General features: G+C 34.9%; 3 protein-coding genes and 2 long non-coding RNA genes across 7 annotated transcripts; 2 read left to right on the forward strand and 3 right to left on the reverse strand.

The window, feature by feature from the left end:
- The first annotated feature begins 39,008 nt into the window (after nt 1-39,008).
- Nucleotides 39,009-42,053, forward strand: LOC131164148 (uncharacterized). The gene is made up of 3 exons (XR_009139220.1): nt 39,009-39,205; nt 41,246-41,382; nt 41,521-42,053. It is a non-coding gene; the product is annotated as an uncharacterized LOC131164148 (long non-coding RNA).
- Nucleotides 42,002-43,234, reverse strand: LOC131164147 (uncharacterized). The gene is made up of 5 exons (XM_058121134.1): nt 42,827-43,234; nt 42,588-42,702; nt 42,429-42,510; nt 42,233-42,284; nt 42,002-42,088 (listed from the first exon to the last, which is right to left on the reverse strand). The coding sequence occupies exons 1-5, from the start codon at nt 43,208-43,210 to the stop codon at nt 42,002-42,004; spliced, it is 720 nt and encodes a 239-aa protein (XP_057977117.1). The 5' UTR covers nt 43,211-43,234.
- A 12,174-nt stretch (nt 43,235-55,408) lies between these two features.
- LOC131164518 (uncharacterized) lies at nt 55,409-58,333 on the forward strand. Of its 3 annotated transcripts, none has more exons than XM_058121779.1 (3): nt 55,409-56,073; nt 57,800-57,888; nt 57,968-58,333. In XM_058121779.1, exons 1-3 carry the CDS (start codon nt 55,671-55,673, stop codon nt 57,980-57,982), a joined length of 507 nt encoding a protein of 168 aa, XP_057977762.1. In that variant the 5' UTR covers nt 55,409-55,670; the 3' UTR covers nt 57,983-58,333. The 3 variants fall into 3 exon arrangements, 2 of the variants coding, with proteins under 2 accessions (XP_057977762.1, XP_057977763.1); XR_009139279.1 differs by having other exon boundaries at nt 55,415-56,077; XM_058121780.1 differs by having other exon boundaries at nt 55,409-56,077; nt 57,800-58,333.
- Nucleotides 58,334-78,394: 20,061 nt separating this feature from the next.
- On the reverse strand, nt 78,395-80,392 carry LOC131164780 (uncharacterized). Its single transcript, XR_009139345.1, has 3 exons — nt 80,049-80,392; nt 79,119-79,197; nt 78,395-78,448 (listed from the first exon to the last, which is right to left on the reverse strand). It is a non-coding gene; the product is annotated as an uncharacterized LOC131164780 (long non-coding RNA).
- An 850-nt stretch (nt 80,393-81,242) lies between these two features.
- LOC131164779 (pentatricopeptide repeat-containing protein At2g33680-like) lies at nt 81,243-84,550 on the reverse strand. The gene is made up of 2 exons (XM_058122218.1): nt 81,977-84,550; nt 81,243-81,851 (listed from the first exon to the last, which is right to left on the reverse strand). The coding sequence occupies exons 1-2, from the start codon at nt 84,299-84,301 to the stop codon at nt 81,753-81,755; spliced, it is 2,424 nt and encodes an 807-aa protein (XP_057978201.1). The 5' UTR covers nt 84,302-84,550; the 3' UTR covers nt 81,243-81,752.
- Between the last annotated feature and the right edge of the window lie 59,629 nt (nt 84,551-144,179).

A 144,179-nucleotide genomic window follows, 5' to 3' on the forward strand; every position in this document is an offset into this window, starting at 1 on the left:
ACATGCGAACACACTCACGCACATGCACGTATCAGTTAGCCATGCCGTGCTCTGTTTTATCACTTTCCAAGTTTTTCTTCTGTTTCTTTGTTTCTTTCTTCAGTTCACTGTGCATATCAAGTAAATACTTAGTATTGCTCTAAAAATTGATTTTTTTTTTATAATGTTTGTTTTACAGTGAATCTTCATGTTAATATTTGTACATTATTAGTTTTATTTTGGACATTTGTCTCAATGTTCGAAGTTTAAATTTTTCTTTTTTAGATATATAATATTGTTGAGGGTATCTTTATTAGTTTTTAGGTTCATATTTTTACGTAGGGTTTTACGATCCAGTAAATTTTGTGCTCATCATAGGGAGTTTTATTAGAGGATATTATGAGATTTTTCCTTTTATTTTTTGTCCATGATAGAATTTCTGATATTGTTACATATATTTATATAATCCATATTGTTACTTATTCATTATATAAAATTTTAATTATTATTATGTATACAGTTATCATATTTAATGTTTATAGTGTGGTTGTATTTATTTTGATATGTGATTAGTTTACGATTATTCTCGTTATTTGTTCAATTATTAACTAGTCGAGTTTGTATTTTGATATCTTTAGCATGAATTAGGAGTTGCCATCTTCGTTTTCACCCGTGCACATGATGATAAATATTAATGGGATTACTATTGTCACATAATTTATATCGAGGTGTATATCTTTTTATTGTGAATGTTCATATATTGTTACTGTAGGATTTTTAATTAAGTGATACCTATATTTAGCGAAAATGGTAGTTTAATATCTTAAGTAGTGATACATATATAGTAACTTAGGATTTTAGGTAAATATATATTTAGTAGTAATGAAATATTTTAAATAATGATACATATTTAGTAACTTAGGGTTTCAGGTAAATATATATTTAGTAGTAATGTAATATTCTAAGTAATGATACATATTTAGTAACTTAGGGTTTTTACATATTTAGTAGTAATGTAATATTTTAAGTAATGATACATATTTAGTAAATTAGGGTTTTAGGTAATTACATATTTAGTAGTAATGTAATATTTTAAGTAATGATACGTATTTAGTAACTTAAGATTTTAGGTAATTATATATTTAGTAATTTAAGTATTTTTGAGTAATACTATATATATTTAGTAGTACAACATTTTAAGTAATACAATGTATTTATTAGTATCTCAATATATATGGTATATGATACTTTATTACTTATTTTAGTATTCATAATATTTTATTAGATATGCGTATTATATAGGGATAACGTAATATCTTCACTTATTATCTTATTAATATATGTTTAAACCTCCCATACTAGTACTTTCCTACTAAAAATTTTATATGATTTCCAAAATATGGAAGTGTATTTTATTAAATATTTTTTATTTTTATCCCTATGATTTTTAATGCTAGGTTATGAGCTTTCGGGCTTCACGTACCCTTAGTTCTGAGGGAATATATATAGTACATATATTTTGTATTATTTATTTATTTATTTATCCATTTATTTATTTATTTATATTACTGCGTGTATATTTGTAAATCTACTAATAGAGGGGTAATTTGAAAGACTTATTAGATTAACTTAGGGATAATTTCAAATTAATTAGGTACCGTTCGTAAGAACGGGCGCATAAGGGATGCTCGTACCTTTCTCTCGCGTAACCAAACTCCCAACCCCAATTCTGGTAACATAGACCCATTCTACCATTAACAGGATAGTAATCACGTGTTCTAACCACACTAAAATGTTAGTGGCGACTTCAATATTCATATTTTTGTTGAAAATATTAAAACCCCATTTTTTTAATTTCGCCGCCCGGGGCACCCCGCTCCGGGACGTCGCAACAACGGTTTTATTGAAACTGTTGATTGTTTGGTTTTTAACCAAACCAATTTTTACCATTTTACCTTAACTAAGTCTCGGTAATTCAAAATCATTGACGGTTTTCTTGAGCTCCCCCAAACCTTCAACAGTTTGGTCTTGCACCAAACTGATTTACCCTTTTTCTTTATTATTATTTTTCCGGGTCTCATGGTCTTCAATAGAACCTGTGATTCTCAAGGAAACGAAACCAAAGAGTTATAAAATAAATAAATAAATAAATAAATAAAGAGATGAGAAAAGATGGGCTATTGGTGCCAAAATTATGGCAACAACAATGAGTGGGCTTTTGAAGATTAGTCACAGTGAAATTACCAGTGCAAAGACTCCTGGTTTGAATGGAGACTCAATTACAACCTGTGCTTTCCTGCATACGGTTTTTCAAGCATTCATTAAACCAACACCACTTCCCTTTCACCCCCTCCCACCGCCCCACGCGCCACCCCCCCCTGGTCCAAATATATATATAATGGAATGCATAACAAATGCCAAATTTTCTGTTCTATTACTTAATGAGCAGCGTCTCTTCTTTTTGAGAACATTCGAAGAAGCTGCAGCCTCTGGTGAAGGGAACCTGTATACCTTTCCATTCTGCCATCAAAAAGCAGATGTTTGTCAGGCTGTATGGATGTGTTAATTTGAAGGCATAAAATAGCATATGGAAATACCTAAGTGCCAATTTATTCCGGTTGTTAGGGAATCTCCTTCACAAATTTTGCACACCCTAAACTTCAGTTCGCACCCATTCCCCTAATGAGTTGATCAAAGAATTGCATAACCTCCTGCATTAATTTACATATAGAGGTGATATTTGTCAGAAGGAAAACTTGAGACATTGCAAATATGAAACAGTAATGGCTAGTGATTGTAGTAATAGTAGTAGACAAGGCTAGCTAAGAGAGTCCTCTTTCCCTTGGAATGGCATTGGAAAAGCGCAATCATCAAAGAAGCAGTCCTCAGAGATGAACTCAGGTAGTTGCTTTATATTCTTCTCATTGATACATTTGTAAAATTTTTCTATTGTTTTAGCTGGAGAAGGTGGAGTGGGCGAAAGCTCAGAATTGCATGTTGATGTCATGACCAAATGGAGCTTGCTGCCACCAGAGAATTTGTAGTCAGTCCTACATCCCACAGAGGTGATCTGCGGCTGCATTGTCACTTTGTTTAGATGAAGCTGACATGTTCTTTTGAAGGGCACAGGCGCAGGGCCAAGGGTGAGGCTGGCCCTTGCTTTGGGGTAGAGACCCTTGCCCAAGGCATGGCATGGGAAGCCAATATTAGCTACCATCACCACTTAGCCAGGAAACTGATATTGGTCAGGTTAATATGGTACCAAAAGCCAGTGAAGCGGGGGTTTAATACATAGCATATTAGGGGCAGGGTAACAAGATGAAGAAAAGGAAAAGAGGGGCTGTGTTTTGTGCCTTGACAAGGAGAGAGAATAATTTTGGTACATGGTCCTTGCGAGGAATATTTTATTTGTGGTATATAGGAGACATGCTAAGAATATAGGACATGACTTAGCAGGGCACTTCAATTCATATTTATGTAATATTATATTTGAATACTAACTAATACATTGCATTATTCTCTTTCCTTTCATTTTATTAAAATGCTCAGCATAACACATCTTTCATTGTTTATATCAAAAGTTCATTATAAATCTTTCAATTTCCTTTTTCTTTTTTTTAAAAAAAATCAACATTTTAGTGACTCTTCTGGTATTTTTTAAAATATATGGAAAGGAGAGAGGAGATATGTGTTTGGGGAAATGACTATATTGGCCCATCATAAGAGCTTGGTGTTTTTAAAAATAAACCTATAAATCATTTCAATTTGTCATTCTGAGAGGGTGCGTGAGTGTTATCTATCAAGGCTACTAACTATTAATGCAACGGCGGTGTTGTGTGGCAAGAACAATAGTGGGATGAAATTGATAAACACGCCTCCGAAGGTATATATATGTATGTATTTTTGTTCCCCACCAAGATAGATTAGGTAGAACAGTAGCAAGGTTGCACCAATTTTAGGTTGCCCGAAGGAGAGGGAGAGGCAGGGAGCAATACCTTGCTTGAATTCTTTGTAATGCCACTGTCCCAAAATGTTATGTTTGGGATGTGAATTTTTTAGGTTTAAGTTTAAAAATTAAGGGATTTTTATTTTTTTTAAATTTAAATAAAATTCAATAGACTTTTGCAATGCGGCGCAACACATATTCAAGGTAAAATAATTCAATAATAATAGTAATTAGTAGGAATATGACAATACGCATTTCTCACTTTCTGATTAATAATGTAGGGGAATTCGTCAAAAGGTAAAAGGAAAGGTGGGTCAGAGGAGCTATGGTTCAGGAGCAAAGGAGGTGTTTACAGGTCAGGAACTGTTTGGTGGATCTTAGCCTATTCTCCAAATCCAAGGAAGATTTTTTTATCTATCCTAGCAAAGGGATAGGGCTTCGCTACATTTATTTTGTCCCATTAAAAAATCCTTCCATGGCTGCTCTCAAGTCTCGAATCAGTTGCTCGCGAAAAATACCGACGCAAGGAAGTAGCCACAATAGGCTGAGAGACAGAATATACCACTATCAATACATAAGGAAGCATGGCAAACCATTCCTAAGGCTCACAAAAGAGTGACCAATAGAGGGGCACTCTACATCGACTTTATGATAGATCCTAGGATGGACGATTGCAAAGGACTCACGGAGGAAATCAAAAAATGAAAAAACTTCCATAGGCCACTTTACCCATTCACAGGCAACAATCTGAACAGAGGCGGATGTATTGGTTACTGAGGATACTCATGCGCTAGATGTGAAATGGAATGGAAATGGAAATGAAAATGGAAATGAAAATGAAAATAGAAATGACAATGGAAATGAGAAATGAAATAACGTGAGTTAATAATATAAATAATGAAAGCAAAGTAAAACACTTCGCCTGAGGACTTACGGAGTGAGATGAGTGCCCTAATAAGTATTAGTTGTAGTTGAACCTGAGTTAATTGGGTAAGGATACAAACAATATCAGAGTAGAGGGGAGCTGCATGTATGAGCGTGTAATCTCTCCTATTCTAGGGAACTTCACTAGTAAACATAGGTGGAGTGGAAATGAATATGGAAAAGGAATTAAAGCTTGTAAAAGCTTGTGTTTTATATTTATATAATTATAAATAGAAATGATATATTTTCTCAGAAAATATTATCACTAAAATGAATATATGTTATGATATAATGAAACTCATACTACCACACACTGCTAATAATTTATTTTGTTATATTGAGATATGTCTCACACAATCATTTAAATATTTCAGGAAATTGAGATAGACCAGGTGATAGAGCTTTGAGATAGAGGGGAGCTAATACCCTACATAGACAGTGTGAGTGTTCTAAGCTAGGGACAAAGGATTCCCATAGAGCATTTTGTGTTTCTTTTTGGGAATGTATTAGACATGTTTTCATGGATGAATTAGTACTCTTGTATGTGTGTTTACTGTGGTATGTATATCTATAATGACTTCCATTATTAGATTTGTGTATATGAGAATGATTGTGTACCCGGTACCCTTTTCGGGTTGGGTTATGTATAAATGGTATTAGAGGTGTTGACGTGGCCGATATGTGACTAATATGTTTTATTTATATTGAAAAAAATGGTATGAAAAGTCAGGGTGTCACAATTTGGTATCAGAGCCTAAGTTGTTAGGTTCTGCAGACTTTAGTAAACAGCGGAATACAATACCAGAGTATAGGAATGGATATTAATGAGATATGAGATAGTTGTTGTTAGAGGATGAGATTGAAATTTAGGGTTCTATCTTGCGACCTAGAGGCAGGAGTTCCGTGGTTGTTTCTGTGTTTTTCTTGGGGTGAGGACTTCTAGAAAACCATGGATACTATCTTCGGTTCTTATTTCTGAGTGGTAGGATTGAATCTTAAATGGAGATTGAGTATGTTACGAGAAATCTTTATAGAAGAAGATCTTGTGGGTTTTAGTATGCTAGGTGTGTTAGTGAGTTATGATGAAAGAGTTCTAAAATTGTTTTATACCCTTTGCAAGATGGATTCAGGGAGTAGTAGTGCACATGCTAGGGGTGATGATGCAGGGCTTTCCAGTGTGGGTGGCAGAGATCCTAATTCTGTACTATGTAGCGTCACCCACCAGGTAATGACAGATATGGCTAGAGGTTTAGGGGAGCGGAGCTGCATGATTGAGCAATTCACGCTTATAAGACCCCTATCATTTTATAGAGGAGCTTACCCACTCATGGCTGAGAACTAGATCCATGATATAGAGGACATACTAGCAGTCCTCCCGTGTACGGATGAGCAGAAAGTACTCTTTGTGACATATAAGCTAACAGGGGAGGCAAAGCACTAGTGGAGATCAGCGAGATTGTTGGAGGAGCAGAGATGTAACGACCCAAAAATTCATATCATTTCATTTTTTATATACTATATAATCGTATTGCTCTAATACCCCTGATAACATCTACCATGACATCTCAGTCCTAAAGTGGGCACTAAGGAATACCTACTTATAAGATAACAGAGCTATGCAGCGAAAAACATAAAATCATAATACCATAAATACAATACCAAAATTTCAGTATTTTCCCCAAAGTATACATACACATCACTCCACAAACATCCATCAGACCTCCTAAGATCTACTCAAAAATAAATCTCCCTGAAACACTTACCCTGCAAACAGGGCAGTACAAACATCCCCTTTATCTCCAAGCCTGATCTGCTCGTCTAGTTGGATTACCTGAAATGTGTTAATTTACTAGGATGAGACAACTCTCAATAAGACAAAATATGTTATTACCAATGTATGACAACTGAGTTTACATGAATATTATACTATTAAAACAATTGTAACTGAGATAGCATGTAAAATAATATATAGTATAACTCACACCTATGTGACTTAAAATACAACTGTTTCTGAACTTTCTATTTAATCATACTTTTAGAAATTATAAATATATCTTTTTTTGTTATGTAATCTATATATATATATATATACATAACTGTGAAAACTTCCCACAATGGTTGTATGTCATGATTTAACCCCTTATAACAGGGTTGTGCGACCCGTATGCGGGACTAAACACTAGTTGGCTTACTAGTGCTAGTCTAACTATATATATGTATGTAGTACAAAAGGCCTACTCCACCTAGTTTGGACACTAGGGAGCCCTCTACTCTAGCTGTGGCACAATCGGCATCTAACACCACACTCTATCTAAGATGTATGGTTGCACTAATATACTGTATAGCTACGGTACCGTGTTCCGTAAATTGTTCTGTTCCATCAGGGTCTAATACTAAGTAATACTGTATCTATATAATTTCTATATGTTTTACCATGATTCTGAATCAACTGTAATTACCTTGTTGCTGTAATTCTCTGTATTAACCATGATGCTATAATATAATTGTATATTCATATCATCTGTATTTCTGTATGTCATGGTTCTATAATCTGTATATCATGGTTTTGTATAATACTGTATAATCATGGTTATGTAGAAAACTATATATATATTCATAATTCTGTAAAATACTGTGTATTCATGGTTCTGTAATATGAATAAACAGTAATATCTGAATAAATTTGTATATCTGAGTAAACTTTAATATCTAAATAAAATTGTATATGTTAGAAAGCTGAGTAGAATTCTATACTATACTAATATTACTCATGCCACATTACTAAATAAAATTCATTAACTATAATCTGTAATACTGCATAATTACTTTCTCTAAAAATCCATAAACATATACTACACTTTATTGGTAAGAAATTCTCATTTAACTTGCATAGCATATTTCCCGTACCTGACTAACTGTACTCATTTACTGACTTCTAAATCACGCCTACGACGTTTATGATTCCAAAACCCTGAAATCACAACACCCTAATTTAATCAACTCAAACTTCAGCATATTTTCATCGAACTCAAGATCTGGGTTCAGAAAAGCTTGATAACCATGAAAACCCTAAAATAACCTTCCTACCCTGATTTTGGGATGGTGCCTGAACTACTCAAACCAAAATTTTGCTCCAGCTAAGTTGTATAGAATTTCCCCGCGATCATCGTGGTAACTTCTGATTGTCTAAACGTGGAAAAAAGGGGCCAAAATCTTAGAGAGAAGGTGGAGAAACCAAATTTTAGAGAGAGAAACAAGGAAAAGAAGAATTCTCGCTGAAAAATGAATTTTCGACTATAAATAGGCATATGTTCGACGTGACTTCATCGACGAGACACGTGGACTCGTTGACGAACTTATGAAAAGAATTCGTTGACGAGGATGATGAGTTCGTCGACGAACCAAAGGGTCTGAATTTTCCCCTCTCGGTATTACTTTAACCATATATATACCTTAACCTTATACATATATACCCATCATATTATATACTTAATTAATTCAATCAAATAACGTTTAATTAATGTATTAATTCAATTAAATAATAATTAATTAATAATTAATCTAATTTCATTTTTTTTTTCATTTTTTTTAATACCATTTCTTTTTACTTGTTTATTTAATACATTAATTTAATAATGTTTAATTAATTGATTGATTGATAATTTTAATTATTTAAATTTTTTTAATAATAATTTTTTTTCCGGGTTATTACACTTTTTTTATTGTATTTCTTCTAACTAAGTCCCAATCACTAGCAAATTCAAATAAACTTGAATAAAACTCAGTCTTCTCTCTGTAACCTCATCTTCTAACAAATTCCATCAGTCTTAACGAGTAATTCGCTTAAAATTGTTCTCTATTCTAGCCTAGGTGATGCTTTTCATACACAAATAATTTGCCTTACCTTAAAATATTCTGCCTTATGCTAGGTGAGATTAGCTTAGGTAATGCTCATCATGTGTTATGCTTGGCAATCTTCAAATAAGCCCCTAAGCTATTGCTAATGGCAATTATAAATGACTATTTTCCAAGAGCACTACCCCATTAAATGGCACTTATTATTTGCTAATATGTAAGCATGATATTTTTTTTTTCTACATGTCGATTGTGAAGAATATATTACCCTTCGTAGGTTGAATAATGGTTGATTAATATTTGTAAGCGATACTCCTAGAATATTGAACCCAACACAAGGTTGATTAACCAAAAGTAGAGAATAGAAGAGGATCACTCAATACTGAATTTAGGCTAAGTTAAAGGATGGTCCTTGCCTAGCTTAAAATTTTTGTTGATGAACTCAAAATCTCCAGATCAAACTTGATCTTTTTTAGCTCAAACTTTTTTTTATCAACATGCAACCTCCAAATCAAGCTTGAGCTTATCATCGCTCACAAGATTATCTTGACCTTCATTATCAACAAGATTTTAAGTCATTGGCTAAATATTAGTTACGGTATTCTTCATATTGTGTCAAATAAGAATCATTTTACTCCATAATGTAATCAACCACTAAGAAGTTCATGATGTTGGCTGATGGTGGGCTTGATCTCTTCATCTTCTTTTATACAATCATAACACAAATCATTTGAATAATCTTCATAGCCAGTAGTTTTTAGGAAATGATTATGTTGCTTCCTATGCTTATGAATCTAGCTAAAGTCTTTATGAATGATAATACAACCATATGGCGATTGTAAGGTATATAAGGTTCCCCCCCCCCCCCCCTAATGTCCTCTTACAAAAGAATATATTGGCCAAATCCATAATTACAACTATTGGCGATGGTTCAATCATTTCCATAGTAGAAATGTGGGTGAATGGCAGAGGAGACTTTCATAGGCATTTATGTTACGAATCTTGAACTATCGAACATATCTATTCACACTAGAGGCGAGGGAAGCAGGAAGGTAGGGTTACGAGGAAATTTCCTGCACTTATGAAAAGAATGATCTTAGGTTGATACCGTGAGAATACTTTGGGAAACCACCACACTTCAACGTGGGTGTGGATTGCTATATTTATATTTACAAGAGATTAGTTACAATTAAATGATATTACAAATACAATGGAGACTAATCTCTTAGAATAAATGTAATTATCAACAGTTATGGGTCAATGGTGCTATATTTGGGAAGCCTTTGTGTGATGAGTTGTGTGATCCTTAACAGTTCTCCATCCATGATCTCATTTCATTTGTCAATCGCTCATGATTATTTTTTATATGCCCTAAATATATTAGCTTATAGAAGGAATTCAAAACCTAGCAATCACTACCCAAGTCAAATCCTCTGGCAGGAGCAGTTAGCTCTAATCCAATAATAAAAGGAGAGATCCACGCTGGTGCTTTAAACCTCCGAAGCGATCCACGCCCCTACGTCATAATGACAGATCACCTCAAGGGTCAAACATTGCCACTATAAAGAAGGGTGATGTAAACAAGCCATGGTAACTCACTCTTAACCCAATCTTACCCTTACATTCAATCTCGTAGAAACATTTGCTTACTTAGGCATCGGAGATACTCCCCCTCCCCCGGAGTACACCCCGAGTTCTCCAAGCTTGTTTTATTTTCATCCTTTTCAGGTCATCAGAAGTTGGAGAGCAGTTTTACAGGTCATTGCCATTTTTATCCCGCAACAATTTTGTGACGACTTGCTATTTATTTGACATTTTTTTTATATCATATATATCAATTGTCTAAAATATTACTGAAAATAACTCAAGCTCAAAGAGCACTGAAGAAACTCTGTCTGTCATACATAACTAAGAAAGGTGTACAAAATAGGGGACTGCTATATACAATACCAGAAAACTATAATGCTCTGAAATATAAATATAACACTAAACACCCAGTGACAACATCAAAATCTGAAAACTATCCCCAAAATCCCTAGTATCCAAACACACCTACCCTTTCAGCAAGGGCAGCTCTAGTCAACCTCTACTCGCGAGCCTGATCTACTCGCCTAGACGAATCTCTTGAAAAATAGTAAGTCACTAGGATGAGACAACGCTTAGTAAGTGGAAATATGCTATTACTAGTGTGTAGCAGTTGAGTTAATCATTTAAAATACTGAAATAATACTGATACTATAATCTGAGAAAACTGATAAACTGTGTAGAATATATATCATGTAATTTTAAAGTACAGCTGTGTATCTGAGTTTGCTATCTGAACATACTGTTAATATAATAATATAAATTGCTCTGGTGTACATAGGAACTTTTGCTATACCCTGGGATCTGTATATCATGATATAACCCTTCATGATAGGGTTGTGCGGCCCGTAGTGTAGTGACCTAAAGAATAATGGTATTTAAATCATAAAGGGGGAAGAAAATAGAAATAGGAACAGAAGGAGGCAGCAAGTTTTGTCGACGAACGCTTCGTGTTCATCGACAACATTGCACTTTGGGTGTAATAACCCAAAAATTTAATCAAGGACTCATCAATGAATACAGGGGATTCGTCAACGAGGATAACATTGAGTCTCGTCGACGAGTGTATGTTTTGTCGATGAGAAGATACCGAGAAGCCATTTTCTAAATTCTGAAATTCGTCGACAAGGAGACAGTGTTCGTCAACGAACCTTCTTCGTGACCTCGTCAATGAGATGATGTGGCTCGTCGACGAAGGCCGCAGTATAAATAGAGTTAAACTTAGTTTTTACGCACAAGTTTCACCCGAAATCTCTCATTCTTCTTCCCTACGGCTCCTTCTCTCTCTCTCTCTCCTCAATTTTGGCCCCGTAAACCGCTAGATCAAAGATCTGAGGGCACCACGACGCTTATGGGGAAGTTCTCCCTAAGTCTTCTAGAGCAGATCGTTGGTGGGACGAAATTGGATTTCATCCCAAATTCAGGGTAAGGCCTTTTTGTTGAAATTTGGCTTTCTAGTAGAGTTAGGAAATGCAGTAGATGTAAAAATAGTAATATTTTGTTCTAGGATATATGGTTTTTAGGGTGTTTAGTGGGAAGCCCTGCTGGTGTAGGACCCAATACAGTAAGGGGTTTTTAACTAGAATCAAGTAAGCGAAATATGTTATGCTAGGAAAACCTGCTTTAATTCAGTATAAATTATATGTTTTTCAGCAAATTATTATTCAAATTATTTATGCAGTTTCATAGCCTGATAATATTAATGTTTAATTGTGTGACATGAGTTTATTATTAGCTAGTACAAGGTTTCCATAATTTTCAGAATACCATGATTTTCAGCACACGCACAGAAATTCGTATTTTACAGCATTTCTCATAATATTATGATATGGACATTTTAAAACCATAACGTTCAATTTATACAGTTAATCATAAAATTCAGTTATTCAGTTATGCAGATATATCAGATATCCAGTTATTACAGTTTATTCAGCTCAGTATATATTATGTTATGGTTATTTCAACTGTTACAAAATCATGGTAAAAACAGTATTTTAGATATATCAGTTATGTATATAGTATCAGACCCCGATGGACCATATTTAGCAGCAGAGCACGGTACCGTAGCTATATTCAGTTCAGAGTGCAACCTTTATTCAGATAATAAGTGGTATTCATAAGTCGATCGTGCCTATGTTGTGGACAGGCTCCCCATCAGATATGGGTTGAGGGGGTTGATCTGACTATCGGAGTTCAGTTGACTTATCCTGCTCGACCAGCCAGGTTGGGTCCCACCTTCGGGCTGCACAACCCTATCATGAAGGGTTAATTCATGAATTCAGTTATCCATCCAAGGAATTTTCTCAGTTTTATTATATATGTATGATCAGATTTTCAGAAATTAGTCCTATCTAGATATTTTGGAATTATTTTGATCAGATTATTCAGAAAAACCAGATTATGTTAAATAACCTAGGTGTATGTTATACTGTAATAGACACGTGAGTTTTCTACAGATTCCATTAATTATGATATTTACTTATATCAGATTCTCCAAGTATATGACTCACTTACTACACCCTAGTAATAGCATGTTTCTTCTTACTGAGCATCGCCTCATCCTATTTAACTTATGTTTTTCAAGTGATCCAGCGAGGCGAGCAAATCAGGCTCGCAGATAGAGGGGTTTCAGTGCTGCTTGTGGTTAAAGTGAGTTTTTTTTTTGGAAGGTTTTCCTTGTATAGTTCTAGTCTCAAATGAGGTTTTTTTTTTTTTTTTTTGAGATACAACTGTGTATTTATATTGTGGGAGCATGTTAGCACTCTGGTATTGTATTGTATATGTATATGGTTGTGATTATATGATTTTAGCTTCTCGCTGCTTAGGTTGATTGTTACATTAATTATAGAAAATATAGCAGGTCTTTACACGTAGGCTAGACTTACTCTGGTTGACCTACCAGGCAAGTCAATCTATACCTATACATCCGCCAATCTAGCCCACTCCAATCTCTCCAAGCAATCTCCAAACTCTAACATCGTCTAACCAGCCACCTCAACCCAGCTCATTGGGGAGACTATAATCTCTCCTAGCGCGGCTAGACGGAATCCACGTACTATCTGAGTTATATGGTTGCACTCTATTTTTGTATTAGCAACGGTACCATGCTCTGTTGTGTATATCTCTATCTACAATTTCCACAGGGTTTTGATATCATGTAATACTCTATACATATATAAATATATAATTATCTTGCTACTTTTAACTTGATTTCAAAAACAACCATAACACTATCATTCTGAGCTGTAATATCAGAGATATCTGACTGAAATATATATATATATATATATATATAATATCTATTTGTATCATCTGTAATTTCTATCTGTACTATCTGTAATATCTGTATAAAATATCTGTATACTCTGTATGTAATATTTGTAATCTCTAAATAATCTAATTATAGCATATTGATGCTATAACTGCATAATTTGTTTGAATAATCTGTCTGAGTGTTATGGTTTAGAAATCATGTTTTACTGGGAAACATTATCAGTCTCATTTCTGCTATTCATCTGTATATCTGAATATCTGTAATGTTACATAATCAACATACCATATTGTAATAAACTCATGCCACACATTTAAGTACTTAAAATCTCATGCTCAATTTCTATAATTTCTGCTGTAAAATAATATTCATAATATTCTGGAGAAATAACCTGACTTGCATGCTTGTAAATATACATTCATAATCTTCTAAAATATAAAACAAAATCTCTAGTATAGCATATTTTCCTTACCTTAAATCTGAAAAGCCCCTACTAAATTCTGACTCTATACCCATAGAGTTCCCAAATCAACTCCATGAAATCAACATTTCCCAGAACCAAACATCAGTATTTTCCTATATACAACATTTCTTATAACTGTAGGGAAAGCAAATCCTGAATAGATTACCTTACCCTGAAATTAGGATGAATTCCAAACCAACTTATCCAACGATCAACTCCAGTAGACTTGCAAAGAACTTCTCCAGGAGCATCGTGGTGGCCTCAAATCTTCAATTCAATGAGAAATAGAGCCGAGATCGAAGAGAGAAGGGGAGAGGGTCATTAGAGAGAGAGAGAACGGTTTCTTGCACCAAGAATCTACCAAAAAATCCATGTTTTAGTTATTTATATAACCAAATTCATCGACGAGACACGCCACCTCGTCAACGAGTCCTGTAGAAAGTTCATCGTCGAACCTGCACCCTTGTCGACGAGTTTCAGTCTACCTCAAACCCTCTCTCAGTATCTTCTCATCGACGAGACGTGTCTTCATCGACGAGATCCTGAAGAACCTTTGTCGATGAAACCCCTGTGTTCGTCGACGAGGCTTGGGTGAATTTCTTGGGTTATTACATTCTCCCCTCCTTATAAAATTTCATCCTCAAAATTTACTGTGATAACCCAAGAAAATTACACAGGGTCTCGTCGACGAACACAAGGAGTTCGTCAAAGAGCGCATAAGGGGCCTCGTCGACGAAGCCATGCCTCATCGACGAGAAGATACCGAGAGGAGTTTTTAGGTAGTCTAAAATTCGACGACGAGGAAGGAAGGTTCATCAACGAAATTTCTTAAGGACTCGTCAACGAGATGATGTGTCTCATCAACGAATCTGAGGCTATAAATAGTGAAAACCTAGATTAATTTGCAGAATTTGGCACAGTAAACTCTCTCTCTCTCTCAAACATCTTCCACTCCTTCTCTTTTCGATCCTGGCTCCGTCTTTTTCCGTATCAATGATCTAAAGCCACCATGACGCTCCTGGGGAAGTTTTCTGCAAGTCTACCGGAGTGGATCGTTGGTGGAGGTGATTTGAAATTCATCCCAAACTCAGGGTAAGACATTTTATTCAAAATATGTTTTCCCTATAGTTATAAGAAATGTTGTTTGTAGAAAAATACTGAAGTTTTGTTCTGGAGAATGTCGTTTTCAGGGTGTTGAGTGGAGAAACCTACGGATATAGGACTAGAGTACAGTAGGGACTTTTTAGAGATAAAGTAAGGGAAATATACTATGCTGGGAAATTTGATTATTTAACAAAAATTTTACATATATGTATATATATATATATATATATATATATATATATATATGTATGTATCAGTTATTATGTAATTTTACAAAATATGAGTTTTTAAAGTATGTGTGGCCTGAGTACATATTACCTGATATAGAGTTTTATACAGTTTTTACAGTATATCAATCCATACAACATATACAGATACAGTCAGATATTATACAGACAGATGTATGTATATATACTATAATAACCTGAAAAATTAGAAGGGTTCTCATCGACGAACACAAAGGATTCGTCGATGAGGATATAAGAGGAGGTCATCGACGAGGACAGGTTTCGTCGACGAGAAAATATAGAGAGAGGTTTTGGGGTAGTCTGAAATTCGTTGACGAGGGAGGAAGTTCATCGACGAAATTTCTTAAGGACTCGTCGATGAGATGACGTGTCTCGTTGATGAATACGGGGCTATAAATAGTGAAAACCCGAATTTTTCAATAGAAAACTAGCTCAAAACTTCTTCTCTCTCTCTCTCTCTCTCTCTCTCTCTCTCTCTCTCTCTCTCTCTCTAAATGCCTCCCACTCCTTCTCTCTTCGATTCTGGGTTAGTTTCTCACCGGATTGAAGATCTTAGGCCACCACGATGCTCCTGACAAAGTTCTCTACAAGTCTGCTGGAGCTGATCGTTGGTGGAGTTAGTTTGAAATTCATCCCAAATTTAAGGTAAGGTGTTTTATTCAGAATATACTTTCCCTGCAGTTATAAGAAATGTTGCATGTAAGAAAATACTAATGTTTTGTTTTGGGGGATATCGTTTCAGGGTGTTGAGCGGAGAACCCTGCAGATGTAGGGCCAGAGTTCAAGAAGGCTTTTTAGAAATTAGGTAAGGGAAATATGCTATGCTAAGAGATTTACTTACGTTATTAGAAATTTTATTTATATATGCATGTATACCATTTATTATACAAAATACGAATTTTTTTAAAAGTATGTGTGGCCTAAGTAGATATTATCTAATATGGAGTTTTTTTACAGTTTTTCAGTATATCAAGTTGTATAGATATAGTTAGATATTTATAGATTTTATACAGATAGAATGTGTATACATATACAGTTTTTATTCAAATGATTACACAAACAAATATATATGAAACAGTATATAGATGTTTATTCAGATCAGTATATGCAGTGTATATAGAAACCTATGTTTTCCTAAATGCCATAACACTCAGAGTATACAGATAGATTATACGGACAGAGTATACAGATAGATGATATAGTTTTAACATCAAGATGCTATAGATATTACAGTATTTACAGTACATAGTTATAATGTTATGATTATTTTGGAAACATGATGAAAACAGTAAAATAGTATTTATGTGTGTGTGTGTGTGTGTGTGTATATATATATATATATATATATATATATATATATCAGATCTCTATGAAAAGATTACAGACAGATATAGAATATAGAGCACGGTACCGTTGCTAATACAAATAGAGTGCAACCACATATCTCAAATAGTGTGTGGGTACCGTCAATTGTGCTCGGAGAGTATGCAGCTCCCCAGTTCGCTGGGTTAAGAGGGCCAGTTGGACAAGGTAGCAGCCAACCTCGCGCCTAGGAGAGTATGCAGTTCGGTCAGGCTGAGGTACTATAGAGTATAGTAACTTATTTGGAAGGCCGAGCAGCTTAAGTCCTGCCTACAGGCCGCAAAACCCTATCACGACGGGTCAAATCATGACATACAGAGTTCTAGGGATAAAACACAGTTATGTATATGTATATAGTTTTACAGTATTTAATAAATATAGTATGATATTAGCAGTATAAAAAGTAGAAAACTCAGATGATATAGCTATGTTTTAAACTGTGAAAAATGTAAGATATGCTTTTCAAATTTATACTTTATTATAGTTCAAATGTTATTTAAAGTATATGTAACTTAGTCGCCACACACTAGTAATCGCATATTTCCACTTACTGAGCGTCGACTCACCCTATTATTCCAACATTTTTTAGGTGAACCAGTTAGGTGAGCAGATCAGGCTCACGAATAGAGATTTCTTGGCTACCCTAGTTACAGGATAAGATGGTGTAGAGTTTTGTATTTTTGAGATAGATTTTACTAGGGAGAGATGTATTTTATGACTATGTGATGGAAATACTGAGTTCTGGTATTGTATGGTATATGTGGTTGTGTGATTAATGTTTCCGCTGCATAGGTATGATATTGTATACAATGATACCCCAGCGCCCTTGAGGCTTGAGTTTCCATAGCCGGGATATCAAAGAAAATTATATTTTAAAAAATGGAATAATTTTTGGGTTGTTACATTTTTGGTATCAGAGCCTAGGTTGCTAGGTTCTGTAAACTCTAGAATGCAGCTGAAAACAATACCAGAATATAGGAAAAGATTTGAGGTTTTATTCCATGGTTTGAATACAGGATTTTCGTGATCATTTCTATGTTTTTCTTGGAGTGACGATTCCAAGAAAGTCATAGTAAACTATCAACGAATCCTGTGTTTAGGTTACAGGATTTGATTTAGGGTCAGGAACATGAGGGTTTGATAATAGAGAATCTAAAGTTTTAGTAGAATAGAATAAGTTAGGTTGTATGGGAAATAGGACTCTAAAATAGTGTTCTATATATTTTCAGGATAGACCTAGGAGGCAATAGCGCTCACGCTAGTGGGGACGATGGTGTTGGGCCTTCTGACATAGGAGGCACGGATTCAGATGTTGTGCTTCATAGTGTGGCTCAACAAGTCATGACTGAGATAGCGCGGAGCTCTAGAAAGTAGGGAGGTCCATCTCCAGTTCAGGGATGTACCATAGAGAAATTTATGAAGATGAACCTGTCGGCATTCTCTGTAGCAGCTGACCCTGCAGTTGTAGAGAATTTGATGCAGGAAGTGGAGAAGATCTTGACGGTACTTCATTATATGGATGAGCAGAGAGTTCTATACGTTACGTATAGACTGGCAGGGGAGGCTGAGAATGGTGGATGGCCACTAGACTATTGGAGAAGCAGAGGACGACTCCAGTGCCGATGACCTAGGCTCGTTTCAGGGATATATTCTTCGATATATACTATTCTGCCTCAGTCCAAGAGGCTCAAGTGCAGGAGTTTCTGAGCTTATCCTAAGGATCATTGGCTGTCAGGAAGTACGCGCCGAAATTCATTGAGCTCTAGTGTTTCTGCCCATATATTGTCCCCGATGAAGTAAAGAAGGCCAGAATGTTTGAGAGAAGCCCGAGGCGAGATATTTACAGGCAAGTGGCGGTACTGAGGATCCAGGATTTTGTAGAGTTGGTTGATAGGGCCATTATAGCAGAGGAAAGTTTACCGAAAGAGATTGAGACACAGAGTTAGAAGAAGATGATCGCACCCTCGAGTTTTCAGGCAGATCCCAGCCGAGGCTCCTAGAGAGGTGGTAGATCTGGCGGAGGTCAGAGATAGATGGTAGAGCAGGATGGATTTTAGGGTGGTCATCCTCCACCATTTGTATCAGATGTGGACAGAGACATCCTGGTGAGTGCCGACTATGGGAGAATGTTTGCTATCGCTACGGGAGACCTAGTCATATGGCTCGATCCTGTCAGATGCCACCAAGTTATGTGCCAGCTCCTAGACCATTTCGGGGTGGATACCAAGTGCCCCGTGGAGGTCAGCAGAGGAACACTGCGTCGGCGAGGGTATTTGCGTTGACGCCGGGTGACGCTGAGATGGCTGGAGACGTAGTCACAGGTAATCTTATTGGTTTACCATATAAAGTTATTGTTTTATTTGATACAGATGCCACACATTCCTTTATATCGGCGGGATATATGAAAATAACTGGAGTAGAGACACAGCCATTAGATGTATGCAAGAGGGTACTTCGGAATTTTCCAGTAAGCATTCAGTAGAGAGTACTACCAGCTGATCTAGTAGTCCTAGATATGCAGGGGTTTGATATGATACTAGGCATATATTGGTTAGCTATACATCACGCTAGCATTGATTGCCATCAGAAAGAAGTGATTTTCAGACCCCGAGGTGAGCAAGAATACAGATTCGTAGGATCACATGTACGTGCCTCACCACAACTGGTATTGGCTATTCAAGTGAGGAGACTGCTACAGGGTGGTTGCCAGGAGTATGTCGCACACATAAAAGATTTTCCAAAAGAAGAATTAAAACAAGCTAACATACCCGTGGTGAGAGAATTTCCAAGTCTTTCCAGAGGAATTTCCTGGCTTGCCACCAGACTGAGAGATCGAGTTTACTATAGATCTAGTTCCAAGGTTAGCACCGATATCTAAAGCACCATATCGTATGGCTCCAGTCGAGTTAAAAGAATTGAAAGAACAGTTACAAGAATTGTTGAATAAGGATTTCATCAGGCCCAATGTATCGCCCTGGGGAGCGCTAGTTCTGTTCATGAAAAAGAAGGTCGGGACCATGAGATTGTGTATCGATTATAGGGAGATATATAAACTAACAGTCAAGAATAAATATCCTCTCCCTAGGATTGACGATTTATTTGATCAACTCCAAAGGACCCGGGTTTACTCTAAAATTTACCTACGATCAGGTTATCATCAAGTGAAAGTTAAAGCATAAGATTATTCGAAGACCGCATTCCGAACCAGATATGGGCACTATGAGTTCTTAGTGATGCCATTTGGGTTGACTAGCGCACTAGAAGTATTCATGGATTTAATGAATCGGGTGTTCCATCAATATTTGGACCAGTTTGTGGCTGTGTTTATTGATGATATACTGGTCTACTCGAGAAGTTTTGAGGAGCACGAGTTTCATCTAAGGCTGGTGTTGCAAATGTTGAAAGAGCAGAAATTATATGCAAAATTAAGGAAATGTGAGTTCTAGTTAAGGCAAGTTACTTTTCTCGGCCATGTGATCTCTGAGGCAGGTATATCAGTGGATCCGAGTAAAATAGAGGCAGTGGTGAATTGGGAAATACCAGGCAGTGTTCATGAGGTCAGGAGTTTTCTAGGATTAGTAGGCTATTATTGGAGTTTTTTAGATGGCTTTTCCAAATTATCGGGTCCATTAACACGACTTACGAGGCAAAACATGAAGTTTGATTGGATCGTTGTTTGTGAACAGAGTTTTCAGAAGTTAAAGCGGTGGTTAGTTTAAGCTCCGGTACTAGCTATCCTATCAAGGGAGGACGGTTTTGTGACATATAGTGATGTGTCCCTGAAGGGACTTGGGTGCGTATTGATGCAACACGGCAGAGTTATCGCGTATACGTCTAGACAGCTTAAAGAGTATGAGAAGAACTATCCCATGCATGATTTGGAGTTAGTTGTTGTGGTGTACGCACTTAAGAATTGGAGGCATTACCTATATGGTGGGAAGTGCGAAATTTTCATGGATCACAAGAGCTTGAAATATTTCTTTACCCAAAAAGAACTGAATATGAGACAATGAAGGTGGCTAGAACTGATTAAAGATTATAACTGTACAATTAGTTACCACCCAAGAAAAGCGAATGTGGTAGCTAATGCTCTGAGTAGGAAACCCGTGGTACCGGCACTGGCAGTCATGGAGATTCAGCACCTAATTTTGATGGATTTGTAAAGGCTCAGCATAGAATTAGTAGAGGATAGTTCTCAGGAATTTATTGCTAGTCTGGTGGTACAGCCTACACTATATGAGAAAATTAAGATAGCTCAAAGTGATGGCACAGATTTGGTAAAGGTGATGGCTAGAATGCGGGATGGTCAAGGAGAGGACTTCAACATATCAGATGACGGAGCCCTGTGGTTTCGCACTAGGCTATGTGTCCATGCAGATACCGAGATCAGGATAACTATATTAGAGGAGGCTCACAGATCCCTATTCACGATTCATCCCGGCAGTACTAAAATTGTGATGCCCCGATTTTCGTACAAATTTTTTTTTTCAATAATAAATAAATAATCAAGTCATAAATCCACAAATCGGCCACATCAACAACCCTACTATCATTCATACGATCCGACCCCCATTGAGTATCGGGTAAAAAGTTATTTTATTAAACAACCTAACAGTGGAAGACAATATACACATATCAGTCAGAATACAATACCTTAGAGCATCAACATACATACAAATATTCACACTACCTTCCCACACTAAAAATAACTACTCAACTCTAGGGGAATTACATCTCCCCTAGTCCAAAAACTCACCCTGTGTACCGGGGTTTTCACTCCCTACTATCACGGAGCTCTATCACCCGATCGGTCTCTATTCCCTGAAAAATTTAGATAAATTGAGTGAGACACATCTCAGTAAGAAGGAATAAATTATTTACAGTGTGTGGCCATATGAGTACAATTATAATACACTTTACTTTTCAAATCATCATTTCATCTGAGAAAATACACCGACATACACATTCTCATAATCGTATAGATATACAACACAAGCTTTTATAAGCTTTAAAATCATTTATCAAATTCAATGATATTCAACACATAATTATCCGCAAAGTTCCTAAGAATAGGGAAGATTACACGCTCATACAGGTAGCTTCCCTCTACCCTAACACGTTATGCAACCACGTATGGCCACATCTAATACCTATTAGGGCACTCACCTTACTTAGTAAGCCCTCAGGCGGAGAGTTTCACTTCACCTTAATTATTTATATTATTAACTCACACTGTTCCATTTCTCAATTTTATCATTCTTTATTTCTCAATTACCATTCTTTCTTTCATTTCTCATTTTAGTCAATTTTATCATTCTTTCACTTTTCATTTCCACTTTACTTTCCGGCTCATGAGTATCCTCGGTATCAAATACCAACATCGTGTTTGTAACTCATGGCCACCCTAAGAATCTTTCTATACACGCCATGCTTCCCCCTACGGTCAAGGTTGTGTGGCCCGAAGGCTGGATCTAACCGCGGTTGGCTGACCCGGTTAGATCAAATATCATATCACATATCGCATTTGTAGTACGACTGGCCGACCTAATACCCAGATCCGGACTCAAGGGGTCCAACAACCCTACACAATGGCACAGTCGACTGTCACGCCACACACTCCAAGAGTCCGTGTGGTTGCACTAACACTACTCACAACGGTACCGTGCTCAATATCATAACCATCCAACATGGTTTATTACCACATACCCGCAATCATTATGCGGTATTGGCATTTCATCAATTATATTCCAGTATATCACAATTCAGTTCAATATAAATATTCTCATCATTTTCTGTGCACATTTCATCATCTCGTGATATCATATATCATATTTCACGTATTTTTCACATTTTCCCAAAATACTCATATCAGTAATTTGTACAAACTCATTTCTCATGTAAATAATTTTCACTCACAAATAAATACCGCATTTCATTATTTTCCAATATCAATAATTCACAAAATCTCATTTTCCAGGCAAAACATTTCTACTCACATAATAATACCATATTACATTATTTTTCACTAATCACATCAGTAATTCTCATCTTAATATTTTCTTAGAAATTACTCATCGTTATATTTTACACTCCAAAATACCACAATTTAAAATTACTCAAACGCCACATAGTTTATCTAATATTTATATCATAATAATTTTCAGAAAAAATATCATATGCTCATTTTCACATATTCATTCAAATAATAATTCTAAAAACACTGTTATAATTTATTCCCCTTACCTGACTTACTGAGAGACTTGTTAGGACCCAAATCCTATACCCTTAGCACCTGAAATTTAACTCCTACAATTTACATTTTTCCCAAATTAATTAATCTATTTCTCCAAAAATAATACCCATCTAACCTTCCCTAGGCTTCATATACCTCAAATTAATATTTAGACTATTATTTAAAACCTCCACTTAATTTTTCTGAATTTTGCCTGCGAGTCCCAAAATTACACCCACGACGCTCACCCGGGCCCTAAATTTCAGAAATCCTACGTCAACCCTAGATGCTCATTATTTTAGCATTTCTAACTTAATACTAATTAATTAAAAATAAGCCCCTCAATAACCCCCGCACCCCAAATTTGGGGTTTTGGTTTGACACCCCCACGAGAATTTCGTCCCGCTAGACTTATAAAGAATCATCCCTAGATTCTCGTGATAGTGTCTGTTCGTCAATTGGGCTTATATTTTGCAAGAAATTAAAGAAAAAGGAAAAAATGACTTACCCCAGGGAATACGCCTACGCCGCTCCTATCACCGATCCGCTTCGGTAGAAATGACGGCAGCGGCGAATGGAGTCTAATGGTATCTTTGGATTTTTAATCGGGCGAAAATCCATCACGAAATTGAGGAGAGAGGGAGAGAGAGAGAGAGAGAGAGAGAGAGAGAGAGAGAGAGAGAGAGAGAACTCGCAGAGCTGCAAGTTAAAAGAAAAGAAAAGAAAATAAAATAAAGAAAGAAGATGAAGAAGATAGGAAGAAGGGGGGGGGCGGCCTGCCAGCCAAAATGCATTCCTGAAGCTTCTAGCTTCTGGAATGATAATAATAATAATAATAATAATAATAATAATAATAATAATAATAATATATTTAATTAATATAATAATAATATATTTTATTAATAAAAATAAAAATTAATTTTAATTAATTTTTTTTCTTTTTTTAAAAAAATCCGTTTAATTAATTAATTATTTTTTTTTGGAATCACTCTACTAATCTTCTATAACCCTTTTTGGGGTTATTACAAAAATGTATAGGGATCTACGAGTTTTGGTGGAGCGGAATGAAAAGGGAGATAGCTGAATTTATGCAACAATGCTTGACATGCCAGCAGGTTAAAGCTGAGCACCAGAGACCGGCAGGATAGTTGCAGCCTTTGTTCATTTCAGAGTGGAAATGGGATCACATTTCGATGGATTTCGTTACGGGGTTACCACAAGTGCGATAGGGGTTGAATGCATTTTGGGTGGTTGTTGATCGTATGACGAAGAACGCTCACTTCATCCCTATTAAAGTCGATTACTCCATGGACAGATTGGCAGAAATATATGTTCAGGAGATAGTTCGTATCCATGGGGTACCAGTATCCATAGTCTCCGACCGAGACTCTCGGTTTACTACGCAGTTTTGGAAAAGTTTTCAAAAGGCCATGGGTACACAGTTAGCATTTAGCACCGCTTTCCATCCTCAGACAGATGATCAGACTGAGAGGACGATCCAGACACTAGAAGATATGCTTCGTGCTTGTGTGCTTGACTTTGGAGATAGCTGGACTCATTTTACGCCGTTAGTCGAGTTTGCTTACAATAACAGCTATCAGGTTAGCATCGACATGACACCCTACAAGGCATTTTATGGTAGGAGATGTCATTCTCCTCTATTTTGGGATGAAGTAGGTGAAAGTCGAGTGTTGGGTCCAGAGATTGTACAGTAGGCATATGATAAGGTCTGACTAATTAAAGAAAGAATCAGCACTGCGTAGAGTCAGCAGAAAAGCTACGCAGACACTCGCCGCCAAGAGTTAGAGTTCGATGTGGGAGATCTAGTATTTTTGAAGATAGCTCGTATGAAAGGAGTTATGAGGTTTAGGAAGAAAGGAAAGTTGAGCCCTAGGTATATTGGCCCTTTTGAGATACTATAGAGAGTTGGGCCAGTTGCCTATAGGCTAGCTTTGCCACCAATTCTAGTTAGAATTCATGACGTGTTTCATGTTGCTATGTTAAGAAAATATGTCCTAGACCCATCCCACATAATCAGCTATACAGAGATAGAACTTAAAGATTCACTAGCTTATGAGGAAGCACCAATACAGATTTTAGATCGGAAGACACAAAAACTGCGCACGAAAGAAATTCAGCTAGTGAAAGTTTTGTACAAGAATCATGCTACAGAAGAAGCTTCAAGGGAACTTAAGGATGAAATAAGACGGAAATAACCCCATTTGTTCCAAGAAGATTAGTAGTAATCAGGTAAAATGTAAATAGTTAGGTAATGTTTCTTTTACAGGTACATATATTGATTTAGTTAGTAGATAGTTTTTAGTTTCATATGTGTAATCTCCCAGAGCTTAGAATGTAACCACAGTATTCCTTTACCATAAATGAGGGTAAATAATAAAATAAGTAGACCATTTACCTCTTGGGATGATAAATTATATGGATGATGTTCAACACGAATAGTTAATTTTGAGGACGAAATTTTATAAGGAGAGGAGAATGTGATGACCCAGGAAAATTACATAGGGTCTCGTCGACGAACACATGGAGTTCGTCGACGAGCGCATAAGGAGGCCTTGTCGACGAAGCCATGCCTCGTCGACAAGAAGATACCGAGAGGGGTTTTTAGGCAGTTTGAAATTCTTCGACAAGGAAGGAAGGTTCGTCGATGAAATTTCTTAAGAACTCATCGACGAGATGACATGTCTCGTCGATGAATCCGAGGCTATAAATAGTGAAAACTTGGATTAATTTGCATAATTTGGTGCATCAAACTCCCTCTTTCTCTCTAAAACATCTTCCACTCCTCTCTACGATCCCAACCCCGTCTTTCACTGGATCAACGATCTGAAACCACCACGATGCTCCTGGGGAAGTTCTCTGCAAATTTGTCAAAGCGGATCATTGGTAGAGGTGATTTGAAATTCATCCCAAACTCAAGGAAAGACATTTTATTCAAAATATGTTTTTCCTATAGTTATAAGAAATTTTGTATGCAAAAAAAAAAAAAAAACCGATGTTTTGTTATGGGGAATGTCGTTTTCAGGGTGTTGAGTAGAGAACCCTACGGATATAGGGTCAGAGTACAGTAAAGACTTTTCAAAGATAAAGTAAGGGAAATATGCTATGCTAGGATTATTTAACAGAAATTTTACATATATATATATATATATATATGTGTGTGTGTGTGTGTGTGTGTGTGTGTGTGTGTGTGTGTGTGTGTGTGTGTGTGTGTGTTTGTGTGTATCTGTTATTATATAGTTTTACAGAATATAAGTTTTTAAAGTATGTGTGGCCTGAGTACATATTACTTGATATAGAGTTTTATACATTTTTTATAGTATATAAAGTCGTATAGCATATACAGATACATTCAGATATTATACAAATAGATGTATGTATATATACAGTTTTTATTCAGAGAATTACACAGATAAATAAATATAACTATATACAGATGTTTATTCAGATTAGTAAATACAGTGTTTATAGAAAGTTATGTTTTCCTAAATGCCATAACACTCAGAGTATATAGACAGAATATATATACACATTATACAGTATGACATCAAGATGCTACAGTTATTCAGATATTACAGTATTTATAGTACAGAGTTGTAGTGTTATGGTTATTTTGAAAAAATTATGAAAACAGAAAAGATATATATATATATATATATATATATATATATATATATATGTACTTATATAGTATTAGATCCCTGTGGAAATATTATAAACAGATACAGTTTATAGAGCACGGTACCGTTGCTATATACAAATAGAGTGCAACCACATATCTCAGATAGTGTGTGGGTACCGTCAAACCGTGCTCGGAGAGGATGTAGCTCCCCAATTTGGGTTGAAGAGGGCCGATTTGACGAGGTAGCAGCCAAACCCATGCTTAAAAGAGGATGCAGTTTGGCCGGGCTGAGGTAGTGTAGAGTATATTGACTTACCTCGAGGGCCAATCAATGTAAGTCCCACCTACGAGCCGCACAACCCTGTCATGAGGGGTCAAATCATGACATACAGAGTCTCAGGGAAAGAGTACAATTATGTATATGTATACAATTTTACAGCATTTTTTGAATATAGTATGATATTAGCAGTATAAATGATAGCAAGTTTAGATGGTACAGTTATATTTTAAGCTATTATAAATGAGATAAATGTGTTTTACTATTTGCCAAATTTTACCAAGTTTTAAGTATTGCTATTATAACCATACAACTTAGTCGCCACACACTAGTAATAGTATATTTCCACTTACTGAGCATCGACTCACCCCATTATTCTAATATTTTCAGGTGAACCAGTTAGGCGAGCTGAACAGGCTCACAAATAGAAAGAAAGCCCTTTTTATTGCCCTATATATAGGGTAAGTTTTTGTTGGATGTTGAGTTTTGGGTAAAGGGGACTTGTATAAGTAATTATGATGTGGATAAGATAATGAATTCTAGTATTGTATGTATATATGTGGTTATGTGATTTATGTTTTTTCGCTGCATAGGTGTGCCCACTACTTACATAAATACTTCAGTGCCTATCTGAGGCCTAAGAGTCTTTAGCAGGGATATTTAAGTAATATATATATATATAGATAAAAAAAATGGAATAATTTTTGGGTTGTTACATTTACTATCTTTGTTAACCACTATCCATGTAATCTATCATTCCATAAAGGCAAATGATCTACTTATTTTATTACTTACCCTCACTTATGGCAGAGGAATACCATGGTTACATTCTATGTTCTGGGAGATTACACATATAAAACTAATAACTACTTTTATCTATTCAATATATATACCTGCAAAAGAAATACTATCTAGCTATTATACTTTACCTGATTACCTCTAAACCTCTTGGAACAACTACAGGTATTTCTATCTGATCTGCTCCTTGAGCTCCCAAGAAGCTTCCTCTATAGAATGATTCTTCCACCAAACTTTTACTAACTAAATTTCTTTATTGTATAGTGCTTGTACCTTTCTGTCTAAGATTTGTACTTCTTCATAAGCTAATGAATCCTTAAGCTCTATTTCTGCATAGCTAATTATGTGGGACAGGTCAGGGACGTATTTTCTCAATATAGCAATATGAAACACGTCATGTATTCTAGATAACGTTGGCGGCAAAGCTAGCCTGTAGGCAACTGACGCTATTCTTTCTAGTATCTCAAAAGGGCTAATATACCTAGGGTTCAACTTGCCATTCTTTCAAAACTTCATAACCCCTCTCGGAAGAGCTACCTTCAAGAATACTCGGTCTCCCACATTAAACTCTAACTCCCGGCAGTGAGTGTCTGCGTAGCTTTTATGTCGACTCTGTGCGGTACTGATTCTTTCTTTAATTAGTCGAACCTTTTCATACACTTGCTGAATAATCTCTGGACCCAAAACTTGCCTCTTTCCTTCCTCATCCCAAAAGAGAGGAGAACAACATCTCCTACTATACAATGCCTTGTAGGTGTCATACCAATACTAGCCTGATAGCTATTATTGTAAGCAAATTCAACCAACGGCATAAACTAAGTCCAACTGCCCCCAAAATCTAGCATGCATGCCCGAAGCATATCCTCAGTGTCTGGGGATGGAAAGCTTTACTAAATGCTAACTATGTACCCATAGCCTCCTGAAAACTTCTCCAAAATCCTGAAGTATACTGAGGATCTCAATTTGAGACTATGGACACTGGTACCCAATGGACGCGAACTGTCTCCTAAATATATATCTTGCCAGTCTGTCCATGGAATAGTTGACTTTAATAGGGATGAAATGGGCAGTCTTTGTCAAACGATCTATAATCACCCAAATTACATTCAATCCCTATCGCACTGGTGGTAATCTTGTAATGAAATCCATAGAAACATGATCTTATTTCCACTTTGGAATGAACAATGGTTGCAACTGTCCTGCTGGTCTCTGGTGCTCAGTCTTAATTTGTTGGCACGTCAAGCACTGCTGTACAAACTCGACTATCTCCCTCTTCATTCCACTCCCCCAAAAGTACTCTCGCAGATCCCAATACATTTTAGTACTTCCGGGATGGACTGTGTATAGTAATCTGTGAGCCTCCTCCAATATAGTTCTCCTAATCTCTGTACCTGCAGGAACACATAGCCTAGTACAGAACCGCAAGGCTCCATCATCTGATATACTGAACTTCTCTCCTTGACCATCCCGTGCTCTAGCCATTACCTCTTCCAATTCTATGTCATCTCCCTGAGTTACTTTAATTTTCTGGTATAATGTAGGTTGTACAACTAGGCTAGCAACAGATGCCTGAGGACTATCCTCTACTAACTCTATGCTAAGTCTCTCCAAATCCATCAGGATCGGATGCTGAACCTCCATAGTTGCCAGTGCTGGTCCCACTGATTTCCTACTCAGAGCATTTGCTACCACATTCGCTTTCCCCGAGTGGTAACTAATGGTGCAGTCATAATCTTTAATAAGTTGTAACCACCTTCTTTGCCTCATATTCCATTCTTTCTGGGTAAAGAAGTATTTCAAGTTCTTGTGATCCATGAAGATTTCGCATTTTCTACCATACAGATAATGCCTCCAAATTTTAAGAGCGTACGCCACTGCAGTTAACTCCAAATCATGCACAGGGTAATTCTTCTTATATTCTTTAAATTGTAAAGAAGCATACGCAATAACCCTACTGTGTTGCATTAATATGCACCCAAGTCCCTTCAAGAATGCATCACTATATATCACAAACCCATCCTCCCTTGATGGGATAGCCAACACTGGGGAAGTCACCAACCTCTGCTTCAATTCCTGGAAGCTCTGCTCACAATCATTAGTCCATTCAAACCTCACATTTTTCCTCATGAGTCGCATAAACGGACCTGACAAACTAGAGAAACCATCCACAAAGCACCGATAATAGCCTACTAAACCTAGAAAACTCCTAACCTCTTGAACATTTCCAGGCCTTACCCAATCTACCGCTGCCTCTATCTTACTCGGATCAACTGATACACCTGCCTCAGAGATTACATGACTAAGAAAAGAAACCTGCCTCAGCTAGAATTCACATTTCTTGAACTTTGCATATAACTTCCTCTCTCTTAATGTTTGCAATACCAGCCTCAAATGGTGCTCGTGCTCCTCAAAACTCCTTGAGTAGACCAGTATATCATTAATAAATACAACCACAAACTGGTCTAAATACTGATGGAACACTCGGTTCATTAAATCCATGAATACCGTTGGTGCGTTAGTCAACCTAAATGGCATCACCAAGAACTTGTAATGCCCATATCTCATCTGAAACGCCATCTTCAAGACGCCCTTTTTCCTTATTCTCACCTGATGATAACCTGACCGTAAGTCTATTTTAGAATAAACCTGGGTCCCCTAGAGCTGGTCAAACAAATCGTCAATCCTGGGAAGAGGATATTTATTATTAATTATCAGTTTATTTATCTTCCTATAATCTATACACATCCTCATCGTCTCATCTTTCTTCTTCACAAATAAAACTAGTGCTTCCCAGGGCGATACGCTAGGTCTGATAAATCTCTTGTCCAGTAATTCTTGCAGTTGATCTTTTAGTTCTTTTAACTCAGCTGGGGTCGTTCTGTAAGGAGCTTTAGATACTGGCGCTGACCCTAGTAGAAGATCCACAGTAAACTCATCTTCATGGTCTGGTGGTAAGCCAGGTAATTCTTCTAAAAATACATATGAAAATTCTCTTACCACAGGAATATCAGCTTGTTTCAATTCTTCTTTTGGCAATTCCTTAATGTAGGCGACAAATCCCTGGCAGCCTTCTTGAATTAGTTTTCTCACTTGAATAGCCGATACAAGCTATGGTGAAGAACATACCCGCAAACCAAGAAATCTATATTCTGGCTCCCCTGGAGGTGTGAAAATCACTTCTTTCAAATGACAGTCAATACTAGCATGACTAACCGCTAGCCAATCCATACCTAAAATTATATCAAACCTCTGCATATCTAATATCACCAAATCAGCTAGCAGTACCTTTCCCTTGATAGTGACTAGAAAGTCTCTAAGTACCCTCTTACATCTCACCACTGACCTAGTCGACGTAACTACAGCTAACCCAATATCCAACAATCGTGCCTCATACCCTGTTAATTTAGCATACACCGAAGAAACAAAAGAGTGGATGGCACCTATATCAAATAAAACAACCGTTTTATATGAGAAAGTAGTAAGGGTACCTGTAACTACGTCTCCAACTGCATCGATGTCACCCAGCGTCAACGCGTACACTTTTTCTGTTGCCGTATTCTTTTGGTGTCTTCCATGGGGCGCCTGATAACCACCTCAGAACAGTCTGGGAGCTGGTGCCTGAGTTGGCAATCCCTGACACGACCAAGATCTGTGCTTGGGTCTCCCGCATTTGTAGCAGACATCCTCACCCATCCAACATTCACCTAGATGTCTACGGCCACACCTAGGACAGGTAGAAACAACCCATCCACCCCGAGGTCCACCACAGCCCGTCATCTGTCCCTAACTGCCTCCATATTGATCCCCTCTCCATGGCCCTGTACCGGAACTCACCTGAAGATCTTGAGACGTGGACCTCTTTCTCTGACTCTGAGCTGCAGCACCTCTCTGCATACCACTTTCAATAATGGCAGCTCTATCCACCACCTTTGCCAAAGTTTGAGCCCAAAAGCCAATGACTTGATCAAATAAATTCTTGCTCAGGCCTTCTTCAAACTTCATTGCTTTCTTTTCTTTATCCGGTGCTAAGTGTGGGGTGAAACGAGATAACTTAACAAGCCGTGTAGCATACTAAGACACTATCATCTACCCCTGAGCCAAATGCAGGAATTCGGCTGCCTTTGCACTTTGAACGATAGTAGGGAAATATCGCTCGAAGAATAATTCCTTGAACCTACTCCATGATATTGGTACTGGATCTCGCCTCTGCTCCTCAATTAACCACGCTGATCTCCACCAGCGCTTTGCTTCTTCTGTCAGTTTAAATGATGCAAATGCCACTTTCTACTCATACGTACATGCCAACACTACTAGAATCTCCTCAACATCGTGAACCCAATTCTCAGCTACAATTAGGTCAAGTCCTCCAGCAAAAGAAGGAGGCTTCATCCACGTAAACTACTCGATCATATAGCCATGCTCTCCTCCGCTCCTGGCCATCTCAGCCATCACCTGCTAAGTGACGCTGCGCATAACGACCTCTGTATCTCCACCTCCCATACTATAGGGTCCTGATCTATCACCTCTTACATCTGTACCACTGCTCCTCGGATCCATCCTGAAAATACACAAGACACTATTTTAAAATCCTATACAGATCTTCTTTACTCCATCCAACTAAAACCTCAAATTCACTGTTAACTATTTCCCTTGTTCCTGCCCCAAAATCCAATCCTGCGATCCAAACACACGATTCGTCGATAGTCCCAAACACATGAATCGTCAATAATTTACTATGGTTTTCCTGAAATCGTCACCCCAAGAAAAACACAAAAACCACCACGAAAATATTGTATTCAGATCACAGAACAAACCTCAAATTCTTTTCTGATATTCTGGTATTGTATCCGTCACATTCTAGAGTCTATAGAACCTAGCAACCTAAGCTCTAATACCAAACTGTGACAACCTGATAGTTATTTGAAATTTTTTTAATATCATATATATCAACTGTATGAAATATTACTGAAAATACCTCAGGCTCAAAGAGCACTGAAGAAACTTTGTCTGTCATACATAACTAAGCAGCGGTGTACAAAGCTGGGGACTGCTATATACAATACCAGAAAACTATAATGCTCTAAAATATAAATATAACACTAAACACCCAGTGACAACATCAAAATATGAAAATTATCCCCAAAATCCCTGGCATCCAGACACACCTACCCTTTCAGCAAGGGCAGCTCTAGTCAACCTCTACCCACAAGTCTAGTTTGCTTGCCTAGTCGGATCTCATGAAAAATAGTAAATCGCTAGGATCAGACAACACTTAGTAAGTGGAAATATGCTATTACTAGTGTGTGGCAGCTGAGTTATTCATTTAAAATACTGAAATAATACTAATACTGTAATCTGAGAAAATTGATAAACTGTATAGAATATATATCGGGTAATTTTAAAGTATAGCTGTGTATCTGAGTTTGCTATCTGAACATACTACTAATATAATAATATAAATTGCTGCAGTGTGCTATATCTGTACATAGGAACTTCTACTATATCCTGGGATCTGTGTATTATGATATATGCCCTCATGATAGGGTTGTGCGGCCCGTAGGCTAGACTTACTTTGGTTGGCCTACAGGCAAGTCAATCTATATCTGTACGTTCGCCAATCTAGCTCACTCCAATCTCTCTAGGCAATCTCCAAACTCTAACATCATCTAACCGGCCACCTCAACCCAGCTTGCTGGGGAGACTACAATCTCTCCTGACACAGCTAGACGAAATCCACATACTATCTAAGTTATGTGATTCCACTCTATTCTGTATTAGCAACGGTACCGTGCTCTTCTGTGTATATCTCTATCAGTAATTTTCACAAGGTTTTAATATCATGTGATACTCTATACATATATAAATATAAAATTATCTTGCTGCTTTTAACATGATTTCAAAAACAATCATAACACTATCATTCTGAGCTGTAATATCAGAGATATCTGACTGAAAAATATATATATATATATATATATATATATATATATAAAATATCTATCTGTATCATCTGTAATTTCTGTCTGTACTATCTATAATATCTGTGTAAAATATCTATATATAATATATGTATACTCTGTATGTAATATCTGTAATCTCTGAATAATCTAATTATAACATCTTGATGCTATAACTACATAATCTATCTAAATAATCTGTCTAAGTGTTGTGGTTTAGAAATCATGTTTTACTGGGAAACATTATCAGTCTCATTTCTGCTATTCATCTGTATATCTGAATACTTGTAATGTTACATGATCAACATACCATATTGTAATAAACTTATGCCACACATTTAAGTACTAAAAATCTTATGCTCAATTTCTATAATTTCTGCTGTAAAATAATATTTATAATACTTTGGAGAAATAACCTAACTTGTGTGCTTGTAAATATACATTCATAATCTTCTAAAATATATAACAAAATCTCTAGCATAGCATATTTCCCTTACCTTAAATCTGAAAAGCCCCAACTAAATTATGGCCCTATGCCCGCAGAGTTCCCAGATCAACTCCCTAAAATCAACATTCCCCAGAACCAAACATCAGTATTTTCCTGTATATAACATTTCTTATAACTGTAGGGAAAGCAAATCCTAAATAAATTGTCTTAGCCTAAAATTGGGATGAATTCCAAACCAACTTCTCCAACGATCAGCTCCGGCAGACTTGTAGAGAACTTTGTCAGGAGCGTCGTGGTGGCCTCATATCTTCAATCCGGCAAGAAATGGAACTGGGATCGAAGAGAGAAGGGGAGAGGGTCATTAGAGAGAGAGAGAGAGAAGGGTTTCTTGCACCAAGAATCTACCAAAAAATCCAAGTTTTAGCTATTTATAGAGCCGGATTCGTCGACGAGACACATCACCTTGCCGATGAACCTGTACCCTCGTCGACGAGTTTCAGTCTGCCTTAAACCCTCCCTCGGTATTTTTTCATCGACGAGACGTGTCTTCGTCGATGAGATCCTGAAGAACCTTCGTCGACGAAACCCCTGTGTTCTTCGATGAGGCTTGGGTGAATTTCTTGGGTTATTACAAATTTTCATCGCAATTGTCACCTCGTGAGAACTATGAGTGACTATTCAAATATGTTCTACAGTCAATTGTTGTCGAATCATCACCAAGTCAGCATCAGTAAGCTCGATTAGCATCTGTGATATAATGACCTTACCTTAAACCTTTAGTAATGGATAACATAAGCGGTATCACACAAACATACCAAAAATATGTTAGATAAAAAATCAAGAACATTTTAAGGGATGTTGCAAATTTAGATGGGTAGATAATGGTTTGGCTATGAATGGACTCATAATGTTAACTCTCATCAAAAGTGCAAGGACAAGCATGGTAAAATTTGTGAAAATCATAAAAGAGGAAGAAAAAGGGAGGTGAAAATACCAACATTGGAAAAGGTAAGGAGAGATAGAAAGAGAAGAGATTAAGGAGAGAAGAAAGTGAGAGAGAAAGAGATAAGAGGGATAAAGACACTAAGACCTGTTTGGCGTTGGACTATTGTATGATGTTTATTGATTTGAGTTGGAAATCCCCTTAGAATAAATGTTACACATATTTATACCCTTCTTGGATCAAACCGCATTAATTCTACAATTACAAGTATAAATTCAAAATAATAAATCCTAATAATAGAGGACGCTTATTAAACAATAAAAGTATAATAATAAATTGAGACGTTTCATAACATTAAAGGTCCAATTTATTATACTTGACATCCTTGCCCAATATTCTTCTGTTTGTCACCTGATAGTGGCAAACTTAGCCTAGTGACTTATCATTGCTCAATGATTGTGTGGCCTCTATCACTTGAATAGCTACTTATAATTTTTGTGCACTTAGATGATAACTGATTTCATCTCTTAGGCTATTCATGTCTCGCCTATAATGTTTGACTTCCGCCTCTTCTAGATGATTCTTCACCTAGTCATCCAAGTGATTTGACGACATGTGATTCACCTTAACTAGGTGACCTCTTTTTTATGGCAACTATCTTGGTTGAATGATCACCGTCACATTCCAAAGTGGTGCACAAGGATGACACAATCAATCTTATCTATGAGAAATTGTATTAGATTCCAAAAACAAAAATTATCTTAAAGTATATACAATATTGAAGAGTGTTCTTAATATGAATAGATGCTATGCTTATTTTGAATTATTCTAGCATGTATAAACTTAGATTTTATATCTTTTTCATCAATCTTTTAAACCTATTTTTGTCAAAGAATTAAATTCACACCTCACTATTTGAATTGTCATGTGGTTTTTTCTCAACATATTTCAAATGTATAACCTCCAAGGTATATATTGTATCTTTTAGATAGGTCCTCGGTCTAGTTTTAGGATTCTATAGTATGAGAAATAATCTTTCCTCTTATATATGTATTATTATTTAATTAAAATATTCCTTTATATTCATTTTACTAATTCATTCTTAGAAATTGATTCAAATTCTTCTTTTGAGTATATCATAACAGTGTATTTTTCATCATCTTCTTTTTAAGTAATTCTACTTCATTAAAGACCTTATTTTCAAGTTCTGTTTCTTCTTTCAGGCAAAATTTGAAACTATTGCTATAACTACCCGAAGAAAAATGGTATTTAAATAATAAAGAGGGAGGGAAATGAAAACAGAAACAGAAGGAGGTAATAAACTTCGTCGACGAAGGCCACAGTATAAATAGTGTGAAACGCAGTTTTTTCGCAAACAACTCACCAAGAACTCTCTCTCCTCTCCTCTCCTCTATGGTTCTTCTTCCCTCTCTCCTCGATTTTGGCCCCATTGACTGCCAGATCGACTATCTGAGGCCACCACGATGCTTTTGGGGAAGTTCTTCCTAAGTCTGCCGGAGCGGATCATTGGTGGAATGAAGTTGGATTTCATCCCAGATTCAGGGTAAGACTTTTTTGTTGAAATTTGGCTTTCTAGTAATTGTAGGAAATGCAGTAGACGTAGAAATAGTAATATTTTGTTATGAGATATATGATTTTCAGGGTGTTGAGTGGGAAGCCCTGCGGGTGTAGGACCCGATATCGTAGGGGGTTTTAGCCAGAATCAGATAAGGGAAATATGCTATGTTAGGTGAACCTATTTTGATTCAATATAAATTATATATTTTTTAGCAAATTATTATTCATATTATTTGTGCTATTTTAGAAACTGATAATATTAATGTTTAATTGTGTGGCATGAGTTTATCATTAGCCCAGTACAAGGTTTTCATAATTTTCAAAATACCATGATTTTTAGCACACGCACAAAAACTCGTATTTTACAGTATTTCTAAAAATATTATGATATGGTCATTTCAAAACCATAACATTCAATTCATACAGTTAAACAGAAAATTCAGGTATTCAGTTATGCAGATATATCAGCTATCCAGTTATTACAGTTTATTTAGCTCAGTATTTATTGTGTTATGGTTATTTCAGTTGTTACAAAATCATGGTAAAAACAATATTTTAGAAATATCAGTTATGTATATAGTATAAGACCCTGATGGACCATATTCAGCAACAGAGCATGGTACCGTAGCTATATTCAGTTCAGAGTGCAACCCCTATTCAGATAATAGGTGGTATTCAGAAGTTGGTAGTGCCTATGTTGTGGATAGGCTCCCCATCAGATATGGGTTGAGGGGGCACAATCTGACTGTCGGAGTTCAGTTGACTTACCCTGGTAAGTCAGCCAGGTTAGGTCCCGCCTTTGGACCGCACAACTCTGTCATGAGGGGTTAATTCATGACTTCAGTTATCCATCCAAGGAATTTTCTTAGTTATCATATATATATGAGTAGATTTATAGAAAATAGACATACTTATAGTTATTAGCAGTAGTATGAATAAGATATTTAGAAAACTCAGTTTATGTTAAGCAACATAGGTATGATGTATTTTCCAGCAGGTATACAGGTTTCATTCAATTATGTTATTTATAGTATTTTTCTAAATCAGATTTTGCAAGCATGTAACCTATCTGCCACACACTAGTAATAACATGTTTCTTCTTACTGAGTGTTGCCTCATCCTATTTAACTTATATTTTTCAGGTGATCCAGCGAGGTGAGCAGATCAGGCTCGCAAATAGAGGGGTTTCAGTGCTTCCTGTCGATAGAGTGAGTATTTTTGGGAAAGGTTTTCTCTGTATAGTTCTTGTCTCAAATGAGGATTTTGGAGGTGCAGCTTTATATGTATATTTTGGGAGTATTTTGACACTCTGGTATTGCACATATTTATATATGGTGGTGGTTATGTGATTTTAGCTTCCTGCTATTTAGGTGGATGGTTAGTTTTATATATGAAGGCATCAGAGCAGTGGAATTTCACAGTAATTATTATTAAAAAAAATCTCAATTAATTTAGCAAGATGTTACAATTGCTTCTATAAATTAAGTTTATATTGATTAGATTTCTCCTATGTACAAATCTTGACGATGTGTATTGTTCCTAAAAAATAGCATACATATTTTTAACCTTGTCAACATCTGATTTTTTTTTTTTTTTTTCTCTAATCAACTAGGCACATTCTCTAGCAATGATTTGTGAATAATCCAAAATTTTCAAATCTTGTTATATTTGATTGTTAATATTAACTAAGATTATAAATCTCTTAGTATGGTTTCTATTTAAGTCTCCATAAATATCTCCAAAACTAATGTTGAATTTATTCAAATCATCCATCTTAAATGGAGAGAATTCTATTTTTTTCACATTAGTTTCTTGTTTTAGGATCTGTTCGAAATAAAGATTTATGTTGGAAAAAAAGAAGAAGAAGAAAATACAAATTAAATTAATAACCATGTTTACATAACCATATTAATTATTTATTATTCATTCAGTCAAAAATCGTTAAAATACTACTTAAATGATTTAAAAGAATAATAAGTTGACTTGATCTCTAATACTCAGTCTCTTAATTTAAAAGCATTAACAATGAATATAAATTTCTTAGCACTTTAAATATGTTTGTCAAATAAAATAAAAAAATCTTAGTATAAGGATATAATAATTTATAAAAAAAAAAATTTACTGAAAACAAATAATAATATAAATTTTTTATTAACTCATCGTCCCAAAAAAAAAAAAAACCATTCCTAAATTTTAATATTGTCCAAGCTTATTCTTATTTTATTTAAAATGTTAACAAAATAATACAAAGTTTATATCATTTATTATTGTAATATTATATTGTTAAATAATTTTTTATATATTCTTCTTTATCAGATCCTTTCTAGCTTTCTAACTTAATTAGAACTTAAAAAATTATGGATGGAAATATAAATATCCAAACATGGATGATTGATGATGTGTTTGGGTGTGGACAGGTGTAGCCTTGCCATGGGCTGGGAATAAGGATGATTCTGGAATAAAATAGTAAAACCTGGAGCAATTTGAAACTTTTGGACCCCTCTACACTTCTCAGAACTCAGTCAATGACTAAATTTTTGGACCCTAATTTTTTCTTTTTATTCGAGTTTAATCTCCTGCAGTTTCGCAATCTCAGGTACGTCGACAATCCGATCTCATCCTTCTCCTAATCCAGCCTTGTATTTGATTTTTGATATTTTTCTTTTTTAAAAATTTGGGTAGTCTTGGCATTCTGCTTCGAAACCTTCATTTCAATTTGGGCCGAGCAAATTCAGGGAAAAAAAATATATATGTGATGTGATCAATTTGGAACTGTTGGAAATCTGGGTTCTAAGCTGAAAACAGAAGACCCATCTCGTTGTTATGTTTATCTGTTAATTTTTTATTTGATATTTTGAATACTTCAGAGGTGACCTCAAGGAAGAGGACTTTTGATTCTTTGTTTACTGTGATGGGTTGCTTGATTTTGATGATTGCCTGATTGGTCCATTCGTTAGATCCGTTGGCTTCATAAGTTGAATACTTCTTAGGGGACTCAAATGTTTTGTTTGATTAGGTTAAATGGGTAATGGGACTGAATGTGAGCAAGGTTGAGCGTTAAGACATGTTTGGTTTGTAGAATGGAATAGGGTAGAAAAAGAATTGAATGAAAATTCAAATTGAGGGCATGATGAAACCAAGTAAAAATTTCAATTCCATTATTCCGGATTACTTTTTACATATCGTGCTGTGAATACACTAGAGGGAGCTTCTCTACTTGCTTTTTTATTTTTTAATTTGCTGTGTCCATGACCTCATATCATACTGGTTTCTGTTCCTTAATCAATGTTACAGTGCTATTTTTGGGCTGTTCTTTGGGGAAGAAAGGGGGAGGGGGGGAAGGAGATGAAGATGAAACTTGACTTTTTTTTTTTTGTTCTCCTACGTTTAGGTTTGGAGGTGAAATTTTCAGCTTCTATTCGACTGTAATAATGAAGTGAATCCAACATAAGCCATTTGACCAGTGGCAACCACCACAGCCTCCTCTCAAGCCTTAACCCTCCTCCTGTTCTCCTCTTTTTTTGTCCCCTTTTATTGATCATAAGACATTTAAAGTCTGCCTAATCGTGGAAAATAATTTTTATTTTCTATTTTAGTTCTTATAAAATTATTTTAAAAATACATAATTTTTATTTTTGCAATATTTGCAGGAAATAAATTAACAATAAACAATTATGGCACTATTTTTTTGTGGAAATAGTTTTATTTTTAATTTTCAAATAATTATGAAAATGTCGAGTTGTTTTACAATTTTCTAAATTTATATAGGAATGTTGGAGGACATCTTTTTTATTATTTTCTAAATTTTTAATTTTAATTTTGTGTATGAGAACATAAAATTTGGATTTTATCCTTTAATTTGTGTGGATTATGCATAGTGTCTCTTCTAGCTACATGTTTAGTACCTAAATTTTTAATTTTGTATGGATGTTTTCCATTTAAATTTTCATTCTATTTCTTTCCTACCTCACTCCATTCCACAAACAAAACATGTTTAAATCCATACAAATCCAAATTCAAACTTCAAAACCAATGATCCCAAATATCATTTTATATAATTTTTACAAAATTGGAAAATAAGTTATCTGTTTTTGTAATTATTTTGAAATCTAGAAACAAAAATGGAAAATCATTTTACATATTTAAACAAGCTCTTTATTTAATTTCGGCCTTTTATTATGAATCTTAAATAGCTAAAAATAAATAAGCTAAAATTTTTATAATTATTTGGAAAACTAAAAAATGTAAAATAAAAAAAAAATTCACAACTAAATGGGCCAAGGGTGCCATTTTATTCATCCTAATAGCAATTATTTTTTATTATTACTTGAAGTTACTGCTTTGGAGGTTGCTGAATTACACCTTAAGATGCCTTGTGAATGTTGAGTGGACCCTGCCTGATGATATTTCTGATATCTGTTTCTGCTGTTTCGTTTAATCAGTTTGGTGAAATATATAGTAGATTAAAGTATGTTTCTGCTGACTTTAATTCATGCTGCATACTGCTGGAGCACTTTAGTTAAAATATTTGACTTCAATCACTAAATGGAATTGGAAAAATTGTTCCCGCAATCTTTTATTGAATGATTTCCTAAATAACAACTTCATGCCCATTTTCTTGCCTTACTCTCTGCAGGCTTAATTGATTTCTTATACCTAAGTATCCAACAGCTGCTCGTAGAGAGGAAAAAAATAACCAGATGCGCAGAACAACTGCATTGCTGTATGCAAAGAACAGATTCAAACAAATCTACACAATGAAAGGAACTGGGGGTAATGCTCAAACCTCTTAGGCATCCTTTTAACTAACTTTGAAAAGAAATGCACTTCCACCACCCCCCCCCCCCTTTTTCTTATTGAGAGGCTACACAAACTACTACTTCAGACACTAATATGTAATTTTAAAATCAGGTATAATGGCTACCTCGGCACCAAGTAAGCAAGAAAATAATTATTCGTGGGAAGGGGGGCCAATTTCTAACAAGGGTGATCCTATTGTTGCGTTCAGCAAGCCACCTCCATTCCCACCTTTTCTTGGACCTTTGGTTGCTATTTCATTGTTGGAGATGTGGTCAAATTGTGACAGATGCGATGACTGACGGGTGATCCAAATCCTTCACTTGACTAACTAATATCATCTTTCAAAAGAACCTTTGTCAGTGTTACTGAGAAATCTTCGAGAGGATGAGCAGAAGTTTGAATGCATAGCTTAATAATGCAGTTACGAAGTTCCAAATGTTGACGTAGCATGCCAGAAGGGGATCACACAATGGTGCCAAAAATAAACCATAGTATTTTTGTGTCTGTTCAAGAACAGTTTGGGGACTCCTTAGGAACCCTGCAGGAGTAAAATATCTCAATGTAAATATGCTATCTGTATGATAGACCCTGTTCATGTAATGTTTGTGAAGATTAATGACATACACTCAGCAGTTGATGGAAAACTATCAAATAGTGAAGTCATGGTCTTCAATAGAACCTGTGATTCTCAAGGAAACAAAACCAAAGAGTTATAAAATAAATAAAAAAATAAATAAAGAGATGAGAAAAGATGGGCTATTGGTACCAAAATTATGGCAACAACAATGTGTGCGCTTTTGAAGAATAGTCACAGTGAAATTACCAGTGCAAAGACTCCTGGTTTGAATGGAGACTCAATTACAACCTGAGCTTTCCTGCATATGGTTTTTCAAGCAGTCATTAAACCAACAACACCACTTCCCTTTCACCCCCTTCCCCTCTCCCCAATCCAAATATAATATATATATATATATATATAATGGAATGCATAACAAATGCCAAATTTTCTGTTCTATTACTTAATGAGCAGCGTCTCTTCTTTTTGAGAACATTCGAAGAAGCTGCAGCCTCTGGTGAAGGGTACCTGTATTCCTTTCCATTCTGCCATCAAAAAGCAGATGTTTGTCAGGCTGTATGGGTGTGTTAATTTGAAGGCATAAAATAGCATTTGGAAATACCTAAGTGCCAATTTATTCCGGCTATTAGGGAATCTCCTTCACAAATTTTGCACACCCTAAACTTCAGATTCTCACCCATTCCCCTAATGAGTTGATCAAAGAATTGCACAACCTCCTGCATTAATTCACATATAGAGGTGATATTTGTCAGAAGAAGGAAAACTTGAGACATTGCAAGTATGAACAGTAATGGCTAGTGATAGTAATCATAGTAGTAGACAAGGCTAGCTAAGAGAGACCTCTTTCCCTTGGATTGGCATTGGAAAAGCGCAATCATCAAAGCAGCAGTCCTCAGAGATGAACTCAGGTAGTTGCTTTATATTCTTCTCATTGATACATTTGTAAAATTTTTCTACTGTTTTAGCTGGAGAAGTTGGACTGGGCCAAAGCTCAGAATTGCTTCTTGATGTCATGACCAAATGGAGCTTGCCTCCACTAGAGAATTTGTAGTCAGTCCTACATCCCACAGAGGTGATCTGCGGCTGCATTGTCACTTTGTTTAGATGAAGCTGACATGTTCTTTTGAAGGGCACAGGCGCAGGGCCAAGGGTGAGGCTGGCCCTTGCTTTGGGATAGAGACCCTTGCCCAAGGCTTGGCACGGGAAACCAAAATTAGCTGCCATCACCACTTAGCCAGGAAACTGATATTGGTCAGGTAAATATGATACCAAAAGCCAGTGAAGCGGGGGTTTAATATATAGCATATTAGGGGCAGGGTAACAAGATGAAGAAAAGGAAAAGAGGGGCTGTGTTTTGTGCCTTGACAAGGAGAGAAGGAATAATTTTGGTACATGGTCCTTGCTATTTGTGAGAGTCTTGTGTTTTATGACTTGACGCTAAATCAAAGAATAGCTTATTTGAGGTATGCAGGACATGCTGAGAATATAGGACATGACTTAGCAGGGCACTTCAATTCATTTTTATGTAATATTATATTATACTTGAATACTAATACATTGCATTATTCTCTTTCGTCTACTTGAATACTAATACATTGCATTATTCTCTTTCGTTTCATTTTGTTAAAATGCGCAACGTAAGACATCTTTCATTGTTAATATCAAAAGTTCATTATAAATCTTTCAATTTTTTTTTTTTTTAAATCAACATTTTAGTGACTCTTTTGGTATAGTTTAAAATATATGGAAAGAAGAGAGGAGATATGTGACGCCCCGATTTTTCATACCATTTTTTCTTCCATATAATTAATACATAAATTACATATCGGTTACGTCAACCACTGATACCATAATACATAACCCAACCTGAAAGTGGGTATCAGGTATACAATCATACTCATACACAACCTTAACAGCGAAAGTTATTTCAAATATAAATACATACATACCACAGCAAATACACATATTAGAGTACTGTCATTCATAAATACAAGTCAACTACAGAACTCTAGGGGAATCAAACCTCCCTAGTACAAAATACTCACCTTGACTACTTAGGGTATCTGCTCCCCTCTACCTCGGAACTGTATCACTGGATCTAGCTCGGTTTCCTGAAATATTTAAATGATTGGGTGAGACACTTCTCAGTAAGACGGAATAAATTATCTATAGTGTGTGGTAATATGAGATTCATTATATAATAACACATATTTGTTTCAATAATAATATCTTCTGAGAAAATATACAAATTTGATAATCATAATCATATATATATATACAACACAAGCTTTCATAAGCTTTTACTTCTATTTTCAAAATCATTCATTCGTATCCCAAGTTTACCGACGAAGTTCTTGAGAATAGGAAAACTTACCTACTTATACAAGTAGCTTCCCTCTTGTAACGACCTGGTTATTTTACCAAAAATTTTTTCATAATAATATCTAATATAATAATTCTAATAAATCATAATCATCCTGATAAAACATGACCCACCTGGACCCATGGGTACTGGGGGTATACCTGAAATACAATACTGATATCTAAACAGCGGGAAACGTAAAATCATATACATATCAAATTATCCATCCAACATAATACCAGAATTTACTACAACCGTCATATGAATACACACATCCCAAAATATCCAAAAAGTATCCTAGTGTCGCCGCCCAAAAATCCGTCTGACCCTAGCAAAATGACTTACCCTTCAAATAGGGTAAAATAATCGAACTCTAGTGTTGCGGAGTTTTATCCGCTCTCTTATATAGGGCTCCTGAAATGTTTATATAACTGGGGTGAAACACCTCTTAGTAAGGGAAATAAACTAATACCAATGTGTGACAACATGAGTATTTTCGTGTTATACATATAACAGTACAAAAATCATACTTGATAAAACTATCAGTATCATATCTGGAAAAACATATTTTATCATAACATGGTATAACATACTAAATTTCTATACATATAAATCATCTCATATAACTGTACAAGGAAAACACCCTGATGGATAGTTAGCTGATGTCATGTCTTACCCCCACATGACTGGGTTGTGCGGCCCGAAGACGGGACGTAGCAATGACTGGCCGACCATGCTAGATCAACATAAGTCTGTAAGTACAAAAGGTCTGCCCCTCTTGATCTGGACACCATAGGGATGTCTGCGCTACAATAAACCACATCGACTGCCGATCTCCCACTACCCCTTACGGCAAGCAGTAGCACTAACATAAATATGATCGTGATCATATAGTTACGGTACCGTACTTCGTGAAAGTCTAAATCAAGCCAACCAGGTTCTGATAACATATAATATATTTTCAAATAATGATACATGGTTATTTCATAATAATATCGGTCATGTTAATATCTTCATAAAACTTTACATAACATATCATATAAAATTTACGGTCCTTACGCCGGCATTTTGTATTTTGTAAATCACGGCCCTTACGCCTGTATTTCATATCATAAAAACCTTCGGCACTTACACCGGTATTTCATATAAAACCTCAGCCCTTACACCGTCATATAATATAAAATCTTCGGCCCTCATGCCGACATATCATATAAATTCTTTAGTTTGAAAAATCCCTGTATCATTTTAACATTTTCCTGAAAGCAGTAATAACATACTTATTTTGTAAACATAATATTTCATCATCATAATTTTCATGGTAAATATTACTCATGCCACACAAAAGAGATAATAATCTTATTTATGATATTATACATGAAATCTATATTTTTTATCAACAACATTAATTCCAACATAATTCTACAATATACATATTTATCTGAACTTAAATGCTGTAAAATAATAAATACATTTTCATGAAATCCTGACTTAGTTTATCCTCTTATCTGACTTCTGGAAAGCTCCTAAAATTACTAGTCCTACACCCGTAGAGTTTCCCGTTCAACATCCTGAAAATAACATTGCCCCGAACAAAATTTCAATATTTCTTCGAATACTACATTTTCTACAATTGTAGGAAAGCCAAATACTAAATAAAAAGTCTTACCCTGAATTTGGGATGGAGTTCAAGTTAGCCCCACCAATGATCCACTCCAGAAGACTTGAAGAGAAACTTCCTAGGAGTGTCATGGCGACCTCGAATTGTCGAACCAGCAAGAGACTGGCCCAAAATCTTAGAGAGAATGGGGAGGGGACGAATAGAAGAAAGAGAGAGAGAGAGAGAGAGAGAGAGAGAGAGAGAGAGAGAGAGAGAGAGAGAGAGAGAGAGTTGATTGTTAGAGAGAGTCTAGGGAGCGAGAGAGAGTAAAAAAAATAAGGAATATATGACTGAAATCTGAGTCTAGGACTAGTTATACACCTGCACTTGTCGACGAGTCACGACACTTCGTCGATGAGGCCACGAAGGGAGTTCGTCAACGAATGCTTATTCCTCGTCGACGAAATTCAAAATTGAAATTAGTCTTTCGGTAACTTCTCACCGATGAGACACGTGTCCCCATCAACGATCCCATCAAGTGTGTTCGTCGATGAATGTGATGTGTTCATCGACGAGACCCTGTTTGAATTTCAAATTACAATTTACCGTTCTCTTTCCTTTCCCTTATTATTTAATTATTATAATTTCTTCGGGTCTTTACACCTCTGCCCTGATATCATTTGCAGTCTAACCCGATTAACTCAGGTTCATCTATAACTGATACTTATTAGAGCACTCACCTTACTTAGTAAGCTCTTAGGAGATGTGTTTTACTTCACTTTAATTATTTATTAACTCATGCTATTTCATTTGTCATTTTCTTTCTCATTTTCATTCTCATTTCATTTCAATTTCCATTTCATTTCCATTTTCATTTGCATTTCATTTCCATTTTCATAGCAAGCTCATGAGTGTCACCATAACCGATACATCTGTGTCTGTACTCATGGCTGCACTGAGGATATCTTTCCACGTCATGATGCCTCCCATGAATAGGGTTGTGCGGCCTGAAGGCTATACCTAACCGCGGTTGGCAAACCCGGTTAGGTCAATTATCATCATATATCTCGTATCTGTAGTGCGACTAGCCGGGCACATCAACTCTACTATACAGCTTAGTTAACTGTCACGCCACACGCTCCACAAATCCTTGTGGTTGTACTAACACCACTAACAATGGTACCGTGCTCTCAATATCACAACCCATCATTAGGGTTTTCATATCCATCCATCAGGGTTATCATTACCACAAACCAGCAATCATTATGTGGTATTGGCATTTCATCAATCACATGTCTGTATTCCCCTTTCAAAATTTCACATTTCATTTCTCACAATTTAATATTCATATTGCAAAATTAATGGTGCAATATTTACATTTCACATATTCACATTTCCCATAAGCATATTTCTCATATTCACATTTCTCATTTTCATATTGTAGAATTAACATTGCAATATTTTCATTTCACATATTCACATTTCCCATAATTATATTTCTCGTATTCACATTTATCATTTTCATATTGCAGAATTAACATTGTAATATTTTCATTTCACATATTCACATTTCCCATAATCTTATTTCTCATATTCACATTTCTCATTTTCATATTATAGAATTAACATTGCAATATTTTCATTTCATATATTCACATTTCAATATTGGAATTCTCAAAACATTTCATCATTTCAATGATATTTTCTCAGTTCATAATTCATCTCATCTCATACTATCATATACAGATCTTATTTCAAAATTACTCGATATTTTTCAAAACACATTTTCATATTCACCTTTCTTCATTTTCTTAGAAGATACATTTCCTACACATTTCACTTTCATCATTTTTCCACATTTCAATTCCCATATCAAAACACATTTCAGTAGTACATATTTCACAAGGTAAATCATATAACCCAATTTAAACATTTCTCAATATAAATCATATGCCACACAAATTTTATTTGATATTTATATTGTTGGGAGTCCCAGCCCGAAGTATATAATTTAGAGGGAGGGTGAATAGACTCTTTTTGCAGAATACATATTTTTCTATAAAATAAAAGCTCTTGGTAAGATACAAGAAATTATATCGCAATATAAATATAAATCATGCACAAGATATAAAATAAAGAGTGTAAGGGAGAGAAAGAACAACATTGGTATTTTTACGTCGTTCGGCACCAAGCATACGTCCACGCCTTAGCACCAAGTCAAGGATTCCACAATCCACTAAAGATACTCCTTCACCGGTGGAGAAGCCTTACAACTCAAGAACAAATCCCTACACTTGGGAACGAACCCCTACCGCACTCACCAAGAGCCTTCGCTTCGATTCACAAAGAACCTTACAACAATGGTTCACAAAGAACCTTACAAGAGATTGGAAATACAATTTAATGCTCCTTAAATGAGCCAATATGAAATATAACCAAATCCTCACTCTATTCTCTCAAGGAATGAATCTTACAAGATAAGTGAGCAGGAGAGGATTGAGCACTTGTGAAGAATAACTAAAATGTAAAGTGCAAAGTACTTAGGTTTTGGATAAAAATGAAAATTTTCACAAATATGATCAACAATGCTCAAAACCATATTAATACAAGTCTAAGAGCTTGTATTTATAGCCCAAGAACCTTAGGAGCCGTTAACTAGCCATTGGGGGGAAGAAAAAATACTTTATTTGGCCAACTAGCTGTTTTCCGCCCGTTGGGGCACTTCTGCCCAAAATTCGTCGACGAGGTCCCTGAATCAGAAAAAGTCACCAAAATGAAAGTTGTGGAATTTTGTCTTAGCTTTCCAAGGACACTAAGATCGTCCCATTTGAACTTTTTTAGAAAAAGTTATACCTAAAATACCATAAGATATTTAGGACTCAAGACTGCACTACGGCAGTAACGATTACTTTGTTTTTCCTTGTCAAAAAGTGTTTTAATAACTCAAATCATTCTTGGACAAAATTATATGAAATATATTAAGTCTAATGAAGATTAAAACTTGTCCAAATGAGTTTCCTTTTGAATATAAGATATTTTAATTAATAAAACACGTTTGAAAACCCATTTTGATATTTTATATGCTTAGTATGTCCTTTTGTAAATATAATCGACTTTCTTTGAACCTTTAGGACATTAAACTTGTTTTAATATAATCGGGACTAAGTATAAAAATGTTCTTAAAACTAGGATGTTAAAAATTTGTCCCTTTGAAAACATATTTGAGTTTTAGGATTCATTTGACAAACTCTTATTTTAACTTAGAAAGCTATGAAAGGTGAGTTTGTGTTTATGTCTTTAGTGCAATCCTATAAACTCATGTGTCCTACTATGCTTATGCAATGGCTCAACTCTTACACAGAAATCATGCAAGATACACATCGCAAGAGTTATAATACGCACTCACTTACACAACCCTTATTACAATTAATTTATACACTTAAGCTTTCTTTGGTTGTGCTTGGATCATTCCGAGTATGTGTCCATTTGATCTTTCCTTCTTGATGTCTACTCGGTCTGATCTTTGCCTTCGATCCAATAATTCATGTACAAGTACATGTACTAAACATGATCTGCAAAGATAGGAAAACACTAGGAACAACATGCAGGTTAATATCATCAAAACACATTAAACAATGATGGTGTAGCCACGAAGGCTAACATTCTCCCCCTTTTTGATGATGTCTAACCTATTATTAATTTACTTAATCTTTACATTTATATTTATACTAATCATGGCTTGATATGTAAAGATAAACTTACCTAGAACCACTAATGGGTTGTTATCATCAAAACAATGCAATTGAGCTTACGTAACCTCTAAGGCTAACATTATCATAATAAATTTTAGGTAAAATAACATACCCTATTTTCACATATTTCTCAACCCATAATTTCCATAAAATGACCGCTATAATTTATTCTCCTTACCTAACTTACTGAGATTCCACTAAACACCCAATTTTTTACGCCCTTCGGTGTTCGTGGCCTAAAAACCTAAAATTCACATTTACCCCAAATTATTCAACACAAATCCTATAATAATCTCCATTTAACATTTCCTACATTCACATACTCTAAATTAACTTAAAAACCCTAAAATACACCACTTGCCCTGGTTTTGGGATGGTGCCCCAGAACCCCAACTTGAAAATCTGCTCCGCGTATGTTGTAGAGAATCTTCCTAAGAACCCCGTGATGGTTCCTGATTGTTAATTCGAGCTAAAATGAAGTCGGAATCGTAGTAAGAAGGGAGAGAGAACCGTAGGTCTTTTAGAGAGAGAGAGGGATTTTTTTTGTTTGCTTAAAGAAAATGATCCACGGGATTCCATATAGGACTCACTGCAGAGAAAATAGTTGCCGATCTTCTCCAGATCTCAGAAAACTATCACTGGTTTTCTATTTAACCAGCCTAGTTTTCACTATTTACCCACTTACCGATTTACGAAAAAACCCTAAACTGTCGCCGATTTTCTTGCTCTTCTAGAAAACTGTTGCTTGTTTTCTCCCTTTTTTGGAAAAAAATCACTTTTCCTTATTTTATTTTATTATTTATTTTTTCGGGTCTCTACATTCTCCCCTCCTTATAAAATTTCGTCCTCAAAATTTGTCATTTACCACTTTCCCATTCTTAAAGAAAACACCAACATTTTATTAATTACCCTCACTTATGGCGGAGGAATACCGTGCTTACATAAGGGGTTCTGGGAGATTACAACCATTGAAAGAAAATTCTCCCCAAAACTATTAAAACCAAAAACACTACTTATGCTATACAAATTCAATTACATAACTTAACCCTGGTTCCCACTAAACAGTTGTGGGTATCTCTGGCGCATCTGCTCCTCTAATTCCCAAGAAGCTTCCTTTACTGCGTGATTACACAACAAAACTTTACTAACGATATGTTTTTCGTACGCAATTCCTATTCTTTCCAATCCAAAATATGCACTAGCGCTTCTTCATAAGACAAAGCGTCATTGAACTCTAGTGCCTCAAATCTAATCACATGGGAGGGATCGAAGATGTATTTCCTCAACATAGAAACGTGAAATACATTGTGAATTCTAGTCAAAGCTGGTGGTAACGCCAACCTGTAGGCAACTGGATCCACTCTTTCAAGAATCTAGAATGGTCCAATATACCTAGGGCTCAGTTTACCCTTCCTCCCAAATCTCATAACTCCTTTTAACGGTGCCACCCTTAGAAATACGTGATCTCTAACATCAAACTCTAACTCTTGTCGGCGAGTATCTACATAACTCTTCTATCGACTCTGCACTATTCTGATCTTGTCCCTGATGAGTCTGACTTTATCCTGAGTCTACTGTATCAGCTCTGGCCTCAATATCTATCTCTCCCCAATCTCATCTCAGTACAATGGGGATTGACTTTTCCTACCATATAATGCCTTAAATGGTGCCATCCCAATCCTGGTTTGATAGCTGTTATTACACGCAAACTCGACCAATGGAATAAATCGTAACTAATTGCATCCAAAGTCTAGCACACATACGCGTAGCATATCCTCCAATATTTGTATCATCATCTTCGTCTATTTTTCTGACTGAGGATGAAATACTATGTAGAACGACAATTAAGAACCCATGGCCCCCTGCAAACATCTCTAGAAACGGGATGTAAACCATAGATCTCAATCTAAAACTATGGATACTGGCATGCCGTGCATTCTTACTATCTGCTGAATTTATAACTCTTCCAATTGGTTTAAGGAGTAGTTAACTCTAATAGACAAAAAATGGGTAGTCTTCGTAAGTCGATCTACTACTACCCAAATGGCGCCCTGTCCATGTAGTGCCGGTAGTAACCTAGTGACAAAAGCCATCGCTATATGCTCCCATTTCCACTCAGGAATATACAGCGGCTGCAATGACCCCGCTGGTCTCTGATGCTCAACTTTCACCTACTGGCATGTCAAACACTGTGCTACAAACTCAATAATCACTTTTTTCATTTCGCTCCACCGAAAAGATTCCCGAAGACCCCTGTACATTTTAGTGCGACCAAGATGTACTGTATACAAGGATCGTTGTGCTTCCTCCAGAATTACTTTCTTAATCTCAAGACCTAGTACGAAACCTCAAGGCCCCATCATTTGAGATATCGAAATCCTCCTCCAGACCATCCTGTACTTTCTCTATAAGTTCTACTAGTTCTACATCACTCTTCTGTGTCGCTTTAATTCTTTCCTGTAGAGTCGGTTACAATACCAGATTGCCAATAAATGTTTGATGATCACCATTTACGAATTTTATCCCCAATCTCTCCATATCCATAAGAATTGGATGCTGGATATACACTGCAGATTTTGATGCATCCACTGATTTTCGACTCAAGACATCAGCCACAACATTAGCCTTTCTTGGGTGGTAATTGATGGTGCAGTCATAATATTTTGTCAGCTCTAACCACCTCCTCAACCTCATGTTCAATTCTTTCAATGTGAAAAAGTATTTCAAACTCTTGTGATAAGTAAAAATCTCACACCTACCCCCGTAAAGATAGTGTTTCCAAATCTTTAGTGCATATACCATTGCTACTAACTCCAGATCATGGATAAGGTAATTCTTCTCATATTCTTTCAACTATCGTGAGACATATACTATAACTCTCCCTTACTGCATCAAAACACAGTTGAGCTCTTTATGTGATGCATCATTGTAAATCACGAAACCCTCTTCACCTGAAGGAATCGTCAACACAAATGCAGTAATGAGCCACTGCTTCAGCTCTTGGAAGCTTTGCTCACATTCATCAGACCACTCAAATTTTACCCATTTCTTGGTCAATCTCGTCAAAGGATCCGACAATTTAGAAAAATCATCAACAAACCTGCGATAGCACCCAACTAATCCCAGGAAACTTCTGATTTCCTACACATTTTTCGATCGTACCCAATCTACTACTGCCTCAATCTTACTCGAATCCATTAAGATACCACCCCTGGAGATCATATGTCCACGGAAGATAACCTGCTCTAGCTAGAACTCGCACTTCTTGAATTTTGCAAATAGTTTCCTATCCCTTAGTACCTGAAGTACTATCCTCATATGTTCCTTATGCTCCTCTAGGCTCTTTGAATACACCAGTATATCATCGATAAACATTACCAAAAACTGATCTAAATACTGGTGAAAGACCCTGTTCATCAGGACCATAAACACTGCAGGAGCATTTGTTAATCCAAACGGCATAACCAAAAATTCATAATGGCCATACCATGTTCTAAATGTCGTCTTCAGAACATCTTCCACCCTGAATTTTACCTGATGATACTCAAACCTTAGATATATCTTCGAGAAAATCTATGTACCATATAGATGATCAAACAAATCATCGATGCAAGGAAGCGGGTATTTATTCTTGATAGTCACTTTACTAATTTCTCGGTAGTCAATGCATATTCTTATTGACCCTTCTTTCTTTTTTATAAATAATATTGGCGCTCCCTAGGGTGACACACTAGGCCGAATAAATCCCTTGTCTAACAATTCCTACAATTGGTCCTTCAATTCCTTTAATTTTATTAGTACCATTCTATACGACGCTTTCAAAATTGATGTTGTCCCCAGTACTAGTTCAATAGAAAACTTTACCTCACGATCAGGTCGTAGTCCCGGAAAATCCTCGGGGAAAACATCAAGAAAATCCCTCACTACAAAGATATCCTTTATCCTCAATTCTCTTTCTGGTACTGCCTTTACATAGGCCACATAACCCTAACAACACTCTAGTAGCAATTGCCTCACTTGAATGGTGGATAAAAATTGTGGTGGGGTATGCACACAAGACCGCACAAACATACTCTTGTTCCCCTGGAAATCTAAACACTACCTCCCTCTGATGACAATCTATACTGGCATAGTGAGCAGCTAGCCAGTCCATACCCAATATCACCTTAAACCCATGCACGTCCAAGACCACTAGATCAGCTAATAAAATCCTCCCCTAAATGCATACAGTTACTAAGTACATTACCACATATCCCCATAGCCCTTGTTGGCGTAGCCACTGACAAATTGACACCCAATTGCTGTATTCCTAACCCATAAAATTTAACAAACTCTTAGGAGATAAAAGAATGAGTCACCCTTGTATCAAATAAAGCCATAGCTGTTGTTGCGACGTCCAGGACCCGGCCAGAGAACCACTCTGGAAAAAATGGGTGCGACTATGAACCAAGAAAAAGGGATGTGTATTTTGAAAATTATTTTTTTTTGAAAAAACAATGTGTGATAGAGTCGTCACCAACCTTTTGAAATGCGGTTAGAACACTTGATTGCTACCTCGTTAGGGGTAGAATTGGTCTGCGTTACCAGAGTCGGGCTCGAGAGTACGGTTACACGAGGGGAAGGTATTAGCATCCCCTACGCGCCCGTTCTTATGAATGGTACCAGATTAATCGAAAACTATCTCAAAATAAATTTAATAAGCCTTGGAAAATTACTCCATTTCAAAAAGTGTGAAGAAATGTACAAAATAAAATACTATATAAGTATTCCCTCACAACTGGGGCAATCCACTACTCTGAAGAGTCTATGCCCTTTGTTGCAATCATCAGGGGGAAAATCAAGAAAATAGAGTACAAAATACTCTCTCAGATTTTTGAAATCTTTATAGAATTTTCTGAGTATGAGGAATAATATCCCGGGAGGTTTTGGGCATATTTAGGAAGAAAATAGCTTTTGGGATTTTGAAAGCATTTTTGTGATTTTTTCTGAGTGTGAAAATATTTTTTGTGATTTTCCAAACTTCAAAATAGCACAAAATGAAATTGAAACAAAAATCGTGAAAGTTGAATCTTGGAAAATATTTTGGAGTTGTCTAGAATTTTTGTCACAATTTAAGGACTTTGTTTCATAGTAAAAATAACTTGAAATTTAAAACATATTTTTGGAATTTTTTTTGGTGAAATTTTTATGAGTGCAAAAATATTTTTTTTTTTTTCAAAAAAAAAAAAGCTTTGGAGATTCTTGGACTTTATTATATTTTCTTTAAAAATTTTCAAGTGCAAATCACTTTCAAAGCTTTAAGATTTTTTTGAATTTTTCTGAAGATTTTGCTAGATTTTTATGTGTCTTTTATGAATTTTTATGAATTTTATTGATTTTTGGGGATTTATTTAAATATTTAAATATATAAAAAAAAAATACTAAACCGATTTTGCACTAACCGGTTCAGAGGAGAACCAGTCCAATATGGGTCAACCGTTTTAAGGTCTTGGTCAAGACTAGAATGCCACGTGTCGCGCGGCGAATCCGTGATGAGGGTAGACACAGATTGATGGCGAGAATGGATCGTGGCCGTTCATGGGGAGGGGTGATCGGACGAATGTCAGCGAGCCATGCCTCACTGACCATGTATGGACGAGGTGACACCACGTGTCATAAAACCGTGGTCCCGAAACCTAAACTATTTAAACCCCATTTTTTTGCTTCTACTCATTTTGTACTCTTCTCTCACACGCGGGATTGCCCTCTTTCTCCTAGGGTTTCTTTGCTGCCACGGAAGACCCAACTCCATCTCCTCTCTTTGCCTTACAACACCATGAACTCTCGGCCGAAGCAGGTTAAAATTTGAGCTCCTGTCCAGAAATCGATACCAAGCGGCTCGCATTCTTCGCACATCACACATCGCCCTCTCACCCTATCACCCAAACTCTGGACACTCCAGACCTTCGTCTCCGACATTGACGCTTAGAGGCGATGCACCACGCCTTGCAAGTAGTTAGTATCATCAGCGGTGACACCGGTCGCGGCCTCCATGGATCTGAAATGCTCTGGCAGTATTCCAACTCACCTCTTTACTCTCTTATCCTACGAACGTGGCCCCGTGCCGGAGCTCATGCCTCCCTCTCTTATATCTCTTGTAGTTATTCTCCTTTAGCTTCCAGCTCACGCCTTTCACAAAACGCTTTGAAACTCTCAAAACTTCAAGATCTGGACCAACAGATGCCTCCATTTTTCCCAACAATGGCCGAAATCCAAATGCATAGCATGGTTACTCCCTTGTTCCAAGAAGCTGAAGTTCGTGGTTTAAATTCAAACCGAGTTCTCAAGGAAGATTGCAGACCCAAACTGAGGGTTCCTAGGCCTAAGATCCGTCTGAGTGGGTGAACTTTCAAAAGATGAGCATTTCCATTTTCTTTATTTTTATTTATGTTTTATTCAACTTTTTGCCTTCTGCTTTCGGGACTTTGGGATTGGGATGCCGGATTGTGTTCATATCTGTTATGGATTTATGTTAAAACGAAGATTAGTGTACTTACTCGTGTCTCAGTGTTCATGTGTGCTCTCTAGGGTCCCAAATTTACTAAGGTTCAGGTTGGGATTTAGGATTTCGAGTGTCCTGGGGAAGGTTGAAGATGAAGACGAGTCGACTCGTCTTTGATCAGGTGAGTAGTAATGAGTTGACTCGTGTGAGTTGACTCGGCGGGTCACGCCACTCTGGGTGAGTCCGATGGGGTGAGGAACATGTGGATGGACACACGTGAGGTCTAGTGGGCTCAGTGGGCTTGGTCTGAGTTTTCAAATGGACCTGGGAGTGTTTGAAAAATGGGCTGAGTGTTTAAAAAAATGTGAATGGGCTTCAAGTTAATTTGAAACGGGTTGGTTAACTTTTAAAATAGGTCTGGAGTGAGATTCTAAAATAGACTTTGGGCTGGGGTATTTCAAAATTGATGGGCTTTTAATTCAAATTGAACCGAGCTTGGGGTTTTAAAAATGGGCCGAGGGTTAAATTGAAAGATGAACTAGGCCACGGACCAAAATGGGCTTTGGTTATAAAAGATAAACAGGCTTGCTCGGTTAATTTTTTAAATGGGCTTGGGTTAGAAATGGAACTGGGCCAGGGGTGTTTTAGAAAAGGAAGTGGTTGGTTTAGTTTTTGAAAATGGGCCTAGCCAATTTTTAAAGGATGTGAGCTTGGAGATTTTTGGCTCGGGTAGTTCAAAACCGAATTCGAACACGGGTCTGGGGCTCGGGTCTGAACCGTTGAATGGTTCAGGGAATTAAAACCTGAGTTCGGGTTTGGGTCATAGACTCGGGTAGCATGGCTAAGGCTTGGGGAGCATGAAACGCTTTGAAGGTTTGAGCCTAAGTTCGGGTTCGGGCAGATGGATTCAATTCGGGTATAGGTTTGGACTCAGCTTCAAGACCTGAGAGAAGAGGGGGTGTACTTGCAGTCACAGATCACGTACTTCACATTTTTTACTTAGGGAGGGGTTAAGGGGTTTACTTGCAGACTCTCACTCCTCTGATCTTCTTCTCTTTTTCCTTGTATCTGTCTATGTGTGAATTTGAACGTCTGAGTGGGGGGTTTCTGGATGGGAGTCCCTGAACTCCTGCTTTGGGTTTTGAACAGGAAGGCACTAAGGAGTACCTCTCTTTTGATCTGTCCGCACCTTTTCCTATGAATGCTGCTCTGTAAATAAGAGCTTTCTCAACTCTAAAGCTCTCAATTTAACAGGGTACTGCTAACTCTCTTCCCCCCAAACTCTTTCTGATTTTTTTTTCTCTCAAATTCTGTAGAAACCCTCCCTCTCCAATTCTTCTCTCAATTTGGCCAGGTATTTCTAAGCTCTCACCCCATGTCTCTCCTCCTAATTTTTGCAAAATTTTTCTAAGCTTTCCCCTGGTGTCTTGCTACAGTAATGGGACTCCCTATTTATAGGGAGTCCTAGGGGTGCCATTGGCGCCAAAATTTCTTCCAGCGTGGATTACTCTCACGCAATTCCCTAGTAACCGACTGTCAGGAAATATGATTCCTGTTTCATTTTCTTTGTTATTTTTGAAATTCTATTGCTTAACTTATTTTGCTTTTCTTTCCTGTGCAGGTGAGTTGAGGGGAAAATCCAGGTGGCAGATGAGGAATGGAGGGCTTTCAGGCTTGCTCCAACTTGGCAAGCCTGGATTGGAGGGCATGGTATCTTTCTTTTTTTTTTTTTTTGCATTGTCCTTTTCTGTGGCTAACCAACTTTCCTTTTTCTCTCTTCTGTGCACAGGACTCCAGATGGTAGCACAGGGATGGAGGGCTTTTGGGAACCTCCAGGTGGCAGCCCGGGGGTGGGGGAAATAGAGATTTGCTTTTTTCTTTTGTATTTTGTATTATTTTATTTGTTTTTATTTTTCTGTATTATGCTGATGTGCCCCCGATTCCCCTTTCCTGCAACTTCTTACACTTTTTATTTCCATGTATCTCTGAATTTCTTATTTCTTGTATCATCCTTCTTAAGTATGTATGTCATTTATTTTTGTGCGTTGTAAACTCCTACATGTACAGTGGACTTCACCTGCACGTGCACGTGCACCTACACCACACTGGAGGCATGTGCTCCACTTCTCTTCTTTAATAAAGTGCGTGTGGTTTTTCAATTTTGACCCAATAGACCAATTTTGACTTAATTTTGACTTTTTGCTTAATAGACTTGAGTAATAAATGTGTCTTCAGGATTGACTAATTTTGACCAAACAACCCAATAAGTATGACTTTAATAACGGACAAGGCCTGTCCTAAAATAAAGACCCAATTTCCAAAAATAGTTTAAGATTTTGAAGTTCAATACCGAGTTTGTAAATTCCCGGACTTATGGAAACTTAAAGGGCTCGAATAACTAAACTAATTTTTGGGTTTTGAAATTGAAACTTAAAATTGAGAACAGGATTTTGGCTTATTATGAAAAACATTGATTTTGAAATTAAAGGACTTTAAAGCCTAGCCTATAAAATCAATAAGGACTAAACGTAAGACGTGGACTTGAATGTTCACAAGACTCAACTTTAAATCAAATTTTTTTTTTTTTTTTTGACATTTTAGGGGCTTGATTACTTGAAATAAAAAGGATTTGATCAGGGAATTAAGGCCTTAATTTTGCTTTAGGACTTCAGGTGAACTCTTATTTCGTTGGGTATTCAGAAATTGGTTTGATAAAATTAAGGTGTCCACAGTTGTCTCTCTTTATAGGCACTGTTGCTTAAAAATAACTGCGGATACTGCTCCTCTATTATTTTTAAAGTAACATGGTTATAAAGATAAAAAGATACCAATTTTTACCAAGTTAGAGCACATTGATCATTAGGTTTTTATTTTTATTTTTATTTTTGGCTAGGAATGATTAGACGGGTGAATTTTATGATGTATTGGATTTGAGAACATGATGACTCGTATTGGGATAATCCAAATACCATAGTGAATGACTCGTACCAGGATTAACCTGAGTACTATAGCAAATGACAACTCGTACCGGGACGAAACTGGGTACTATAGCAAATGACAACTTATACCAAGACGAACCCGAATACTAGAGCAAATGACAAACTCGTACTGGGTCGAACCCGAGTACTATAGCAAATAATGACTCGTACTGGGATAAACCCGAGTATTGTAACAAATGACAACTCATACCGGGACGAACCCAAATACTATAGCAAATGATGACTCATATCAGGACAAACCTGAATACTATAGCAAATGACAACTCACACCAGGATGAATTCGAGTACTATAGCAAATGATGACTCGTACCAGAACGAACCTGAGTACTATAGAAAATGATAAACTTGTACTAGGACGAACCTAAATACTATAGCAAATGATGACTCGTACGAGGACGAACCTGAGTACTATAGCAAATGACAACTCGTACCGAGATGAACCTGAGTACTATAGCAAATGATGACTCGTACCAAGACAAACCTGAGTACTATAGAAAATAACAACTTGTATTGAGATGAACCTTAGTACCATAGAAAATGATGACTCATACTAGGGCGGACCTGAGTACTATAGCAAATGACAAACTCGTACTGAGGTAAACTAGAATACTATAGCAAATGACAACTCGTACCAGGACAAACCTGAGTACTATAGCAAATGACAAACTTGCACTGGGAGGAACCCAAGTGCTATAGTAAAGACAACTTGCACCCGGACGAACATGAGTACTATAGCAAATGATGACTCGTACTGGGATGAACCTGAAACCTATAGCAAATGATGACTCATATTGGGATGAACGCGAGTACTATAGCAAATGACAACTCGTACCAGGACGAACCCGAATACTATAGCAATGACAACCCGTACCAGGACGAACTTGAGTACTATAGCAAATAACAACTTGTATCGGGACGAACCCAAGTACTATAGCAAATGATGACTCGTACCGGGATAAACCTGAGTATTATAGAAAATGACAACTCGTACCTGGACGGACCCGAATACTATAGAAAATGATGACTCGTACCAGGATAAACCTGAGTACTATAGTAAATGACAACTTGTACCAGGAAGAACCCGAGTACTATAACAAATGATGACTCGTACCAAGACGAACCTGAATACTATAGCAAATGACAACTCATACCGGGACGAACCCAAACACTATAGCAAATGATGACTCGTACTAGGACGATTCTGAGTACTATAGCAAATGACAACTCGTACCGGGATGAACCCGAGTATTATAACAAATGATGACTCGTACCAAGATGAACTTGAGTACAATAGCAAATGATAAACTTGTATCAGGACGAACCTGAATATTGTAGCAAATGATGACTTGTACCAGGACGAACCTGAGTACTATAGCAAATGACAACTTGTACCGGGATGAACCCGAGTACTTTAGTAAATGAGGACTTGTACTGGGATGAACCTGAGTACTATAGCAAATGATGACTCATACTGGGATAAACCCGAGTACCATAGCAAATGACAAACTTGCACTGGGAGGAACCTAAGTGCTATAGCAAAGGACAACTTCTACCAAGACGAACCTAAGTACTATAGCTAATGACAACTTGTACCAGGACGAACTTGAGTACTATAGAAAATGACAAACTCGTACCAGGACGAACTCAAATACTATAGCAAGTGACAACTCGTATCGGGACGAACCCGAATACTATAGTAATGACAACTCGTACCAGGACAAACCTGAATACTATAGAAAATGGGGAAAATTTTAGAAAAGATCATTTGAATGTTGAAGACATATTTTGGGGTTCGAAGACCTGTTCTCTCATCTCAAAGTGGTGTTTCAAAGCATTTCATTCTGTGTCTAGGGTCAATTGCCCTAGTTTCAAGGCATGTTATTCTGTGCCTGGGGTCCATTGCCCTAGTTTCAAGTATTCTCAAAATAAGGATGACTCAAACAAGGATGCAAAAGAATTATTTTTTTTTAAAAAAAAAAACCTATTCAATATAATAAATATGAATGTATGGTTCTATGACTATATGTATGCATGTTGCCAACGGTGATCTAGAATGTGAGGATGTATGCATGTTGAACGATACAATGTGTATACAGTGTATATTTACTTTATGCAATGCATGAAATGCATGTTAAAGCATGAACTTTATTCTTCCAATGAATTTTGCCCTGTTCTGTTTTCCAAGAACACAAAATATGTAGAATTCCAACTGACATGATTTTAAACCTTTCAACAATTTTCTCTTGTGTAGTTCTTTCATGCCATGTTCTCTTATATACCCAAGACGCATATGCCACAAGATAGTTTCATTTGATTTAGCATCCATGGCTGCAACTCCACCTACAACGGTAGTTCCCTACAATGTGTAAATATTCCCATCTAACTTCTGCCTTTTCATCATAGTCATATTACCTTTCCATACTGTCAATACTTCACCTTTGTACTTGTAATTAAAGTCATTACAATCCAAAGTGCTAAGAGATATCAAACTCTTTCTCAACTCAGGTATATGTTTTACATTACACAATGTTCTTATAATACCATCAAACATTTTTATCTTTACATTTCCTATGCCAACGATCTTGTAAAAAACATCATTACCCATAAGAACTGATGCAAAATTTACTAACCTGTAAGTGCTGAACCACTTCTTGTTTGGAGTCATGTGATAAGAACATGCTGAGTCTAGTATCCAAGAGTCCGATAGATTATCCAACTTCGTTGAAACTGATAGAAAATCACCATCTGCTGAATCCTCTTCTTGAACAACATTCACAAATTTATAAATCTCCTTATGCTTATTAGCATTTTCCTTCTTCCAATCCGAGCACTCCGGTTTCACATGCCCTTTTTTACCGCATTTATAACACCGGATTTCCTTCTTCTTCTTGGATTGATTCCGGGATTTCTGATTAGACCAATTTTTAAACTTTCCTTTGCCTCACTCATTACTACCCTTTATCACAAGTCTTTCCCCTTCATCACATATTTTCAACCTTTGATGAAAATTTAATGAAGCACTTGTTACTTCTTCCAAATCAAGTGTTTCTTTTCCCCACGTAAGAGTGGTCACAAGATTTTCGTTGGTATAAGTCGAGGGCAAAGAATTTAATAGCAGCAAAGCCTTATCATCCTCATCAAACTTCACATCAACTCTCATAAGATCACTTATGATTTGGTTAAACGCATTGATGTGTTGATCTAAACTAGATCCTTCTACCATCTTAATCCAATATAAATGCTGCTTAATAAAAAGTTTGTTATTGAGTGATTTAAACATGTACCGACTTTCTAACTTTCGCTAGATATCTGCTGGAGAATCCTCCTCCATCACTCGATAGAGAACTTTGACTGCCAAACACAAGCGTATTGTCGACGCTACCTTTGCTTTCAAATCTACTCATGTTGTCTCATCCATTCTTTCCGGTTGAGTATCAAACAATGTTTTAACCATTCCTTGTTGCACTAGAATATCCTTCACTCTCCTCCACCATAAACCGAAGTTTTCAGTTCCATCAAATTTGACAACGTCAAATCTTGCAGAAGATGATCTCGATACCATGACAACAATTGCTCTGATACCAATTTGTTATGATATGGATCGTATAATGAAGACACACAACAGAATAAACAATAAGAAATAAATAACACACACAATCAGAACAAGATCAACACAAAGATTTACATGGTTCGGCAGAGCCTACATCCACGAAAGCGATGACACACAAATTTCACTAAGGAAATCAAATTGTACACAATACACTTCAATAATGATGACTCTCTCTCTCTCTCTCTCTCTCTCTCTCTCTCTCTCTCTCTCTCTCTCTCTCTCTCTCTCTCTCTCAAAATATGCTCAAATGACATATATAGAGTTTCCTCAGAGGTTTCCCCCCATTTTCCCAACCACCCAACGTTCAAAAATTCAAAATATCAGAAAACTACCGTAGCCGAGGCGCCCCTCGTTGACGAACACAGAGCTTCGTCGACGATACCAAGAAGACCCTTCGTCGACAATGTAGGGCTCTCGTAGACGATGCCAGAAGTCTGAAAATTTCTTGCTCTTGGTAATTATTCATCAACGAGTTTCAGAGCCTTCGTCGACAAACCTTTGCTGTTACCTCATCAACGAGCATAGGCACTTCGTTGACGAGTCTGTTGTGCTGCCCTGTTCATGTTTTTCCGCATTCCTTCTTTACTTTATCAAAACAAAAGTATAAGAACCATAAATAACATTAAATTTTATTAAATTTTTACTTACTATTTTATTCCAAGTTAATTTAGATCTATCTCTAATAATAGCCAACGCCTTTGTTGGTAGCCTACTTGGCTTAAGTTTTCAAATGCCCAAGTTTTAAGCTACCACTTCCTTGTTTTCTCTTCTATTCATGTTGTACCAAATTCTTGTGAATATGTTCATTTTTTAATTTATCTTTTAGTCTTATATTATTCACTCACCTTAACATTTGCATATTGGCAACTTTAACTTTCTAAATATGCTGTTTCTTAATCGGATCCATACGACATGACTAATCTGCCCTATAAACCTTTCCTTTTAATTTTAATGGTATTGTACGATCACATAGTACACTTGAAATACTTCTCCATTTTACTGAACTTGTTTTGATTCTATATTTGCATGTAATACATCCTCTTCAATTTCTCCTTGTGTTGTCGTAATAGATCCAAATATCAAAACTTATTTTATTATTAATTTCTTGATTATTAAATTTAATTTTATTGTCAATATTCCTCCTTACCTAGATTACATTTCATATATTTTCACTTATTTAAGCTTATTCTTAAACCTTTAAAGTCTAAAGTTGTTCTCCAAAGATTATTAATATATTATTATCATTATTACTATAATTATTTTTAAAAACGAGTTACATCTCATATTAATGTCTTTATCTAGAAAATAGCATCCAAAACACAGGAAATAGTGTTTTTGGATAGTTTTTCAAAAATAGTTTCCAAAAAACATTCAATGAAACATGGATTTTATATATTCGTTTGTATCGAGAAGAATAAACAAAATCCATTATGGTTAACGAAACGTGTCATAAAATATCCATAAGAAATAAAAGTGCTTGTTTATTTCATACTAATCCATTTGACATAAAAATTGAAACGGAATAGACATTTCCATCATGAAACTTCGAATAGTTATTCTCAATTTTTTTCCTTTTATGAATTCAAAAAATTTTTGTGTTGTTATAATTTGTGGAAATAATATATTTTTTATTTGAATTATTAATTTTTATCATAATTATTATATTTTGTGAGTCAAAACGTAATCTGATGTCTAAATTTCTAACTCTTAAACTTAAGATGAATCTACTTAGCAGATTAATTAATTAATTTAATTAGTCAATTAATTAATTAATCATTTGAACTCTAAATCCTTGCGGAAGCTGTAAATTTTGGATTGAGGTTTCGCTGATAAATAGAATTGGGACAAATAAAGGTCATCTTAAAATTTAATTTTTTTTAACGTTGCAGAAAAGATAAAAATATATTCTAATTATTTTTTAATTTATGTATAAATATTAGAAGTAACAGGAAAACAATATAGCATTTTTTAACTTGTTGAAAAGTTAAAATGAACAATGAAAATATTTTTCGCAATCAATAGGAATTAAATAAACTGAATAATTGAATTGAATTTCTCTAAATTGGGTAGTTTGATTTAGTTCTTTGAGTATTTTTTGGTGAGTTTAAAGATTTTAAAAAAAATTAGGAACGATATAGATATTGTTCGCTTGTAGAAAACAAGGCCCATTCACTTATGAAAGAACAAATTCCATTTATAAAAATTATTTTCTTTTTTAATTTTTTAACTTTTTATTTAAAATATAGAAGATAATGTGTTTATTTAGTTGCAAAAAAAATATTTTCTATTTTTTGATCACCAAATAATCACAAAATCATATAATTTTTTTTCAATTTTCAAAAATTATAAAAGAAATTAGAAATTTAGAAACTTGGTAAAGAAAAATGTGTTTCAACTTTCTTGCATAAATTTTAAAAATTAGAAAAATAAATTAGCATTATCGTATTTACTGTTTTTTTTTTTTTTAATACAAATTTTACAAAACTTAAAAATAGGTTAAATTTTTTGTAGTCTGAAAAATTGTAAATTGAAAATGAAAATTATTTTTACAACCAAATAGACCCAATTTTTTTTTTAAAAAAATTATATAAAATATCAGCTTATTTTTCAATTTTCAAATGTGCATATGAAAGTTGGAAAACATCAAACAATAACAAGTAAAAAAGATATTATTTGAAACAAAAAATTAAGAGTCATAAGGAACTCAGCCAATATGACTTACATTCACTCTATTGGACCACAAGGACCACTCATGCTACAATTGATAAAGAGGTTATGAAATTATAAGAATAAAAGAAATTAAAAAATTTATGTGGTCCGGCACGGCAGTGGGCCTACATTCATGAGCAATCCAAAAAATTTAACTATTTTATCAAGGTATAGAGAAAATTTTCATAAGAATATCACTCTTCTCCCTACAATTGTAAAAACTCACAACCTTTTTCTAGCCCAATGAAAGAAATTTGTCTCGAAAGAGTCAGAGGTTAACTCTTTTTACAATCCACTCTCTTTAAGGCTTGAATTTACACTCATTCTCTTAACCACATGACAATGAGTCATGAGACCCACTCCTAATATAGAAATTCAACATGCATATATTGCCCAACCAACCAATAAATAGCCATGCTAAAATTGACTAACCAATTGTTCCCAAAAGCAAAACATGACTCTAAAACTTACATGCTTGAGAAGTTAAGTCTTCACACCATACTGCAATGAGTTATCAAGAAAGAAATAACCAAGTTGCAAAAAGTAAATCAAGCATGGAGGGTTAAAAATTAGCAGATAGTTCAGATGTGCCAAAAAATCAACACAAAAATGTATAATTATTGATTTGTTGTTAACTACTATAATTTCTTGGAGACTATGGCTCAGACGTTGTAAAGCGCGCGTGGAAGATAAGTATGAGTTGGGGAATACAGTTTGATTATCTATAGAGTTTTGGCTTGCAAAAATTGTAGAAGGCGTGAAGAGTTCTCTGCCTTCGATAGATAAGAATTTATTGGAAGAGTTCCAGGTGAAGAAGAAAACTCCGAAGGTTAGAACTCCTCGAAAAGTAGTCTGAGAAAAACCTCTAGTAGGTTGGTTGAAGCTAAAAATTGATGGCTCTTGAAGAGAAAATTTGGGTTCTTGTGGTGGCGGTGGTATCATCCACGACACATCAGGTAATATTAAGGCCGCTTTCTCTAAAAAAATTCGAGTCAGGTACTAATTATGGAGCGGAGTTGCGGGTTCTCACTAGTGGTGTTCGACTCTGTAAAGAGTTGGGATATCAGAATATTTATATTGAAAGCAACTCAAAATTGGTGATGGGATGACTCACTTGTACAATTTGTTCCTCTTGGTATTTATGGAACTTTTGGGAATTATTAGAGGAGTTACAAGGTCTTCAATTTTCTATAAAGTGTCTATTTAGATAAGGTAAACAGGTGGCGGATTTCTTGGCTCGTTAAGGCGAGGGTGGCAACACGAGCAGATATTTTGTAGGTGATATGCTACTGAGTAAAATGAGATGTCTCATACGTATGGATAAGATGAGTATTCCAAAACTTTTGTCTTTAATAGTCATCATTTGATTTTCCTCTCTTTTCCTATGGTTATATTTGCAAGTAATTGACTTCATTTTACAGGTAATTTGTTTATGTTTGCTTTTGTTTGGTTTCGATTATATATAGACATGTTTAGATTGTTTTTTAGTATTGATTTTGATGTCAGGAATGGTTTTGATAGTTTATTTGTAAATATCCTTGTCTCGTACGTTTGGGATTTTTGTAAAAAAAAAAAAAAAAAACTCCTCTTGAAAACAAGTTTACCATGACAGCCAAACATTTATGCCACATGCAATAATCAACTTCCAATACTCTTCCTTCTTCATTTTTATTTTATTTTATTTTATTATTAATATTAATCAAGTCCCATGACATGTGCGGGATCAACCCAACACACTCCCCTGTTCTACTAGTATTTTACTAACAACAAATCAAGCACAAGCGAGGCAGAGTCGCAACCCCTTCTCACACAATAATAGTATTCAAATACCTCTCACCAATTGATCGGGTGTTGAACTTTTCAAACTTAGAAGACCTCTTCTAGACAAAGTATTTGGGAGCATGAATTTCAAACCTAAGTTTGAATTTATATAGATTTGAATAAAAATTTTTACAATTTTGAATGTGTAAATTATGCAGTTAGTCCCTGAAGTTTGACCAGATTATACAATATTACTTGCTGAATGTTGAATTATGGCATTTACAATTCCATACCTATACACATGCCACAGTCAATTCCCTAACTTTACTAACTTCATGCAACTAACAGAAGACAATATTTTTATACAATGACTCTTTTTTCACCTTTTAAATTATAATATTGTGAAATTATTTAGTCCCGACTCCGAGTAGATATCCCAATTAAAATTTGAGACTTTCATGATCTAAGTTTGCGGGAGAATAGAAAAGGAGTATGAGATGAAAAATGAGTTATCTTCCTTTAATTTAAGCACACGTCTATCAAATATAAAAATTATAAAATCAATTAGAGCTATGAACAACAAAATACAAGTTTGATTCACCAATTTTTTTCAGTGGATGGATTTAAATCAGTTTTGATTCTAATTTTGTAGAATCGAAGTAGTTTGATTCGGCTCTAATCTATTTTTGTTAAAAAAGTGAAACCAAATGCTGAGCATAAAATTAATTTTCTTAAAAAAAAAAAAAAAAAGATGATCAAAAACAGAAAAATACTGATATAAATAAATATAATTATATAGATATATACAGATGAGAATGTCATCGTCATCGGAATCATACATGACAAATTAAGTTTCTATGAAATCTTGACTTCTTAGAAGATTTTGGTGCATGCAGCAGCAGCAGTAGCAGCAGCATGGACGGATGCATCCCAAGCTAAAGCTAACCGCTGGTGTGGGCAACGCAGCCGCAACTAATTAATCTGAACATCATTGCCGCTATTCTCAGTTTAATCTGCCCTCTCCTCGGCAGAGGCCGAGGCTGCTTCTTTGATCTTCTTCCCCTAAAATTTCTGTCGAGTGCTGCTGCACCATCACTCATCTTCCAGCTGCCCATCATCATCAACCAGGGAAAGAGGAAGAGACAGAGAGGAGCAGAAGAACTAATAATGACTATGCAGCTGCAAATGCCATTTTGTGGGCACGATGAAGCACATTATTTACAAAAAATTAGAGTAGGCCTTAGTTAGCTAGGACTAGGAGGGGGAGTTGGGAGGCATGCCAGCAAGATTTTCCTGTAGCTCAAAATTTTATGGTTCAAATCAAGGGAATATCTTGTCAGCAGAGTGATTGAATATACAATATTCTCAGCTTCTGGCCGTGCACACGTATGCTTCTGGGTTTTGGGATTCGTTGCAAAGCTTTCTTTTAAAATTTCGAAGCTTATTGAGAGACATGGTTATCATCAAGTGAAGATATATCATGGGTACAGTGAATTTCAAGTTTTAGATTAAGGTTGGGCAAATTTCATCTTACAATAAAATATAAAGTCTTTTTCAACATAAATCCAAATTCAAAAGACAAACAGATCACGGTGACAAAACAATAATTGTTAAAACATATATATGTTCTACCAAGAAAAAAGAGGGACTTTACCCCCATTTGGGTTACGACTTGCAATTAAAGGAAAACTAATAAGAAATCAAAAGAACTTCAAAACAAGTTCTCCTTAGAAGATGACAAAATACTGCGTGGGAAAGCTGTTACTTGGGCATGTGCAGCACCATCAAGAACTAATAAGAAATCAAAAGAACTTCGAAACAAGTTCTCCTTAGAAGATGACAAAATACTGCGTGGGAAAGCTGTTACTTGGGCATGTGCAGCACCATCAAGCATGCATATTACGACCCTCAGGGTGTAGCTCAGTTGGCAGGGTGGGCTTTGGAATTTTCTCTCATGAGGTGAGCCAATCAGTGCATCCCGAGTTCATTCCTGCGACTGGCTCCTGAATTTATCATCTCTATGGGCTGTGGAGTCGGCTGTCACAGGGCGTGGGATTAGTCACGCAGATCGTAAAATGGATGCGTGGACAACCAGCGATGTTCCAAAAAAAAAAAAAAAAAACATGCATATTACGAAGCTAATTGGCTTTGCCGATGGGCAGTAAAATAGCAATTCAAAGTCCCGAGGTAGTCCGCCTAAAAAAATGCATAGGTAGACCTGCAACCGCATAATATAATGCAGGTCCTGCTCCCCATATTATACTGCATCTCATGACAAATCCGTCTTGTCAATGGGTAAACAAACAAACCAATAAATGTTAAAAAATATTATGTTTTATCTTGCAAATCAATCAATCAATTTAATATATAAAGATTGATTGATTGAATTTAATATATAAAGATTGTACTGTGTATCCACCCGCTGCCCTCATCTATTTACGAATAAATCCACAAACTGGCCGAGAAATCCAAGCTAGAGAGGATTCTCACCCGCACGGGTTGTCGTCAGACCAGCTCAATGCCACCATTCACACGTTACTATGGATCACCCATTTGGTCAATCAGTAACAAGATCACATCCCATGAATTCAACCTGTCTCAAGTTGGTTTGAGAGGAATCCAGTAGAGCCAGACTCTTTCGCTGGCATGCAACCCAACACCCTACCAACCCTTACAGATCTTTCTTTAAGCCCTTACCCTCTTAGAAACTATTTTGCTATATAAAGCCTTGGACCAGACAAATTGATTCATGCATGTACAAAGCATTTTCCCAAACCTCATGGCTTTTGGACAGAAAGACTGATCTTACCTTGGTTTCCTCCGTCAATAATATTATGAATGGTTGGTAGCAGCAAAGCAGCAGCAGTAGACTGAACCTGCAGCATTTTGTTAGTAGAAATCCGTTAGTAGTGGCAGCAGCAGCAGAGCAGTTAGCAACAGCAAATTAATTTAGTTGTAGTTATAGTTATAATTTAGTTATCAAGTTGTGAAGTTTTCAGTTATTATCTACTTGTATATACACTCTATTGTAAGCTCTTGACAGTATGTAATACGATTGAAATTTTTCATAAATCCAAGTTTTCAGGTGTTGTGCTTGTTTCTCATGTTTTAACTGGAGATAACTATCATACATGGAGTTGATCAATGCTCATTTCTTTAAATGCAAAGAATAAAATAGCTTTTATTGATGGATCTCTCCCTCAACCACCAATTTTTGATTCTTTTCACTATCCATGGGGCATGGCTTCTCAATTCAATTTCTAAGGAGATTGTAGCGAGCGTCATCTATGCAACCACTGCTCGTGAGATTTGGTTGGATCTTTGTGATTGTTTTTCTTGCAATAGTGGTCCTCGTATTTTTCAAATCAAGAAAGGTATCTCAGATTTATCTCAAGGTCAATTTTCTATTACTCAATATTATACTCAATTGAAGAGTTATTAGGATGAACTTCAAAGCTATCATCATTCTCCCTTTTATTCTTGTGTCCTTGCTTGTTCTTGTGGAGCCATACGATCTGTTGTGGATTTTCAACACTATGATCATGTTTTGTAATTTTTAATGAGATTGAATGAATCCTATAGTCACATACGGGGTCAAATTCTTTTACTTGATCCTCTTCCGCCGATCAACAAAGTATTTTCTCTCTTGCTTCAAGAAGAGAGCCAACGATAGATTGCAGTTCCATCTGCTCCTTCTTTTGATTCAGTTGCAATGATTAGTTCTTTTGTTCCAGCATCTTCTATACGTAGAAACATAAAGTCTTTTGTAAAGAAAGATAGCCCTGTTTGTTCGCATTGTGGCATAACAGGTCATACTATGGAAAAGTGTTATCGGCTACATGGTTTTCCTTCAGGATACAAATTTACTAAGCCTAAATTTACAGCACCGAGTTCAGCTCACAATGTTTCTACTGAAACTCCATCATTGTCTTTTACTCAAAAGCAATATCAACAACTGTTAGCTCTCATTCAGCCACCAGTTTCATCAGCCTTAGCAGTCACTGATACTTCTTTACTTCCAACACACATGACAGGTTGTAGTAACCCGAACAAAAAAAAAAATCTTGGAGGAGATATTTTTAAATATCTTAGAGGAGATATTTTTAGATATTTATATATAAATATCTTGGAGAGATATTTTTAGATTACTTAAGGGTTAAGTTATGTTTATTATATAACTCTCTCTCTCTCTCTCTCTCTCTCTCTCTCTCTCTCTCTAAACTGCGAATTCACTCTCTCTCTCTCTCTCTCTCTCTCTCTCTCTCTCTAAGATCTCGGGCAGCTCGTTGCCCGAAAACGTTACTACATGGATCAACGGGTGAATCTCTACAAGTCCTACGAAGTAGAATCTCGATTTGAGGATTTTCGGGTTTTTACCCTAAAGTTTAGGTAAGGGTTGAAACGAGCATAGTGACTTGTAGATATGTACTAAATAGGGTGATGTTGACATATGGTCTTTCAGTTTTAGGATTTGGGAATCCGTGTGGCTATTTTGAGCCGTTTGAATCGTGTTTTGGTATTCGAGAATAGGTAAGGGGATTTGTTTATATCAGTTATTTTTAAAATCTAATCCGATAGAACTGTAGGTAATATTTATATGGATGTTTTGGTTACTTGTTTAGAAAATTTCTTTGGGTGAGATTACTGATTTTTCGGGTGTGCGATTTTCGAGAAAATTAAGATTTCGGGTATCGTCTCTGTTTCTTTTGGAAAATCGTTTATTTGAATAAAACTAAAGTATAGAGATGACCATACCTTTATTCTATGTTAAACTGTATTTCCGGATCAATTATTATATGATTGTTTAATTATCCAAATAAGGGTGGTAGGAGAGGATATTTTGTGATGATTGAGTTGTGATGTGTTTGAAATGGAATATAAGAATTGGAGTTCCAAACTATTTTCAAGAATGGTGGTTACTGACATGCTGGTTTCATTACCATGGGGTCAATAATGACATGTCGGTTTGATTCCGTGGGGTTGAGACATTCCAGATTAATATTGTGGGGTCGTAAGACATGCTGGGTTAATATTGATGGTCGTAAATTGCTAGTTTATGCCGAAGAGTGAAAACACTAGATTTGTGTCGATTCAATACCGTGGGGTCAATAATGACATGTCGGTTTGCCGTATAATATCGAGGGTTATGGAATGTCGGTTCAATACCATGGGTCAATAATGACATGCTGGTTTGCCAAATTATGGTTACTAAAACGCAGGTTCAATACCATGGGGTCAATAATGACATGCTGGTTTGCTAGATAATATCGAGGGTTGCGGAATGCCGGTTCAATACCGTGGGTCAATAATGACATGTCAGTTTACCGGATTATACCGAGGATTGTGAAATATACTGGAACTATTTGTGAAAATACTGGAAATGCGAAATACTTTGTTTCTTATTGGAATAACACTCATGTGCCCACACACTGATATAACCTGATTCTCCCTTACTAAGAAGTGTCTCACCTCAATTATACAAATCTGTTTCAGGTCCTTCAGGTAGTCGGACCTAGCGTTCTAGAGGGTTTTAGAGTGTAGTCTTCTGTTAGGTTTTGTAAGTCTTGTTGTGAAAACTAAACTGTAGCCGGGATGTCATTTTGGATTATGTTGGATACCTTGGGTTGATGTTTTGTATTATGACAGACTTGGTACTCTTGTATGAATGAATGTAATATGTTGAAATATGTTCCGTTGCGTTATTCATGTGAATAGTGGTTGTGAGTAGGGTATCCGCGAGCCCTATCGGGTTGGATCCTCATATTTATTGGTATCATGGATGTTTGTATGATATAGATAAAAGTTAGGTTCTCATATCACACCATGGGGCCCACTTTTGGGTTCGGGGCGTGACACATGTATTCTTTCTCGTCATTTTTGTTCTTCTTTCTCATCCCAATCACGTATTTTTGCTTCTCTTACGGGTAACTCTCCTTCCACTTCATGGATCATTGATACCGGGGCTACATACCATGTAGTTGACTTGGTTACTTTATTATATTCCATTACATCAATTGTTTTGAATTTTGTTATGCTTCCTAATGGTCTTCAAGCACCTATTACTCATATTGGTAACATAGTGCTTTTAGATTCTTTAGTTTTAAAGAATGTTCTCTGTGTTCCTTCTTTTACATTCAACCTTATTTTTGCTAGTAAATTGATTTCAGATCTTTCTTGTTCTTTCATTTTTCTTTCTTCTTTTTGTTTTATACAGGACCCACAGCAATGGAGGACGATTGGCTTGGGGAAATTGGTTAATGGTCTTTATCATTTGATATCACCCTCTGTTTTAGCTCCAAAGTCTTTCATTGCTGCACACTCTTCTTTTGATGTTTGGCATAAAAGGCTTGGTCATCCATCTGATTCCAGACTATTGTTGCTTCATGAATTGCTTTCTTTTTCTTCTTTTAAATCTGCTAATAATTGCCCTTGTAATATTTGTCCCATGGCTAAGCAACATTGCTTGCCATTTCCTTCAAGCATTTCAATAACTACATTTAATTTTTAGCTTGTTCATGCTGATATCTGGGGCCCTTTTTCTGTGGCTTCCCTACAGGGATTTCGTTATTTTCTTTCCATTGTAGATGATTTCTCTCTATGTACATGGATAATTCTAATGAAAAATAAAAGTGGGACACGTATGCATCTTCAGAATTTTTTTATTCCTGTTGAAAATTAGTTTCATACCTCAGTCAAAATTATTTGCATTGATAATGGACAGGAATTTCTCATATCTAATTTTCTTGCTTCAAAAGGAATAATACATCAACGCACTTGCTTTGCTACACCTAAGCAAAATTCAGTTGTTGAACGAAAGCATCAACATTTACTTAATGTTGCTCGTGCTCTTCGATTTCAAGCTCATCTTCCTTTATCCTTTTGGGCAGATTGTATTCTCACTGCAGCATATCTTATAAACCGAATGCCTACTCCTCTTTTATCTAACAAATCCCCTTTTAAAGTTATTTTTTCTAAACTTCCTTATAATCATTTAAGGGTATTTGGTTGTTTATGTTTTGCATCAACTTTATCTTCCTCGCTTAACAAGTTTGATTCTCGAGCTCGAAAGTGTGTATTTCTCGATTATCCTTTTGCTGTCAAAGGTTACCGATTGTTTTATCTTCACTCTCATGAAATTTTTATTTTACGAGATATTATTTTTCATGTAACACATTTTCCTTTTTTATCTCCGCCTCTTAATTTTCTCACATCTACTTCTAATTTTCTTTCTTCTTTAGTTCTTCCACATCCCTCTAATGACATTTCTTTTTCTTTTGCATCAAACACCATGGTCTCTCCTTCAAACACTTTGGCTTCTCCTTTTAATTCAGTTTCTAATGATTCTCTCATGTTCCAATTTCCGATCCTCCTCGTCATTCTACTTGTATTCGTCATCCTCCATCATATCTATGCGATTATCACTATAATTTGGCCAATGTTTCACAACCCAACAAATCTGTACTTCATTGCTCTCGACCTTCTTTAGGTATGCCCTATGATCTCAGTTCTGTTCTTTCATATACTTCACTATCTCCTTCCTAGTAATGTCTCTTCCACTAAGGAACCACAGTCTATCATGCATTGGAGAGATGCCATGGTAGCTGAGATTAAAGCTCTTGAAGAGAATAATACATGGACTATCACTGCCTTGCCTCCCACACATCATCCCATTGGTTGTAAATTGGTATATCAGATTAAATATCGATCAAATGGTTCCATTGAACGTTATAAAGCCCGTTTAGTGGTTAAAGGGTATACTCAACGTGAAGGTTTAGACTACATTGAAACTTTTTCCACATTTGCTAAGCTTGTTAGTATTCGATGTTTACTTGCGGTTGCTGCCTCCCAGAATTTTTTTCTTCATCAGCTTGATATAAATAATGTTTTTCTTCATGGTAATTTGTTTGAGGAAGTATATATGCAGCTTCCTCCCGATTTTGCAGCTCAGGGGACAAAAATGGTTTGTAGATTAAATAAAACTTCTATGGTTTAAAACAAGCATCACGTCAATGGTTTTCCAAGCTTACATCAACTTTTTTATCTTATGGTTTTACTCGATCAAAGGCTGATTTCTGCTTATTCACTCTTGTTGATGGTGCTAATTTTATAGTTCTTTCTCATATATGTTGATGACATTATAGTTGCTAGTTCCAATATGTCTTGCATCACATCCATTAAATCATTTCTTAATGAAAAGTTTAAGATTAAGGATCTTGGTTCCTTGGGCTTGGAGGTAGCTCGTTCTTCAAAGGGTATTTCTCTTTGCCAGCGGAAATATGCCTTAGAGATTCTACAAGATTCAGGTTTTTTAGGATGTAAGCCTGTAGCTTTTCCAATGGTGCAGAATCTCAAACTTAACAATGAAGATGGTGAGTTACTTGCTGATCCGTTAGCCTATCGAAGGTTGGTAGGTCGCTTGCTATATCTCACTATCACTCGGCCTGATCTAACCTACAGTGTTCATGTTCTAAGTCAATTTATGGCCAATCCACGCACTCCTCAAGTATTGTATTACATTATCTCAAATCCAATCTTGGTCAAGGATTGTTTTTTTCAAGTAATTCAAAGTTTACATCCAAGTGCTTTCACTGAATCAAATTGGGTTAGCTACTCTACAACTCAACGATCTCTTACTGGTTTTTGTCTTTCTTGATTCATCTCTAATTTCTTGGCGTTCTAAAAGGCAAGCAACAGTATCCAGATCCTTTGCTGAAGCTGAGTATAGGCCTATAGCATCTACTACTTGTGAACTGGTTTGGCTAATGTTTTTACTTGAGGATCTCCATATTTCTCATCTACTATCTGTAGCTTTATACTGTGATAACCAAACTGCTATGCACATTGCATCGAATCCAATTTTTCACAAACGCACCAAACATATTGAAATAGATTGTCATTTGATTCGGGATCATGTTCAGTCTAGTTTTCTTCATCTGCTTTATGTGCCTTCACATAATCAACTGGCAGATTTCTTTACCAAAGCTCTGGGCTCAGATGTCTTCCATCATTTACTTGCCAAGTTGGGCGTGATTAACATACACCGTCCAACTTGAGGGGGCATACTATGAATTGTTGGTAGCAGCAAAACAGCAGCAGTAGCCAGAACCTGCAGCATTTTGTTAGCAAAAATCTGTTAGTAGCAGCAACAGCAGCAGCAGAGCAGTTAGCAACAACAAATTAATTTATAGTTAATTATAATTTAGTTATCAAGTTGTTCTTGACAGTATGTAATACCATTGAAAATTTTCATAAATCCAATTAATAATGAGTTCAGTGGTGTTCCTGCTGCAGCAGTTGGTGGAAGTTTCAGAAGCAGAAGGCCTCTGCCGTAAAAGGGGCAGATAGAGTCAAGAATAGTAGCAATTGCTTTCCATTCCATAATTGACGTGCTTCACTGGGCATCTGGGCATCACCAAGTTTCCAGTGAGAAAACTCAATTGAGAAACGTTAAAAACATAGGAAACTACTGATCCACTCTGATATGTAATAATTTGAATATTTGATGAATACCCTCGTACACTTTGCTTTTCCTCTTCATATTGCCTTCTTTCTTGGTTTTTGTCACTGATCTTCATTGAACGGTTTCAAAATAGAGTGCCATTTTCAGGCAGAAACCCCCTGTCGTAAGCCTTTATCGGTTTCAAAAGGCAAACAAATGAGCAAGCTGAGCAATGTCAACTGAGTAGAACACATAATTCCAATGAAAACACCAAGATGTTGGGCATATTGGCATGCAATAGATTTCAAGCGGTCAGACATCAACTGTTTGATATAACCTTCAATCTATTGAATGCAATACCATGATTCAAATCTTATTTAGACAAATAAATATACAACTCTATTCTCACCAATATTTTCTTATTGTTTTTTATCTACGGATGAACCAATGCGGTCACAATCAACAGATACAGTCGTACATGTCTTAACTTTCTAGGCAGCCTCTGCTAAGATGCTTCTTCATTTACTTGACAGTTGACAATAAAAGAATTAATAGTTAGACCCGGCTATGGAGCAACTGATAATGTTTATCAAACTTCTAGTGCTTTGTCCAAATAATATAAATAATGATTCTTTACTTCCAACAACCTGCCAAACAGAGTACTTTAGCATAAACAATAGCTAATGGCAGCCTCTACAATTTAAACATGACTCCATGGAAGTAGCATAGTTCAGTGGGAAATTAATCCAACTGCACTTTGGAATACCAAACCAGTAAGGAAAGTTGTATATACATCTTCCTAGAATGAATCAATTCCATTCAATATCAAAGCAGCAAACTCTGTTATTAAGAAGGAGAAAATATCTCATAAGATCATTGTTTGATGACTATAGCAACATTTTTGCACAGATCATTGTTTCAATGGAGTCAAGGATTTTCCCTTACCTTTTGACAGTTCCAATCAAGTAAACGAAAGCAAAATCACGTGTCATAGTTTCCCACTTTCAGAAAGATCAATTTCCATCTGAACTGAAATTCAAAGCATTGATTTCCTATAATAACAACAATAGCAAAGCCTTAAGTAATTCAATTAATGGCTTGAATAGCCTCAGTTTACAGAAACTTATCTGACTAAAATCAAGCACCAAGAGACAGCAAGCCAAAGAGTTGAGGTGTAATAAAGTCTAAAGAAAAGGGGGAAGGGAAAAGAGAAAAGAAAAGAAAAGTTGAAATGCATTTAAAGAAATTTTTTTCTCTGCAACATCTCACATAGTAACTTCTAAAAGCCTTTTTCTGGTAAGAATTTTCATTAAGATTTAGTAAATCATATTAACTAACAACATCCAAAAATAGAAGATAAAGCACAGTTCACTAATGGACCCAAGTTGCTTAGCCAAAAAAAAAGAGGAAAACGTAACACCCAGTGCACAATGCTCCCATGCCATCAGGGCGGCAGGAGTGCAAGATGTACAGGGTCTTACCTCCATACTTGCCAAAAAATAGAAGGAAAATAAATAAAATGCATCATGTCAGGCTACCACATGTTTTTACAGAAGCATAACCAGCACAAGGGAACACACCATAACCAAGCTGCAAAAATATGAAAACCGGCCCTAAAGAATACAAAAATAATGGAGCAAAAATGGGTACTTAGGCAGTTAGGCATGTCTTGGTATCAAATATACATATTATGGAACCCAGTGGCTTCGCCATTGGCAGTAATATATCAATTGAAGTCCCCTGGAAGTCTCCCTGAAAACAAGGATAAACAGATCTGCAAATTAATATACTTTTTTGGTAGGTGACCTGCAAATGCATATATTAATAGAAGCCCTGCGCCCCTGCCCCCACAAGGCACCAGCCCACCCCTACAGGGCCTGTTGCATGTCATGACAAATCCTTGTGTCAAAGTGTAGACAAACAAGTCAATAAAATAATAAATTTTGCAACTTTATATAATTGTGCATCCACCCATGGCCCTAATCAATTTACAGAAATCCAGAAACCAGCCCCAGAAATCTACAAGAGAGGTCTCAAACCTGCATTGGTTGGGGTCAGACCAGCTCAATACCACCATTCCCATTAAACTATGGATCATCAATTTGGTCAAACAGTTCACCCTGCCTTTTCTTATTTTTTTATTTTTGGGAAATTATTGACCCTGCCTCAAAGTTGGCTTGAGAGGAATCTTGCAGAACCAGTCAATTTAGCCTGCATGCTATCCAACTCCTAGCCAACCTGACAAATCATTTCTCGGGCCCTTGCCCACTAGAAAGACCTCACCCACTCACCCTTCCTTTCCACTGTCCAGGCCCCCGGCATTGCTAGGAACCATTGTGCTATAAAGCCTCCATCCAAACAAACTGCTTTATGCATTTAGAGATCTTATCAAACCAGGTGATTTAGAGATGAGTAATCTTACCTTGGTTTCCTCCATGGACAACAAGGCTAGCGATGCTTCTAGTGCTGCAAATTGTGGAAATGTCCAGAGCAGAAGGCCTCTGCCAAAGAGGGGGCAGATAAAGTCAAGAATAGCAGCAATTGCTCTCCAATCCATCATCACTATGCTCTACAGGGCCTCCTTACACCACCGACTTTTCAGTGAGAACACACATTTGAGGAAGATCAAAAAACAAGAGATATCTTTGATCCATTTCAACAATGTATAATAATTTGATAATTATTTTCACTCCGGCTCTTTTGCTCCTTTCTGGTTTTTAGCCTCTCACATTGATCATCATTGAAACAGTTAGCAGGTATTCACAGCATCCATGATATAAAATTGCAATAGCAAACAGGAAGAATTAGAATGCACCTTCTTTCTGGTACAAAATCTACGTTGCAGTTTTGATTAGTAGCAAAAACCAAACACATGTGGAAGGAAAAAAAAAGACAACAGCGAAGGACCAATTCCCAGATATAGAATAGAATTCACTTAGTTCAATAAAACATCAAGCAGTGAGACATAGTTATGGCATGCAATAGCTTTCAGGAAATTATCCATGCTTTGGTAATGCCTTCAATTAATTGATTGTGTATGAATACTCAATCTTGGCTTCATGTCATTCAATTTGCCATGTTACATAATAGAAAAATTAGTATACACCATTGCACTGATATCTTGCGAATAATTCCTAAAAATTGAAATTAGGAACTTTTCTTGAGGCAGTTCAGTGGTCAAATGTAGTTGTACAAGTTTAAACTTTACAGATCATCTATGCAGAGCTACTTGATCCAATTAGATATGCAGGGTAAACAGTATGTTTTCCCCGCACAGCCAAACAGTGCAAGTTTACCAAACTTCCAGTGCCTCATCTAGAGAATATGAAATGATTTATTAATATCCACTAACCTGCAAAATTGAGTACCGAGTACAGCATAAACAATAGGGAATGAAAACCCAGCCTCAACACTTCAAACATAACTCTACAGAAGTAACACCAAAGCAGCACTTAGAATTGGTTAATCATACGAAATTAGAACATACAAAAATCACAATGTACACATACCTTCCTAAAATAAACTAATCTGGGATTGATAGAACATAGCGTCGTGTCATTGATGGAGAAGATGAGAAAAATCTTAAGGAAAAAGAGATTTTGATTATAAAATCAACATTTTTTCACTAGTCATATGGGTATAAGAGAGAGCTGGACAATCACAAAGTAGTACATGAAAGCAAAAGCCTGCATCATACTTCCCCATTCTCCAAAAAAAAAAAAAAAAAATTTCAAACTGAAGTTGGAATTTTGAAGCGTTGCTTTCATCAACAATAACAAAATATTAAGTCAGTGAATTAATGGTTTAGGAGTTTCAGTTTACAGAAACTTCTCTGACTCCAAGAATCAAGGATCCAGAGTAGTGGGCCCATAAAGTTACAGAAGCAATAAAGTCTAATAAAATTGAGGGGGAAAAAAAAAGGAAAGAAAAAAACAAAGGGAGAAATAGGAATGAATTTAAAGAAACTAAAGGTTTGTTCAGTCATGAATTGCCATTTTCCATTTTCAGTATTTCAAAGAATTACAAAAATGCAACCTTGTTTTTCAATTTTTCAATTTTTTATAGAAAAGATGGAAAACAACTAAAAGTTGTTCAACAGCTATCCGTGTGAATGTAGAAAAACTGGAAAAGAATGTGGCATTTTTGTGAACTTTCAGAAAACAAGAAATGGAAAAAAAAATTGTTTACCACAAGGGAACAGGCCCTAACTATATTTTCTGCAACCCACTGGATTTGCTCAACTTCTCCCTGGGTAAGAATTTCATCAAATTTTGATGAATGTTAACTACAAATATCAAGTATTGAAAATAAAGCCTGATTCAATACGCAGAAAGTTGTTTGGCCAACTAATAGAAGGAAAATAATCCAATTCAACAAACCAACATCGACAAATGCACTGAACCAAATATCAAAAGAAGAAAGCAATAAGGCTCTTCAGGCCTGGCTGAAGTGCTAAGGGTTGGGGTGCAGTAAGGGAAGTCCAGGGTTCTACTACTAATAACTTATAAAATAAAAAATAAAAGGATGAAAGCAAAAAGATGTCAGATGAGTGCCAACAATACGATCTTTATATTACACAGAACCATAAAAGAGATCATTTATAAATATAACTAATTCAAAAACATGGCTTCACATACATTATAACCATGCCACATCATTGCACAGACTTGATAAATTGTATGTACTCCTAATTAACTGAAAAAATATGTGAGAATGAAGAAAGAGCTATCTCAAATATGCGCACAACATGAAAAGTACGGAACATCCAAACCTACAGCAAACTATAATTTGTGTCAGTAATTTCACCTGACTTGACTTTTTTAGAACCTTCTCATATTGTACAGGCAGGCCCAAATTCCACATAAGAACATCCATGCCTACAGCAAAGTTAATGTCAGTCATTTCACCAGACTCAGACAATTCCAGATCCTTTTCAGAGAGTATATGTAGGCCCAAAGTCCACAGAAGACCAAGGATGACTTCGTATGGTTAAAACATACAGGGTTATAAACATGTAACAAGAAAATTGTATACATTTTGCTCATGCACGTCGCATTTATTCACTGTTTTTAATTCCAAAGCTCCAACTTATACCAGTAAATTGGTCCAGGAAACCAGACTGAATACTGTTCATGCAAGGGGGGCTTTCTTGATGCTGCCACAAAAATCGAATGATTAACTGTTAAATGCAGTTCACAAACCCATTAAATGAGTACCATCTTGCTCAAAATCTGGCAACACAACCATCAGGTTATTCAAAATTTCTAGCATCCTACAAACCTCTTTACTCTCTGGATGCATTGTATCATCAGCATGAAAGTAATGTGTGGCTCCTTTAATCTGGATCCAACTAGAACCAGGTTTTTTACGGATATTTTTTTCTTTCATCTCCCTTCTCAATTTTTCAACAGCAGTCCACATGCCAACTGAAGCATAGAGGTTTGAGAGAAGAATATAAGCAGAGTCATTTTCAGGCTGCAGCTTAAGAAGTTCCCTTGCTGCAGTTTCCCCAAGATCAACATTCCGATGGGCAGTGCAGGCTGAGAGAAGAATCTGCCATATTTGAGCATCTGGACTTACGGGCATCTGATCAATAGTCCTCTTCGCATTTTCTAGAAGTCCAACTCTACCAAGAAGGTCAACAATGCATGCATAGTGTTCTAAACAAGGTATCAAACCATAAAGCTCAAACATAGAGTGCAAGTGAAAATGAGCCTCAGGTACCAGCCCAGCATGGCAACATGAGCTAAGAACAGCAAGATAAGTTATCTCATCAGGTTCTATTTCTAAGCTGGCCATGTCGTGAAATAGCTCATACACGTCATGATAACAACCATGTTGAGCATATCCCATCATCATGGCATTCCAAGCAGCCAAATTGTCCGTGGATATATTGCTGAAAACCTTCTCCGCATCATGGAGGATTCCACATTTACAGTAAAAATCAATAGCCGAACTTTCAACAAATTTATCCTGATCAAGTCCACATTTAAGTGCCAGAGAATGGACTTCTCTTCCATGCTCCAGATCCGTTAAAGCACCACAAGCTTTAAGGGCTGTACTGAAAGTTAGGCTGTCCACTTCAATATCCAATTTCCAAGTGTCATGGAACAATTTCACAGCATCATCATAAGAACCAACAGAGACAAGTGCAGCCTCCATTGCATTAAGATGTACCACATTTATCTTATCAATCTCAGAAAATACCCTCTTTGATTCATTCATCCCATTGCATTTTCCATAGGCTGTCATTAAACAACAAACCACAGAATCATCTGACATGAATCCTGATTTGATTATATGTGAATGGATTTCCATAGCCAGATTTCGAGAATTTGAGTTGGACACTACTTCAAGAATGCTGGCCAACGTGTATATAGTAGGCTGCACCAAAATCTTACGCATCTGAATAAACACACTGAGAGCCGGACCAATAAGTCCATTCTCTGCATAACCAGCAATCAAAGAATTCCAAGAAACAGAATCATAAAAATCCATTTCATTAAACATGCACGAAGCATCAGCCATCTGCCTACACTTCCCATACATAAATATCAGGGAATTGCAAACTGAGACTACAGATAAATAGCCGAACTTGTGACAGAGTGCCTGGATTTGCCTCCCTGGTTCTAACAACTTTGGGCCTACAATGGCTGACAAAACATTAATCAATGTGAGCTCATTTATTTCTACATCTTTTGAGCGTACAAGTTTAAAGAATTCCAAAGCTTCCACACCATTAGAAGCAGCACCAATGCGGGCAGTCCAAGAAACAACGTCTGGGTCAGGAATTTCATCAAACACCTTAGCGGCATATTCTTTGCCTCCACACCTAGAATACATGTTCATAACTGCATTATTCAAATGAATCGAGCACCCACATAACAAACCCATTTTAACACTTAACCCATGAATCAGTTCACCTTCTCTGACATCCAACAACGCACCAAGAACACCAGTCAAGCAGAACTCATTCAACTCCAAACCCAAACACCTCATCTCTGCAAAAGCTTCTCTACCTTTCCCGAACTCCCCATTCCAAACATAACCAGAAATCATAGACATCCAAACCACAGAATCCGCCAACAAACACTCTCGAAAACACTTCTCAGCAGAACGTATATCTCCGCATTTGGCGTAATTCTCAACGAACCCACTAGCCAAAAAAGCACTCGAGAAAAACCCCGTCTTGAGAGAAATCCCATGGGCAACCTCATTTTCTCGAAAATCCTCACAAACTTTGATCAAAGAACTCAGAGTGAAAGCGTCGGGCTTCAGACCCGAGCGTCTCAGCCCGCTGAAGAGCTCGAAAACTGGAGCTGCGCGCCCGACCCGAGCATACCCGGATATCAGAGCATTCCACGCGACGGTGTCGGGGACGTGGGTGTCGACAAGGAACTTGCGGGCACGGTCGAAGTCGCCGGAGTGAGACAGAGTGTGGATGATGGAGGCGGCGAGGAAGGCATCGAGGGCGAGGCCGCGTTTGACGAAAAGGCAGTAGATTGAGTCGGCGACATTGGGATCGGGAAGGAATGATGAGGCCTGGAGGGCTTGCGGGTAGAGATGGTGGCGGAGCAAGGTATGGATGGGGATGATCTTCTTCATGCATGATGGTGGGTTTGTGGGGATATATAAATGGGTTTTCGGAGAGAGACCCAATGAATCTGCGTCTACGAACAGAGTTCCTTCATAATCATTAGGGACTTGAAGGCTCCAATGGAGGAGACTGTCGACGCCCGACGGACTGCTCGGTGGTTCTTTGGTGCATTTTCAAAAAATAAAAACAATTATCTGACGTCTGACGGCAATTTAACATTACTCATGAACTTGAGCTCAACTCTATGTTAATTACCAAGCACCAACTTGTTTTGCGAAGGAAAAATTAATCTAAATTGTTTCAATTATGTCTCTAAATTTAAAGTTTGCATTGCAGGTATAATGTTGTAATTTGGATTGACATTATTGTCGAAGAGTTTCAATTATGTCACTAATTCAAAGAGAGATGTTCAGCAGCTTGCGGGATGAAAAATGAAACATATCCAGATTAATGCAACGAGAGCAGGGAGATGGAAGGCTGAAAATGAAATGGTGCTTTAGTCTAAATTGTGCAAGCCCAAGGGTGGATTAGGTTTTCGTGATTTTGGTGTGAAAACTAAGGTGTAGATCAAGGGTGAATTTGATTTAAAAATTTTCTTTTAATTCTTATTAAGAATTCTTGATTTCGTGTTGATTTATCAAATATACAACAAATACTTAAAATAATATCCAATTCACAACACATACTTAAACAATGAAATAACCAATCAATCAACCAAATCAATCAATTTGTCATTCAATCCACAATATCCAAACTAAGATATAAGATTCAACTTTTTGTTTATTTGCAGTCCTATATATATGAAAGTTTGATTCAAGCCCTGTGGTTAATGCAAGTCTTGTGATAATAAATTTGTTTTCTCCAAATAAAGTATAAAATCAAACACTCTTTCCAAAAGTTTAAATGTTAAATAAACTTTCAATTTAAAGAATCTTTGGGTGTTTCACCAATCAACGTACTCTCTTACGATTTTCGTAAAGTATGGATCAACCAATGTACTCACTTTCTGTTTCCGCAATCCTAAAAACAAATTAAACTTAAGTTTATTTAATATCTAATCCACGTAGTATATATAATTTAGAAATTTAAAACATCCACGTAGTTTATATATGCTGAAAGTAAAGAGAGTAAGGGAAAGAAAAAGTGAGACCACGTTTTTTACAAGGTTCGACTTATCTCTAGCCTATGTCATCACCTTTGGCAAATTACCAAAGGATTCCACTAAATCAGTTCCTTTGCCGGGTGGAACAACATTGTTTACACACTCCTTTAGTAGGGTAGAGCTCACCTCTCCAAGTGATATCTCTTCACTCGACCACTCCTTCAACTAAGTTAGAGTCTGTCTCTCTAAGCGATATCCACATGCTTAGCCAACGATCCAAAAACCTTGGAATCGTCAAAAATACTGTAAGAATACAAAATAGTAGCTACGTACAAGAACAATCTCAAACAGAGTAGATTAGTACAAATTCAGTACTATGTACTTCAACAATTTAAATAACAATATGAAATAGAATTGAAGCTTAAGTGTAGAGCTCACCAAGAGTTCTTTTTGTGATTGAGAAAACTCAGTATGAGAACCGTAGATTGATGTTTCAGCAGCAATTCAGATGATTTCTCCCAGCAAAAGTATAAGCAATAGAGAACTTTGAGAGAAATTAAGAGATTGAATGCAAGTTTGTTGTATAATTGCTTGGTTTTTAATTTCTTGGGATTAAGGAAGTATTTATAGGTTTTTTTAGGATTAGTTTCCTTGTTCCCCAAGTTACTTGGAGTGTCCACCAAGTTTCTATAACATATATTTGAAAAACTAATTTTTAGAAATTTTTCGTTAAGTTTAAAAATTCAAATTCCTATGGAGTCAATCAACTGGACAGGCGACTTGGTAAGCAATTTTCATAGGGTTAGTCGGCTGGATAGGCAACTGAGGCCTTTTTGTCTACCAGAAATAAATTCAATTAATTTTTCAGTCGACTAGCTCGACACAGTTCAAAAATGTTAGTCGGCTAACTGATCTCAGTGCAAATTGTCAATCGCCTAGACAATTATTTATTCTGATGTTTTCCTATCAGTCGGCTGAGTAACCCAGTGTAATCTGGTCAGTCAGCTGACCAGTCATTTTTCTAGTTTTTCAATTTTAGTTTTTCAAAATTAGTTTTGCTCTCTTACTTTGATCTTTCATAAAACATTTTTCGAGTTGTTAAAATAGGTCTCTAAGTTCGTAAATATCTCCTAAAGAGTTTCAATAATATTTCAAAAGATGTTTAAAATATGAAGCACTTATATAAAGACTTCTAAGACTTTGAACATTCTTGGCGCTTGAGTTTTCATGCTTGTCTTTTCTTTGATCTTTTTTTTGTTTTGTTTTCTTTTGCCTCTCTTATTTTTCTTCAAGCTTTGATATATTTTCAAGCTCTCTCTCATATACTTCAAGCTTTAAAATGTCATCTTAAAATCCATGCTTTAAACTTCATTTTCATGCTTGATTCTTGTGAGTCCTGAAATATCATTACTTAACAAAAATGTTAAGTTTCACTTGTTTGTTAGCATCAAAACAAGATGTTAAGTCTTGTTAGGCCAACAATCTCCCCTTTTTTTAAGATGACAAATAAGGAGCAAAAATTTTGAGTAAACCTTAAAAAGACTCCCCCTTACAATAAGCAGCATCTTAACAACATTTGTAATTTCAGGAATATCATTATTAATCACCAATTTTAATATCATACAATATCATGTTCATCACATTATGTTAAGTTTAAAATCATTCAATGTCAAATACTTCTCCCCCTTTGTCAAAAACTTCTCCCCTTTTTGTTACAAAATTTCAAAATTTTTCAATCAAAAATTTTTCAATACAAAGCTCAAATTTTCAATTTTTGCTCAAAACTTCTCCCTCTTTTGACATCAATTAAAAAAAGTAGGATATAAAAATAAATCTTATTTTGAGCATATGACTATCAAACATACATATCAAGATATGGATCCTAATTGATATTTTCATTAATTCTAATACCATTTGAACTTTTGAATTTGTGATACCAATTTAAACATTAAAGAATAATACCAATTGAAAATTTATGATTCCAATTAAAAAATAATAATTCATGATACCAATTTAATAATTAGGGAAAAATCATAATACAAGTAATGAGTCATAATACTCACCCTGAATTTAATATATTCAGATTTGATACCACTTATACTTTCTAAATTTATCATCCATGTTTCAAGCATTTGATTTATATCATGTATATGCTCATGGGTATCAAATATCAAATATCAATATTATATCAATGTCACAACATACTCATAGATATCATTATACTTGACATGCTCAAATACCAATTTATATTCATGGATACTAATACACTTTATAGATACCGATGCTAATGTCACATTATGCACAGCTTAATTTATCCATGTTGATCCATCATAAGCATTAATTTCACATTCATATATCAATATCACAATTCATGTTTCAAAAATCATGCTTAATAATTTCATGTTTAGATTTTCATTACATAGTAAGCCATTAAATCGTCAATCATTTTCATTTCAAAACACTAATTTCAAGATATACACATGTAGCATATTACATATCACATAAGCATGGAGTATATCATTATCATGTGCATTGTTCTATACTTTTGCTTAGTTTGTTCATATGTTGCTCAAGTATCTCTTATTTTCAAATCAAGTTCCATTCAAGCCTGTTTATAAATTTTTACCTTCAGTTAGTCGGCTGAACTTCTGTCCAATCGACTGACCTATCCTTTCTATTTAAAGGTGTTGTTCAGTCAATTGGCTGAGCTTGTGGCCAATCGGCTGACCTATACAATTTTTCTACCAAGCTTTCTTCTACTTATGTAACAAGTTTTATTTGCGTTAGATATTCTTTTCTTTTGATTTTATATAGACATCCAAACTTTATGTATCTTGATGCTTTCGAGTTTAAGGCTTGTATGAATCATTCATTAATTGAGACCAACAATTTTCATTTTTGTTTTTATTTGTTTTAATAAGATAAGTTCTTAAACTTTTCTTTGAGATTTTTCATACAAGACTTTTTATCTAGGTACTCATACTTTCTTGAGTCCCAATGGTTTATTAAAAGATGTTTCTTTTACTTTCCATACTTGTTTAGTTTTCACACCTTTTCTCTTAAATGGATATTCAAACTTTATATGTCCTTTCTTTTTTACATAGATAGCATGTGATGTGAGTGTAGGGATTTAGGGAGGTGCTAGTATAATCTTTAGATGCTTTTGTAAAGTATCCCATGTAAAAATTCTTTTTCCTTTTATTTTCAATTCCATTCAACCTTATGCCTTATTTATTTAGATTCATTCTTTGTGAGCCAATCATTTTATTAAAATTTTCTTTTCCTTTAGTGAAATTGTAAATAATTTTAGCTTGATCCTCAATTTCTTTCTTAAAATCATAAATTTCTGAATTTTCTATATTTTTACCTTTTTCTTAGTTTTTAGACATCTTAATAATTTTATCCTCTAATTCAGAAATATATAAGTCTTTCTTGTTTTCCATAGAGGATTGGGATCTCAAGTCTTCTACTTCTTCAATTTTTTATTCTCACTTTCTAATTTCTTGATTTTCAATTCTTTTTCTTTTTCAACAAGATTTTTAGCTTCTAACTCTTTTATCACAGCTTCATTCTTATTTTCTATTTTCTTGATTTTTGAATTTTTTCTTTTTCAGCAAGCTTAATTGATTCTAACTCTTTCATCATTTCATCATTCTTATTTTTCAATGATGTGTTTTGTTTAATTACTTTGATTAACATCTTATGTACTTTGAATAAATCATTTTGTAATTCTTCATAAAAAGACATGCTTTCATCATTGGATTCATCACTAAGATAACCATTAACTGGTTTGGATGAGATGCTTCCCTCATCTTCCCAAGTCATAAAACAAGTATAAGCAACATCTTAGTCACTTTATTCACATTTTGAACTACTTGTACTCAAACTGTCCCAAGTAGTGGCTTTCATGACCTTTTTCTTTTTCTTTTTAGAGTATATCTTAAGTAGTGAACATTCCAGTTTTATATTTCAGTCTTGTTGCAATTATAACATGTGGGAATTTTATTTTTTGGTTTCTTTATATTGGTTTCTTCTTCATCTGATTCGGAGGTTTGGATTTTTTTTTGAATTTGTTCTTCCTTCTTAGTATTCTTGCAAGTTTCTTAGATATGAAGGCTAGTTCATCTTCATCCATCTCTTCTCACTACTAGAGTTTTCTTTTGAAGTTCTGAAGGCTATAGATTCTTGGGCTTTGGTTTTACCATTTCTTTCATTCATTGACATTTCATATGTGAGGAGAGAACCTATTAATTCATCTAAAGAGGTATTTTTCAAATTTCTTCCATCGGTTATGGCAGTGGCTTTTGGTTCCCATATTGGTGGCAGCCCTCTAAGAATTTTTTTAATCATTTCATAAGTAGTGTATGTTTTTCCTAAGACATTGAGTGAGTTAATTATGTAGGGAAACCTAGTATACATATTCTAATTGATTCATCCGGGTTCATCTTAAAAGCTTCATACTCACTTGCGAGCATGTCTATTCTACTATCTCTTACATCAATGGTTCCCTTATAAGTGACTTCTAATTTATCCTAAATATCCTTGGCTAATTTGTAAGTCATGACCCTATTGAATTCATTCATGTCTAGAGCACAATATAAAGCATTCATAGCACCTGAATTAACTTGCAGCACTTTGTGATCTAAGTCAGTCATGTCCTTTTTCTCCTTAGGGACTTGTTTTCCATTTACTAGTTTGAGGGGAATTAGGTCACCATCTGTGACAACCTCCCAAGCTTTCCAATTCATAGTTTGAAGATATATTCTCATCCTTTGTTTCCAAAATGTATAATTTTAACCACAAAAGATGGGTAGTTTAGTTGAGGATTGTCCTTCTCCAAAAAGAGCTACGCTTAAGTGTGCCATTAAGATCTTTGTATAGCTAATATTTAAGATTTGCTTTAACCCCGCGATGATACCAATTGAAAACTAAGGCGTAGTCCCAAGAGAGGAGGTGAATTGGATTTAAAAATTTTCTTTTAATTCTTTTTAAGAATTCTTGACTTCTTGTTGATTTATCAAATATACAACAAATACTTAAAACAATATCTAATCCACAACACAAGTACTTAAACAATCAAGTAACCAATCAATAAATCAAACCAATCAATTTTTCAATCAATCCATAGTATCCAGACCAGGATATAAGATTAAGCTTTTTGTTTATTTGCAGCCCTATATATATATATATATATATGAAAGTTTGATTCAAACCCTGTGGTTAATACAAGTCTTGTGATAATAAATTTGCTTTCTCAAAATGAAGTATAAAATTCAATACTCTTTCCAAAAGCTTAGACGTTAAATAAACTTTCAGTTTAAAGAGTCCTTGGGTGTTTCACCAATCAACATACTCCCTCAAGGTTTTCGCAAAGTAAGGATCAACCAACATACTCCATTTCAGTTTTCGCAATCCCAAAAATAAATTAAACTTAAGTTTATTTAATATCTATTCCCCATAGTACATATAATTTAGAAAATTAAAACATCCACGCAGTTTATATATGCTGAAAGTAAAAAGAGTAAGGGAAAGAGAGAGTGAGAGTGAGACCACGATTTTTACGAGGTTCGGCTTATCCCCAGCCTATGTCCTCGCCTTCGGCAAACCACCAAAGGATTCCACTAAATCAGTTCCTTTTCCGGTCATAACAACACTGTTTACGCACTCCTTTAGGAGCCTCTCCAAGTGATATCCCCTCACTCGGTCACTCATTGAATTAGGCTAGAGCCCGCCTCTCTAAGTGATATCCCCACGCTTAACCAACGATCCAAACACCTTGGAATCATCAAAAATCCTGCAAGAATAAAAAATAGTAGTTGCGTACAAGAACACTCTCAAACAGAGTAGATTAGTACAAATTCAGCACTATGTACTTCAACAATTTAAATACCAATATGAAATAGATTTGAAGCTCAAGTGTAGAGATCACCAAGGGTTCTTTTGTGATTGAGAAAACTCAATATGAGAACCATAAGTTGATGTTTCAGTAGCAATTCAAATGATTTCCCCCAACAAGAGTATGAGCAATGGAGAACTTTGAGAGAAATTGAGAGATTGAATGCAAGTTTGCTGAGTAATTGCTTGGTTTTTAATTTCTTGGGATTAAGGAAGTATTTATAGGCTTTTTAAGATTAGTTTCCTTGTTCCCCAAGTTACTTGGAGTGTCCACCAAGTTTCTACAACGTTCATATTAGAAAAACTGATTTTTAGAAATTTCTCGTTAAGTTTAAAAATTCAAATTCCCGTAGAATTAGTCAGCTGGACATGCGATTGGGTAAGCAATTTTCACAGGGTCAATAGGTTGGATAGGCGGCTGAGGCCTTTCTATCTGCCAGAACTAAATTCATCTAATTTGTCAGTCGGCTGACTTGACATAGTTCAAAAATGTTAGTCGGCTAGGTGTGTCAGTTGGCTGACTGATCTCAGTGCAAACTGTCAGTCGATTGGGCAATTATTCATTCTGATGTTTCCCTGTTAGTTAGCTAAGTAAAGTAAGTGTAATCTGGTCAGTCGACTGACCAGTCCTTTTTTTGGTTTTTCAATTTTAGTTTTTCAAAATTAGTTTTGCTCTCTTGCTTTGATCTTTCTAAAACATTTTATGAGTTGTTAAAATAGGTCTTTAACTCCATAAATATCCCCTAAAAAGCTTTAACAATATTTCAAAATACATTTAAAATATGAAACACTTACATAAAGACTTCTAAAACTTTGAACATTCTTGGCACTTGAGTCTTCATGCTTGTCCTTTCTTTGATCTTTCTTTTGCTTTGCTTTCTTTTGCCTCTTTTTTTTTTTTTCTTCAAACTTTGATATACTTTCAAGCTCTCTGTCATATACTTCAAGCTTTAAAATGTCATCTTGAAATCCATGCTTTAAGTTTCATTTTCATGTTTGATCCTTGTGGGTCCTGAAATATCATTACTCAATAAATATGTTAAGTTTCACTTGTTTGTTAGCATTAAAACAAGATGTTAAGCCTTGTTAGGCCAACATGGTGAAATTTAAAAATCTCTGCATATGAAATTTGCATAGAGGCTCATGACTTTAAACAATCTTTGGACAAAATTCTTTCGTGTTAAATATGTGAAACAAGGACATATCTCCATGGTGGTTTCTAAAGACTCGAGTTCTCGATTTTGGAAATCAATCATGCAGGTCTTACCTCAAGTGGCGGAGAACATGAAATTGAAGGTAAAGAATGGTAAAGGTTCATTTTGGTTTGATAATTGGTTGGCTAGTGGCGCACTTTGTTTGCAATTTAACAATATTCAAAACCCTCTGCTTAATATTAAAGATGTGTGGGTGGATGGTGCCTAAGATAGGTAGCACTTAGTAGAGTTGGTTGGTAAGAACAAAGCTAAAGAAGTCATATAGAATATTGCTTGTGGGAGACCAGGAAAGGATATTCTAATTTGGAAAGTCAATGATAAAGGAAGTTTCACGTCGTCAAGTGCTTAAGATTTAATTAGAGTCAAAGGGCCACAAGTAAGGGATATGGATTGGTTATGGTACAATCTCTTACCAAAATAGGTCAGCATATGTGCTTGGAAAGCTCATTTTGATAGACTGCCGGTGGATGAGAAAGTTCAATCCTTGGGTATTGCTCTTGCTTCTCAGTGAAACTGTTGCGAGTTGGGACAAACAAAAACCTTGAATCATGTCCTTTGCTCTAGTGAGATTGCTATGAAAGTTTGGGATTTTGCCACTATAGCCTTGGGGGATCCTTGTACAAATGCAGTTTCTTGGATTTGTCGTGTGTGAATTCCAGTGTTATCCCAAAAGGGAGGGGGGGGGGGTGAATTAGGTATTTCAAAAAACTTAAGTCCTTTAATTTTGAAAACTATCAACTACAAATTTGCAAGCCATTTAACAATTAGCTTAAGGTTTCACAATTAATCAATTTAATGTGTATCTTTATCAAGCATACAATTTTACCCAATTACTCACAAATGTACCATATGTTCAGCTTATGCACAATAAGCAGATAATTTAAATGCAAGCGAAAATTAGGAAGAGTTAAGGGAAGATAAAAGGCAAACACGATTTTTATGAGGTTCGACCTACCCCAGCCTACATCCTCGCCTTGAGCAACTCACTCAAGGATTCCACTAAAAACCGCTCCTTTAACTGGGATAGAGCTTCCCTTACAATCCGCTACTTACAAGATGCACAACTACCTCCTCAACCTTGGTTCATAGCCTGAATCGTGTATACAATATAATATATACAATTTTTGTAAAAACTCAAATTTGCTTCTAACCAAGTTAGTGAGTATAATAGAAATTCGATTACATAATCATATGATAACACTTGAAACTCAATATGTATGTAATGATATAATCTTTATATGAAGAATGAGATGCTTCACAAATCTACCCTTTAATCAATACCTCCTAAAAATTAATTTTTATAAATAACAGCATTGGAGAACTTGGGGTTTAATTTTAGAGTACTTTATTGCAAAAATATAAAATAAGATCTCTCGTAAAAATGGTCTTGAATAACCCGTAGATTTAAGTTCTTGCTATCAAATAATTTATAAAGTTAAATCTTTGAATAAAAACTAAGACTTTGTATATTGCATAGATTTAAACAATATTTTAGAAAACTATTCCTCAAGAATATATATCTAGAACCTCTTAGAATTTGCAAACAGATATTTATGCAATGACCAAATACCAAATCTTTAAATGAAAATATAGTTTTGAATATCTCAAAGATTTTGATTTTGGAAAGCTTTTCTCAAGTATTTTATTCAAACAATGAATATGAAATACACAAATTATGATTTTTGCTCCCAAGAAATATATTAAATATAATGAGTATGGAAAAACAAAAATACGATTAGAATGCTCAAAATACTCAAACCTCAATACCAACGATGATTGAAAAATATGAGCGTGAATGCCTTTGATCAACGTAACTAATGCTCAAACTTGATGAGTATGTTTTTGTGTGTAGGCAAGAGTCTTTCAATATGTTCAAAGCTTCTCAAGAGTATGCCAAATATTGATGCAATATGTTCAAAACTCTCAAGAGATAGGCAAAAAGTGGTGCTCTAGGCTTTAGAGTTTAGATTTATAAACAGTCTCACCATTTAAACAATTTCTAGTCATTAGATCATTTAAAATATCATATTTACGTTCGTGTCCATGCTAAAACGTCAATCTGCGCCGCGACCTTCATCGAAGAATGGGTATGTTCGTCAATGAGTGTACAACACTCGTTCATCGATGAGGCCATGAGTTCGTCAACGAGAGCACTGTCTAAACTTTTTGGGCTCTCGGTATTTTTTCATCAACGAGAGAAAACTATTCATCGCTGAGTGGCCTTTATGCGTTCGTCGACAAAGCCTCTAAAATTTGCCTCTAAAAATTCATTCAACCTAGAACTAATGTAAATTTATTTTTCATGAAATGCATGAGTCCTAAGGTCTGTCTAAGGTATATTTGAGTTTTGAATTATATCATATGACATATGTAAATACATTCAATTCTAAATACCCATTCCCATTGAAGATCTTGAACTAGAAGCTTGCTTCTTCATCCTTTCATTCTTCTAGTTCCATAGATTGAGCCATATGATATGTACTTTAGATTCCTCGTGGCTTTCATATCAAGCTTACTGTTCGTGCATTCTAAATCATGATCCTATTCACAAACTCAATTGCACAGGTCAGATACCAAGTGATTTGTCATTGTCAAAACAGGATTAGACTCATAGAGTCAACAATCTCCCCCTTTTTGATGATGACAACACACGAGCAAAAATGAGTTATGCTTAACAAGGCTCCTCCTAAGATAATGCCTAAATTAGAATTTAGCAATACAGCAATATAGTTTACACATAATGAAGTTTATTCACATTGTAAAATATGCAATATTTTTGCTAGTATATACGTCTATAAGGGGGAAAAAAAAAATTGCTTACTTCTCCCTCTTTTTGACAAAAGAGAAGTCATAATTTAATTTTGCTTACTAACTTCTCCCACAAATCATTTTATCATTTTTTTTTTTGACAAAAGAAAAGTCATAATTTAATTTTTCTTACTAACTTCTCCCACAAATCATTATATCATTTTTTGCTTACTTCTCCCTCTTTTTGAAAAAAGAAAAGTCATAATTTAATCTTGCTCACTAACTTCTCCCACAAATCATTTTATCATTTTTGCTTACTAATTTATCCCCCTTTTTGACATCAACAAAAAGGTATATAAAAAATGTTCTGACATAAATATATCCCATCTTTACAATAAAAATACAATGCAACCTTTAAGTGTCAAAATTGTACTACGAAATATATCTTCTTGTGTTCCTCAAATTACTTCTCCTCCTTTCTAATGTATATCTATATTGTGGAATTAAATTTCAATGAAAACATACACAGTATTTCAATTTTCATAGACATGGATGAGCAAATCAGTCCTTAAAGTCCAAACGTTTTTATTCGAGCATCAACATGTGTCATGTAGAAAAAAAAAATTAACATGCAATAACCATGCTTTGAGTTTAATACTGAATGTAAGAATCTTTAGCCAAATATGGAAATTTTAATCAAATGTGAAATGTTTAACCAAGTGTTAATGATAATGTAAGTTGCTACCCCTTAATTATGTAGTCTAATGTAACTTTAGGCAACTTCTCGATTATGCATCAGACCTAATTCACCTCTAATTTGGATAAACTTATCATTCGTAAGTGATTTTTTGAATATGTCTGCCTATTGTTCATCTGTGCATACAAACTCAAGTGTCACATCTCCTTTTTGCACATGATTACGAAGAAAATGATGTCCAATTTCTATATGTTTAGTTCGTGAATGTAATATAGGATTCTTTGAGATGTTTATTGCACTTGTATTGTTGCATCTTATAGGAACCATGTCATAGTGTAATCCAAAATCCATAAGTTGTTGTTTTATGTATAGCATTTAAGTACAACAACTTCGTGCCTGAAATTGGAATAGCTTCCCAAGAGGGGGGGTGAATTGGGTTTAAAAATTTTATTCCCTTTAGTCTTAATTCTTTTGAGTTGTGACAATCAAAACTTAAATACAATCACAATCAACACAACAAGATCAATTACTCAATTATTGTAACAATGACCCTGTATATATGTGAAAATTTGCTGAACTTGTAATAAGCCATGTATCACAATTATTCTTCTTCCTAATGTTCAGTTTTTAAATAAACTTTTAGATTAATAGGTCAAGGATGATCAACCAACGTAGTCCCTTTTGGTTTCTGCAATCAATGCTGATCTATTTAACAACCAAACATTCAAAATTGAATTTTAAAGCAACCACACAGATTATATCTTTTGTAAAAAGAAAAAATAAAGAGTATAGTAGAGAAAGAAGAACATAGGGATTTTTATGAGGTTTGGCTTCAACACAGCCTACGTCCTCGCCTTTGACAAAACTACCAAAGGATTCACTATTACTGTTCCTTTACCAGGTGGAACAAGACTAATTACAAACACTCCTTGGGTAAAGGCTAGAGCCCGCCTTCTCCAAACAATATCCCTTTGTTCAGCCCAATGATTCAACACTCGAACTATCAATTAACCTGTTACAAAGATATAAAACAAGACGTACAAGAACTTGCTCCTCAAAGAGCTTATTAGTACAAATTGAAACATTATGTACTTCAGTAAATTCAGAACATGAATTTCAGAATGAAGCTCTTACAAACTTATCACCGTAGGTATCTTTCAATGGATGAAAGAATCAACAAGTTGATGCACAAACTCAGTAAGGAACTCAACAAAGCTTTCAAAGAATTTTGTGAGAGATGAGAGCAATAGCACACTTTTAGAATTTCAGTAAGCTTTGGGAGAGAATGAGAGCTGTATTGATTTCTTGGTATCTAAAACAATGATCCTTGAGGGTATTTATAAAGATATAAAACCTCCTTGCTTATTCCCTAAGAATACTTAGAATTGTTTCCAAATATTAAAATTATTTAAGCTTCCAATTATTTGAATTTCAAAAATTATATCCGTTGGAAATTTGAAAAATGCTGCGAGTCAAATGATTGTGAAGTCTTGGCAGTCGTCTGTCCATACGTTATAGCTATAAAAAAACATATGCAGAGAGGTGGCAGTCGTATGTCCCTTGATTGGAAGTCGTCTATCACTAGAATAATGTAGTTATAGTACAACTCAGTAGGGTGGCAGTCGTTTGTCCATGTGGTGACAGTCTTTTGTCCATGAACAATTCAAATTTTTCAATATACATAGAGGGTGGATAGTCGTCTGACAGAACACTCGCAAACTTCTCACTTGACACTGGCAGTCGTCTGTCAAAACCTTGACAGTCATCTGTCAGGCTTCTGTCTTCAGTTAAGCTTTACTAAATTTGCCAGTCGTCTTTCCATAAATAGACAGTCTTCTGTCAATTGACATTTTTGCATTTCAAACATATTTTTAAATTCTCTCTTCTTTGCTCAATTAAACTTGGAATATTTACTTGTTTGACTTTGAAATATTTGTTCCAAGTTTCATATTAAGGTCTCTAAGTCTCTTTTCCTAAAGGGCTTCAAAATGAAAACTTCATATTTGAATAAACTTAGAAGTACTTACAAAGATTTTGACCTAAGCCGTTTTGACATTTTCTTGGCTTTAAGTCCTTTCAATGCTGCTCTTCAATCTCTTAGACTTCTTTTGAAGCTTTCATTTATAGATCTTTGATATTCTCATGAACCTCTCTTTGTTCCTTGATCCTTGTAGGCTTTCATGTCAAGTTATATGTATTTCGAGCAATTCAACTTTCCCTATAATTATATCACTTGAAAATATATTAAATAACTTTTACTTTGTTATCATCAAAACCAAGAGTTTGTAAGCCTAGCTAGACCAACACTGCTACTATATATTCTGCCTCGGTTGTGGAAAGAGCAACTGAATTTTGCTTCTTTGAAAACCAAGATATTAAGGAATGTCCTAAGAAATGACACGTGCCACTTGTACTTTTTCTATCCACTTAACTATTGGCAAAATTAGCATTCGAATAGCTAATAATCTCAAAAGAGGTATACTTACGATACCATAATCTAAGTTCAATGGTTCCAATCAGGTATCTAAGTATTCTTTTGACAGCTAATAAATGGGACTCTTTAGGTGTAGTCTGAAATCTTATGCATAAACATACGCTGAACATTATGTCAGGCATGCTGGCAGTTAGATATAGTAAGCTGACAATCATCCCATGATAAAACTTAACATCTACTGGTATACCTTGTTCGTCTTTATCTAATTTCAAAGAAGTGCTCGTAAGTGTTCCTAGAATTTTACCATCTTCCATATTAAACCTTTTGAGTGATTCTTTACTATACTTCAATTGATTTATAAAGATTTCATGTTCTTTTTGTTTGATTTGAAGTTCTAGGAAGAAGTTAAGTTCTCCCATCATGCTCATCTTAAATTCGTTTCGCATACACTTTGCAAACTCATTGCACAACTCTTCATTTGTAGCTCCAAATATGATATCATCTATATATACTTGTACTAGGAGTAAATTTTCATTTTTAGCTTTTATGAAGAATGTTGTATCAATCTGTCCTCTAGTAAATCCATTTTCTAGTAGAAAACCGCTTAGCCTTTTATACCAAGCTCTAGGAGCTTGCTTTAAACCATAAAAGGCTTTAGTTAGTCTATAAACGTGATTTGAATGCTTATGGTTTTCAAAACCTAGGGGTTGTTTTACATATACTTCTTCACTTATGTAACCATTTAAGAATGCACTTTTGACATCCATTTGATACAATTTGAAATCCTTAAAAGCAGCATAAGCTAACAGCATTCAAATGGCTTCCATTCTACCTATAGGTGTGAAGGTTTCCTCAAAATCTATTCCTTCTTCCTAGTTATATTTCTAAGCTACTTGTCTTGCCTTAGTTCTAACAACTATTCCATCTTCATTTTTCTTGTTCTTATTTATCCCTTTAATTCCAATAACTGTCTTATCCTCGGGTCTAGGAACTAATGTCCAGACTTTATTTCTCTCAAACTGATTTAATTCTTCTTGCATAGATATTATCCATGATTCATCCTCAATTGTTTCACTCACATTCTTAGGTTCTTCTTGTGATAAGAAAGCAAAGTGACTAATCATATTTCTAAGTGAGGATCGTGTAGTTACTCCACGTGATAGTTCTCTTATATTTTGATCTATAGGATGATTCTTTATGTACTTCCATTCTCTAGGTATTTCATTAATCTCTTTTTCTACTTGATTATCTTTAGAAGTTATTTCCTTAACTTCATTTCTCTTATTTGAATTTTCTTCAATAGATAAATTTTCAAATTTCTTATTAGTCTCTATTTCATCCTCATCAATCTTTTGAGCAAATGGATTGGATTCATCGAATACAACGTGAATTGATTCTACAACGGTTAATGTTCATTTATTATATACCCTGTAGGCTTTACTATCTAAGGCCTATCCTAGAAAAATAGCTTCATCAGATTTCACAACAAACTTTCCTAAATGTTCATTGTCTCTAAGTACAAAGCATTTGCAACCAAAAACATGGAAATATGAGATGTTTGGTCTATGACCATTCCATAATTCATGTGGAGTTTTATTTAGATATGGTCTAGTCAAGACTCTATTTAAAACATATCAGATGGTATTTACTGCCTCAGCCTAGAAGTACTTAAGTAGTTTATGTTCGTTAAGCATAGTTCTGGCCATTTCTTGTATAGATCTATTCTTTCTTTCAACTACACCATTTTATTGAGGTGTTCTTGGAGTTGAAAAGTTATGTGATATTCCTAATAAATTGCAGTATTTTTCCATACCTTGATTTTTAAATTCTTTACCCTCATCACTTTGGATTTTAGTGATAGTATATCCTTTTTCATTTTTTATTTTCTTCCACAGTTTAATAAATTGTTCACAGGCTTCATCTTTGTGACCTAAAAATAGTACCCATGTTAGTCTAGAATAATCATCAATGATAACAAATGCGTATAATTTTCCTCCTAAACTCTTAATTGGATTTGGACCAAATAAATTTAAGTGTTGCGTTTGGAGTGGCCTAGTAATAGAGATTATTTCCTTCCTCTTAATATTAGATCTTGCTTGTTTTCCTAGTTAACAAGCATCACAGATTTTGTCTTTCACAAATTTCATCTTAGGCAATCCCTTAACTAAGTCTCCCTTAACTAGTTTTGATATTAAGTCCATGTTTGTGTGCCCTAGTCTTCTATGCCAAATCTAACTAATTTCATTCATAACAGAGAAACATGTCACACGTTGAGAAGTTAAGTTATCAAAACTGGTGGTATATACATTTTCATGATGCTCAGCAGTGAATAGAATTTTTTTATCAGTTTCATATTCAACAATGCACTTGTCATGTTCAAAAGATACTTTATAACCTTTATCACACAGTTGACTTATACTCAATAAGTTATGTTTTAAACCATCAACCAGTAAAACATCATCTATAATAAGTGATGGATCGTTATCAACTTTACCTACTCCTATGATCTTACCTTTTTCATTGTCCCTAAAAGTGACAAATCCTCTGTACTTTTGTGTGATGGGTGCAAATTTAACTTTATCCCTAGTCATATAATGTGAACATCCACTATCCATATACCATCTATCTTTTGAGGAGGATGATCTCAAGCATACCTGCAATAGACATTTGAGTAATTATTTTTGGTACCCATTTTTTCTTGGGTCCATGGGGGTTAGTGCTTGAATCTCTTTTAACTCCCTATACCTTTTTACATTTTAACATCTTTGTTCTTAAAAGGACAATCAAATTTTATATGACCCATTCTTTGACATTTAAAGTATGTAGTATATTTATTAGAGTCTTTAGATGGAGCATAAGCTTTTGATTTTCTTATGAAGTAACCCATGTAAAGATATTTTTGTTTCAAGTTTTCCTTTCCATTAAAACTGAGTCCTTCTTTATCTATGGAATTTCTTTGTGTCCCAAGGAGTCTTTCAAAGTTACTCTGGCCCTCTATGAATTTATGAATAATTTTAGAGTTTTCTTTCAAATTTCTTTCCAATTCCTCAATTTTTAAATCCTTTTCTTTTATCGTAGATACATGGGACTCATTCTGTTTTTCAATAAACTTTGAGAGTTCTTTAACTTTACATTTCAAATTATAAATTTTCTTAATTTTCTTTTCCAACATTTTAAGAGTGTACAAATATTCTTGTTGCAATTCATTATAAGAAAGCATGCTATTTTCATTTTCAGAATCACTGGAATAATAAGAAGATGCTGAGAAAGATAATTGTACCTCAAGATCATCATGTGCCATTAGACACAGATTGGCTACCAAATCATCACTGGACTTAGTGTTTGAACTACTTGTGTTGTGCGTGTCCCAACCGACTTTTAGAGTTTTCTTCTTTTTCTTGGAGACTTTCATTAGTTTAGGACACCCAGGCTTGATGTGTCCGACGTCTTTGCAATTGTAGCAAGTTGGTGGATCTTCCTTCTATTTCCTCTTGCCGGAGTCTCCTCTTTCGGATTTTAAGTTCCACATTTTTTGTTAAACTTCTTATTCTTTTTCAGAAACTTTCGGAACTTTTTTGTTAGCAATGTCATGTCATCTTCAGATTCTGAGTCACTTCCTTCACCAAAGTTACTAGACAATGCCTTAAGAGCTGTAACTCTCTTTGCTTTATTTTGCTAATTTTTCCTCTCATTTATTGCTAGCTCATACGTGATGAGTGAACCTATCAGTTCATTAACCAACATCTCTTTCAGATTCCTTCTTTGGGCTATAGCAAAAACTTTAGCTTCCCAAACTGGCGGTAGTTCCCTAAGGATTTTCTTGATCAACTCATAAATGGGGTAAGATTTACCAAGGGCATTTAATGAATTCGTGATGTGTGTGAATCTGACGCACATGGATTGAATAGACTCATTGGTAGTCATTTTAAATGCCTCATATTCACTAGTGAGCATATCTATACTACTATCTTTAACTTCCTTAGTGCCTTCATAAGTTACTTCTAATTTTTCCCATATCTCTTTAGTAGTTTTACAGGTCATTACCCTATTAAACTCATTAACATCTAGTGCACAGTATAGAAGGTTTATAGTAGTAGCATTTAATTGAACAAGTTTCCAATCATCGTCAGTATACTCATCTTTAGTCTTAGGTACATTTACTTTATTAACTACTTTCATAGGAACATGGTTTCCTTTAGACACTATTCTCCAAACTTTCCAATCAACATTTATAAGATATATACTCATCCTTCATTTCCAGTAGGTGTAATTTACACCACAAAAGATTGGTAGTCTAGTGGACGAGTGTCCCTCACCGAATGGGGTTACACCGATGTGTGTCATGTGATCTTTTACAAAAATAACGGTTAAGTCTATGTCACCTGTTGCTTTGATAACAAATGTGAATTCCAGTGTTATCCCAAGACAGGGGGTGAATTGGGTATTTCAAAAAACTTAAGTCCTTCACGTTCTAATTTTGAAAACTATCAACTACAAATTTGCAAGCCACTTAACAATTACTTTAATGTTTCATAATTAATCAATTTAATGTGTGTTTTATCAAGCCTACAATTTTACCCAATTACTCACAAACGTACCATATGTTCAGCTCATACACAATAAGCAGATAATTTAAATGCAAGCAAAAATTAGGAAGAGTTAAGGGAAGAGAGAAGGCAAACACGATTTTTACGAGGGTCAGCCTACCCCAACTTACAACCTCGCCTTGAGCAATCCACTGAAAGATTCCACTAAAAATAGCTCCTTTAACTGGAATAAAGCTTCCCTTACAATCCGCTGCTTACAAGAGGCGTAGCCACCTCCTCAACCCCAGTTCACAGCTCGAACTGTGTATACAAGATAATGAATACAATTTCTGCAAAAACTCAAATTTGCTTCTAACCAAGTTAGTGGGTACAATAGAAATTCTATTACATAATCATATGATAACACTCGAAGCTCAATATGTATGTAACGATATGATCTTTATATGAAGAATGAGATGCTTCACAAATATAACTTTAATTAATATCTCCTAAAAATTAATTGTTATAAATAAAAACTTTAGAGAAATCAGGGTTTGATTTTAGAGTACTTTATTGTAAGAATATAAAATAAGATCCCTTGTAAAAATGGTCTTGAATAACCCATAGATCTAAGTTCTTGCTATCAAATAATTTATAAAGTTAAATCTTAGAATAAAAACTAAGACTTTGAATATTACAAAGATTTAAACAATATTTTAGAAAACTATTCCTCAAGAATACATATCTAGAACCTCTTAGAATTAGCAAACAGATATTTATGCAATGACCAAATACCAAATCTTTGAATGAAAATATAGTTTTGAATATCTCAAAGATTTTGATTTTGGAAAGCTTTTCTCAAGTATTTTATTCAATCAATGAACATGAAATACACAAATTATGATTTTTGCTCCCAAGAAATATTTTAAATATAATGAGTATGGGAAAACAAAAATATGATTTGAATGCTCAAAATACTCAAACCTCAATACCAACGATGATTACAAAATATGAGCGTGAATGCCTTTTGATCAACGTAACTAATGCTCAAACTTGATGGGTATGCTTTTGTGTGCAGGCAAAAGTCTTTCAATATGTTCAATGCTTCTTAAGAGTATGCCAAAGATTGATGCAATATGTTCAAACCTCTCAAGAGATAGGCAAAAAGTGGTGCTCTAGGGTTTAGAGTTTAGATTTATAAACAGTCTCACCATCTAAACAATTGTTGGCCGTTAGATCATTTAAAATATCATATTTACGTCTGTGTCTGCATTGAAACGTCATTTTGTGCCGCAACCTTCGTCGATGAATGGGTACGTTCTTCGATGAGTGTACAACACTAGTTCGTCGACGAGGTCATGAGTTCATCGACGAGAGCACTGTCTAAACTTTTTGGACTCTTGGTATTTTTGTCAATGAGAGAAAACTATTCATTGCCGAGTGGCCTTTATGCATTTGTCAACAAGGCCATGTGGTTCATCGACAAGGCCTCTAAAATTTGCCTCTAAAAATTCATTCAACCTAGAACTAATGTAAATGTATTTTTCATGAAATGAATGAGTCCTAAGGTCTGTCTAAGGTATATTTGGGCTTCGAATTATATTATATGACATATTTAAATACATTCAATTCTAAATACCCATTCCCATTGAAGATCTTGAACTTAAAGCTTGCTTCTTCATCCTTTTAATCTTCTAGTTCCATAGATTGAGCCAAGTGATATGTACTTTATATTCCTTGTGGCTTCCATATTAAGCTTACCATTCGTGCATTCTAAATCATGATCCTATTCACAAACTCAATTACACAAGTCAAATACTAAGTGATTTGTCATTATCAAAATGGGATTAGACTCATAGAGTAAACATTGAGTTCAACAATGGTTTACTTATGCTAAGAAATCGACTTAGAGGGGTGTAATCATTGGTATCTTGCCGAGTTTAATAACTTAGAGACTTTGAGTGTGTTGATGTAGAGTCTGAATGGAAGGTGCTAAGGAATCGGTTCAAGGAGTTTGGTTGGCAATCAAGGTATGGCTTAGGAGGATTTCGGAGAATACGAGCTCAAGCGGATCCCTTTCGACTCAGGATAGCAAAGTTTTAGGTGCTCTTGAGATTCCAATTATCACTCCAAAGGCACGGACTCCTTGTGTTGTTAGGTGGGGGAACCCTCGGGTTGGGTTCGTAAAGTTGAACATAGATGGTAGTTGTCATGGAAACTCAAGGACATGTGGAGGGGGTGGTGTGATTCGAAATTGCAGCAGGGCTTTCATGGGCACTTATTCTTCCTTCTTTGGCTATGGCTCTAATAATAAAGCCAAACTTAGGGCCCTAACAGAGGGAGTGCAGATGTGCAAAGAAATGGGTTATATGAATGTGGAGATTGAATGTGATTCTAAGGTAGTGGTCGATTGGGCTCGTTCTCGGAGATGCATTGTATGGTATTTGTGGGATTTTTTAGAAGAGCTTCTTGAAGCTCTTCCCATGATTAATTTCTCCATTGCTCATGAGTTCAGAGAAGGAAATAAGATTGTAGACTTATTGGCTCGTCAGGGAGAGGAAAGCACCACTATGAGATATCTGGAGTTTGCTTCTTTGCCCCGTCTAGTTTAAGGCATGATACGTCTTGAAAAAATTGGTCTTCCTAATTTAAGAGTCTAATGTGTCATTTTGTCTTCATTTCATTTTGTTACATTTCTATTTTATCACTTTGTAACTTATTTTGCTGGAACCACGGTATTCCTCCACCATAAGTGAGGGGTTTTCTAATAAAGAAAGGAGGTGCCGCCCTTTTTTACCAAAAAAAAAAAAGCTTGGAGATGGTGTTTGAAAGGAGGAAGGTGAAACATGTTGTAGCTTTTTCTCCTAGTGAATGACAATGCAACTATAACCATCATTATGTTAGGCTTGATATACATGATTGAGCACCAACTTGATCAAATAGGCTTAAAGACTTCTCAAATTGTGGGTTAGGAACTCCAACATAGCAAAATCTTCAAGCTTAGTGTAAGAATTTTTTAATAAGAGTGTCAAATGCCTAAATTATAATTTAATTAGTGAAACTAAAAATTTATTTGACTTATTACATTGTACACAATTAACAAAAAGTGCATCGGGGGAGACTATTAAGTTATATTTAAAGTTTTAAATAATCTTAAAGTCCATATTTTGTATAAGGGCATGTGTCGGAGCTTCTACGTTTTCATCTAATCCTAATTTTCTTATAAATAATATTATTGACTTCTCAAAGTGAGATTCTATTTCTTAGAAAAAAAATACAAAAAAAAAAAAAAAACTCCATGTTAATCTCAACAATGTTGTGTAAAAGATCCAAAAAAAAAATCAACTTTAACATTCCTTAGTAAATGTTCTTAGTCAAAATGTAACTTTTACCATCCTTACAACCTAATAAATGTTTCTAATCGAAACGTAACTTCTATCATCCTAGTGACTACCCATTAAACAGACCAATGAGAGCATACTCCTAGTGTCTATAAAAGGGATCTCGTAAGAGATATAAGGATATCTCATTCTCATTCATACTTTTACTATTGCAAACATACAATCCTTCTAGATTTTTTAACTTAGGCATTGGCTCTCTGGGAGTACACCCAAGTTCTCTACGTCTCTTTTCTTGATTCTTGCAAGTGGTTAGGGTTGTGGTCAATTGGGTTTATCTAGTCAATTTTTGCTTGCAACAGTTGCCACCTTTTGTGGAACAATTAGAAGGGTTGACGAATAACGATCATGGCCACCTCTTATAATTTTGGTTCCTATCATCCTTTTAGAGGTCACTCACCTTTATCAATTCTGTAACACCCCATAAAATAATATGCATATAAGTGTATATAAACATAATTAGCATACATGAATGCCGAAAGTTAACTAGACAATGTTTAAAATTAATTCCCTTCAATGAGAAACATTATGTATATTGCAGAAAAAGAAGACAGTAAGATGTAGTGATCCTAAAAAAAAAAAATTATAAAAATTAATTAATTAATTAATTATAAATAATATATATAAATGAAACTTCCCGATGATCCAATTTCAATGAAAATCAACCCCCCCATTTCAATTTCATTCTCTCTCTCTCTAGAGCGTCTCTCCTCTCTCTCTCTCTCTCTCTCTCTCTCTCTCTCTCTCTCTCTCTCTCTCTCTCTCTCTCTCTCTCTCTCTCTCTCCAATTTCTCTATGTTTTTCCACCAAATTGAAAAAAAGAATACCATATCCGGGTCCTAGCTTCGCTCTTGAACATTTTAACCGAAGTGGATTCGTCGTTTGGATGTCATAGACGCCACTCCAGGTCTAAGGTAAGGGGAATAGATTATGTCAGATTTTTTTTAAAAATATTTCTTGATAAATTTGAGTACGTGAATTTAATTAGATTTATGTTATTTAATATATGCCCGATTTAAATTGAGTATGTGAAATTAAGTATATCTATGATCAAATTTTATTTTAAAAATATGCCTAAGTTAAATTAAATTGCAGGGATTTGATTAAATCAGATTTTTGGAAATATTTTGGAATTAAATTAAATTGCAGGGATTTGATTAAATCAGATTTTTTGGAATCTTTTTTAATTAAATCAAACTGTTGGGATTTGAGTATATCGGGTTTTCTTGGAATATAATGGAATTAAATGAAATAGGTGAAATTAATAATACCCATGTTTTCAGAAAAATATATTTTTCCCAAGCAATTACTATATTATGAATTATCACTCAAATTGTGTGGCATGAGTAAGGTTATATTTACTGTATAAATAAGCACGTCAGAATATTTTATGAAGATACAGAACAAAATATGATTTTATACATATTTATGATAAGATATGTTTCAGACAGATTTATGCTATGACAGTATTCAGACATATTCAAGATATGACAGTACTCAGATAGAATCATGACATGATAGTATTAAGATAGAATTATGATATGACAGTATTCAAACAGATTTATATGATTGTACTTAGACATGTTTTATGAAATGAAATCATGTATCAGTTTTATTATATGAATAGACAATATTATATGGTATAAGAACCCTGATGGACTAATTATATTCAGAGCACGGTATCATAGCTAGCCAGATCAGTCAGTGCCACTACACTACTCATGAGATAGAGTGTTGGTGTTTGGATAGTCGATTTTGGCTAGAGAAGAGTCATGTACCCTCCCAATATACAAGTCAGCATGGGGTTGTACCCTCTCGATATACGGGCCAGCATGGGTTGTATCCTCCCGATATACGGGCCAGCATGGGTTAGGCCAATCATACTTACAAACACGTTATGTTTGGCTTAGCGTGGTAGGCCAGTCATTACTAATTCCAACCTATGGGCCGCACAACCCAATCATGTGGGGTTATTACATGATTGCCTATCCAGGGAAGTTATTTTATGTATATATACATCAGATGATTTACATATACGGAGAAATTTATTACAACAAAGTATGTATTTTCCAAATATATAGGTGTGAGTACAGTTTTACATGATTTCTCAAGTTAAAGTTAATTATTTATGGATGTGTTTTTGATACACTAAAACTCATGTTGTCACACACTGATAATAATCTATTCCATCTTACTGAGAGGAGTTTCACCCCCTCATTATCAAATATTTTTCAAATACCATGGGGAGCATAATGGTAATCAGAGTAACGCAATGGAAGCGTGGGTGGGATAGAAGGTTTTATTTAGAATAGATATTTAATTAAATCATGTGTTTTGATGTATTCATACTATTCTTCTAGGGATATGTAAACTGTGATGTTGGAAATGATATTGTTGTTGTGTTGTGATAGTTTAGTACTCTGGTAATTAGCATTTGAGGACTTCTACTGTATTTATCAGTGATTATTATAATATGAAATATTCATGTTAATACAAGTGGTATTAGAGAAATTGAACAAAAATTTTCAGGTTGTCACAGTTGGTATCAGAGCTTAGGATACAAATTCTGTAGACTCTACGTAATGACCTGCCTATTTTCCCCCATATATATATATATATATTTTCCACATAATAACATTTATAATAATTTTAGTAACCTGCTAATTTGCCAAGTCATGATCAACCTGGACCCATGGGTACCAGGGATATACCTGTCATACAACTGTGATACCTAAGCAGCGAAAAACATAAAATCACATGCATGCCACAAAACACCAAAAACCATACCAAAGTACTACTGAATCTGCCATATATATGCAGTTATCCACAAAAGTCCCAAAAAGCATCTTAGGGTCATAATCACAAAAACCCATCTGACCTTATTTTACCTACTTACCCTACAGACAGGGTAGCTCAGTCCTTTTCTATTGCTACGGGGCTCTATGAAATGTTTGCAATGCTGGGGTGAGACACCTTTCAATAAAGGAGATAAATTAATATCATTGTGTGGCAATATGAGTATTTTTCATGATATACATATAAACAGTACATAATTCATATCAGGTATAAAACATGATTTAACATAACATAGCTTAACATACTAAATTTTTGTACTGAAAAATCACCTTATATAACATATCATACTTGAACTATTACCCATGATAGATAGATAGTTAGCTATTATCATATCTTACCCCCCACATGACAAGGTTATGCAGTGCGAAGGCGGGACCTAGCAATGGCTGGCCGACCATGCTAAGTCAAATATTAGTTATAGTGTAAGTATGATGGGTCTGTTCCACCTGTGTCGGACTACTAGGGGAACTACAACGCTCCTATGAAGCCACATCGACTGCCATCTTCCACACTCTGCATAAGATGTGTGGTAGCACTAACATAAGTGTAAATGTAAACGTAAACATAAACGTGAACATACAGTTACGGTACCGTACTTTGGGAAACTAAGCTAAGCTATCCAGATTGTGATAACATATAATACATTTCATGATATTGAACATAACAGTTTCATATTTCAGAGTAAAACATGACATGGTAATATTTTCTTGAATCTTGACATAACATGCATAATTACAGCATTTTATGCCGTCATATCATGACGTAAAAGTCATGACACCGGCACTGACATAACATGACGTACTTGTACATGAAATTTTTGCACTTGTTAACCAAAATATTCTTAAAATCATAGTTCTTGTACTATTGTTATGGTTTTTCCTGAAAACTACTATAACATGATTATCTTGGAAAAATCATAATATTTCAATATAACATAATTTTCATGAAAATGTTTGCCACACAAATATACATGACCTTATAAACTCATAATTTATGCTGAAATCATATTTTCATATAAAATGTGTTTAAATCATTTTCTTGTTCAACAGTAGTATTCCCAAACATAGTTCTATATCATACATATTTTCCTGAAAATAAATGCTGCATAATAATAATTAATTTCATGAACAAGACTGACTTAATTTATCCCCTTACCTAACTTACTGAGAAGCCCACAATTTAAACCAACCTACGCCCATGTGTTCCCCAACTCAACACCCTGAAATTGCATTTTTCCCAACAAAACTTCAGTATTATTCTATCTAAAGCATTTTCCTCAGTCTAGAAACACCAAATACCTTATAAAACTTAAAATACCCAACTTACCCAGATTTTGGGATGGTGCCCAAGTTGGCCTAACCAACGAACTACACTAGTAGACTTGAAGAAAATCTTCCTAGGAGTAGTGTGGCCGCTTCCGATTGTCGAACTGGCGAAGGACGAAGCAAAAAATCTAAAGAGAATGAGGGGGAGATGAAACTTAGAGAGAGAAAGGGTTTCATGCAAAATTTTCACTCTGAAAACCCGAGATTGGTATATTTATAAAACACGAATTCATCGACGAGACACATCACTCGTCGACGAGTCCATAAAGGAAGTTCGTCGACGAGTCCATGAAGGGAGTTCGTCGAAGAACTTTTACTCCTTGTCAACGAGTTTTAGGCCTTGAAATCAGCCCTCTCAATAATGTCTTGTCGATGAGACACGTGTCCACATCGATGAGTCCAAGAAGCCTATTCGTCGATGAGCACTCTGCACTCGTCGATGAGACCCTACTAAATCTCTTTTGAAAAATCCTTTTCTCTCATTTCTTTTATTTACTTAATTTCTATAATTCTTCAGGTTTCTACACTCTAAGGATGATTATTACTAGAGTATAGGTATGAAGTAGGATAAGGATAGGGATGGGTAGGCTAGGTGTGGTAAGAGTGATCGGGTATAGGATGCGTTGTGGAGTAAAATACAACAAACAATTGGAATTTTAGAGTTTTGACTCACAACCAAAAGTAGAAATTCATCGAGGGTTTTCTATGACTTTTTCTAGAACAGTTGGCAGTTCCAGAAAAGTCACGGCAAACCATTGACGTTTTTCTTCCGGAATAATGCACTATGATCTTTTTCTTGTGTAAATAGTCACTGCAAGGAATGAGCTACCTTTTGCAATACTAGAATATTTGAAATAGAATTTTGAGCAATTTTGGAATGTACGCACCTTTGCACATAAGGGTATACCCCTAGTGACTCCAAGGTTGCTAACCTGTGCTTGATGGCACACGATGATGAGGTATTATCATCCTGATTTTTATCTTCTTATTATTCTGATGATGATGATTGTAATTTTGATAGCATGCCTACTTATAACGAATTATAGTATGAATACATTCGCATATCAAAATTTCTAAATAAGATGACCAAAGAAAATGATATTTTGAAAAAGAAATGTGAAAATTGGTCAAAGCTTTTTGAAATGGGAAAATCTGTTCACTCTACTTAGCAAGAAGAAAAGAATTCGAAAATGGCTGAACTTGAAATAAAATAGGAGGATAGCTCCAAAATTATCTACAAATATATAGAGGGTCATAACAATTTTGAAAAATTTCTTGGGGCCCAAAGAAATTCACTTAGTAAAGACAGTTTCGGATTTAATGAAATTGCGAATATTAGGCGAAATGATCTTTATATGGGATATTTTACTCGTAAATCAAAATCCTACATTCCACCCAAAGAATCTGTCAGGCAAATAACATGTTATAAATGCAAACAAATAGGTTATATTCAATTTGACTGTCCTTCTAGAAATAAACATGTAAAAATAAAAAAGGTGTGAAGAGGCAAAGGTGAACCAGGCACTAACCCCTTTGGACCCAACAAAATTTCAAGACCAGTATCAGTTACTTAAATATTTTTGCAAGTATGCTTAAGGTCGTCTTCATCTAAGGACAAGTGGTATATGGAGAGTGGTTGTTCACGACACATGAATGGTGATAAAGCCAAGTTTGCATCCATTACTCCTAAGGAAGGAGGGTTCATGACATTCGGGGACAACGCAAAGGGTAAAATCATTGGAGTAGGTAAGGTTGGTAAGGAGCTTCCCCTCGTTTTTGGTAATGTCTTGCTTGTTGATGGATTAAAACATAATCTACTGAGTATTAGTTAATTATGTGATAAAGGTTATAAAGTATCTTTTGAAAATGACAAATGCATTGTTGAGAATAAATTTGATAACAAAGTTCTATTTACTACTGATTGTCATGAAAATGTGTACACCACTAGTTTAGATAATTTAGTTTCACAACATGTAACATGTTTTTCTACAATAAATGAAGCAAGCTGGTTGTGGCATAGGCATCTAGGGCATGCTAGCATGGATCTTTTGTCAAAACTTGTGAAAAATGACTTAGTTAAAGGTTTACTAAAAACACCTTTTTGTGAAAAATAAAATTTGTGATGCATGTCAAATGGGTAAGCAAACAAGGTCAAGTTTTAAGAAAAAGAAAATCATATCCACCACTAGACCACTTGAAATGCTACACTAATCAAGTTCAGAGTCTAGGAGGAAAATTGTATGCTTTTGTAATTGTAGATGATTTTTCTAGGTTCACACGGGTACTATTTCTTTCACATAAAGATGAATCATGTGAACAATTTAATAGACTTTGTAAAAGAATTCAAAATGAAAAGGGATATAAAATTACACATATCAGAAGTGATAGGGGAACTGAATTAAAAAATGATGGCATTGAGAACTACTGTGACCTAGAGGGTATATCTCATAATTTCTCTACACGTAAGACCCCACAGCAAAATGGTGTTGTAAAAAGAAAGAATAGGTCCTTGCAAGAAATGGGTAGGACAATGCTTAATGAACATAAATTACCCAAATATTTCAAAGCTAAAGTAGTGAACACTCTTTGTTATGTAATGAATAGAGTATTAATTAGGCCCTCTCTTAATAAGACTCCCTATGAATTATGGAATAGCCACAGACCAAACATAACTTATTTTCATGTTTTTGACTACAAATGCTTTGTACTTAGGTATAATAAGCACCTAGGAAAGTCTGACTCTAAATCTGATAAAGGAATTTTTCTAGGTTATTCTCTTAATAGTAGAGCATATAGGGTATTTAATAAAAGAACATTAACTGTTATGCAATCCATTAGTGTTGTCTTTGATGAATCTAATCCTTTTTCAAAAAGAGATAATGAAGATGATACTGAAATTAGAAAAGGATTAGATAAGCTCTCCATTGAAAATAATGTAGATAAATATTCAGAGATTAATAATAAATCCATTGAAGATAATAAATTTGAAAATGAGGTTCAGGAACGTCCTAGAGATTGGAAATTTATTAGGAATCATCTCTTAAATCAAATCATAGGAGAACCCTCTCGTGGTGTTGCCACACGATCTTCCTTAAGAAACTTGGTTAATCATTTTGCATTTTTATCTCAGAAAGAACCCAAAAATATTAAGGAAACCATAGAGGATGAATCATGGGTAATTTCTATGTAAAAAGAGCTAAATCAATTTAAAAGAAGTAAAGTTTGGACCCTAGTTCCTAGGCCCGACGATCACACTATAATCAGAACTAAATGGTTTATAGAAATAAAAAGGATGAGAATGGCGTAGTCACTAGAAATAAAGTTAGGTTAGTAGCCCAGGGGTATAATCAAGAGGAAGGAATAGACTTCGAGGAAACCTATGCTCCCGTAGCTAGAATGGAAGTCATTTGCATGTTGCTTGCATATGCCGCTTCTAAGAACTTTAAATTGTACCAAATGGATGTTAAAAGTGCCTTCTTAAATGGCTATATAAATGAAGAGGTCTATGCAGAACAACCACTAGGGTTTGAAAATCATAAATATCCTAATCATGTTTACCGATTGTCTAAAGTCATGTATGGATTGAAACAAACTCCTAGAGTTTGGTATGAGAGGCTTAGTGGATTTCTTCTAAAAATGGTTTTACCAGAGGAAAAATTGATACTACACTCTTCATTAAATTTAAAAATGATCATATGCTCCTTGTCCAAATATATGTTGATGATATTATTTTTGGAGCAACTAATGATGAATTGTGTACTGAGTTTGCCAAATGCATGCAAAAAGAATTTGAAATGAGTATAATGAGTGAACTAAGCTTCTTCATAGGACTACAAATCAAACAAGCCAAACATGAGACTTTCATATGCCAATCAAAATATGTTAGGGACTTGCTTAAGAAATTCAATATGGAAGATGGTAATATTCTAAGAACTCCTATGAGCTCTTCCACTAAACTTGATAAAGATGAACAAGGCATCCCTGTTGATGTCAAACTTTATCATGGCATGATTGGTAGTCTCTTGTACCTTATAGCTAGCCGGCCTGATATTATGTTTAGCGTGTGTTTGTGTGCTAGATTTCAAGATGCTCCTAAGGAGTCCCTTTTTTGTTAGCGGTTAAAAGAATACTTAGGTACCTAGTTGGGACTATTGAATTAGGTTTGTGGTACCCTAAGCATACGTCATTCGAGATTGTTAGTTACACAGATGCTGACTTTGCCAGTAGTAAAGTAGATCAAAAGAGTACTAGTGACACTTGTTATTATTTAGGACAATCTCTGATTCCTGAGTTCTCCAAGAAACAAAACTGAGTTGTCTTATCCACAGCCAAGGCTGAATATATTGCGGTTGGAAGTTGTTGTACTCAAAACACTTTATATGAAGTAACAACTTATGGAATTTGGGTTGCACTATGATACGGTTCCAATTAAATGTGATAATACTTGTGCAATCAATATATCAAAGAATCCAATCTCACATTCACGAACCAAGCATATTGAGATTAGACACCATTTTATTCATGATCATGTGTAGAAAGGGGATGTGGCTCTCGAGTTTGTGTGTACTAATGAACAATAGGATGACATTTTAACAAAACTTCTTTATGAGGATAGGTTTATATAAATTAGACATGAGTTAGGTCTAATGCATAGCAGAGAGACCACTTAGAAGTGTGGCATGATTGGTAGTATCTTGTACCTTATAGCTAGCCAGCTTGATATTATGTTTAGTGTGTGTATGTGTGCTAGATTTCAAGCTGCTCCTAAGGAGTTTCATTTGTTAGCGGTTAAGAGAATACTTAGGTACCTAGTTAGGACTATTGAATTAGGTTTGTGGTACCCTAAGCATACGTCATTCGAGATTGTTAGTTTCACAGATGCTGACTTTAGCGGTAGTAAAGTAGATCGAAAGAGTACTAGTGGCACTTGCCATTATTTAGGAAAATCTCTAGTTTCTTGGTTCTCCAAGAAACATAACTCAATTGCCTTATCCACAGCCGAAGATGAATATATTGCGGCTGGAAATTGTTGTGCTCAAATGCTTTATATGAAGCAACAACTTATGGATTTTGGGTTGCACTATAATACGGTTCCAATTAAATGTGATAATACTTGTGCAATCAATATATCAAAGAATCCAATCTCACATTCACGAACCAAACATATTGAGATTAGACACCATTTTATTCGTGATCATATGCAGAAAGGGAATGTGACTTTTGTGTTTGTGTGTATTAATGAACAGTGGACTGACATTTAAACAAAACCTCTTCAAGAAGATAGGTTTATACAAATTAGAAGTGAGTTAGATCTAATGCATAGTAGAGAAACCACTTAGAAGTGTGGCATGATTGATAGCCTCTTGTACCTTACAACTAACCAGTCTGATATTATGTTTAGTGTGTGTGTGTGTGTGTGCTAGATTTCAAGCCGCTCCTAAGGAGTCTCATTTGTTAGCGGTTAAGAGAATACTTACGTACCTAGTTGGGACTATTGAATTAGGTTTGTGGTACCCTAAGCATACGTCATTCGAGATTGTTAGTTACACGGATGCTGACTTTGCTGGTAGTAAAGTAGATCGAAAGAGTACTAGTGGCACTTATTATTATTTAGGACAATCTCTGGTTTCTTGGCTCTCCAAGAAACATAATTTAGTTGCCTTATCCACTGCCAAAGATGAATATATTACGGCTGGAAGTTGTTGTGCTCAAACGCTTTATATGAAGCAACAACTTATGGATTTTGGGTTACACTCTGATATGGTTCCAATTAAATGTGATAATACTTGTGAAATCAATATATCAAAGAATCCAATCTCACATTCACGAACCATACATATTGATATTAGACATCATTTTATTCGTGATCATGTGCAGAAAGGGGATGTGGCTTTTGAGTTTGTGTGTACCAATGAACAGTGGGTTGATATTGTAACAAAACCTTTTCAAGAGGATAGGTTTATATAAATTAGACATGAATTAGGTCTAATGCATAGTAGAAAGGCCACTTAGAAATATGATTGAGTGCATAATCTTAGGGGGAGCTACTCATATTAGAAAACTAAAGCTCTGAAAATTTAAATCTATCATTGTTATATTTCATACTTTTTGAGATTCTCTTTGTTATTTATTGTGTGATTATATTATCATTTTGGATACTGAAAGTCATACTTATTGATACTAGACTGTTTAAGTTGATGATGTGGGTAATTGTAAACTTGAAATCAATTACGTCATTGTAATAAAAACTGTTTTTTTTTAGGAAATGCTCTATTTTCAAACGGCATGCTACCAAATTTTGTTAAAATCTTCCCAAAACCATGTCTTGTATTTGAATGACTATTATCTATTGGTTGCCTATATGCTCTTATCTTTTCTATCCTAACCCTTTTGTTGATGCCAAAAGGGGGAGAAGTAGGCAAAACTAGGTAATCAATTTGATTGCATGTCTTTCTTTCCTTTATGCATATTCTCAGGGGCAGCCTTTCATGGTTGTACCCAATTTTGAATAAAATATTTGTCATCATAAAAAATTGGGAGAATGTTGACTCTATGAGTCTGATCTCATTTTGATTATGATAAAACCAATGTTTCTCTCCAGTGCACTAAACTTCTTGACTAGGTTTATTCTTAGTATGCACTAATGGTAGGAACTTAAGGAAGCCATACGGACCTTAAAGATCATATTTCATATATGGCATCTAGAAAAGCAAAAGAATGAAGACCTCTATGTTATTGTAATTTGCATTTAATTTTACTTGTATGTAATATATTATGGTATGTAATAACTGCATTACATGCATGATAGGACTGAATGCTCAAGAGACCATAGATCGACCCTTAGGTCCCTACACATCAATTGCACAAATCCCTTAAAACTCACAAGTTATGACTATGCTATCAGGGGTGAACTTGAAGGACCTATTTCTTTAAACTTGAAAGGACTTCAGGTGACCGAACTTGTGCATTGAAAATGCCTCAGTCGATTGAATAGTTAAAGAGTCAAAATATTGACTCAAGCTCGGGCAACCAACCCAAAATGAACACTTTGTTCATGGTCGACCGAACCTAAGGGGTGTCACTTTTCACCTTCCCCGGGCTCCCAAATACTCATTTCAAATATACCTCGGGCGACTGAACCTCGAGCGGTTTGGAAAATTGCCTTGATTTAGCCACCTGAACATTTCCCCTAGCACTCGAAGTTGAAATTCAACTTTTTCATCTGTGTCTGTTTGGGCAACCAACCCTATCAAAAGTAAAACAGGGTTATTTGGGTTAAACTTGTTTTAAAAAAAATTTAATTATTACCCTTATGTCCCAACGGTTATGTTTTTGAGTGAGTATATATATATATGTGTTCATTTGTAAAGATGAAGTAGAGATTAGTGATTTTGATTAATAAAATATCCTCTATATTTTTTAGAGCTCTTCCCTCAAATACAAGACAAAATACTCCTCCCTTGATCATTCTCTTGAAAAATAATATTGAGTGAGAGTATTCCAAGTGATCCTACACTTCCAATTATTGCTCAAACTTTCATTGGTTTTGATTGCTCGTTCATTTTTTATTGAGAGTTAAGCCAAAAGTCTTTCCCTCTGATTTAATTAGTAAATTCATTGTGTGGGAAAACTTCTTAGCTTGTGAGTTTTGCATTTGTATTGTAAGACTTTTAAGCTTGTTTTGTGATTGTGAAGTAAAAATCTTTTTGACAAGCTTGTGCTCTAATATCTCTTGTGCTAAAATTTTGAAAAAATCATTTTGAGATATTTAGATTACACTCTTTGGAAATCTTTGAAACCCTATTTGTGGTTGATATATAGTTATATATTGTTTTAAAAATAGATTGATAATACACTCTCACACTTGATTGATTATTGACATTACCTTGAGTGTTATTTCACATATTTGCACCGAGCTTATAGATCTCATCATTGTTAAGTGCATTGATTATATATATACAAATTTTCTTATTGGTGAAGCACACATTATTGTACACAAAATCTGTATTGAATATTTGTTGTATTCTAGGCGTGACTTGAAGGGATGCAAATCTATCCCGGAAGGATTATATATAAAAGTTGAGGTCAGCCCCGATAATTTGACCTAATTGTATACGGTGTTGCTCCACCCGTTAAGTGAGCTCTAGTAGAATCCTCGAACTTGCGAGTTAGAGGCAGAGACATAGACACTTTTGCCGAACCTCAATAACACATCTGGTGTCATCCTTATTTTATTTGTTTTATTATACTGTGCATGATTGTTTAATTTATTTAGAACAAATTAATTACATTTGTATTTATTAGCTTACTTCTTACATGTTCTAGATTAACTCTAGGTTTGTGAACTACTAATTAGTTGACCTAAGAAAGAAATTTTTAAATTTCCAATTCATTCCCTCTCTTGGGATTACAGTAAAGTCAACAAAAAGCATATACATAACATTGGAATGCGACAACTTAAGGACATTTTTTAATTGATTGCATTTTTTAGGGAAAGTATGAATACTGTACTTTTTTTCCTTTGTTAAGATTTTGTCCCAGAGGGTTTTCCTTAGCGAAGGTTTTAACGAGTCATATTCATAGTATATAGTCATCTAAGAAGAAGTGTTGTAAAACGTGTATATTATACATATGGATGACTATCTTGAGAATAAGTTATAACTTTTGATATGCCTATATAATGGTTCATTTTGGAATTGACCTTTGAGATGCTAATATTGTTAGGAATATACGAACAAATTCCCGAAACCTATGAGAAACAAATAGAGAAAGAATAATGCCAAAGAAAAATTCAATCACACGCACAAGACAATATTTACGTGGTTCGGCAATTTTGCCTACGTCCACGGAGTTGCAGGGATTTCAATATTATCAGGAAGAAAGCACAGAGAGTGTGGCGATACAATTCTCTCGCTCTCGTTCTCTCTCGCGGATACAACCACCGAAACCTTAATCACCCGAAAGCATCCTTTTATATGTTGCGCCTAGGGTTCCGTTCCGAATGGGCTCCAAAAATTTTCCCTAGGGGCGTTGCCCCCGGACCCCCACGAGTACGGCTTGTACCGCTTAGTCCATGGACTAAGCCTTAGGATAGAAATCTCTAATTAAATAGAGGTCGGGTCGTCATCCAAATCAAAACATAACTAGGCTCCACAAAAGCCCAACAAATATAATATTTACCTATATAAGGACATGCTTTACAACCAAAATTGAGATAAAAAAAGATGATTAGCAACATCTAGTTCTTAAAGAATTACATTGCTGAATTTCTATAGTTTCAAATTTCTTTACTTTAATTTTTCTATAATTCTCTCTTTATTTCATTTACAATAACGATACCTATCTTATAAATCTCCTTTTCTCCATCTTTACTATTTATGCCGCTATCTCCTCTTGTTTTCTACTTTTTTCTTACTTTCAACACTTCCAAGTTGCTCCTCATTTCTTTGAGAAGCTCTAGCTTCTCTTTCCTTTCCTACTTGATAAAGTCCTTCCTTCAAATTTTCTATCTCATCTGTTGTCTGTCTTTTTTTAGGTATCAATTTTTTCCCTTCATTTCTCTAAAGAGCTCTATTTATAGGTCAAAGGGAGAACAATTAATATATTTTGATTGATCAACAAATTTTAAAACAAATTGGTTGAAAATTCTCTCTTTTGATGTCATTAGGAGATTGGTCCATCAAGATAAAACTGTTTCATTTTTATTTTTATTTTTATTTTTTTCCTTTGATTTCACACATTAATTATTATTATATTTTTTTTCTAAATTCTTTACTGCACTAAAGAATATTGCAAAATAATATACTATATACACATTTGAATCCAATAGTGAAAATGAGTACAATGAGATATTGCGCCTAAGTGAAAACCCTAGAGTACATCAAAATTAAAGAATTCTACATTATGTTATACAACGTTGCGGACAAAATGAGGTATCTATAATAAGCATTTTAAAATTTCAAAAAATAAATTTAAAAAATAGCTACTTGTTAATTGTAAATTAATTATAATTTTTTATAAATATTTTATACTATTATTATTTTACTAATATTTATCAAAACTGTTTTTAAAAATTTGAGGAAAAAATTGACACCAGATTTATTTTTGAACCCTTTTTAAATTAAACTTTTCGTTTTGTCTACCCAAACGTGGCCTCAAAATTTATGAGCATTAAATTGTGGATGGATCCCATTTCCCCAAGTGAGGTTTGTTGCAATCGATGCGTCCACCTCCTTCAATCGCTCCTTTAAAGCTATAGCTTTTGCCAGCATGCAAAGAAAGGATCCAATGCTTCTTATTACGAGAGATAAATAAATAACGCTACGCGGTTTAACTGTTTAAGGTCGAGTGTGTCACATCAAGTATTCAAATTTTTACCTTATCTTTAGAGCGGTCCACAAGTTAAATATATCAGGAAAAAATAAAAAAAAATATAAAGAAATTAATTTTTCACTTTTTGGCTATTAAAGAAAATATGAAAAACTATACATTAAATTAATGAATGGAAATTTGATTTCACGTATCATTAATATTTATTTTTATTATGAAAACTATAAAGGATTAATCACTGTCACCCCTTCGCTTTTTCACCACTATAAATTCTTTACTATCCTTATTATCTTATAAAAGTACACTTTCTCCCTCTCATTTAGACGTACACATTGCATGCTTAAAGTTAGTAGATATATAAAAAAAGATGAGAGAGAGAGAGAGAGAGAGAGAGAGAAGAGAGATATTTTGTATAAGATTAGTTTCAAATCATCTTATAATTTCTCCTGAAATAGTGATTTTTTTTTATCTCATCCGTCTATGGAGTAGGCGTAGCCGAACCACGTAAATTTTTTGTTTCATTTCTATTTATTTTCTTGCATTTTTATGATAATTTTTTAAAAAAATTAAATATATTAAGATTAATTTTAATTTTTAATAGTATTTGATACAAAGTGAAAATATAATGAAAAGTTATTTTTTTTTTCTTTTTCCTAAGCAAAATGTTTGATCTAAACATACCTTTATAGCTTTAAAATAGGCAGAATATGAGTTCGTGTGAAATTAACAAATAAAAAATAAAAAATATATGAATTAATGTTTATTTTTTACAAAATTAAATTAAAAATAAAAAATAAAAAATATGTAGTCCAAAACATGATTGATTTCAATTTTTTAGTTTTGTGTATGATTAATAAACGTTAAAATAATTATTTAATTTATGAGTTATCACATGATTGAAATATAAAATTTAAGGTTAAAACTAAAGGTTTGGAAACATGAAGGTGTGTTGCATTAAAAGATACATGCATATGAAATATAAAGTGCTCGTGCAATAATATTCCAATCAATTCAATAATGTGGCTTAGTTGTGCAATACTTCTTACCTCTTTATAATGATTATATTTTCTAGATGTTTCTCTAAAAATAATAAAAAATTAATAATAACATATAATAATTATACTATCTATATCTATCAAAAAGAAGATTTTAGACACAAATTCACTTAATTGTTTACGTATGTCACACAAACATTCACATAGTATTATACAAACTATGAGTTGGCAAATTGTGACATATATTTCTGTAAGTGCAACATTAAAAGTCATCAGAGATGAAATGGTTTGGAAATCTTCGGGATTTCCTTAATGAAGGATCAAAGATTGTTTGTCGCTAACCTTCAATATAAATAAGTATTTGCTCATCGGTAACTCTTGGTGAAATATTATTCTGAGTTTTCGACGGCCTCTCAATTACTAAATATGGAATTGCAAGTATAGGAACAAGAATGTGTTCCTCTAAATCTTATGTGACTGTGAATTTTCGCTAAAAATTTCATCTTCGATGAGGATAAAATGATCTAGTTTAACAACTCTAATATGAAGAGCAATAGAACTTAAGGCATATGATCATGAAACCAAGTGGGACTTTGTGCCACATACTTTACATAATCAAATCCATGGGGCTAGTTTTGATTGTTCGAGCTTGAAATCATGCATGTGTATGAAGATCACATCAACCTATTCTCTTCTCCCTTGAGTTGTGACTTAAAAGGGGAAGAGGGCACAAACAACTTCTTTTTATTTAGAGTTGCAAGTAAAACCCATCATTGTTGCTTATACATATAAGCTCACACTAACCTAATCCTATTATTCATAAAAGACTCATGCATAATATGATCATCAGATATCATGGGCTTTTATTTTATTACTTTGAAAATTCAGACATTCAATTTAAATTGGGTATTAAAAAACGTGTATTCTGATCTATAAAATTCTAACATCCTACCACTTGGACCGCATGATTAGAGTTGGATCGCATGATTAGAATTTTATAAATTTTTTTTTAAGTTAAATTGCATAATATATGGTCTCAATAATGAATATAAAAAATGAGCAAACACCATGTAATCACAATAGATTTGTGATAAATTTGGTGGACATTGGCTTCCTCTGCCATTTTTTTTTTTTTTACTAACTAAAATAGATATGTATTTTTAGAAAATATAATTAATGAACTGATAATTTTATGATATTTAAAAAAAAAATTAAGAACAACAACTGAACTAAATAATTTGTTAATAATTCTTGGGCAGGCAAAGTTATAGCACATATAATTGTTAGGCTATGAATGTTAACCTAAATTCGTTCACTTGTGGAAGTCAGAAGAGATCGAACCAACCATATTTCTAAACAAATAGGAATTACTCGTATACATCTATCTTTATTTTGATTAAACTTGATTCATAGTTTCTAAGAAACATTGTTAATGAAACTTTTCAAAAAACTACCCGTCATTAACCTAATCTAAATAAAAATTTTAATTACCACTAGCCTAATTAAGCCTTCATGGTCTTTTCTATTTAATTCAAATAATTTGTGATTCAATATTTTATTATTTGATACCCTTTTCCATGTTGGTGGACCAAATTCAAAGTAAATCTATTTTACTTTAACTTTCTTACTTTATTTAATTTAGTTAGAAATAAATAGCATAATAAAAAGTTGATGCTCTTAAATATAAGATTTAGAACTTTTAATGTGCATATCAATTTAACTATGCAAATTTAATTCATTTTGTTCTTATTTAACATTTTTGTGCTTTGTTTTGTATGTATTTATTTTGTCGTTTTACTTTGACACGATACTAATTAAACCCATGGTATCATTTTGGATTTCGTTCGTGAAAATTTTAATTGAAATTTTGGGTATGTGAGATGGCTAAGTGTCTAATATAATTTTTGTATTATATATGATTTGATTTGTGAGTGTTTTTATTATCAAATCTGGCAACGAAAGCGTTGGAGGAGTTGAATTTTATTATTTTATGTATTTAGCAGACTCTCTAATTATTCCCTCAGCTCTTAAATATTTGTGAATAATTCCTGAATGCCCAAATATTTATTATGGATTAATCCTAAATTCATGAATTAATTCAAATAATTTAATTATAACAGTTTTTCTCTCCGTCTAACCGTACAATATTCTTCTTCCATACAGGTTCATTTTGTAATTTTTTTATTTGAATGATTCGACTCTAAAAATTTCCCCCCACTTTGTTTTATTTTCTAAATTCAATAATTATATAATTATTTATTTATTTATAAATAAATTCCCTTTTGCATTTAGAAGGCTACAACATGAATAATTCTTGTTTTTCAGAACCCGAGCATGTGTCATCAAGCATGTTTTATAAAAAAAAAAAATTAAAGTGGTAACGAAATTATTTTCTTAAACAAATTTTATTGTGACTGCATTATAGATATTTTTCTTTAAATTCAATTTAATGTGCAGTTATAGTGATTAATTTCCATTTTTTGTCGATGAACTTAAAAATCAAATATTACGTATCTGACAAATATTTTTTTTTAGTCTTCAAAAAGGTAATTTTAAAGTTTTAGGAAAATTTAAAGTTAATGAATATAGAGATTTTAAAAGTTAAAAATTAACTTTTTCTAAACACATTAATTAATTCCATGAGTGTCATTAGTTTTTTTTTTTTTTTTTAAATACTACAAAAAGTTATCTTGAATTAATTACATTTCTTAAAATGGCATTACCTGTTATGATTGAAATCATAAATTATTTCTTAATTATACTTTAAACATTTTGTTCTACGGAATTTTTAAGTTTAAATCATAGATTAGTTCATGTACTTCTACAAGAAAATTATTTTAATTATTATATTTTTATTTACTACCAATAAGGACCTTGTACATGTTAAATTTGTGCAATTAAAATTGTCATTTCATAATTCAAGTCTTTACTTCTTCTTTTTTAAGGTAAATTAAGCCCATTACAATTAGCACAATGTTCGGTACTTTGGAATTGGAGCATGTTGGAAGTGAAATGGAATGAAATTATATATATATATAATGACCAATCAAATAGCATTTAGGTACTAAAATGATTTTCGTAAATAGTAGAAAAACCAACAAATGACTTCATTGGTTTCCCCCTTTTTTCTTTTTTTTTTTACCAATTCTATTTTCATAGGAGGCCAAATAATTTTTGCTTCATCATCCACAAAATACAAGACTGTACATATTAATGACAATGAATTGTTCATGTTTCATGATCAAATAATTTTGTACTCTTAAGATTTCTTGTTTTTACCTTTTTGTTTGGCTGATAGTAAAGGTTGACAACCTAAATTGCCATTAAAAATTAAAAAAAAAAAGACTTAAGTTTTAAGAATATATATATATATATATATATATATATATATATGATTAATTAATTTGTAAAATTTTTATTCTTATGAATATAATGATCATAATATTATGTTTGTCTTATAAGACTTAACATCTTATTTTGATGCTAACAAACAAGTGAAATTTAACATATTTGGTTAAGAAATGATATTTTATGATTCAAGTATATGTATACAGGGATGATCAAACGAAGCTTAAAGAACATTAAAGCATGAATTCAAAGATAATATCTATTAAAACTTGAAAATCATGAAAGTGTGGATGTTAAAGAGTTTAAAGTATATCAAAACTTGAAGAAAAGCAAGAGAGACAAAGAAAAGTAAAGTAAGAGAGTTCAAAGAAAAACAAGCATGAAGACTCAGGCACTTAGAAAGTCAAATGTCCTAAGAAATCTTTATGTAAGTGTTTCATATTTTAAATATCACTTGAAATATATTGAAACTCAATAGGATGCAACAAAGAGTTAGAAATCAGTTTTTAAAAACCCTGGAAAATGTTTTTTAAAAATCACATTTAAGTTTTTCAAATAACAAAAGGTTTAAAATCTTAAAAAATAGAAGTTCTGAAAAAAATTGACTTGTTAGCCGACTGACCAGAATGCTCTAAAATTTCTCAGTTGATTGACAAATATAACAGTTGAATAACTGCCCAGCTGACTAACTATTTTGACCTATGATTATTCATCCAACTGACAAAAGGGTTTGTCCAGCCGACTAACACTTTTGAACTGTGTTCAGTCAGCCAACTAACAATTTAATGGAATTAATTTCTAGCAGACAGAAAGGTCTCAACCACTTGTCCAGCTGGCTGACTTTGTATAAACGCTTACCCAGACGCTTGTCTAGCCAACTGACCCTATGGGAATTTAACTTTTGTACTTTAATAGGAAAATTCTAAAAATTAGTTTTTCAAATCTAAATGTTATGAAAACTTGGTAGACACTGCAAGTAACTTAGGAAACAAGGACAATCACATTAAAAAGTCTATAAATACTCTTTTAACCCAAGGGATCAAATCACCAAGCATGCAATCAAGCAATCAAGCATCTTATTTTCAATCTCTCACAAAAGTTCACTCTGCTCATACTCTTACTAGGAGAATTCTACTGAATTGTTGTTGATTCATAAGCCTATGGTTCTAATCTACATTTGAGTTTCCTCAATTTCTAAAGAACCTCCGGTGATATCTTATCTTGAGCTTCAATTTTATTTCATCTTGATATTTAAATTCTGAAGTACATGGTGATTGAAATTGCACTAATCTGCTTTTTGTGAAAGCATTATTGTACGCAGCTCTTGTTTCTTGTTTTTGACGATTCCAAGTTGTTTGGATCGTTGACCGAGCGGGGGGTATCACTTGGAGAAGTGATTACTCTAGCGTATTGAACGAGTGCCCAAGCGTGGGGTATCGCTTGGAGAGGTGATTACTCTAGCCTATTGAAGGAGGGTGTAACAATTTTATTCCACCCGGAAAGGAACTGGTATAGTGGAATCCTTAGGTAGTTTGTCTAAGGCGAGGACGTAGGGTAGGGATAAGCTAAACCTCGTAAAATACGTGGTGTCTCTCTTTTTCCCTTACTCTCTTTATTTTCAGCATAGATTAACTGCGTGGATGATTTATATTTCTTAATCATAAAAACTACGTGGTTTGGATTTTAAATAAGTTGAAGTTTAATTTGTTTTTGGGATTCCGAAAACTGAAAGGGAACACGTTGGTTGATCAATAATTTGTAGAAACCTTAAGGGAGTACGTTGATTGGTTAACAACCAAAAATCTATTAACGGAACGTTTATTTGAAATCTAAATTTTGGAAAGAGTGTGGATGTTATATTGATTATTACATTGAAAAATTAATTACATTATAACCACTGGGCTTGAATCAAATAATCATATATACAGGGTTGCATACAATTCAATATCTTGATTTCTTGAAAAGCTGTAAATTGCTAAAAGAAGTTGCATAGTGTATCTTTATTTGAATATTGATTGGTTTGATTGGTTGATTAAGTTTTGTTGTGTGATTGTGGATTGAATAAAAAAGAACTAAGTTTTTGTGTGAATGTTAAATCAACAAAAAGGTCAATAATTCATTGAAAGAATCAAAAGAGGTTAAGAATCTTGCAAAGAATTAAAAGAAAATTTTAAAATCCAATTCACCCCCCCCCCCTTTTGGGACTATACCTTGGTTTCAATTGGTATCAAAGTGGGGTTGTAGCAAATCCTAACTAGAAGTTACATAAATATCTATATGGCACACTTAGGCATAGCTCCCTTTGGAGAGGGTCAATCCTCAACTAGGTCACCCCATCTTTTGTGGTTTAAATTATACATTTTGGAAAGAAAGAATGAGGATCTATCTTCAATCCATGGATTGGAAAGCATGGATGTCACGCCCCGAGCCCCGAAATGGGACCCGGGGGTGAGTTTAGTAACCTAACCTGTCTCTGTATCAATTAAATCATACATGATACAACATAAATAAGAGGATTCGACCCTGTAGGGTGAACGGATGCCCTACATACATACATACATACATACATACATACTCATCAAAATACGCAGCAGAATACGGTATTTCTATATATAAACTGTACCATACCAGAGTCTATACAATACAAGGATATACATCCTATGAATACCATACATACTACAGGCGTCTACAAAATCTACCACGACAACCCGGTTACAAAAACTCGTACTTATCAGGCACTAGTAGTAGCTAAACAACACCCCTCGCTTCCGGATGCTAGGATGCTAGTTTCGGCTACTCGAAGGACCTGAAGAAAACATTTGTATATATATTCGGGGTGAGACACCTCTCAGTAAGGGAGAAAGCAGGTTATATCAGTGTGTGGTATACCAGTGTCATTTTACATACTTCATAACACTATACATACAATACAGTTGAAACAATTCGTACAGTTTCAAAAACAGTTCCATACATTTCCATACAGTTCAAGTATTTTCACAAAAACCATTCCAGTTCATACGATACCCAAATACATACATGCATACGGTCAATGTCGTCACACTAGTTCACAACTACACCAGGTCACCTCGTCTCACAGCGATTACATTGCCATATACGCAACTACGTTGCGACGATCAAGGCCCAATGGTGAATCCATTGCTTCATACGCAACTACACAAGGTCACCTAGTCTCACAGTGGTTACGTTTCTGCACATGCAACTACAAAGATCTACGACTCAGGCCCAATAGTGAATCCATTGCTACATACGCAACTACACAAGGTCACCTAGTCTTACCCCGATTACATTGCCACGTGTCAAACTACGCTGCGTCGACCTAGGCCCACTGTGATTACATTGCTCCATACAATGTAGCATATAACTCACACCACTTCGGTGACCAACCAAAATTAGACTGGTGATATTTCACACCCTCGGATATAGAGCAGGTCACTCTCAGCGTACGGTAATTAGCCGCTACTAGCCGATTTCACAAACCTGGAATCATTTTGGAACTCACGTTCCTATACATTTCAGCATACGGTAATTAGCCGTCACATAGCTATTTCACAAATATTTGAAACAAAAATACATACATACAAACATACCACACTTATTTGGTTTACGGCAAATCATTTCGTTTACAAATTCAAGTATACAGTTTATGCAAATATGAATTACAGTCACCTCAAGAATACAGTTTAAACAAGACAAACGATTTTCCAAACAAAATAGAGATGATAGCCAAAATCCCCAATTTTCCCGAAAAATTGTAACCCAAAAATCCTGCATTTTTACTTGATAGATTTCCTCAAATAAGTAGTCAAAACATACATACGATCGTAACCTACAGGCTTACCGATCCTGATTTTGAAAATGGACTGATATAAACAAAATCCCCTCAAAACTACGAATCGAGACTCCAAAACCTACAAACCATACTACAAAACATGCTTACAATCCGTACTACTATACATGTATCGAATCAAAAATGAAGACCGAGTCTTACCTCGATTTTGGCTTGAAACCCGAAATCCTTCGAAACGAGATTCCGATCTAGTAGAAACGTAGAGAATCCTTCATTGATCCTCGCAATAACTTTAGATTAGTGAATTCGACAACAAATGGCGAAGGAATCGAAGAGAGAGAGAGAGAGAGAGAGAGAGCTTCGAAATTTAGAGAGAGAGAGAAAGAGAGATAATCCATAACTTAGAAATGAAGAAACCCAAAAGATCCTTTTATAGACCTTTGACCTGAGGGATTTCGTCAACGAAAAGGTGCCTTCGTTAACGAAAAGTCAGGGATTTCGTTGACGAAGCCTGATATTTCCAATTTCTGCCTCTCGGCTTTTCTTCGTCGACGAACCTCTGAATTTCGTCGATGAAAAGTCTTCTTCCTTCGTCGACGAATTATGTTCTCATCGACGAAGTCTATAGAATTTCCCTTTTCACCCCTCTTTTACAATAAACATCCATAATTCATGGTTCGAGTTCTTACAATGGAGGATTGTCACACATGGTGACCTTATCCCTACCAAACTCTTAGATGGTAAAGAAATACCCAAAGAAGAAAAAGAATGGACCGACAATGACCATAAGATGTTGTAAGTAAATTCAAGTGCTACGAATGCTTTATATTGTGCTCTTGATATAAATGAATTCAATAGGGTCATGGCTTGCAAATTAGCCAAAGAAATATGGGATAAATTAAAGGTAACCTACGAAGGTACTATAGATGATAGAGAGAATGAATCAAGTAACCAATAGGTTGCTTGCTATATGGCATGGGATGATGAGGAAAGCTCCTCATCCAAATCAATTAATGATTCCTGCAGTGATTCATCTAATGATTTCAATGATGAAAGTATGCCTTCTTATGATGAACTACAAAATGAATTATTCAAAGCTCATAAAAATGTTAGTTAAAGTAACTAATACTTCATTGAAAAATAAGAATGAAGCTGTAATGAAGGAGTTAGAATCCCTTAAACTTGTCGAAAGAGAAAAAAGATTTAAAAATCAAGAAAATAGAAAAAAAGAGTGAAGCTACAATAAAAAAGTTAGAATCTAAAAATCATGCTGAAAAAGAAAAAAAAATTTGAAAATCAAGAGATTAGAAAGTAAGAATGAAAAGTTAATGAAGGAATTAGAAGACTTAAGATGCCAATACTCTATGGAAAATGAGAAAGATCAATATATTTTTGAATTAGAGAATAAAATCAGAAAAATATCTCAAAATCAAGAAAAGGGCAAAAATATACAAATTTAGAAATTTATAATCTTAAGAGAGAAATTGAGGATCAAGCCAAAATCATCTATAACTTCACAAAAGGAAAAGAAAATCTTGACAAAATGATTGGGGCACAAAGAATGTCCTTAAATAAAGAAGACATAGGATTTAATGGGGTTAAGAATACAAAGAAAAAGAATCTCTACATGAGATACTTTACAAAAGCCTCTAAAGATTGTGCTAGCACTTCTTCAAATGCTTACACTCACACTACATGCTACCTATGTAAGAAGAAGGGACATATAAAGTTTGAATGTCCATTAAAGAGAAAAGGTATGAAAACTGAACAAGTTTGGAAAGTAAAAGAAACATCTATTGTTAAACCATCCGGACCCAAAAAAGTATGGGTACCAAGATAAGAAACTAGTTCTCTTGTTAGGAATTAAGAAAGCTAAAATCATGATAAAAATGGATTAGTAATAACTCAAAAAGATAATTCTCCTTGTTCAAATCTATGGAAAATTATTTCTTAATAGAAGGATATTAAACTAATTGAAAATCTCAAAGAGGAGTTAAAGAGCTTATTGACAATTATAACATTGAGACAAATAAAAATAAAAATAATATTGTTGGCCTTAATCAATGAATGAATCATATAAGGCTTAACTTAGAAAGTATTAAGATTTGAAAAGTAATATGAATTTTGGGTATTCATATGAAATCAAAAGAAAAGAAAATCTGAAGCAAAAATCAAACTTTTTGCATAAATATTTGGATTAAGAAAAAGTTTTTGAACAAAATGAGAAATATTTAAGAATGAGAACAATTTGAGCACTATTGTAGAACAATGCACATGATAATGATATGTTGATATACTTCTATGCTAAAATGCTGAATTACCAAAGACGTGTATGACTTGACCTAACTTATATTGATGAAGCATGATTTAGAAGCATGAATTTTGATATGATTTGATATATGAATCTGAAATTAATTCTTAACCATGCATGCTAATAATGGATCACATGGATAAATTAAAAAATTGGCATCTAAATAATTTAGTATCCATGATCAATGCATAATGTGACATTAGCATTAGTATATATGAAGTATATTGGTTTCCATGAATATATCAATTGGTATTTGAGCATGACAGCATAATTATATCCATGAACATGTTATGATGATAATGATATGATATTGGTATTTGATATTAGTATCCATAAGCATAGACATGATATATTTGAAGCATGGGATGATAAACTTAAAAGCTTAATTGGTATCAAATCTTAATGTATTAAATTCAAGGGGAGTGATATGACTTATTGCGTATATTAATTTGTTTCCCTATTTTTCAACTGGAATCATGAATTAATGAAATTTTCAATTGGTACCATGAATTAATGAAATTTTCAATTGGAATTATGAAATAAACAATTAGTATCATGAATTAATGTCAAAGAGGAAAAGAATGTTGAAAGAATGATGAATTATGAATGACAAATATGACTTTTGAAGTATTTTTCGCTAATATGAATGTTGTGCAACATATGCTTGATTGTGAATTTAAAGATGTTACAACACATACGAAATATGAATTACAAATATGAAATATGCATGACTATTTGACTATTGAAGCACACTACATAGGCTATATTACAATATATTGGGAAGTGTGTATTCATGTGATGTACTTGTTTGATGTTCATATGCTCAAAATATGATTTTATTTGAACTTAATCATTTTTTATATCTTACTCTTTTTTATTGATGTCAAAAAGGGGAGAAGTTTTTAGGCAAAAATTAAGCATGAGCATGATATTAAAAATTGAACATGATATATATATATCAAAAGGGGTAGAAGTATTTGATATTGAATGATGTAATTTTAATATATGAGCATGGTATGTAAAATAATTTTTGAAATTGACCTTGATATTGCAACTATTGTTAAGATGATACTTATTGTAAGGGGGAGCCTTTTTAAGGCTTACTCAAATTTTTGCTCCTTATTTGTCATTATAAAAAAGGGGGAGATTGTTGGTTTCACAAGGCTTAACATCTTATTTTGATGCTAACAAACAAGTGAAACTTAACATATTTGGTTAAGTAATGATATTTGAGGATTCAAGTATATGTATACAAGGATGATCAAATGAAACTTAAAGAACATTAAAACATGAATTCAAAGATGATATCTATTAAAGCTTGAAGATCATGAGAGTGTGGATGTTAAAGAGCTTAAAGTATATCAAAGCTTGAAGAAAAGCAAGAGAGACAAAGAAAAGTAAAGCAAAAGAGTTCAAAGAAAAACAAGCATGAAGACTCAAACACTTAGAATGTCAAATGTCCTGAGAAGTCTTTATGTAACTGTTTTATATTTTAAATATCTCTTGAAATATGTTGAAGCTCATTAGGATGCAACAAAGACTTAGATATCAGTTTTTAAAAACCCAGGAAAATGTTTTTGAAAAGTCACATTTAAGTTTTTCAAAAAACAAAAGGTTTAAAATCTTAAAAAATAGAAGTTTTGAAAAAAATTGACTGGTCAGCCGACTGACCAAAATGTTCTGAAATTTCTTAGCCGACTGACAGATATAACAATTGAATAATTGCCCAGCTGACTGACCATTTTGACCTATGATCAATCAACCGACTGACAAGAGGGTCTGTCCAGTCGATTGATACTTTTGAACTGTGTTTAGACAGATAACTGACAATTTAATGGAATTAATTTCTAGCAGATAGAAAGGTCTCAGTCGCCCGTCCAACCGGCTAACCCTATATAAACACTTACCCAGTCGTTTGTCCAACCGACTGACCCTATGAGAATTTAAATTTTAAACTTTCATGAAAAAATTCTAAAAATTAGCTTTTCAAATATAAACGTTATAAAAACTTGGTGGACACTCCAAGTAACATAGGAAATAAGGAAACTTACCTTAAAAATTCTATAAATACTCCTTTAACCCAAGGAATCTAATCACCAGGCATGCAATCAAGCAATCAAGCATTCTACTTTTAATCTCTCACAAAGCTCACTTTGCTCATACTCTTGCTAGGAGAATTCTACTGAATTGCTGTTGATTCATAAGTCAACGGTTCTAATCTACAATTGAGTTTTCTTAATTTCTAAAGAACCTCCGGTGATATCTTATCTTGAGCTTTAATTCTATTTCATCTTGATATTTAAATTCTGAAGTACATAGTGATTGAAGTTGTATTAATCTGCTTTGTGTGAAAGCATTATTGTACGCATCTCTTCTTTCTTGTTTTTGACGATTCTAGGTTGTTGGATCGTTGATGGAGCGTGGGCTATCACTTGAAGAGGTGATTACTCTAACCTACTGAAGGAGTGTGTAACGGTTTTGTTTCGCCCGGAAAGGAACTGGTATAGTGGAATCCTTAGGGGGTTTTCCTAAGATGAGGACGTAAGTTGGGAATGAGCCGAATCTCATAAAAAACGTGGTCTCTCTCTTTCCCTTACTTTCTTTATTTTCAACATAGATTAACTGCGTGAATGATTTATATTTCTTAATCATAAAAACTACGTGGTTTGGATTTTAAATAAGCTGAAGTTTAATTTGTTTTTGGGATTGCGTAAACCTAAAGGGAGTATGTTGATTGGTTAACAACCTAAAACCTATTAACGGAAGGTTTATTTAAAATCCACCATTCTCTCTTAAATTATAAGGAAACCCTAAGTGAATACCTAATCTTAAGAATATCATAATTTAGTACAGCTCAAGAGGAGAGCAACCTCCCAATTAATATTTGGCAGATAAATAAGCAATGATAAGGCATATAATGTATGTGTTAAGACCATATATTTGTATGTGTGTGTGTATATGTACATGTGCATGTGTATATGTCATAACCTTATAAGATGTAAACATAATTAGTATAATAAGTATGAATATTATTAATAATTTTTTTAATAGGTATTGATGCATTATCTAGAAACATGTTTTATCCTATTCTTTTATTGTTACAAAATTATGCTTTAAGATTATGTGCGCATATAAACAACAAATATGAAAAATAGAGAAAATAAAAAAAGAAGGAAACCACAAATTTATGTGATTCAGCATTGTGTCTAAGTCTACGGAACCTTTGTGCAATTTTCACTATTAAATGAAAACTCCCTTAAAGTTTCAATCATCGACTACAATATATATAAGTAAGCATTCATGAAAGCACTGACACGCAAGTAGTAAACATTGAAACTACGCAATTCATTAACAACACCTACGTTGACATTGTGTATTTAGCGAGGGAGACAAGTAAGCTAAATAGGTTGACAATAGGTAGTGAGTTTTACAATGATTGATGAACACTCACCCTCCCTAAATGAGCTTTCTAGGTTATTCTCACTCTGGCACTAGAAAACGTTCTCTAACTCCTTGGCATCATGGGCACCCCCATATGTCTTGGGTTCCGCTACCTTGGTCTTGCTAACTCCTAGAGTATTAGAGTTCCCCATAGCAAGAACCATCAGATTCACCTTTACATCCAGATCAGCCATCTGAGTCTACAAAGTTTCCACAGTGTGGTGAAAGTCCTCTGACATTTCACTTGTTAAACTTGCTTGATGCTGGTGTGATTCCATCACTTCATCAACAAGTCCTCTCAGTTGGGCCATCTCGTTGGCCATATTGTTGGTTGTTTCTTCAACCTACGCTTCCAGCGTGCTGATTCTCTCAGCATTGTTTGGCGCTATGGTCACCTACCAAAACTTTCCAAATCTCACAACGAAGGTAATTGAATTCTCATAGTAATTGAGCCTTGACTCTAATACCAAGTGTCACGGTCCGACTATTTTCACACCGTTATGAAAGAGTCGTGCGGCATTATATATATATAGTCCCATATAAAAACCTCAAAATACTTTTATATAATAATAAAATTACATTGCATTGTGACTTAACCGTAATATATTGTATGGTGAACGATTTTGTCCCGTGTACCCCCAAACACAATCCAACTTAATTTAAGCAAACAGAGAGGTCTCATGCATAAAAATCGGACCCTTGAACCCTTCCATTTGTAATAATTTTTAAGTCTTTGAAAATAAGTTACGGCTCAACATCTATCTTCAAACTAATTTAAGTAAAACGTAGAGAGGTTTTAAAAAATCACCAGGTCTCCATCTGGGGTTCTCTTGGTTACAAAGTATAACCGTCAATCTACTGATGTGAAGACACCATTAAACCGTACAAATGAAGATTCATGGGGGTAAATTTTTGACTTAAAAGTGCAACATCAACTCAAGCTTTTTCATCAGTATGTGATTTTTTAAATATATATAATATTGGTCACATCTTCACAGCTAAGCCTAAATGTCAATGTCACCAACGAAAAGGAAGGAACCCATAATTGTACTATATATAATTTTACCCGAAGCAGGCAGCAGAAGTCAGAAGGAATCCCATGGAGACCACCTACCCTACCCCATGTAGGTCCGGCCCCTCCTCGTCAACAAACCACCTTAGCTTTTCACTTTTCTCGCGATCCACACGCCACCGCACCCACGCAGTTACGGCGGAGGGAAGCAGGAGTACTGGCAATGGCAAGCAATGGCATTGCTTTCTGTAGTACGTAGCTGCACCTCCACTCCGGCGCTGCTGACCGCACATGCCGCCAGCTGTTGCGTTGCCTGCCCACCGCCGTACCCCCAACGCACTGTTTTTCTATTTGCATGGGAGGCATTGTCAGCGGCACGCGGCACGCGGCACGCCTACGTTGCGGTTGCGTTCTTCCCCAAACAGTTATATTAATTGGTGCACTGCGGACACAGCACCTGTCCGTTGCTGCTCAGATTTCAATCCCAAAAATGAAAATTGATATTGAATTTGGAGTTTCACATTATAATACTATGGTGTGTGCCTTTTTATTCCATTGCCGACACTTCTCCAATTCAAATTCCATGTATTCGGATTTGCGGTCCACCCAACCTCATCATTTCAATATTCAGGACAGTCCAACAATAATTTACTTACTATTAAAATGTAAATAAAACAAAACAGAGTAAGTGTTGCTGTCTTTTCAGTTCGTTTGAAACTCAAAAAAAATATTGAAAAGAGGAAAGGAAAAAAATATCAAAAATTACATATTTTTATATTTGATTACTGAAGAAAGTAAAAAAAAAAAAAAAAACGAAATTTATAAATCAAATTTTGATTTTAAATATCATTAATGTTAAGTTTTTTTTTTTTTTTTAAATTTTTAGTTGTATTAAAATAAACTTTTATTTTTGATAATATTTAATAGAGAAGGAAAATATTAGGGAAAATGAGTTTTCTCCTTATTTTTCTTTCCCTTTTTTTCCCAACCCTTCATAATTATGAAAATTCACAATCCTTAATTTTGGTTTGGTTTGAAATTTGGAAACTATTAGGAAAAAATGAGAATTTTTTTTTTAAAAAAAAAATGCACTAAATTTATGAACAAAATTTTGATTTTATATGTCATTAATATTTTATATGTCATTAATATTTAATTTTCTTAGTCTTTAGTCATATTAAAATAAATTTTCATTTTCATTTTCATTTTATTGCCAGAATCTCCCCCACGTGGCTCAAATTGAGTCAAAACTCTACCAGAGGCTTGGAGCATCACAAAACAGCTTGGATCAAGTCGAACTTCACCGCACAGCTCGGATGGAGCCAAAGTCTCATTAGTCGGCTCAGAAAATATTACAGCACAATGCACTACAGTTAGTTAGTTTTGTTAGTTGTTTCTTTCTGTTTTTCTATTTCCTATTTCTTCTCTATTCTTCTATTTCTCTTTCCTTCTTCGTCCTCTCGTTATATATACAGAGGTTTCAGTTTGTAATGTAGTGGGGGGAAATAATAGAAAAGTTTCTATTTCTTGCTCGAGTCTTTATCTGCTGTTGTCATACTTTGTTTCTTGGTATCAGAGTAAGAAAGTTGAGAAGGTCTACTGCCATGTCTACTTCATCAGTTTCAATGAATAATATGAATGAAGAAAACAATTCATACCACTTATAGAGTGGTGATTCACTAGGTTCAATGTTGGTTTCAAATGTCATCACTGGGAAAAATTACCATACATGGAGTAGATCTATGATGATGGCTTTGAAGGCAAAGAATAAAATTGGTTTTGTAAATGGAACAATCGTTCGACCAGTTTCAACAGATGCTTCAAATGCTCTGTGGGAAAGATGCAATAATATGGTATCTTCTTGGATCATCAACTCAGTGTCAAGAGAAATTGGGCCCAGCATCATTTGCTTCCACACTGCCTATGATATGTGGCAAGATCTCATGAATAGATTCACACAAGGAAATGGGCCAAGAATTTTTCAACTTCAGAAAGATTTGTTGGAATTGGTGTATTTCCAAAAGGGGGGTGAATTGGGTATTTAAAAATTTATGCCTAGATTAGATCCTGATTCCACAAACAATATTACACAAACCTAGGGTCTTTCCATATAATCATAAATCCAATCAAATATTCAAACGATTAACCACATGTACTGCATACAATAAATCAAACATAAAACATACATGTGCTGAAATTGAAAGTGCGGAAATAAAATAGAGAGCCGACACAAAATATGATATTGGGGTTTGGCCAATACTGCCTACATCCTCGCCTCAAGCTCACAAGAAGAGGATTCTACTATGGCTCGCTTAATGGGTGGAGCGGCACCCAATACAACACCTTACTAGGATAGTGCACCTAGTTCTCTTAACTAGGTTTGAACCAGTTCGGGACTATTCACAGGGATAGTCTCCCTTTTACGACCAACACGTCGGGAATACAACACAGATATGAATTTTGTGTACAAAGATATGCTTCTAATACAAGCAGATGTGTACTACAATATGCTCAATACACTAACGTATGATAAGGAATTAATGCTTAAGTGAGATGTCGAAAATTTAATTCAAGATAATATATTCAACAAAGGAATATTCAAGTTTACCTCAAACCCTAATCAAGTATAACAAAAATATTTTATCAAATATAATCACAACAGATACTTAGGGTTTATGTTTGCAAAAGATTTTTCAAATGAAGTATGCAAGCTCTCAAGTCTTGCAATTTGAATGTCAAGACTAGGAAGTTAAAATGAGTTATTCCCAATCAAATATTTATATACGAAATATAATGGGAATAAACAATCAAGCGAGACTCTCAAAAAGATTTTTCAAATATATGTGAATATGTGAGAGTAATGCCAAGAAAATGATTTGAAATGATGCACAATAACACAATCAAATCTCTCTACACCTTGCAATTGATTTGCAAGTTAGGAGAACAATAAAAAGGAACTCTCTATTTCAAAATGATATGTGCAAATAAGTATGTAAGAGAGTATATGAAATTATGCTTAGAAAGTTTGAGTATATAGCAAAGGGAGTATAAAAAAATTGAGAGAAAATTTTTTTAATCACTTTGCTAATTAGTTACTAAACTAAGCAAATGAGCCCCATTTATAGATATCCCTCAAATTTTGACCGTTGGGGACCTATTGGGGATTTTAAAAATTTTTAATTAAAAATTAACCCCAATTACCCTTAATTAACCACGGTAAAAATAAGGCAACCCGAGAGTTCTGGTCGCTCTGTCCTTTGGGTGCTCGAGGAAGAGTTCAGGTGGCTGGGTCGAGGCAATTTTCCAAACGCTCAAGGTTCGGTCACCTGATGAACGATTCGGTCTACTGAACTTCATAATTCGGTGGCCCGGGGCTATTTTGAACAAAGAGTTTGGGCGCCCAGGAAAGGTAAAAAGATACTGTTCTTATGTTTAGTCGACCGAGGACATTCAATTCAAATTTGGTTCGATCACCTAGGCCATGGTCAACTGTTGACCTTTGCACATTCGGTCACCCGAACCATTTTTAACACTTTCTAGGTTCGGTTGCCCGAAACCCTATTTTTGTCCTTGAACTTATTCAATCATGTGTGAATAAGTTATAGCATTTTGTGCATAAGGTTTTAGGGTCCTAGGGGTCCATCTATGGTCTCTTGAGAGTTAACCCAAAAAATCTGACATCGGTCGACTGAAGGTGATCCCTAAGGTCAATCTGTGGTCTTGAGCATTAAACCCTATCATGTGTGATGCAATTATTACATACCATAACAAATTACAAACGAAACTGAATTGAATGCAACTACAAGAAATAAAAGTTGTCTTCATTCCTTTTGCTTCTTCAAGAGCCATCTTAGACTTGAACTTTATGGACTGTATGACTTCCTTATGTTCCTACCCTTAGTGCATGCAAAGGATAATCCTATTCAAACAACTCAGTGCATAGGTAAGATATTTTGTATTTTTCATAATCAAAATGAGATAGGACTCAAAAAGTCAACTAGATTGATCAATGCTAGTTCAAAAAAATATGTCGGTAAGAGATTACTATACAAAATTTTAGTCTTTATGGGATGAATTGGCTGATTATAATCAGATTCTCACTTGTTCTTGTGGTGAACTAAGAACATGCACTTGTGATGCCATTCGGGAATTCTTGAAATATCAAGATAAACAGCATGTCATTTAATTCTTGATGGGATTGAATGAAAGTTTTTCTCTTATTAGAGGGCAGATTCTAATGATGGAACCTCTACCAGAGATAAATAAAGTTTTTTCTTTAATGGTCCAAGAAGAGAAACAGAGAGAAATCTACAAACTTGGAGTAATTGACACAGTTTCTTTTATGAGTAAAATGCCATAATCAAATTTTTCAGGCCACAAATTTGCTTCTAGAAATCAGCAAAAAAGGAGAGCCAAATTGTTTTGCACTGATTGTGGATTGAATAATCACATAGTTGATAAATGCTACGAAGTACATGGCTATCCTCTAGGTTTTAAATTCAGTAATTCTTGACAAAAAGAAAAGTCCTCGTCAGCTAATCAAGTTACAAACCATCCTCTTGATACAACCTTTCAATCTTATAATAACTTGCCTTTCTCTCAAGAGGACTATAAAAAATTATTAGCTCTAATCCACTCGTAACCAGATAAAACCATCAGTCATCAAATAGCCAATGTTAATTCTACCACTCCTCCACAAAATACCCAAGGTATGATACTTTCAAGTTTTTCTTCCAGTTGCTCAGTATCTTCGTCAACATCTCAACATCATTGGATTGTAGACACTGGTGCTATAGATCATATTGTTCATTCCATTGATACCTTTACTTCTATAACAAAGTCTTTAGACACTACTATTATGTAACGACCTGCTATTTATTTTCCAATTTTTTTTTATACTATAAAATTTATAATGCTTTGATACCAAACTGAATTAAACCTAACCATCAACCTAAGCAGCGAGAAGCTGAATTCATATAAACACAACCATATATAAATATATATATAATACCAGAGTGCTAAAATGTTCCCCAAAATATACATATATGACTGTTTTCCAAAATACCCTCAATTGGGCTAGGGCTAAACATAAATACTCCCAAAAATACTCACTCTACTGACAGAGCGGTATTGAAGCCCCTCTACCTGCGAGCTTGATTTGCTCGCCTACCTGGATCACCTGAAAAATATTAATTTAATGGGGTGAGACGATGCTCAGTAAGACGAAATATGTTATTGCTAGTGTGTGGCAAATGAGTTACAATACTATGAAAATATGTTTCTATATAATCATGTATAACTGAATCTGTAAATGCAGTACAAATAATATAAACCACCACCCTTTTTTATGTTGCTTAACATATCTGTATTTTAGGTTTCTATACATAATACTTTTGATATATATACGTACATTCCTTGTTTCTATGAAACTATACATACATAATAATAACTGAAAACTTCTTTGGATGGATAACTGTATGTCATGATTTAACCTCTCATGACAGGGTTGTGCGGCCGTAGGCGGGATCTATCCTGGCTGGCCGACCAGGATAAACCACTATACTCTGTCAGTCTGATCAGCCCTCCTTAACCCATATCTGATGGGGAGCCTGTCCATATGTGGGCTTTATACGATCGACTTACATACCACGTATTATCTGAATAGGTTGTTGCACTCTATATTATATATAGCTACGGTACCGTGCTCTATAGACTATATCTGTCTGTAATATCTCATCAGGGATCTGTTACTATATAAATATATATACTATAATTATCTTTGTTGTTTTTATCATGTTTCCAAAATAACCATAACATTATAACTCTGTACTGTAAATACTGTAATATCTAAACAACATGTTTGTAGCATCTTGATGCTATAACTATATATTCTGTCTGTATAAACTATCTGTATAAATTGAGTGTTATGGCATTAGGAAAACATGACATTCTGTAAATATTGTATATACTGATCTGAGTAAACATCTGTGTACATGTGTATATATCTATCTGTGTAAATATCTGAATATATACTAATATGAATAAAACTGTAGATGTACATATGCTTGATATACTAACTATATAACATGATATTTTGAGAAAAACTGCATAAGATTCTATATCAAATAATATCTACTCAGGCCGCACATTCTTTAATATTCTTATTCTATAAAACTGCATAATAACTGGTATACATGCATATAAAATCTCTAATAAGAAAAGTAAAATCTCCTAGCATAGCATATTTCCCTTACCTGATTTCTGCTTAAATCCCCCTATTGTGATGGGTCCTACACCTGAAGGGTTCTCCACTCAACACCTTGAAAACCATATATCCCAAAACAAAACATTACTATTTCTACATCTACAACATTTCCTACAATTGTTGGAAAGTCAAATTTCAATAAAAAGGCCTTACCCTGAATTTGGGATAAAATCCAACTTCGTCCCACCGACGATTCGCTCCAGCAAACTTGGAAAGTCAAACTTGGAAGAACTTCCCCAGGAGTGTCGTGGTGGCCTCAGATCATCGATCTGGCTATTAACAGGCCGAAATCAAAGAGAGAAGAGGGAAAGACCATAGAGGAGAGAAAAGAGAGGGTTTCGGCAAATTTTCTACGCAAGAAAATAAGTTTAGCACTATTTATACTGCGGCCTTCATCGATGAGCCACGTCATCTCATCGACGAGCCACGTCATCTCATCGACGAGTCCTATAAAAAGTTCGTCGATGAACCTGCACCCTTGTCGACGAATTTCAGACTTCTAAGAATCCTCTCTCGGTATCTTCTCGTCAACGAAACTTGTCTTCGTCGGCGAGGCCCTCTTGTACCATCGTCAACGAATCCCTTATGTTTGTCGATGAGGACCTGATAAATTTTCTCGGGTCATTACATTCCAAAGTGCAACGTCATCGACTGCCTCCTTCTGTTACTGTTTCCATTTCTCCCCCTCTTTATTATTTAAATACCATTATTATTCGGGTCGTTACATTCTCCCCTCCTTATAAAGTTTCGTCCTCGAAATTTATTATTCATATAACTTATCATCCTTTAAAGGCAAAATGGTCTACTTATTTTATTACCTGCCCTCACTTATGGTGGAGGAATATCGTGGTTACATGGGTAGTTCTGGGAGATTACAACTATAAAAGAAAATTCCCCCAAAACCAAAGTACTACCTATCCTATACTCTACATTACGATTACATTGTACTAAACAAAATAAAATTACCATTACTTAATTATACATCACTGTTGTATTCACTAAACAAGTGGGGATATTTTCATCTGATCTTATCCTCAAGTTCCCACGAGGCTTCTTCTATTGCGTGATTCCTCCACAGAACTATTACTAATGGTATCTTTTTATTGCGCAACTCTTGTTCTTTTCTATCTAAGATCTGTACTGGAGCTTCCTCATATGTTAAATCACCACTGAGTTCCAATTCTACATAACTGATGATATGGGAAGGATCTGGGCCGTATTTCCTTAACATAGAAACATGAAACACATTGTGAATCTTGAATAAAGATGGTGGTAAAGCTAGCCGATAAGCCACTGACCCAATTCTCTCGAGTATCTCAAATGGGCCAATGAACCTAGGGCTCAACTTACCCTTCTTCGCAAACCTCATGATTCCCTTCAGCGATGCTATTTTCAAAAATACATGATCACTCACTTCAAATTCCAGTTCCTGACGGCGAGTATCTATGTAACTTTTCTGTCGACTCTGTGCTGCACTGATTCTATCTCGAATGAGTTGAACTTTATTGTATGCCTGCTATACTATCTCTGGCCCCAAAACTCGCCTTTCACTTAGCTCACTCCAGTATAGAGGGCAACAGAACTTACTACCATAAAGTGCTTCATAAGGAGCCATGCCTATGCGAGCCTGATAGCTGTTGTTGTAAGCAAATTCAACCAATGGCATATACTGAGTCTAGTTACCCCCAAAGTCCAATACACACGCTTGCAACATATTCTCAAGTGCCTGAATAGTTCTCTCTATCTCACCATCTGTCTGAGGATGGAGAGCGATGCTAAATGCTAGTTGAGTTCCCAATGCCTCCTGCAAGCTCCTCCAGAACCGCGATGTAAAATGTGGATCATGGTCCGAGACTATGGATACCGGCACTCCATGGGGTCGAACAATCTCCTATATGTAAATCTCTACTAATCTGCTCATAGGGTAGCTAACTCTAATGGGCAGGAAATGAGTTGTCTTTGTCAATCTATCAACAATTACCTAGATGACATTCTGACCATGTAGCGCCGGCGGTAGCCCAGTAACAAAATCCAAGGATACATGGTCCCACTTCCATTCAGGAATGAAAAGTGGCTGCAACTGACCTGCCGGCCTCTGGTGCTCAGCCTTAACCTGTTAGCATGTCAAACACTACTATACATATTCTGCTATTTCCCTCTTCATGCTACTCCACTAGAAATA

Source organism: Malania oleifera, chromosome 9 (assembly GCF_029873635.1).
Source record: "Malania oleifera isolate guangnan ecotype guangnan chromosome 9, ASM2987363v1, whole genome shotgun sequence".
NCBI lineage: Eukaryota > Viridiplantae > Streptophyta > Magnoliopsida > Santalales > Ximeniaceae > Malania > Malania oleifera.

Coding starts and splice junctions, on each gene's coding strand:
- LOC131164147 (XM_058121134.1), bottom strand. CDS start 43,210: ATGGCAGCTAATTTTGGTTTCCCGTGCCAAGCCTTGGGCAAGGGTCTC. Junction 42,511..42,587: donor CGGAATAAATTGGCACTTAG/GTATTTCCAAAT, acceptor TTTTGATGGCAG/AATGGAAAGGAATACAGGTA. Junction 42,285..42,428: donor GAAGAGACGCTGCTCATTAA/GTAATAGAACAG, acceptor AACCATATGCAG/GAAAGCTCAGGTTGTAATTG.
- LOC131164518 (XM_058121779.1), top strand. CDS start 55,671: ATGCACCACGCCTTGCAAGTAGTTAGTATCATCAGCGGTGACACCGGT. Junction 56,074..57,799: donor TAGGCCTAAGATCCGTCTGA/GTGGGTGAACTT, acceptor TTTCCTGTGCAG/GTGAGTTGAGGGGAAAATCC.
- LOC131164779 (XM_058122218.1), bottom strand. CDS start 84,301: ATGAAGAAGATCATCCCCATCCATACCTTGCTCCGCCACCATCTCTAC. Junction 81,852..81,976: donor TGCATCCAGAGAGTAAAGAG/GTTTGTAGGATG, acceptor TTTTTGTGGCAG/CATCAAGAAAGCCCCCCTTG.